The 133,605-nt window shown below is 46.4% G+C and overlaps 6 protein-coding genes across 13 annotated transcripts; 3 read left to right on the top strand and 3 right to left on the bottom strand.

The window, feature by feature from the left end:
- Positions 1-15,069: 15,069 nt before the first annotated feature.
- Positions 15,070-28,696, bottom strand: LOC114700218 (dual specificity protein phosphatase 13). 7 transcript variants are annotated; one of them, XM_037208611.1, is made up of 6 exons: positions 28,623-28,696; positions 25,117-25,320; positions 23,813-23,907; positions 20,392-20,565; positions 16,348-16,568; positions 15,070-15,527 (listed from the first exon to the last, which is right to left on the bottom strand). In XM_037208611.1, exons 2-6 carry the CDS (start codon positions 25,258-25,260, stop codon positions 15,325-15,327), a joined length of 837 nt encoding a protein of 278 aa, XP_037064506.1. In that variant the 5' UTR covers positions 25,261-25,320; positions 28,623-28,696; the 3' UTR covers positions 15,070-15,324. The 7 variants fall into 7 exon arrangements, with proteins under 7 accessions (XP_037064506.1, XP_028735615.2, XP_037064510.1 ...); XM_028879782.2 differs by lacking the exon at positions 28,623-28,696 and adding an exon at positions 26,527-26,702; XM_037208615.1 differs by lacking the exons at positions 23,813-23,907; positions 28,623-28,696 and having other exon boundaries at positions 25,117-25,172.
- On the bottom strand, positions 28,267-30,080 carry LOC114700219 (dual specificity protein phosphatase 13). The gene is made up of 2 exons (XM_028879783.2): positions 29,637-30,080; positions 28,267-28,840 (listed from the first exon to the last, which is right to left on the bottom strand). Exons 1-2 carry the CDS (start codon positions 29,783-29,785, stop codon positions 28,432-28,434), a joined length of 558 nt encoding a protein of 185 aa, XP_028735616.2. The 5' UTR covers positions 29,786-30,080; the 3' UTR covers positions 28,267-28,431.
- Positions 30,081-31,805: 1,725 nt separating this feature from the next.
- Samd8 (sterile alpha motif domain containing 8) lies at positions 31,806-80,624 on the top strand. 2 transcript variants are annotated; one of them, XM_028879780.2, is made up of 6 exons: positions 31,806-32,035; positions 63,005-63,597; positions 67,923-68,018; positions 70,861-70,978; positions 79,070-79,220; positions 79,551-80,624. In XM_028879780.2, exons 1-6 carry the CDS (start codon positions 31,862-31,864, stop codon positions 79,853-79,855), a joined length of 1,437 nt encoding a protein of 478 aa, XP_028735613.1. In that variant the 5' UTR covers positions 31,806-31,861; the 3' UTR covers positions 79,856-80,624. The 2 variants fall into 2 exon arrangements, with proteins under 2 accessions (XP_028735613.1, XP_028735614.1); XM_028879781.2 differs by having other exon boundaries at positions 31,833-32,091.
- A 26,635-nt stretch (positions 80,625-107,259) lies between these two features.
- Positions 107,260-108,110, top strand: LOC119088539 (programmed cell death protein 7-like). The gene is made up of 2 exons (XM_037208609.1): positions 107,260-107,885; positions 108,023-108,110. Exons 1-2 carry the CDS (start codon positions 107,501-107,503, stop codon positions 108,070-108,072), a joined length of 435 nt encoding a protein of 144 aa, XP_037064504.1. The 5' UTR covers positions 107,260-107,500; the 3' UTR covers positions 108,073-108,110.
- On the top strand, positions 107,962-121,633 carry Vdac2 (voltage dependent anion channel 2). Its single transcript, XM_028879784.2, has 10 exons — positions 107,962-108,110; positions 108,296-108,354; positions 109,345-109,413; positions 110,148-110,197; positions 114,489-114,641; positions 114,742-114,794; positions 115,135-115,362; positions 116,906-117,056; positions 119,693-119,750; positions 120,927-121,633. The coding sequence occupies exons 2-10, from the start codon at positions 108,321-108,323 to the stop codon at positions 121,016-121,018; spliced, it is 888 nt and encodes a 295-aa protein (XP_028735617.1). The 5' UTR covers positions 107,962-108,110; positions 108,296-108,320; the 3' UTR covers positions 121,019-121,633.
- A 1,799-nt stretch (positions 121,634-123,432) lies between these two features.
- Comtd1 (catechol-O-methyltransferase domain containing 1) lies at positions 123,433-125,193 on the bottom strand. Its single transcript, XM_028879786.2, has 7 exons — positions 125,100-125,193; positions 124,875-125,002; positions 124,541-124,646; positions 124,332-124,450; positions 124,202-124,256; positions 123,933-124,066; positions 123,433-123,786 (listed from the first exon to the last, which is right to left on the bottom strand). Exons 1-7 carry the CDS (start codon positions 125,191-125,193, stop codon positions 123,634-123,636), a joined length of 789 nt encoding a protein of 262 aa, XP_028735619.1. The 3' UTR covers positions 123,433-123,633.
- Between the last annotated feature and the right edge of the window lie 8,412 nt (positions 125,194-133,605).

The raw sequence follows: 133,605 nt of genomic DNA, 5'->3' as shown, positions 1-133,605 counted from the left end.
CCCAACTGTTCTGGAACTCTCTCTGCAGACCAGACCAGCCTCAAACTCACAGAGATCCACCTGACTCTGCTTCTCAAGTGCTGGGATTAAAGGCATGTGCCACCATGCCCTGTTAAATCATTTAATTTTTATGGCAATATTTTATGCATTAACATTTTCAAAAAACATGAGTTAAGATTTCAGGTTTGCTGGGCGGTGGTGGTGCACGCCTTTAATCCCAGCACTCAGGAGGCAGAGGCAGGCGGATCTCTGTGATTTCGAAGCCAGCCTGGTCTACAAAGTGAGTTCCAGGAGAGGCGCAAAACTACACAGAGAAACCCTGTCTTGAAAAAAAAAAAAAAAAAAAAAAAAAAAAAGATTTTTCAGGTTCACTTAAGTCATTTTGGTCAACTTTATCCAATGGTTATTTCATTTTGTTCATGGAAACCATTTTAGAAGAGTAAGTTCTCTTGAGGATCAGTGAGAGGTCCTCCCCAAGTGCTAGCCTGGCGACCTGTGTTTGATCTCTGGGACCCACATAAAGGTGGATTACACGAAGTTGTCCTGACTTCCTCATGTACATCTGGCATTCGTGCCCCCATACACGTATCATGCACACACACAATACTAATGTACGTGTAAGATTTGCAAAAGAACCCTTTTGAAGATACATAGAGAGCCAGGTGTGCTGGCACACACCTCTAATTCCCAGCACTCAGGAGGCAGAGTCGTGCAGATCTCTGAGTTCGAGCCTAGCTTCATCTACAGAGCAAGTTCCAGAACAGGGCTATACAAAGAAACCCTGTCTCAAAAAGAAAGAAAGAAAGAAAGAAAGAAAGAAAGAAAGAAAGAAAGAAAGAAAGAAAGAAAGAAAGAAAGAAAGAAAGAAAGAAAGAAAGAAGAAAAAGAGGAAATACACAGTGAAATAATCTTCCCTCTTTATTGTTTTTACTCATTTGTATTTTGATATAGATGTGTCTGCATGTTTTGCACTTGGAATATTCAGTAGATCATTTTACTTCAGATGCATTAGAGCAGCACTGTCCAAGAGAAACATAATTCAAGCCAAGTTTTCCATTTTTCAATTTTTAGGAGCCACATTAAAAAAAAGTAAAAAGAAACAGGTGAAATTAATTTGGATATTTTATTCTACAGAATAGATCCCAGATATTATCATTTCAACATGTAATCAGAATGAAAATTTACTGGAGCAATTATTTGGCACCACTGTTTTGGTTTTTTTTCCCCCTGTAGAAAGCCTTTGAAGTATATTTTAAACGTCTGAGTATTACAGCCCATCTCAATTTAGAACAGTTATGTTTTGAGAGCTCAGTGGCCCCACGGGGCTGGTCTAGATTCACGAGAATAGAACGCAACAGCGTGGTGACAGGAACCTAGGCTTGGGACTTCCGTTTGTCCCTCTGCCCAAGCCCAAGACAACTTCCCCTTTCATCTCCCTCCCCAAAAAGGACACTTTGCACATAATAACAGCCCTTCCCTTTCCCCCAAGCCCTGTTGTCCCCAGTTCCTCACTGTACGCATGCCTGGGAGTCAGCTGGTGGCTGGCCAGCCCTCATCTGCTGCAGAACTGTCACTCTTGACTTTGATGGGTGAGCTATGTGAGGACATGTGTTTGGAGAGAAGGCCTAAGCACCGGGGATGTTTCTCTGAAATCGATACCACTGTTTATCACCCTGGCTGTCAAAACACTGGGAATGCCTGCTGGGAGCTTTCTGTTGAGGGGCACTTGAGCCCTTGGGGTCCAGGTCCTGGGCTATACACGGGGCCTTTCTAAACTACCCCCATCTCCCAAAGGACCAATGCCTTTTGAGCCCCTCTCCAGCCTGTCAGTGATCTCAAGCAAATCGGTCAATTGTGTCTCCATTAGCACTTCCGTCTTCGTGCCAGGGCTTGTTTATTTTACGGCTAGCTGGCTGTTCCTCTTCACAGCCTGTTAGTGTACCACGGTGACATTGATGGGGCTTGACAAGGAGCTTGTGTGGCACAGACTGGAGAGCACAGAAATAGAGGGCACGTGCTCTCCAAACACACACACACAAAATGTGTTCTGCCGGGCGGTGGTGGCAGCGCACGCCTTTAATTCCAGCTGAGTTCGAGGCCAACCTGGTCTACAGAGTTGAGTTCCAGGAAAGGCGCAAAGCTACACAGAGAAACCTTGTCTTGAAAAGCACACACACACACACACACACACACACACACACACACACACACACACAATGTGTTCAATTCCTGCCTCTGCCACTTAGCTCTAAGCTGGTCCTGGTGTCCTGACTTCAAGCCATCCCTGAGTCTATAGGTTGGAAATAATAATGGGAGGCACTTGTTGTGGATTAAACAACATAATCCATTCAGAGCTCTTGGCTTGACGACATACTAACCACTGCTATTCTTTCTATCTGTGCTTAGATTCTAGTTAATTACCTTAGCTCATTGGAATCTCTATTGGAAATTAACAGTCCATTGGGTCTGGACTCAGCCTGGGGATGCAGCTGACATTCCCACACCTGAGGCCCCATGCAGTAAGACAGGATGTCGGGTTCTGTCTCAGGTGAATTCACTGTCCAGTGAAGAAATGGCTCCTCTGTGAGTGAGGGCTGCCCAGAACAGCCAGGAGACTCAAAGGAAAAGCTTTGGAAGAGACCCACTTTGACACCAAGGGAAGACTAAACGAAACTGTCATATAATATGCTGATTGCCCTTGAGCCCTGTAGGACAAAGCAAACACTTGTCACACAGACAGTGGTACTATTCCAAGCTGCCATGGATATTTTGGTTCTGGGATAAGAATTAGCCAACCCATAATAGCTGAGTTGTCCCCAGGACCTTGAATCAATCCCAGTCAAATCTCAGGGGCTTTGGCCTGGAAATGCAGCTCAGCAACCAAGCCCTTACCTGGCATGTCCTGAGGCCTGAGTTCTATCTACAACACCACATAGACACAAAACAAACAAACAAATATAATTACTTGCCTGGGAAGGGGGAAAATAACAGGATGGCCTAAGGCTACTTGTTAGGGAGGAATGGACATCCATATAGTAGGCAATGAATCTTGTTTTGGTCAGAGACCAACAAGAAGCAGAATTCATCATAGAAGGGTAAACTGAGTCAATGAGTGGAATACACAGGGAGAACAGTCTTACAAGGACATGCCTAGGAGACAGCAACTGTGGAAAGTCATGTCCCAGAAAATGAAGACAGCCTTCTCAGAGATGGCAGAGCAAAAAGGTGGAAGGAACCTGGGCCCCTGATGGAGCTCCTGGAGCCTTGTCTCCTCACCTATCTGGACTGCCCATCTACTTCTGTCCTATGACGTGAGAGAGAAATAGGCAGATGCCTAGATTGTGTTCTAGAGTTCCTATGGTAGCGGCCTCCCACACTGTAATGTGTTCACAGGCCAACTCAGCTGATGGGATGGAGCCGTCGATGGGCAAAGTGATAGCAGGTGAGGGCTGTAACCCATAGGGCTTTGTAGGCCATGGAAAAGAGTTGGGATTTTATTCTAGGGAGGATGGTTGCGTGACCCGAATTGCATTTTATGTTTGTTTGAAACAAGGTCTCACTGTGTATCCCTGGCTGGTCTGGAATTCACCATGTGGACCAGCCTGGCCTCTGAGACCCACCTGCCTTGCCTCAGGAGTGTGCCGCCACACCCAGCTGATTCGCATTCTTACAAAAACAGCTTTGTGGGTGGAGAGTGGACATAGCCAAATTAAAGCCAGGGCCTAGGAGACCAGTGAGGAGGATGTTGTAAATGTCTAGGTAAGAGGCGCTGATCACCTTCGTTAAGGGTGATGGCAGCAAGGGGCAGTTGGGAGAAATGGGTTAGATGCTAGACATGATTCTGATGGTAGTTTATAAAGGATTGTTTGGTTAATTTGACTCTGTAGGGTTCTTGAATAAGTGAAAAATACAAAATCCTTCCAGGCCCAAGGGTATCACTATTATGTACTAAAGGCTCCCTGATTCTGATGGTGTGTCTAATCTGCCATAAAATGCCGTCGAATTGGATTAAGGAAACAGCTCACTACTTTGGTGGCTTTTAACACGTTCTCAAACTGTCCCTGAGGCTAGTCTCAGGAGGGAGGGGTGTCAGCAAGCCTGGCGGAGGACCCGGAGAACCTCTCACAGCTGCCACCTGTGCTCTGCCTGTCCCTGCACGGCCAGTAATGGCTGAGTGCCTCCTACAAGTGACAAAATACCGTGGAATGGCGGGAGTATGACAGGAAGATACATTGTGTCGCTGTCCCCATGTTCTGCTGTTATCTGTACTGGGACACACAAAAGAGCTAGTCATCGATTTTTTATTTCTTAGCCTTTCTCAAAGGTCCTGCGTCACGCTGCTGGAATTAAGGATGCTTTAGTTACTAAATGGTAGCATGTCAGTCCCTTCTTGGTTAAAAGATCAGCCTCGCAGAATCTCCTGTTCTTGCGCAGGATAGATGTTGGTATTCCTCAGTGCTGATTGCACTTGGTCAGATGGGGAGGTGCCTCGATGCTGGGGGGCCTTGAGCCTGGGTGCTGCTCACCTGTGTCGGCTGCATAATCGCCTCCTCCAGAAACCTAAACAGGTACAGAACAAAGCTTCCCACCACCCTCCCCCCAGTCTACACCTGGGCACCCCCACCTCTGTCTGGAACTGTGTCTTGGAGAAGAGTGGGCGCTACCCATGAGCCTCTCTGCTAACTGCCCTCTCCCCTAGTCTTGCAGAGTATGGACTCACTTTGAGTCCAGTCTCACTATGTATTCCTTCTTCAACCACTGACTGTTAAAAGTTTAGAACTAAAATGTCTGCCAATGAGTCATGTGTTGGAATCTTGGTCTCCTGCCCGTGGTAGGGTTGGCAGGCACAGCCTGTGGTACTACTGTTGGCTGGTGTAGCCTGTGGTACTGTTGGTAGGCACAGCCTATGGTACTGTTGGTAGGCACAGCCTGGGGTACTGTTGGCTGGTATAGCCTGGGGTACTGTCGGCTGGTGTAGCCTGGGATACTGTTGGCTGGTGTAGCCTGGGGTACTGTTGGCTGGTGTAGCCTGTGGTACTGTTGGCAGGCAGTAGAAACTTTAAGAAAGGGGAAGAAGTTAGGTCATTGGGAGGCTTTCTTTGGAAACGGAAATGGCACCCTGGTCCCTTCCTCTCTCTCTCCCAGGCTGCTGTGAGGTGCTGCCAGCAGGATGTGCTACTGAGCGAGACCCAGGCTCCAAAGCAACATGCCAGCTGACGGTGGAAATGTCTGACTCTGTGAGCCACCACAAACCGTTGCTTTTTCCAAGTGGGCTGTCTCAGGCGTTGGTTCCGGTGGTGCGAAGCTGAGCAGCACATCCATTTCCGTCTCCTCTCTTGCCAATGCAGTCTCTCGATTGTCCTCTACTGAATTTCTCCCTTCTCTCTGGGACAATAATGACAAAACAACTTCCAGGTAGGAGTGACCACTTGATAAATACAGGGGTTCCTGTGGTTGGGGCAGATGGGTTGTGGGGAGAGTCTCATGTAGCTCAGGCTGGCCCAAAACTCATATAACTGAGGCTGGCCTTGAATTCCTAATATTCCTGGGTTGAGATTACAGGCATATGCCACAACACCTGGATGGGAAATACAGTTTTCACATAACTATGCTCCATGCAATATTTGGGGCAAATTTATGTTTTAAAATATTTGTTTCTGAAATTGAAATGTAACTTAATGTTTTATATGTTGTTTCCAGTAGTACCCTCAAGAAATGTGCTTGTAGCCGGGCAGTGGTGGTGCACGCCTTTAATCCCAGCACTCGGGAGACAGAGCCAGGCAGATCTCTGTGAGTTCGAGGCCAGCCTGGGCTACCAAGTGAGCTCCAGGAAAGGCGCAAAGCTACACAGAGAAACCCTGTCTCAAAAAAAAAAAAAAAAAGAAAAAAAAGAAATGTGCTTGTGGGGAAAGTGAATGAAAAAAAAAAGCACTTAATTTTTAAATACTGTGCTGAATACAGAGCCTCCCGGTTCTTGGCTGGAGAGACTTGGGCTTCAGAAGGCTTCCTACACTTGCTCTCTGGTGGGCACGGATCCCGGTCCTCAAGGAGCCCATTGTGTGTGAAGGGACAGGGTGACAGGGAAGGAGGAGGATGCAGAAGGAACTGACTGTCCTTCTGCCCTAATCTAATCACCCCAAGAGGGCTCTCCCAGAGCAATTGCTTACCCAGGGCTTTTATGGGGATTTTTTTTTGAGTTGTAATTGAAAAGGGGGTGTGTGGGGGAACCTCTTAGACATTCCAGGTTTTACTTATAAGTCTTCAGGAGAGTGTGTGTGTGTGTGTCTGTGTGTCTGTCTGTCTGTGTCTGTGTCTGTGTCTGTGTCTGTGTCTATGTCTGTGTCTGTGTCTGTGTCTGAATACTCCTAATACTGCCAGACCATACCAAAGTTAAGGAAAACATGGAGGTTTTTATAAAGGATATTAACTCTTCTCTAAGTTAAAGACCAGAATTGGGTTCAGCCAGGTCTGCAGCGACTATAAAACCCTTTCCACTAAATCAAATATTCTCTCGTCTTTGGAGGACTGGGGAGTTGCAGAGCAGGCCTGCATTTGACATTACAGGATGCTAATGTCAGTCTATAGCCCTATTTAAGAACACTCTAAGAGAGTACAGTCAGCTTTGTATATAAAACTTCTTGGCAACAGTTATAAATCATATAAAAATAATTAAAAGAATATGAAAATAAATCCATAGTGCTGGAGAGATGGCTCGGTGGTTAAGAGTACATACTGTGCTTCCAGAGGGCGGAAGTTCTGTCCCCAGCACCGTGGCTCGCAAATTCCAGCTCCAGGGCGTCGATGGCCACTTGACATCTCTTCGGGCACCATAAACATGTTCATAGACCCACAGACAGACACACAAATACACATAATTTAAAATAAAAATAATTAGGGCTGGAGGGCTAGCTCAGCAGTTGAGAACACTGGCTACTCTCCCAGAGAACGGGGATTCCATTCCCAGTATCCACATGATGGCTCACAACAGTTTGTAACTCCAGTCCCAAGAAGTCTGACTCAGTCTTCTGACCTCTGTCAGCACCAGGCATGCATGTGGTGTTCAGACAGACATGCAGGCAAAACGTCCATACACATAATTTTAAAATAATAATAAAATCTTTATTTTTTATTAAAAATTTTAAGTCCAGCATGGTAGCCCATGCCTTTAATCCCAGCACTTTGGTGGCAGATGCAGGCAGATCTCTGAATTCAAGGCCAGCCAGATCTACAGAGTGAGTTCCAGGACAGCCAGAGCCACACAGAGAAACTCTGTCTCGAAAAACAAAAACAAACAAACAAACAAAAAACCAATTTTTTGTTGTTGTTTTTAGAGACAGGGTTCCTCTGTGTAGCTTTGGAGCCTGTCCTGGAAGTCACTCTATAGCCCAGGCTGGCCTCGAACTCACAGAGATCTGCCTGGCTCTGCCTCCCGAGTGCTGGGATTAAAAGTGTGCGCTACCACTGCCCAGCAAAAAAACCAGTTTTTGTTTTTTTTTTTTTTTTTTAAAAATTTCTTAAGAAATCTAAGCAGTAGCTTTGCGGAAACAGGCTAACCCCGATCATCCTGTTGGGCCCCAGTGTTCTGAGAAGTGACAGGAAAGGCTAAGTTCTGTGTGGCCAGCCCTCCCATCCCTACTCAGGGCATATAGACATACAGATGTGCTGCAGATATCTTTCTGTATGCTGTGAATATGTGTTGCTCTGATTGGTTGATAAATAAAGCCATTTGGCCTATGGCAAGACAGCTTAGAGGCAAGCGGGAAATCCAAACAGATAACAGGAAGAGAAGGGAGAGGCAAGGAGATATTGCCAGCCCTGCCATGAGAAGCAAGATGTAAAAATGCCAGTAAGCCACAAGCCACGTGGCAAAGTATAGATTTATAGAAATGGGTTAATTTAAGATATAAGAGATAGCTTGCATGAAGCCTGCTATGGCCATAGTTTAAAAATAATATAAGCCTGGATGTGTTTATTTGGGACCAAGTGGCCACAGGACGAGGTGGGTAGAGATTCTGCAGGACCGGAGAAAACTTCTGGCTACACAGATGTTTCTTCCAAGCCCTGACTGTCTCAGAAAGAAGGGAAGAAACCCAAGCTTTTATTCAACACCTACTGTGTGTAAGTCTCTGGGCTACTTTTTTATTTGTTTGGTTTGGTTTTATTTGTTTGGTTTTTGTTTTTATGTTTTGTTTTGCTCTTTTGTTTTAAAGATTTATTTAATGTATACAGTGCTCTATCTACATGTATGCCTTTATGCCAGAGGAGGGCATCAGATCCCACTATAGATGGTTGTGAGCCACCCTGTGGTTGCTGGGAATTGAACTCAGAACTTCTGGAAGCAGCCAGTGCTCTTAACCTCTGAGCCATCTCTCCAGCCCCTTGTTCTGTGTCTTGAGACTGGATCTCACTATGTATTCCTGGCTGGCCTGGACCTCGCAGAGATCCACCTGCCTCAGACTCCTGAGTTCTGGGACTAAAGATGTATACAGCCACACCTGACCCTTGGACCTGCTTGTTTATTACCACACCCACTGTAGTCGACCTACAGTGCAGTTAATGCTATTCAAACCCTTGAGGAACTCAAGGTTCATAGGAGTTCCTATCTGCTGGTTTCTGCAGCACTCTGTCGGAGGTTGACGTTGGAATAGAAACCTCAGAGTTTGTGTGTTCAGGCTCCTGCAGCTCCATTTCAGCCTGTTGTGGTTTGAGTGAGAAACGTCTCCTCATATTAGTCACTCTTCCGTTACTGTGAGTAAACACTGTAAACAAGGCAACTTATAGAAAACAGAGTTTGTTTGGGCTTACGGTTCCAAATGGCTGAGAGTCCATCATGGCGGGGAAGCATGCCAGCAGGCCAACAGGAAGGCTGTTGATCACATCCTCAATTCAGAGTGGACTGGAAGTGGTGAAGGATTTTCACTTTCAAAGCCCTCTTCCTGCACCACCTAAGACTTCCCAAACAGCATCAACTAGAGACCAAGTACTCAAATTCCAGACCCTTTGGAGGACATTTCTTATGCAAATCTCTATACACCATAGGCTGATGTATTTGAACACTTGGCGGTACTGCCTGGGAAGGCTATGGAACCTTTGGAGACGGAGCCTTCTAGAGGAAGTACACCACTGGGGTTTGTAGGCCTGCCCCTACTCCCTGTTCTCCCTCTCTACTTCCTGTGTATGGATGAAAATGTTATCAGTCTGCCTCCTGACTCCCAGGCAGGCCTCACTGATCCTACGTCTAGACCTTCCCACTATGATGGGCTGTCTCCCCTCTGGCTCTGTAAGCCAAGACCCAGCCTTCTTTCCTTAATCTGCTTTGTCAGGGTATTTTATCACAGCAATGTAAACATGACTATTACATCCCCCCAGGCAGCAGCTTAGCTCAGGTGTAGAGATGGTGATCAGGTGGATGGGCAGGTGATCATGTCACATGGGTGATCACGTGGGTGGTCAGATGTTGTGTGGGTAGTCAGGTGGTCACATGGGTGGTCAGGCAGTCACCAGGGTAGTCAGGAATATAGTAAACATCTTTGTCCAGAAACATTGGTGCTTCTCTAAAGGAACAGAACTGGACCAAGAATAACACAGGGTTCAGGGGCACACCTGCAATTAAAGCACTTGGGAGGTGGAGGCAGGAGGATCAAGAGTTCAAGGTTAGCCAGGCAATGATGGCTCATGCCTTTAATCCCAGTTTGGGAGGTAGAGGCAGGCAGATCTCTGAGTTCCAGGCCAGCCTGGTCTACAGAGCAAGTTCCAGGACAGCCAGGGCTACACAGAGAAACCTTGTCTCGAAAAAACAAACAAAAACAACGAAAGAGTTCAAGGCTATCCTCAGCTACATAGCAAGTTCAAGGACAGCTTCGTCTCTTTGAGATGCTGCCTCAAAAGCCCAAATCCAGACCAGAGAGAGGGTTCAACAGGGGAAGATACTTCCACTAGGCCTCCTCAGTCTGAGTTCAGTCCCTGGGACTCCCATGATGGAAGGCACTCTCACAAGTTACCCTGTGACCTCCACACAGGCACTATGGCATGCACATGTACACAACATAAATAACAAAAGACAACTGAAGCAAGGCAAAACCAAAAACAAGGGAGGAGCTGGGTGTAGGCGTTCATGCCTGTAATTCTACCACTTGCAGCTGCTGAGTGAAGGTCTTGCGTTCAAGGGCAGCCTGGGCTACATCATAAGACCTCATCTCATAAAAGGGGGAAAGGAGGAAGGCTTGGCTCCAATTTGAATGTGCTGACCAGTCAGTCGTCTCTCCAGGGCACTCAGTCAGCCTTGTCAGACGCTGTCTGCGATCTGACTGAAGTCTGTAAACGGATGAGGTGTCTTCAGATGACCTTAGAGATGCATTTGGAGAACCTCTTTGGGAATTCCAATGTTACAGTTGAGGATGTGGCCCAGTTGATAGAGGTCTTGCCTGCCATTCCGCATGCCCTGGACATGATCTCCAGAATCCTGTCAGTCTGGCGTTATCTGTAATCCCAGCAGTTGGGAGGTAGAGGCAGGAAGATCAGAAGTTCAAGGTCATCCTGAACTGCATGAATGAGGTCAGAACCAGCCTGGGGTACGTGAGATCCTGTTTCAAAGTAAGCCACCACCAATAATCCAAAAAAGAAAGCCAAGATTATTGTGGGAGATGGGACTGTCTCCTGGGAAGCTTCCGTGACTTAAGTGACAACTCTGATGTCCTTGGGTGTAGACTGCAGCATTTTCCCGGGCTCTGGCTGAATGAGGACTTAACTCTTCTGTGCTTTGCCTCTGATGGTGGGTGCTCTGGTCCCCAGCGGTTTCTTCTCGCTTCTCCGTTCCTGACTCCTGTTGCCTCATGGCTCCTGATCCCCGTGTCTCTCCATGTACCCCTCTATGTCCGATGACCTTTGACTCTAGTTCATTCCCACCCCCACCCCCACCCAGAAAGTCTCCTCAGGCTGGCATTCCCCATTCAGCAAAGAGCCCCTACCGATGACATGTCTTATGTTAGAGTGCCTCAAAACTCTCTGGGCAACTTGTGGATCAGAACATACAGTAATTAAGACCAAAGATGATGAGAAGTAACAAAGACTTCAAAAATGGTGGTATCAACAAGAGAGGGAGTTTTGGGGATGAAGAGATAGCTCAGTGGTTAAGAGTGGTTGCTGGTCTTGCAGAGGACCCAAGGTTGGCTCCCAGCTACCATGTGACCTCTAACAAGTCTGTAGCTCCAGTTCCGGAGGATCCAAAGCCCCCTCCTGGCATCTGCAGGTACTGCACAAATGTGTTGGCCAGCCATACACACAGGCAAAACACACACTTCAAAAAAGATAGATGTAAGGGGAACAGAGGAGTGGGTCTGGGGGAGAGGGGAGATGGGGGGGGTACCGAGAGGAGTGGAGGGAGGGGGAACCAGTCGGGATATAGTGTATGAGAGAAGAATTTTTTTAAAAAAGGTACATATTTCTTTCTCTTTTCATGTAAAGGAAATGTGGAGGCAGAGACTGTCCAGGACCAAAACAGAGCTCCATAATCCCACTCACACTCCATATAGCACCAGGGCGGTGGGAACCAAACATTTTCGTGGGGTGTGTGTGTGTGTGTGTGTGTCTGTGTCTGTGTGTGTCTGTGTGTCAGCGCCTTTCTCCATTGCTCTCCCTCAAGTCTCTCACTGAACCTGGAGCTCACTGTTTTAGGTGGGCAGGGTGGCCAAAGAGTCCCCAGGACCTGCCTGCCTGTCTCTGACGCTCCTGTGCTGTGGTTACAGATGTGGCCCCCATCCCTGGCTTTTATGTGGGTGCTGGGGACATCAACTCTACTTCTCAGGCCTTCCCAACAAGTACTTTACCCACCGAGCCGTCTCCCCACCCCATACCATTCTTTTTTTTTTTTAAGATAGGATCTCACTATGTGTGCCTGGCTGGCCTGGAACTCACTCTGTAGACCAGGCTGGTCTTAAACTCACAGAGATCCGCCTGCCTCTGCCTCCCAAGTGCTGGGTTTAAAGGCGTGCACAGTCATGCCTGGCTAACACATCATTTCCTTTGAAAGAGACTTCTCTGGAGTTCTATGCAATACTTCCACTCTGTCTCATTGGCTGAGGTGTAGTCACATGGTTATATTCACCTGACAAACTTCAATCAGCTTCTTTTTCCTTCCCCAGGCCAGCCTGTTTCATTGGGGGACTGGGAAATGGTTGCCTTCTCCGCCACCTGGGTCCTTATGGCTTCCTTCCCTTTTCCCACTGCAGCCCCAGATTCTGAACTCTGTCTACAGAATCCCAAGAATGTGCCCTGCTGAAACCTGAGCTCCAGGCCAAAGAGAAGGTTCTGTCCCAGCCTCTAGACAACCCAGCCTAGGCAGCAGGGGCAGCCTGCCCACATGCACAGGCCAGGACGACTGGGACTGGCCTCTGGAGCCACTATTTTGGGTGTTGCTGACAGTGTATGAGCAAGAAATAGCAACAAGGGCTGAGTTGTCCATCGGGAGACGAACCTCTGGGCATTGAGGGTAAGTAGGTTGGGTTGCTGCCTAGGACTGGGTTTGATCTGGATAATTCCAGGCCCCACCAACTCTGGGTTGAACTGGAAACAGCCGTTTCTCCCCGGAGTTGGAGCATCCATGTATGGTCTGGTCTAGATTCTGGGATGAAGCGGGGCACAACAGCATGAGCTTTCTGCCATTTTCCAGCTAGGATATAAAGCCTCCTGTACACTCGAACTGGGACCTAGTGTCCCAGAGATGTGACAGAAGTCAGCTGGCAGCACTTGTCCTAAAGCCTGAACCCATGTCCCATTCTGATGTCTTCCTCAGAGCCTCAGTTTGCTCGTCTATAAAATGGGAGTGTGAATGCATACCTACCAAGCCAGAACACTTTTATGTAGGTTCTGAACCGCAAATGAAATCAAGGGAAGCTAAGGTCCAGTCCAGGTCAGCTTCATCCTGCCAGGTACCCTGACTTAGGACACTGTCCACTTAGGAGGAAGGGATACATTCTCTTTCATGCAGCTGATTGCTCAGGAGTGCTTCTGTCCATAAATGTGGTTCGCTTGGACAGGATACCTTTTCTTATTTGCACAGAGGAGAAGCACTCACCCTCCAGGAATAGAGAAGAGAAGGGAAATGTTCCTTAAGCCCCCCAGAAGAAGTCAGAGCTGGCTTTGCAGTCTTGTTGGGGACTCTGAAGAATTCAAGGGGCCTTATGAGTTATATATGTGGCGGGAGGGTGTCAGGTGAGCTGGATGGGAGACATTGCATGCCCGTGCAGCTGGGGCAGAGAGGCCATCCAGTCCCAAGACATGTCAGGATCCAGTCTCTTTCATGGCCCTTGTTACAGGCCAGGTAACGTGATATGAACCCACAGCTGATGCCCCATGGACCCACAGAGCCACACCTGAAGGATGACAGCTCTTATGGTTTGAGTCTGAAATATCCCATCCAGGCTCATCTGTTTGAATGTGTGGTCCCCAGCTGGTGGTCCTGTCTGGGGAGGTTTTTGAACCTTTGGGACATGGAGACAGGTTATGGGTGACAGGCATCTGCTCTACCTTCTTCTGATTCCAGCAAGAGATCTCTGCATCTAGCCTGATGATGTAGTCGCTGCTGTTGCTGTGAAAAGACACCATGACCAAGGCAGTTCTTATAAAAGAAAGCATTTAACTTGAGGCTTGCTTGCTTATGGTTTTAGAGGGTTTTTCCATGGTCATCAGGGCAGGAAGCAGACAGGCATGTGCTAGAACAGTAGCTGAGAGTTTTACAACCTGATCTTCAGGCAGGAGGCAGAGAGAAAGAGACTAAGCCTGGGCCTGATTTGGGCTTTTGAAAACCCATCCCCAGTGACACATGTCTTCCAACAAGGCCACACCTTCTAATCCTTCCCAAACAGTTCCACTAAATGGGGACCAAGCCTTCAAACATATGACCCTATGTGGGCCATTCTCCTTCAAACCACCACACTGAGTTCTCTGACTCCTTGTCATACAGTGTGAGCAGCCTCACACTACTGCTGCCCCAGACGGAGCTACCATGACTTCCCTCAGAAACCGTGCCCCATAATAATGATGTCTTCCTTTAAGTGACTTCTCTTGGGTATTTTGCACAGTGGTGAGAAAATTAATAAAACTGCCTGTCACGGGCATGGCAACAATGGTTGGGAAACTCTGCTAAAAATATAGGGAACCAGCAAGAAGAGAGGGTGGGGAGGCAGTACGGGATGATGGAGGAAAAGTTCCGCTGAATCTGAAGTTCAAGTATAATATACAAATGGAGGTGGCTAGTGGGATGCAAAGGCTGTGAGCACAGGAGGGAGAACTAGGCCATCTCTGTCTGGGTCTTTAGCCTGGAGACGTTCCCTGAGGCTGTGGGGGCTGAGGCTCACCCAGAAGAGTAGGAACATCAGGGAGGCAAGAGGACAGAACCTGGAGAAGCCTTCACATTCTAGGGTCAGTCAGAGGACAGAGGGTAAATGGGAGCATCCAGAGAGGAAGGGGAAAACCAATCAATTCACCCTCAAAACCAGGCCTGGGCTCTGCAGTTCACCAGGGAGGAACCCGAGGGGAACTTTCTGTCCTGTCTCCTCACTAGACCTTCATTTGCTTTATTTGAAAATAAACTTTATTTTATTTACTATTATTGTGTGTAGACATGATGTGTTAGGGTGTGCATATGTGCCAGAGCATGAATGTAGTCTAAGGTCTACATTCTTGCTCTCCACCCTTATAAGGTGGAATTGTGAACTCAGGTCGTTGGGGCTGGTGCCACGAAATCTTTTACTTGGTGAGCCATCTGGCTGGCCCCTAGAAGTGAATTTTGACTGTGGCCCGGAGAGGATGTGACACTTGGAACAACCTTAGCTTTGGGCAAGGGTATAAAAGGGACGGGACGAGGAAGAAGTTGTCGGTCCTCAGCGCTGCCCCAAACCTCCTCTTGAACCCAGAACGTTATCACCCACTGATCCCTACCTGCGCTCTCTCCTCTTTGGGCCTTGTCAGATCCTCAGGCTCCTTTCCCATCCCGGCTGCTGAGTCAGTGCCGGCAAGTCATCCCCAGGCTTGTGGCCGTCGTGACAATAAAACCATCGTCTCACAAGCATCTTCATTATGATGAACTTTTTATTATAGAGACAGACTGAATTTTCTTGTGCATAAAGAATTTTTATATTGGGTCAAGGGACTCCACTTGCTGAAGGATGACACCCAGCCTGCCCTGCCTCTGCCTCCGCGGAGCCCTGACTTGCTGGTGACATCTCAGGGTCTCTGGAAACGGCTGAGACTGCCATCCCCAAGGCCAGGCAGGTCAGGCGGGGCTACGCTGGATGGAGGGGTCAGGGCTTCGGGCGCTCCCTAAAGTCAGAGTTGCCCTGATTCCCGCCTCAGCCTGTTGTCCAGAACCTGGAGCTGCCGGAGAAAGCCTGAGTTGGGGCAGATATCTCTGTGGGTCTGCACCGTCTGGATAGCGTCTACCAGGGTCATGTTCTCGCAGATCATGAGGAAGGCCAGGACAACTGTGGCAGAACGGCTTACCCCCATGGCGCAGTGGACCAGCACGCGGCCTGTAGGAAGACCAAACCTAGCGTTGGCCGCCTGCGCCCACCTCACCTTCGGGAAGAAGGGACAGCCCCGGCCATCCCTTCTGTCCACCTGTCTCAACACCCTGGAAAACCGACACTGCCCTCATTGTCAGGTGGGGCCCCAGAGGCTCAAGGTCAGCAGCAATTTAGCGTAGGGGCTAAGATGGGCAGCTGGGCCCCTTCGGGTCCAGAGGGGCTTCCTCGGGTAGCCACTGCAGCTCTAGGAGAGGATCCCCACACTTCTGAAGTCCCTTGGATTTACACCACAGGGAATAAATACCCTCTTCTTCTCTCTCGACCCTGTTCTCTCTGCTGCTCATGGAGCCTTTCAGCTGCCTGTGATTCCTCTCTGAGTCTTTGCTCGGTCTTGTGGTTTCTGCCTAGTGGGCTGGCCTCTTTCTAAAGGGTATGGTTATACTAGTGACGATAATGGAGCGTGTGTGTGTGTGTGTGTGTGTGTGTGTGTATCTCCCTAACGCTGCCAATAGCAAGCACACATTACCATGCCTGCTTTTTCCATGTAGATTCCAGGGACCGAACACAGATCTTCATCTTGCACAGCAAACACTTTACCAACTGAACCATCTCTCCAGCCCCCACGCTGAATTTCAGTTACATCTGAAATCGTTGGTTTCTGCGATCTACTCATCAAATGATACTAGCCATCTGCTCCCTAGAGTGGGAGGGTCCCTGATGGGGTTGGTGCCGTGGACTCCCTACCCATCGTGGGCTACTGGAGAAATGCACAGCGCCTCATCCCACCCTGACCCCAGCCTGCCCGGTCCCTTCCCCAGCAGCTCACTTCGGGGAGTATTGAGGGCTTCTCTGATGTATCGAGCAACAGGCAAAAAGTAGACACTGAGGTCAAAGAAGGGATTGTCGTCGGCCTCAATGCCATAGTACTCCAGAGGTGTTCCACGGTAAAACTTGGCACCTGTGTCCACCTGAAACTTGCCTGCAGCGACATTCACAACATGAGTGATGCCCAGTTGGATCAGCCGGCTCTTGTCTCGGGCTGCGTATCTGAGGAAAACGCATGTGGGAAGTTAGGGCGTGGAGGTGGATCTCACAGGGTCAGAGCTTAACCGCCATCCCACTGCTCTCCTCCTAGGGTAGAGGCTGAGCAGTGAACTTCCCTGATGAGCAGTGGTTCCCTCTAGAACAGTGGTTCTCAACCTTCCTAACCCTGCGACCCTTTATACAGCTCATGTCCTTGCTGACCCCCAACCATAACATCATTCCATTGCTACTTTGGAACTGTGATTTTGCTACTGTTAGGAATCGTAATGTAAATATCTGATAATGCAGATTATTATCTTATATGCAACCCCTGTGACAGGGTCGTTCAACCCCTAAAGGGGTCGTGGCCCCACAGGTTGAGAACCATTGCTCTGGACCTTTTCATCCCAGGAAACTTCCTGGACGGACATTTAGTTGCATGTGTTGAAAGCTTTAGAGATGTGTGTATACTTTGTGCAAACACTTTATTCTAGGAACAGATCAAAAGGAAGAATTCAAAATGTGCCAACAGATATTATATAAGCTAAATTTAGTGATATTTAAAACTGAAGCATTAGGGAAGAGGACTTTTTCTTCTTCTTCTTCTTCTTCTTCTTCTTCTTCTTCTCCTCCTCCTCCTCCTCCTCCTCTTCCTCCTCCTTCTTCTTCTTTTTTTTGGTTTTTTGAGACAGGATTTCTGTTTGTAGCTCTGACTGGCCTGGAACTCTTTTTGTAGACCAGGCTGGCCTCGAACCAACAGAGATCCTCTTGCCTCTGCCTCCCTAGTACTGGGATTAAAGGTGTGCGCCACCACTGCCTGGCTGAGAACTTATTTGACTTAATAGGTTATGAAGTATGGTACAGTAATCCTCTTTATCTGTGGTTTTACTTTTCACAGTTTCATTTGCCCACAGTCAACTATGGCTTAAAACACTTTTAAAAATTCTATCAGTGAATAATTAACAGATGTTAAGTTTTGCACTGTCCTGCTTTGTTGTGCCCAAGGCTGTCACAGTTAGCAGTAGTTGTCAACTTTACAGATCTGTGTAAAGGAAACCTCATACAAATGAGGAACTGCCACCATGACTGGCCTGTGGACATGTCTCTGGGGCATTTTTAATTGCTAATTGATGTAGGAGGACGAAGCCCACTGTGGGCGGTGCCATCCCTAGCAGGTGGAACTGGGCTATATAAGAAAGGTAGTTAAGCAAGCCAGAGGAAGCAGGTCAGTAGGTAGTGTTCCTCCATGGTTTCTGCTTCCAGCTCCTGCCTTGTCGTCTACTGATGGTCAGCTGTAACTGTGATCCAAATAAGCTCTTTCCTCCCCAAGCTAGTTTTGGTCAATGTTTCATTATAATAACAGGAAGTAAGAAGCTAGAACAAGGACTAGCGTTACCCTTTGGGCCAGTGTATCCACACTGCATATGCTATTTTAACCATTAATTGTCTAGTAGCTGTCTCAGTTTGAGTCTCAGATTGAGTGTCATGGTATCACAGGCCTGTGTTTAATTATCCCTTACTTAATATAATAATTACTGTTTGTTATTATTAGTGTTACTTTCTTAATCTAATTTACAAATTAAACTTTACAAAGGTATGGATTAGTAGGAAAAAAGCCAGCATATATTATGAGCATTTGACACTGTCTTTAGTCTTAGATATCCACTGGGGGATGGGGAACACACCCCTCGGGTGAAGCAAATTCCTGTGTGTCTAAATTATGAAATACCATGAGTCACTACAATGTGGTAAATGCAGGTAAACAAGGGAAGATATTTATGTTTTTTCAAGAACCTGTGAAAATACAGGATATAAAACAGAATGTTATAGGAATTTTTAAATATGTAGTAGGATTCATTTAAAAAGCTTTCTATGTAAAGCCTATCTCAAAACGGTATTACAAAGTGATGGCATTTTTACCCAAAATAGAACTGTGAAAAAGCACATATGTGTTTTTAAAAGTCTGCAAGGATCTTTATCTCCGGGGAAAGAGGAATATTGTTAATTAAATATTAATCCATGCTTTAATTCTAAAGATTGATTTATGTATGTATATGAGTGTTTTGTCTGTATGTACGTCTGCACATCAGAAGAGGGTATCGGAGGCCGGGCGTGGTGGCGCACGCCTTTAATCCCAGCACTCGGGAGGCAGAGCCAGGCGGATCTCTGTGAGTTCGAGGCCAGCCTGGGCTACCAAGTGAGCTCCAGGAAAGGCGCAAAGCTACACAGAGAAACCCTGTCTCGAAAAACCAAAAAAAAAAAAAAAAAAAAAAAAAAAAGAAGAGGGTATCGGATCCCATGGGACAACAGTTGTGAGCCACCATGTGGGTGCTGGGAATTGAACCCAGGACCTCTGGAAGAACAGCCAGTGGTCTCAATTGTTGAGTCATCTCTCCAGCCCAATTAATTCTAAATACAAAGGGAAATTCTAAATTCTTTCTATATAAGTCTATATTTTCTAAAATTTAAGAAAACTCTTAGGGGAAAATAACAGTTTCTCTCTCACTCTCTCTTTTTCGCTCATAGAAACCTTGGAAAACTCATGTTTTTTCCAGGACACCTGTACTAAACGCTCCTAGGATCACTGCAGGAGTTAAAAGTGGATCAGAACAAATAAAGAATTTATGGCATAGTCACAGTGGAATATTATATAATAATAACTGCAGCTATACAGAATAACATTGTGTCACACAATTTTAACCAAATGATGCTGTCCATAAAATACACACAATATGGGCTGTTTGCCCTACAAGTGTGAGGACCTGAGTTCAAATCCCTAGTACCCACATAAAAGTCAGATGTAAGCCAAGTGTGGTGGCACACGCCTTGAATCCCAGCACTCGGGAGGCAGAGGCTGGCGGATCTCTGTGAGTTCCAGGCCAGCCTGGTCTACCTAGACAATTCCAGGTTAGCCAGGGCTGTAGTGAGATCCTGTCTCAAAAACAAAAATGGTGGGGGGAGCATAGGGAGGTGAGTAAGATCAAATACATGAGAACTTGAAAAATCTCTGCCAAACCCATCAGTATATCAATAAATATACATCAATTAAAAAATAATGACAGCCAGGCAGTGGTGACGCACACCTTGAATCCCAGCACTTGGGAGACAGAGGCAGGCAGATCTCTGTGATTTCGAGGCCAGCCTGGTCTATAGAGTAAGTTCCAGGACAGCCAGGACTGTTTCACAGAGAAACCCTGTCATGAAAAACCAAAACAAACAACAAACAAACTAATGAGACAGACCTGGTAGCATGTGCCTTAATCCCAGCACTCAAAAGGAAGAGGCAGGAGGATCTTTGTGAGTTCGAGGCCAGCCTAGTCTACCTAGTGAGTTCCAGAAGAGCCAGGGCTACACAGTGAGATTCCAGGTCAGTGATAATGATGATGATGACACTTATTTTAGGCAAGCTAGGCACATAGCTCAGTTTGTATGGTGGTTGCCTAGGGTTTGATCTCCAGCCTGAAGCAGGTGTAGTGATGTACACTTGTAATCCCAGTGCTTTAGAGATGGAGGCTGGAGGGTCAAAAACTCAAGGTATCCTCAGGTACATAGGAGTCCAAGCCAACCTGGGGTACTTGACACCTTGTGTTAAAAAAATAAAAATAAAAAATTGTCGCTTAAAGCGTGGTTATCCACCGAGAAGGGGAACTCGCAGAGGTAATTCTCTACTTCTGGACGATGAAACGGTTGGTGTGTGTTTTGTATCCTGTGTCCTGTTTCCATAATAAACATAAGAAGACAGGCAAGTACAGGCTATGGTGAGAGGCAGGGGGTGATAGCTGGAGGAAGCTGGTCCTGCCACTGACATCTTTGTGCCACCCCCAGCTCCTCCGTGGGTCTTACTTACGCATCTCCCAAGAAGAGGTTGGGCCAGACCTCATTGATGTGGGTCATTGTGGCGGTCCGGCGGACCCACAGCAATCGCTGCAGTGAGGCTAGCGTGGGTGGCTGGTAGGGGGGCACCTGGACCGCCCCGTGTATCTTTGGCCTCCGGAGGTCCTGCTTCTGCATTGAGTCCATCCTGGAACAGAGTGGATATGACAGCAGTTGGAGCAGGCTCCCCGAGGACGGGTCCAGTGGACAGGGAGGCCTGCGATGCAGTACCAGGAACCCCTGGGGTGCTGTGGGGCCAGCCTCAGCTATGCTGAATGAGGCTAGAACCTAGAACCTTTTCCCTGGGAACAAGGAGAACTAGAATCCCTTGTCAATGCCATGGCGCTAAGCAGACCTTTCCTGAGGCTGTGGATGTTAGAAGCTTTGGCCTTGGGGGCCTTGGGGATCTCTGGAGGACAAACCAGTACAGACCCTACCCCTTAAGTCACTGGAAACCCCAGTTGGCTGAAGCTTTCAAAAAGTACCCAGGATGTCCGTTCAAACCCGGGCAGCTCATCTCCAGCCCCCGCCCGCGTTGTTTCTAGGTCTGCTCCCTCAAACCCTCACTTTGAGGTGCTTGAGGTCAGAGCACTGTCCAGGGTCAGAGCCCAGCTACAAACTGTCACTGATCGGCCTTTTCACACCAGGTGAGCTGGGGCCTCTCATATACAGGATGTCTCCCCTTGTGGTATGTCCTTTGTTCTCCACGGAGGGACCCTGGAGCTTGGGGTGTCAATTCAGCGACATCTAAAGACAAATGCCTGGGGTAGATGTCTATTTCTGAGAGACTTCCATTCCTTCCCCACACCTTCCAGTTGCCAGGGGGTAGTCACCAGCCTGTCAGGGCTGAGCCACACATCTGCTTATAGGCCCCAGGCTTTTCCTCCTTACCCCCGTGACTGAGGCCAGTGCAGCTGTGCAGGCCTCACCCGGATGGGGTGGGCTGTGTCTGGAGTCAGCTGGCTCAGGCCATCCTCCGGGACCCTGCAGAGCTGGGGTGTCAGAGGCACCAGAACCCTGGCCTGGTGCCGTAGCGGGAAGGGGGACCTATCTTGGCCAACTGCCCCTGGTCCCTTCAAGGAGTAACTAGAGAAGGTACAGACTGGGTAGAGCATCTTTTCCCTCTGGCAGGCCGTACCAAGACTAGAAAAAGAAACAGGCACCCAGGAGGCCACTGGCTTGGCCAAGCTCACCCAGCGGGTGGATGGTGAGCCGGGAGGAACTGAGGACCGGGCTTTATCCTTCATCCCCCACTGCGACCTCTCAGGGCAGGCTGAGCGGCCTGCCACCTACCTAGGGCATGGTCTGGGGTCAGGAATGGGGGACTGGGTACAGGGGCAGGACTCTGCGTGTGAGTGGAACGGTGCTGAGGCAGATTCCGTCCAGAACACAAATGCTGTGAAGCGCCTAGAATTCCAGGTCCACGCATTTGAGCCAGTGGGGGTGGGGGTGGGGGTGAGAGCAGACCTAGGCTGCTTGGACTGAAGCAGCGCCCCCCGCCCCCCCCCCCAGTGCCTCTGGTATTGAACACACTTGTCCTTCTAACCCTCCTGAAGATGGGGGACCAGCTGAAGAGGTACCTAGACAACAGACTCCCCTTAAAACTTGGCCAGGGTACATTCTGTGGCCTAAGTGAGTTTTCATTCCTGTCTCCGACCTGAGTTCCTCATAGTAAAGATGGCTGGGTTGCCTGACTTCTGTAGCTTCTCTGCTATTCTGCGGGCTGCAAACGACAGGCGTGACTGCAGAAGTAACACCGGACCAAGGGACGTTGAGTTGGAGGGGACCCCTGAGTCCAGAGGAGTCCAACAGCCACTCTGGCCTGGAGCCTCCCGGCAGAATGCTCCAGCTCTGAGTGGAACCAGACAGGGGTTTGGGGAAACCCTAGGCCCCTCACAGGCCTGCTAAATTTGGTGTGGGGTAAGGCTGCCCTCTGGTGGCCAGTGGCTGCCAGGCCGCACAACTGTGCCCCAGAACTGTGTCAAGGATTTAGGGGCAGTTTTTAGCCTTCCAGGTCTCACCTAGATCTGTGGGAAAGGTTTTTTGTGGACTTAGGTCCTCCTGATCAAGTCCTACTTAGGGCCTTGCTTCTGGTGCTCAGGATATATGTAGCGCAGTTACCTGCTCAGGTCCACTGAGGGTTCCTGCCACCTATTGGTCAAAGCCAGGCCACTCACTCAGTCATCCATTCTATAAACCTTAGACACTGCCCCCTCCCCCGACCAAAGGCGGCCCAGGGACACAGTTCCTTTGATTCCTGCTGCCCCTTGGTCTATGGAGGGCCCTGCTTGACAATGACTTGGACTTTTCCTCAGCCATGTCAGAATGAGACATGGCTGAACGTCCTGTAGGAACAAGCCTGCTCCCTTCACACTCATGATACCCCTCAGGGTGCTCCCTGGGATACCTGGCCTCTTCTTCCCTGTGGTTTCAGACAAGCAGCTGCCTCTGTGGCAGCTGTTTACAGGGGTACACACTTGCTCTCTGTTGCCGGTCTCCCACATTCTCCCAGGAACCACAGCCTTCTAGAATACTACCCCACAGGCCAGCAGCCTCAGGCCTTGCTCAGGCCCCAGGGGGACAGGACAGCTGTTTACTGCCTACCTCTTTAACTGTGACCCCAGGACACATTCCTCCTGGTCTCCTGGCTGCCCCCTCATTGCCTCCCCTCTTCCCTAGGGAAGCATGGGCCAGGTAGGGGTGGAGTTCTCAGAGCAGAGCATCGAGGAGACTGGGAAAGGGACCTTGGGGACCATGGCAGGCAGGTGCCAAGGGTGAACCTGTGGTGGTCTCTGCCCGGCGTGCATCCTTGCACCCCTGGAGGGAGGTGAGCCTGAGTGAGAGTCTCTGAGCCTGGATCTTCACTAGGGGCTGCTGGGTGACTCCCATGACGTCATAAATGATAGATGCCTCCTAGAGTCCCTGCATCATGGCAGATGCCCCGTAAATGGGGCATCCCATTATTTATATCGCTGTAATCACTCTCATCCTTTCAGGATTCAGCAGTGCCCTGGAGAGGCTGGAGTTCCAGTCTGCGGAGGTTTCACCTGCATCTCTGTTTCTTGCTTATAGTCACAGTTCAAGGAAGCACATGACAGACCAGACAGAGCCCAGTACTCACCTCTTCCCACTGAGTCCACATAGTGCTCTCATGAGGCAGGCAGTATCAACATCCCCACTTTTCTGATGACAAAACTGAGGCCCGGAGTGATAAAGCAGGAGGCCCAGGGTCATATAGTGGTGAGAGGCAGAGTTCTGTGCCTCTCCCTCTGACCTGTTTGGACTCTCCCAACCCAATCCTCACGGTTGCCCAACACCCATAACATAGGCAGAGGTGCTCTGGACACCTCTACCCAGCGTTCCCAGGGGCCCCTGAATCAGGGCCACTCACCCACCTGTAGGGAGGTCCTGCCCAGGCCGTAGTCTTCTCCGACAGACAGTGTGTACTGCCGACTTCCAGCCGCCTGGCTCTGCACACTTGATGCTGTTTCTATTTTTTGATTTGAGTTTAATTATAAAGCATGCTGTCCTCTCCCTCGGGCTCCCCTTACCACTTGTCCATTGGTCCCAAGGCATGGCTAGCACCAGGCTCAGCCAGGGACTTTCTCTTAATGTTAGGCATACGGGAAGCTCACGGGAATTTGCCTGTGGTGTGTGGCGTGAGTGTATTTGGGTAGCTGGGCGGGGAGAAGGAAAAATCAAGCAAACCATCGTAAAAATTCCCTTTAGAGCCAGGCGGTGGTGGTGCACGCCTTTAATCCCAGCACTCAGGAGGCAGAGGCAGTGGCAGGCAGATCTCTGTGAGTTCAAGGCCAGCCTGGCCTACATAGTGAGTTCCAGGCCAGCCAGGACTACAGAGTGAGACCCTGTCTAAAACAAAACAAAACAAAGCAAAATGCACACAAAACAAAAAACAAAAACCTACCTCCCTTTGGGGCTGGGAGGTGTCGCTCAGTGGGAAAGTACTTGTCTAGTAGGCTTGAAGCCCTGAGTTCCATGCCAGCATTGTCCAAAACAGACAGACAGACAGACAACACCCCCAAACTCCCTTGGCTTTCAAAGGTTACTCAGAACAAGGGCAGAAGGTAAGAGCTGCAGGGATCTATGCTGGAGGACAGAGATGAGAGTGACCCGAGGCACATGCACACTGGTGGCATGCCACCCACCAGCACACAGGCCTAGGAGCCTCTATTTGGGGGTGACTAAGCTCAGGATTAAGATCTGGCAGATACATTCACTCGAGGTAGCACAGACAGACAAAAGTGTAAGAGGACTACAGAGCAAGTTTGTGCGGTCAGAGGCTTTAACTAGGATCAGCTCCCCCCTCCACTGCCTTCTCCCTCCCTCAGAGACAGGGATCCCCAGGGGTATGCCTAGTGAGAGCCCACTGGATCTGAGATGAAAAATCTCTCCTTTTAATCCAAATGCTCTAGCCATACACCCATACTGTAAGACCTACCAGATATTCTCTCTCTCTTTCTCCCTCCCTCCCTCCCTCCCTCCCTCCCTCCCTCCCTCCCTCCCTCAGCCTTACATCCACTGAACTCCCAGGAGCTAAGACTCAACCACTGCTGTGGTCCTTGAGACTCAAGGAGAGCTGGGGAGAACATTAAGGATCACCTTCCCTGGCCCCATCAGGGAACTGGGGGAACCCTGTCATGGAACCTCAGAGCCTGACTGACAAACAGCCCACTCGCACCTGTGGAGACTGGAGATGGCGGCGGTGGTGGCTGGGAGGGTGTGTGGAACGCTGGAGGGGGCTGATGAAGCAGTGAGTTCCTGAGTGAGCCCCACGCCGGGGCTTTTCCATCTTCTGGGTATCCACTTGGGCTAAGGTTGCCATCAGGGCCAGGGCCAGAGTAGCAAGCTGGAAGAGCCTGGTGGCCGAGAGTAAGGACTGGCTCTGGAGGAGAGAGAACCTTCACGTTACAGGTAAACAAAGGCCCAGGCTGGCTGGGACATGTCTTCACCCCTGAGTTCTGTGTGCAAGACCAGTTGGATGGTAGGTACCAGGAGAGAGGATGAGGGCAGGTTTGACACCCATGGCTAATGGAGAGAGATGGCCTCTCTGCACGGCCCTCTCCCCTCGGGACCTCAGCCCTGGGGTTGCTGGGTACCCTTGCACAGCCGGTGTACTGCAAATCTCTGGAGGCTCTCACGACACAGACACTTTTGTAGATGTCATGTCCACACATTGGGCAATGGTGCAGCCCTGCTCAGCCAACTTCCCCCAGACCAGCTGTCTGATGGGTAAGATGTTGAGGTCAGAGGCCAGGGTGTCTGAGACTCCAGGCTAAGGAAGTGAAGCAACTGGGCAAAATCTGCGGCTCTGCCATGTTTCTCCTTCCTGGCTAGAGGGGAAAGAGGCAGTGAACTTGCTGTCTACACAGGAAACACATGTCTTGGTTACTAACACCAGTGCATTTCAGAGGAAGTGTGTGATGGCCCAGGCTGGCTCTGCTGGGAATTTGCTAAGTCCTACAGGCTCTTAGGAGAGGCTGGGCAGCACCCAAAAGCAGGTAGGAAGGCCTTACCTACTGCACATAAGGCGTCTAAGCCTAGACTTTCCTTCTTCATCTTTCTTTTATTCTCTCTCTCTCTCTCTCCACTTCTTTTTGAATATTTGAATATCACAGTGTGTGTGGAAGTCAGAGGACACATTCATTCAATCATTGATTCCTTGCCAACTACCTTATTTGAAATAGGGTGTCTTGGGTTTTTTGTTTGGTTGTTTTTTTAATATGCCAGGTCCAGTAACTCCCAGGGATTCTTGTCTCTGTCTCCTATCTCACCACACACGACTAGGTTCAGCCTCAGGTAGGTTCTGGAGACTCCAACTCAAGTCCTCGCTCGCGCATGTGTGGCAAGTGCTTTTGCCCCCTGAGCCAGCCACCTTCCACCTTTCTCTGCTCTCTGGAGAGCTAAAGAATCCAGATGGGGCCCTGGATAGGCAAGGTGAGCCCAGCAGCTCGAGAAAGAGAGTGTGTGAGTCCTCACTGCCAGCCACAGGCAGCCCTGCCAACCAGCTTCTCCTCAGGCTCCCTCTCCAGGCTCTCAGGCGATTTCTCACTGCCAGCCGCACTCAGCCTTGCGCCCTGCCCTTCCTTACCTGGCTCCTTAGCTCTGGCCTGCCCCCCGCAGTTGCTGGTCCAGCTGGCAGAGCTGGCGGAGGAAGCCACGATTGGGGAAGATCCATCGGCGCTCCTTCACCACGAGGACCGCCTGCTTCAGGGACAGCTGCTGGTGCAGCATGAGGTAGGCCAGGACCAGTGTGGCAGAGCGGCTCACGCCTACCACGCAGTGCACTAGCACCTTAGCTGAAGAAGACGTGCAGGGGATGGACGCCTTCCCCACAGCCAGCCCACCCAAGGGGTAGGGCCCAAACCCAAATCCCATTCCCCAACCTGTGCTGGGTGTGTTATGGGACCCTGTGTAAGTCTTGATGGGCCTCGGTTTCCTGATCTTTCAAATGAGTACACTGACATCTGTCTAGAACTACAGTCCAAACCCTCAACATGACTTACAAAGCCTTTGAGGCCAGGTGGTGGTGGCACATGCCTTTAATCCCTGCATTTAGAAGGCAGAGGCAGGCCGATCTTTGAGTTAGAAGCCAGCCTGCTCTATAGAGCTAGTTCCAGGCCTGTCTCGGGAAAAGAAAACAAAACAAAACAAAAGCCCCTGAGAACCAGCCATCCTGACCATGCACCTCACCTCAATCAGAACCCATTTCAAAACTCAGCTCTACGAACACAGGCAGACTTTGAGTTCTGCTTGGAGCTGTCATGGCCTCTGACCTTTCCTCTGATCTTGGTCTGACTAGCCTTTACTCATCCATCAAATCACATCTCAGACGTGGCTTCCTCCATCAGCTTTCCTCACCACTCAAGGTATCCCTTGAATCACCAGGCACTTTGTCCTTTCTGCATGTGACTTCGAGAAACTGCCGTAGTCAGGAAATCTCCGACACCACAGTCCTCTGGATTGGATGTTTGTATCACTCTCTTATCAGCAACGCTCAGAGGACATCCCTGTTTGATTAGCAGGTTCTCCAATAGCAGGAGCCTTGGCTGACTTACGTCTGGCTTCCCAGAGTTTCGTTCTTTCCCTGACACAGGCTGAATAATGACTAGGTGGTGGTGGATGAGCAGATGAGGAAAAAAAGGTCGTCAAAGTGCTCTAGCTATTACAAAGCACCATGAACCTTACCAGATCCCTCATCACACACAAAAAATGAGGAAGTGGAAACCCAGAGCCTGGCTTGCCCGGGGTCACCGAGCAAAGGGGCATGGCTGTTTCCCAAGATGAACACATAGTAAGGGCTCCAGCCTCTCAAGGCCTGTTGTATCCTGGGTGTTTTGTTTTGTTCATCTGGGAGTACCTTGGGGCAGAATTCTGGGTACCATGTAGCACTCTCCCAGGGCTGCCTGTTGTGGAGTAAGAACTGTGGAGAAAGCGGCTGCCAGGAATGCAGCCGGTAGGTTGTCCCCAGCTGTGCCGGGCCACTTCATTTCTGGCTGCCACATCTGTCACCCTGACTGCTACAGTCCTTTGCTGTTCTCACGTGGCCTGCTTGTGTTTTGTGTGCAAACCCAAGAAAAGGGATGGTCCTGTGAGGGGGCTGTCAGACCCACATCTAGAGCCAGATCCATAAAAGGACATTCTTCCTTGATACAAAACAAAAAGTCTCCAGAACTCTGCTAAAACAAACAAACAGAAATGTGGCTGCTCCTAATTCATTACAGCCTTGCTATTTGGCCTCACTTTCTCCATCTGTGTTTGTTTATTTTTGTTTTTTCCAGACAGGGTTACTCTGTGTTGCCCTGGAACTCAATCTGTAGACCAGGCTGGCCTCGAACTCTCAGAGACCCACCTGCCTCCCAAGCACTGGGCTTAAAGGCGTGCACCACCACTGCCTGGCTAACTTTCTCCACCTGTGAAGCAATGCCATTAGATAAGATGCTAAAGCCTAGAGCAGAATATTGTTAAAACAACAACAAGGGGTTGGGGATTTAGCTCAGTGGTAGAGCGCTTGCCTAGCAAGTGCTAGGCCCTGGGTTCGGTCCTCAGCTCCGGGGGAGGGAGAGAGAAAGGGGGGGGGGACAAGACAAAAAACTAGGGATGGGAGGATGCTGAGAATTGAGGGGAAATTGGATCTCCGCCCCACAAGTGAGCAGAATGGAAAATGGACTGGGCCCCAAGTCCTACCCCCAGGTGTGTTGAGGGCACGGTGGATGAAGTCGGCTGCTGAGGAGAAGTAGGTGCTGATGTTGAAATCAGGGAGGTCGTGGGCTGGTACCCCCAGGTAGCTCACACCGCTGCCGTAGTAGTCAGGGCCTCCCTGACAGTAGAGTCCCCCGTGGGCGGCGTTCAGCACATGGGTAATTCCCAACTTCCACAGCTCAAAGCGGTTATTTGCCGTGGCCCTGGGAAGGGCAGAAAGGGGCCTGGATGCAGGCTGAGCCTCTGGGTCGGGAAGGAAGCTTTGTTTGATGCCTGATTTGGGGAGGGTAAAGCTATAAGGGTAGAAAGGGAGCTAGAACTCATCTATAGTGAGCTGGGTCTGCAGCTTTTTGTCTCAGCCCCAGAGCTTTCTCTTGGTAGAGTTGGCGGTGTGAGGGGGTATGTTTAAATCCCTTTTGCTGTCTCAGGCAGCCTGCCCCCACCACGGGCAGGAAGAGATTGCTTCAGCCCTGACGACTAGCTGCTCCTCCCTTATTGCCACCTGTCTTCTTACTCATTCATATTCATCATCTAGAGTCACTTGGTCACCACGTCATACCTGTAATCTACAAGTATTTAGAAGTGACACCTTTCTTGATTCATCCTAGGCCAGGCTTCTCCACCCACTCAGTGTCCACAGGAGGCAAGCTGGGCCCAGAGCCTATGCTCTGTGTCTACACCATTTCATGTTTCAAACATTATTGCTTCCCAGACTGGCCAGTTGTCTAAGATGTGCCTGAAGACCCCAGGGATCTTCCGGTCAGGAACTCCCTCAGACTTTCCCAAGAAACAAAACCAAAACGCTCAAGCTCCCCCTGCTGTTAGAATCTGGTCATCGAATCGCTCCTGGCGTTTAGGAGTCGGGAGAAAATTCCTGGCCTTGGGGCTGGCTAGCAGCAGCTAGTTCTCCTTGTTCCCTCTCTGCCACCTCCTCTGGGAAAGAGTTCAAGGATTGCTTCTCCTTGACTTACTCCTGGGACCCTGTCAGCAGCCACTCACGCATCTCCTATGAAAAGGTTGGGCCAGACTTCGTCTACGCGGCTACAAGAGGCTCTCCCGGCCCTCAGGAGCTCTTCCAGCTGCAGGACACCGGGGCAAGGGGTGGCTTCTGCTTCTTCCCCCAGTTTTGGGGTGGAGGCCTCAGCCATGGGCCAGCCTACCGACCCCTCTGCCTCTGCCGTCTTCAGCTCACTCTTCTCTGCCCTCCTGTGTTCCTCCTTCCCAAAGACTGGCAGCGACAGGTGGGGCGAAGTGATTCAGCAAGTCCCAGGGGCCTACAACGAGGGCAAGGCGTCCGATTTCTCTGGTGCCAGCTCCCATCCCTAAAGTCTCCGAGAACCCGGAATTAGACCCTGTAAGTCACTCTCTGCCTCCATCGGTGTCTTCTGTAAAGTTAAGGAGACACCTGCCCTGGAGAATTGTTTCAAGGGTTAAACAAAACAAAAGGTCCACCAACATACACTTGGGGCTTCGACATAGTTTAACCCCTCGGTTTAGAGCCCTTGCACAGACTGTTAGGTTCTGAAGACAGAGCTAAGTGCCGGGTGATGACTCTTAGTCTAAGTGGGCTACAAACTGCACGGCAGCCCGACGTGTGTTGATTGGAGCCCTTGGACTGTGTGGAACACTTGCGAAACTGTCTGAGTTGGGCGGTCAGAGGAACTTAGAGAGACGTGGAGGAAAGTGTCTGAAGTGTGCCCAGAAAGTTCATGGAGGATCTGAATGATGGATGGTGCTATAATGAAGATAGCTGATTTTGTTTGTTTGTTTTTGGTTTTTCGAGACAGGGTTTCTCTGTGTAGCTTTGCGCCTTTCCTGGAGCTCACTTGGTAGCCCAGGCTGGCCTCGAACTCACAGAGATCCGCCTGGCTCTCCTCCCGAGTGCTGGGATTAAAGGCGTGCGCCACCACCGCCCGGCTCTGTTTGTTTGTTTGTTTGAGACAGGCTTTCTCCGTGCAATAGCCCTGGCTGTCCTGGAACTTGTTCTGTAGATCAGGCTGGCCTCGAACTCACAGAGCTCCACCTGCCTCTGCCTCCCAAATACTGTACCATCACATCTGGCAAAAGATTATTTTTACAACTTAAAATATTTTATTGGTACTGGAGTTCAGTGCTTCCTGTGGCCAGAAGAGAATGTGGAGTCCCCTGGAATTAGAGTTCAATGTGGTTGTGAGGTATCATGTGGGTACAGGGGATTGAACCTGGGTCTCCTGCAAGAGCAGCAAGTGCTCTGATCACTGAACTACATCTCTACCCCCATCAGAAACATTTTGAGGATGGAAGAGTCCTTTGCCTACAAGGGCTGTGGGGAGATGAGATATCTTGCCCTGTCTCATGTGGCTTCATGGAGACCCTGAAGGGTATGAGGGCACTGAGCAGATTCCTGGCTACCCCTGCTATTAAGAGTCTAGCTTGGGGTTGGGGATTTAGCTCAGTGGTAGAGCGCTTGCCTAGCAATCGCAAGGCCCTGGGTTCGGTTCTCAGCTCTGGGCAAAACAAAACAAAACTGAAAAAAAAAAGTCTAGCTTGAAGGGAAAGGCCTCACCAAGACACCCATGTTTGCCCTTCTATCCACCTCCGAGCCTGTCCCTAACCCCTTCACAACCACCAAAACTGGTCCTGCATTGTTCAGGAAAGTAGAGTCAAAGAGGACCTAGAATTCAGGCTGCAGATGGCTTTGGTCATGGTTTCTGCCAGTCCTAGTCTTGGGTGAGAAGCGGGTGTTCTGTTAGGGCAGGGTATAGTCGTGGCAGCGAAGAACACAGGTTCTGATGACAGTCTGGTGGTGGAATACCAGCTTGGATACATATTCACTGTGCTATGTCAGGCTACATTGTTTCTTGGCCCTTCTGTGTGTGTGAGATCTACTTTTCAGAGTTGAAACAACGATTGGCATTATAGTCTCTAGCACAGACACAGTCAGAATAAAGTAGCAATAAATGGGGTTACTTGGGGATTGGCTGAAGAGGAGGTAGCCCCTCCAAAGGTCTCAGAATAGCCTCTTCCTAGACCCCTACCTCAATCGGCAAGCCCATAAGAACTCTTCCATCCTTGGCTGCCTACGCTTGGACCTGACGCATGCGCTCTCACTCCCTCCTGGTTTTTCCCCCCTCCGCTTCCTTCCGGTTTTGGCCCCGCCCCTTCTCCGATAGCGCCCCGCCCCCCGAAGCAGTTCCGGTTCGGCTGGCCGCGGCTGGCGGCGCGGCGCCGACGGGGCCGGAGCGATGCCCGCGCGTAGTCGAGCTGGCTCCCGCCTGCGCTCCGGCTCCCCTCCCCGGGCTCTGCGTCTGCCGCTCGAGGCGCTGCGCTCCGCCGACGCACCGAGGACCCCGGACTCCGACGGCGCCCCGGACCCCGGCTCCGAGCTGGGTCCGGGCAGCTCGGCTCCCACCGCGGAGGTGAGCGGGCTCCGAGGCTGAGGAGAGGGGAGATTGGGGGGCACCTGCAGCCAAGGGTGAGTGGAGAGCCGGGGGCTCTAAGGGCCGCGGGGAGACGGTTGGGGGAGCCGGGGGAGGCCGCTCTGGAATGGAATCCGGAGGAAATCGGGGTTGAGCTGACCTGCGGGCAACGAGGGGCGAGGCGCAGGGGCTGGGCCCTTGCCAGCCCAGCTGGTGAAGGAGGGACATGTGAGGGGGTCCCCGGAATCCGGACCCGGAGGAAGAGGTGCCCTGGGCTGTGGCCGTGGAGAGGAGAGATGGGAAGAGCTGGCCCCGGGCCGCCTGAAACCGGCGCGAGGGCAAGGCAGTCGGGTGGGGACTGACAGCCACCTGACCTGGTGGGAATGGTGGCTTTGAAGGGCCGGAGTTAAGGTTGACTGGAAAGAGGGAGGGGTCGGATGGAAAGTCTCTTGGCCTAAAGGTTAGAGAGAAAAAGTCCAGGAAGAAAAAGGAGCCCTTGGGGGATCTAATTTAGGGCCTTGGCTTTTTTACAGGTAAGTGCCTTTCAAAGCGTCAAAGATCTCTGGGTAGTGGATGTGGGCTATAGAGCTTTTTTGTTTGTGATCCTTTTAAGAATCTGGAGTGTGAGGAGCGGGGGATGCATCACTGGTTCGCATCCAGGGACTGGGGGAGGCGAATGGAGAGGAAGTGATGTTTGAAGAGGGTAGTGATTTCTGAAAATAAAGATGTCACTCAGATTTCTTCTGACGCGAGTGGTTTATTCTTTTTCTTTGTGCTTCGTTCTTGAGGTTTAGACGTCGGGCAAGTTTAAACCTTAAGAAAGGGTTTAATACGTTACCTTTCAGTTTTAAAAATTAAACCTGCAAGAGGTTTTTGGACGCTTGGATTTTACAGATAATTCAGTGAGAATTATTAACACCTGTGTACGGTCTGGGTTGATCTGCATATTGGCCACAGGATGGAAATATGGTCCGTGAAAATTCCTGGGTTAAGAGGGCATACACCAACAGTCCAGGAACCTACAAGATCTTCCCATTGGTAACTCCAGGATTGGGGTTCCCTTGTAAAAAAAAATTTTTTTTTTTTTTTTGGTTTTTCGAGACAGGGTTTCTCTGTAGCTTTGCGCCTTTTCCTGGAACTCACTTGGTAGCCCAGGCTGGCCTCGAACTCACAGAGATCCGCCTGGCTCTGCCTCCCAAGTGCTGGGATTAAAGGCGTGCGACACCACCGCCCGGCGTAAAAAAAAATTTTGAGAGGTAATTTTGACAGCTTTTTCAGGACCAGTATTCTACTGCTATTTTGCAGGGTGTTTTTTTTTTTTTGTTTTTTTTTTTGTTTTTTTTTTTTTTTTGCATGAATGGTATTTCTTCTATAGTGCTCTAGAAAAATAAGAGTAGTAAGGGAAGGTTATTTCTGGCAGCTGATGAAAGGGACAGTGAGCACACAGGTGCTTTTTCTAGAAGACATAGTACCAAAGCCATAATTCTGCCAGAGAAGTATTGATCCCAAAATTTGTGTTCACTTTAATAGAAATGGGAAACGGTAATGTGACTCCGTGGAACCTTTGACACTAACTGAGGCTTGTGTTTTACTTTCGTGGCTCATCAGATAGGTTGTTGGACATTTCCAAACCAGTATTTAGTTATTTTAGTTATTTTCCACTCCAAACAAGCATCTACTGCTGATTGCAGCAAGCTTCTAAATTGGTCTACATAAACGGACTGTATATCATACCATCGAAGGCTCAGTGGAATCATAATTTCCTCAAAGAATAGGTGAATTCTTAGTTTTGCTCTTTTGAGGCTGTCAGAAGGTAGACTTCTTTAGTCAAGACGATCTTTAGATGAAGGATTTTATGTAGCGTTACTGTTTTATGTTTCTGCTTTTCCTAACAGACAGGGAACTTTCATCATATTAGCTCTGGTCTTTTTTTGGAAGCATTCTTAGTGTGACACAGGCTAGCCTGTAACTCATGATTCTCCCGTGTCAGCCTCCTGAGCGTTTGGATTACAGACATGCACTACCTCACCCAGCCAAATTTAGCTGAGTAAAATTTTTGATGTATGAAAATTTGCTGAACTCAACTGAAATAAAAGAATTCTCTGCTAAGGTAACATCCTAACATTATTATGGCATGAAAGAGAGAAACTGTTAGATGGAATTACAAAATTAATAGGTTAGGATACCTAGTGATGACTGTGTTTTCATTTCCGTTTGTCAGTTCTCACAGTCACAGTAAAGAAAATCAGTTTGATGGTAAAGTAGCTACTCTAAGGCTGGAGGAGCCTTCACTACTGCGGGGCAGAGTTGGCAGGTGCAATCAGGACAATGATTTCAACAGCGTTCAGCGTTCTCATTCTGCCAAGTTACTGTTCATGCTACACAGTTGCCTGTAAATATGTTGATTTCGTTGTCAAGTCTTCAGTACTTTAAAACTTTGCTTTTTCTTAACAAGCACAGGATTAAGAAAAAATCATAGGAACCTGCAACGCAAAGCAGTTGCAGAGACGCAGAAGCAATTCCTGCTCTGCGAACTCCAGTCTCTTGGTAGTGGCCTTTCTAGGGTGCTGCACACCTCCTCTGATCAGCAGGACACGGGGAGGTGCATCTGGCCCCTGGTTTCATCAGCATCCTCTTGGCTGCATCCCAGTTCTGAGACATGTTTATATTTGCTGTCCTGAGCATGCACTTCTTACTCAGGAGTTCTCGTGTGTCAAAGGAACACAAATCTTGTCTGGCTTCATCATTTAAAAGACATTGTCATGACACTTCTCAGAGCTAGAATTGAACAGTTTTTGAGAAACTGTTAAGTCCAGTTGTTCTAATGAATGCTGTTATTATTTTGTCTTAGAAAAAGGCCACATTAAGCTGTAACTTAGTGGCAGAGCATTTGCCTAGCATTCCAGAGGCTCTGGGTTCAATCCCAAGCAGTTGGAGGAGGAAAGCACTCTTCACTAGCTTGTTAAAAATCTTTTAAGATTTTTGTTCCCAGCCTGATGTGATATGTGATATTTGTTAGTGGTTGTAACTAGCATAGCCATTAACTTAAAAGATGTCTTTTCTGGCCGGGTGGTGGTGGTGGTGGTGGTGGCGGCGGCGGCGGCGGCGGCGGCGGCGGCGGCACCACCACATGCCTTTAATCCCAGCACTCCGGGAGGCAGAGCCAGGCGGATCTCTGTGAGTTTGAGGCCAGCCTGGGCTACAGAGTGAGTTCCAGGACTGGCTCCAAAGCTACACAGAGAAACCCTGTCTCGAAAAACCAAAAAAAAAAGTATTTTCTGTCTTCTAATTCACCTTTTTAAGGTTAACTAGTACGTTTACAGTATATAATAGATTATGACGTCTTGATCCAGATTATTATTTTCTGTTATGTTGACTAGATTTGGGATAGAACATACAAAAATAAAGATTTTTAATCTGGGCGTGGTGGTTTATACTTGTAATCCCGGCACTCAGGACATACAAGAGGCTCAGGAGTCAAGGCCAACCTCATCCCTCTCTTAAAAGTGTGTGTGAGGCAAATTGTAGTTCAGTTGATAGAGTTTTTGCCTAGTGTGCTGGAAGCCTGAGTTCAGTTGCCAGTATAAAAAAATAAAAATAAAAGGCTTTACCTGTCAGTATGTCAAACTGCCAGCCTAGCTATACTTCTTAGACTAAGAATTAGGGTTCCACAGACTTTACTAGTGTGCTGTGGTGTAGTGCCAGGTCAGGAACCTTTCACTAAGTTTCCCACTAAACTTTGATGAATATGCAAACACTTTTGGTATAGCCAAGGCTATAAACTAGCCATTGTTGTCTGTTACATCTTTACTCATTAAGCTCAGTTCTGTATGTGGATAGAATTAGATGCAACTCAATTGTGGGAGCTTTGATTTAAAGTAATGAGGGGCTGGAGAAATGGCTTAGAGGTTAAGAGCACCGACTGCTCTTCCAGAGGTCCTGAGTTCAATTCCCAGCAACCACATGGTGGCTCACAACCATCTGTAATAAGGTCTGGTTCCCTCTTCTGGTCATACATGCTGTATACATAGTAAATAAATAAATCTTAAAAAAAAAAAAAAGAAATTAAAGTTATGAAGAACTCAGACAAGATTTGTGTTCCTTTGACACACGAGAACTCCTAAGTAAGAAGTGCATGCTCAGGACAGCAAATATAAACATGTCTCAGAACTGGGATGCAGCCAGAGGATGCTGATGAAACCAGGGGCCAGATGCACTTCCCCGTGTCCTGCTGGTCAGAGGAGGTGTGCAGCACCCTAGAAAGGCCACTACCAAGAGACTGGAGTTCGCAGAGCAGGAATTGCTTCTGCGTCTCTGCAACTGCTTTGCGTTGCAGGTTCCTATGATTTTTTCTTAATCCTGTGCTTGTTAAGAAAAAGCAAAATATCTTTGGATAAATTTAGAAAGAAAAGTTTTTATATGCTCACTGAAAGTGTTGCTAGAATAGGAAAAAAACTGGAAAGTCAAATTACTGTTACAGAGCTGTTAATCATGAAATTTAGATAGAAATGCCCAAAGTAAGGTATAGTTTATGCTTTTTTGCTTTTATAAGTTTGTGTTAGGCTTTTGTTTATGGATATGCAAATTGATATAATTTGTGTCTGTTGAGTGCATATTACATAGACTGTATTCGATTAAATTGGAGTTGGGCTTATTTTAGCCTGAGTGTAATTTTTTTTTTTTTTTTTTTTTTGGTTTTTTTCAAGACAGGGTTTCTCTGTGTAGCTTTGCGCCTTTCCTGGAACTCTCTTGGTAGCCCAGGCTGGCCTCGAACTCACAGAGATCCGCCTGGCTCTGCCTCCTGAGTGCTGGGATTAAAGGCATGCACCGCCACCGCCCGGCCCTGAGTGTAATTTTTAAGAAACATTATTGTTTATTTATGGGAGTGTCACCTAAGCCATGGCACATGTGTGGAGGTCAAGAGGTAACTTGAATGAGTCCATTCTCTTCTTCCACCATGTGGGTCCCAAGGGTCATCAGATCCGGCAGCTGGAACCTTTGCCCACAACCACCTCACCAGTCCACAGTGGTTTTGTTTGTGTGTTTTGGTTAATAAATACTATGAATTAATTTTTCCTGAATAATTTGCTGCGACAGCTGAACAGAAATAACATTTCTAACAAGCAGTTCCTGTGTCAGATTCAGCACTCAGATCTTATTTGTAATATTTGGAAAACTATCACCTTACAAATGACATCACTGTCCCTATAAGAATAACACAGCATTTGTAAGAGTACCCAAGCATATAAGAGAACAGTACTCTGACTTTGTTGTTCCAAACAAAGGAACCTCTAGCCTTCAGTCTTTTAGCACTAGCTCTACCATGTGTGTACACAGCCAAGAAAGACTTAAAAATAAGCCATGGGGTACCAGGAAAGTATACACTGTAAGAGGACAGCTAGAAGATGGTTAATTGTGAATACTTTCCCAAGGAATGTATGTAGAGCCAAACAGTAGCCTAGTAGCACTACAAGAATTGAAGAGCTATTGGCACTGGGCGAGGTGGTGCACACCTTTAATCCCAGCACCCGGGAGGCAGAGGCAGGTGAATCTCTGAGTTCAAGGCCAGCCTGGTCTACAGAGAGAGTTCCAGGACAGGCAAGGATACACAGAGAAACCCTGTCCCCAAAAAAAACCAAAAAGAAAAGAAAAGCTATATGGCTATTCTCTTTTTAAAATGTTTATTATTATTATTATTTTAAAGATATATTTATTTATTATGTATACAGTGTTCTGTCTGTAAGTATGCCTGCAGGCCAGAAGAGGGCACCAGATCTCATTATAGACGGTTGTGAGCCACCATGTGGTTGCTGGGAATTGAACTCAGGACCTCTGGAAGAGCAGTCAATGCTCTTAACCTCTGAGCCATCTCCAGCCCTATTATTATTATTATTATTATTATTATTATTAAAATTGTTTTTTGACAGTTTCACACATGAGTATAGCACAGTCTGTCAATTTACCATCACCCTGTCTTCCCTCGCTCACACTCCTGTTAATTCTCCTCCCAGGTTCCTCAAGTTGCAGTTGTAAAATGTAATTTCCCTAAGGAGCATTGTCTTAAATGCTAGGGATCCGGTTTGGTCCTTCTGCAAGCTAGGCAAACATCCTACCAGGAAAGTGGAATTTTTCCAGCCCTGGAAATGTATTAACCTTGTTTATAATTTATTTTCTCAATCTACCCCCCCCCCACACCCACCCACACCAACCCCCTTCCTCTCTCCCTTTTGAAACAAGGTCTCACTCTCAGGTACTGGGATTAAAGGAATGCTCTGCCACACATAGCCTAGTCTTGTTCATAATTTCTTTTTTATTCAAAACAAGGTTTCTCCTTGTAGCCCTCGCTGTCCTGGACCTCCCTCTGTAGACCAGGCTGGCCTTGAACTCTGGGATGAAAGGCGTGTGCCACCACCTCCCGGTCCATTCATATTTAAGACTCTTTACCCTTTATTGTTCTGCCTTGAGGTATGGATCTCTCTCTCTTTTTTTTAAAGTTTTTGCAACACAACTTAGAATCAAAAAAATTTAAAAATTTGTATTGATTATCAAATCAGTAATTTTCTAAAATTTCTTCAGTGGTTCTCAACCTTCCTAATACTGTGACCCTTTAATATAGTTCCTCATGTTGTGGTGACCCCCAACCATAAAATTATTTTTGTTGCTGCTACATAACTATAATATTGCTACTGTTATGAATCATATTTAAATATCTGTGTTTCTGATGGTCTTAGGTTGACTCCTGTGAAAGAGCCATCTGATAGCTCCCAAAGGGTTGAGAACACTGATTTAGGGGTGTTAGACTGTATGGTTGTCACTGAGTCTAGACAAATGCTTCATGCAGCCATAGTTCAGTATTGTGGTGTATTTTGTACACAAAAATAATGTGTGTACATTTACACAGACATACTTGAGAATACTACAAGAAAAAATCATCAGGGCTGGGATATACAGCAGAGGCAGAGCTCTTGCCTAGGGTGCTTGGAGCCCTGGGCTCAACCTTCAGTACTACAAAACAATAAAAGATCAAGCATATTTAGGTCACTGTAGTTACCATCTGAACATAGAAATTGATTTTGTAAAATTGAATAGATCAAGTTGATTTTGTTGATATGCCTTCTGTGTTCTAAAGCTTGTATAATGATAAATTAGAACCCAGTGTGGTCTTGTGTGTGGAGATAATTAAGTCCGGTAGAGTAGTTTGTATCCTTTTGGTTAGGGGTACCTGTCATTTTTCAGAAGTTTCTCAGTTGCTTCCCCAGCTGTACTTTTACATATCAACAATAATCAATTGTATAAATTTGTATTTTATTTTTCTTTTAAAAATACTTCAGTAGTGTTTGCTTGTGAGGTACAGAGCAGTAATTGGACATGGTTACAGTTTATAATACTCAGATCTGCAGGTTGGTTAGTACTTAGCACTTGTGTTGAGAGAGTGAGTGCATGTGTGTGGGGGCCAGAGGTTGTTTTCCTTAGTCGCTTCTTCAAGTTACATTTTGAGACTGGATAACTCACTGAACATGTAGGCAGGCTGGCCAGTGAGCCTAAAGAATTCCACTGTCTTTGCCTCCCAGCCCATGCTGGGATTCCAGGCAAACACTGCTGTGCCTGGATTTTTTATGTGGGTGATCCGAATCTGAACTTCCCTCATGCTCATGTGGTAGGCATTTTACCAACTGAATTATCTTACCAGTTCCTCATGTCCTTAAACATTAAAAATGTATCAAATTATATCAAAATTGTTCATGATTAGAAGATAGTGTGTTTTTTTCTTTATAATTTAACTTGATTTTACATATCAGCCACGGATTCCCTTGTTCTCCTGATACAGTGTATTTTTAAAAGAAAAATCTTTCTTTAAAAACTTTTTGTGGGGTGTGTGTGTGTACACGTGTACATGCACAATCATGAAGCCAGAGGATGAGTTTTGTGTCACTCTCTACAGTGCTGGGCATTTTATGTGAGTGTTGGAATTCAGGTCCTGATGCTTGCACAGCAAATACTTTTACCCACGGAGTCATTTCCCCAGCTCCCAGTGTGGTTTGTTTTAAAAATACCCTTATACATGGGGCTGGAGAGATGGCTCAGAGGTTAAGAGTACCAACTGCTCTTCCAGAGGTCCTGAGTTCAATTCCCAGCACCCACATGGTGACTCACAACCATCTGTAATGAGATCTGGTGCCCTCTTCTGTATACATAATAAATAAATCTTAAAAAAAAAATACCCTTATACAATGTGTCTTGATCAGATCAGGGTGATTAGGTATTTGGAAGCTTGGAATTCCTTTCTTCCAATTGTTAATGAAATATATCGTAGGTTATTATGCACTGTATAATCCCATTCTGCTACCAAATACTCCCTTCCTTATTCTTGTTACTTTTTATTTATTTATTTTAATGTATGTATATGAGTGCTCTGCTTGCATGTATGCCTGCATGACAGAAGAGGGCATCGGATCCCATTATAGAAGTTGTGAGCCACCACATGATCACTGGGAATTTAACGAAGGACCTCTGGAAGAGCAGTCAGTGCTTTTAACCTTAGAGCCATCTCTCTAGCCCCTTTTAGTTTTTATTTTTGAGATTATAATTACATTTCTCCCTTCCCTTTCCTCCCTCCAAACCTTCCCATAGATAACCTCCTTGCTCTCTGAAATTCATGGCATCATTTTTTCATTAATTGATATTGCACGCTCATGTGTGTGTGCATGTGTGTGTGCATTCGTGCGTGTGTGTACGTGTGTACATATTTCTAAATATAATCTCTGTCTGTATAATGTCATTTATGTCTGTCTTCCTCCCTTTTATTGCTGTGCTAGCTAGAGATTGAATTCAGGTTCTCAAACAAGCACTCTCCCTCTGAGCTACATTCCCAGCCCCCGGATTACTGCTTCTGTTATCTGTTTTGTTGAACATGTTAGCCAGCCTCCCTTTATCCTCCTCCCTCCTCTCTAGCATTCACTATGCTGGGTCAGTGTGGCTTCTTTTTGATTACGAGAGAGAGAGAGAGAGAGAGAGAGAGAGAGAGAGAGAGAGAGAGGGAGGGAGGGAGGGAGGGAGGGAGGGAGGGAGGGAGGGAGGGAGGGAGGGAGGGAGGGAGGGAGGAGGGAGGGGGGGAGGGAGGGAGGGAGGGAAGGAGGGAAGGAGGGAGGGAGGCAGGAGGGAGGAATGAATATTGCTCCACTCTTTCTAGTCAAAAGGTAAACAAGCTTTGCCATGTTATTGTCATGATAGGCTTCTTCTGTACACATTAAAAAGCAACAGGGTCCACTGTCCGTGGACCAGAACTTCTGAACTGCAAGGTCAAATAAACCATCTCTGTAGGTGCCAGAGGTCAGGAGGACCAGAGCAAAACTGCCTTCTGGGTATGACAGACCTGCTGTACTTAAGGACTCACAGAGCCTGGTCCCCTTCACTAACCTGCACAAGAGCAAGCCAGTCGGCATTCCAGCAGGAAGCGGGGAGGGGCTTGAGCCCCCATCCCTAACTGAGGGGTTTCTGACAGTTGCTTCTAGGGGAGGGGGAGATAGCTCTCTTTTAAGGGTGTGATGCCATAGGCCAAAGCTCTAGAGGACGGCCTCATGCCCAGGGGTACATGGGTAGTACAAACTGAGCTACTAGAGTGGTTAGTTCTAAAAAACAAAACAGCCGGGGGTGATGGAGATGCACACGCCTTTAATTCCAGCATTCGGGAGGCAGAGCAGGCGGAGCTCCGTGAGTGCGAGGACAGATCCAGTTCCAAGACAGCCAAGGCTGTTGCACAGAGAAACCCTGTGTGTGTGGGGGTGCGAGACCATGACGACATGACACCAAAAACTATTAATTGCTATCCTAGGATAGGTTCTTCACTCTAGATTTCCAAAGTTTGTTTTATACATTGAACATGTAAGAAAAAGAATTTTTAAAAAATTAAAATATTTTTTAGTGAAGTACAATACACTTAAATAGACATAAGCAAAAAACCAATTGAAGTAATAATTTGTGTATATTTACATACTAATAAGAGATAAGAAATACTGAGTTAACCAGCAAAACCACAATATCTAAAAACAAGACATGACTACAGATCCAACTTCATCCCTCACTAACTGTAACTGTAACTGTAAGAATGCTTTCACCTTTATACCAAGAGGAACTAAGAGATTTTTAAACAGTTAATTATCTGAGGCTTTGAGTACATCACTTTGTTAATCAGTAGGACAAAATCCTTACAGTGTTAATGCTGGCAGTGATCTGTATAATTGTCCAATTTACGCCTGAATAAACGAAGGGCGGGGAGTTAAATTTGAGAGAGTTTGTCACCAATAGAATCTGATATAAAACTCAGAAAGGATAATGGTTAAGAGTGCTGCCTCCCCCTTTGCCCTGGAAAGGCGCACAAGTCCTCCGAGAGACTTCGCCCCGGGTACCCGTGTATCTAATAAACCCTCTTGCTTTTGCATCTGAAAAAAAAAAAAAAAAAAAAAAAGAGTGCTGCCTCTGAGGGGGGTGGTGGCACAGGCCTTTAATCCCAGCAGAGGCAGGTGGATCTCTGTGAGTTCAAGCCTGGTCTACAGAGAGACTTCCAGGACAGTCAGGGCTACACAGAGAAATTCCGTCTTGAAAAACCAAAAAAGAAAAAACAACCCTACAAAACAAAAAGCAAGCAAACAAACAACAAAAAAAAAAAAAACAAAAAAAAAAAAAACACAGGCTGAGGAGATGGCTCAGCAGTTAGGAGCACTGACTGCCCTTCCAGAGGACCTGGGTTCAATTCCCAGTGCCCACGTGGCAGCTCACACCTGTCTGTAACTCCAAGATTTGATGCTCTCACACCCAGGCAGTGTATACAGATCAAAGGCGTGTGCCACTATGCCTGGCATTCCTCTTTCTTTTTTTTAAACTAAAAAGGCATGCCATTTTTGTTATTTAGGATAGTTTCCTTTTTAAAAAAGAACTTTTAAACTTTGTGTTTTGAAATGTAGATTTACAGGGAGTAGCACAGAAGGGCCAGAGAACCCGTGCACTTTGATCCACTTTCCTGCTGTAGTTAGATCTTACATAACTATAAGACAGTGTCAAAAACAGGGAACTGTCATGTCATCATAAATAGATTCTTGTAACTGTTGTTCCAATCCAAATAAAGAGCTGTTCCTTCATTACAAAGATCCTTCTCTGTGCTATTATCTCTAGCCCTTGGCAACCACTAATCGATTCCATTTATGTAATCTTGTCAGGTTGATACTGTTGCATGCGTAGAACCACGCTGTGTGACCTTTTGAGACTGGCTTTCCCCTCAAGTCTAATGTCCTTGAGACTCCTCCAAGGTATTGAATATACAATAATTTGTTATTTTTATTGCTGGGTTGTAGTTCATGGTATTAGGGTACCACAGTTTTAACCGTTGACATATTGTAGGGTCTTTTGGTTTCTTGGACATGTCAACTATTACAAATAGTACTGTTTGTAGGTGTTAGTGTAGCCCAAGTTTTCATTTCTTTGGAGGAGCTCTCAGGAGTCTCTTGCTGGGTTATATGGTAGGTATAGGTGTAGCTATCCTTTACTGTGGCTCACACTTTCTGATGTGTTCTACACTCTTCTAACAGTTATTTTCTTTTTAAGAAATACTGATTTTCATTTGAAGTGTACCACATGTGCAGTACCCAGAGAAGCCAGAAGAGGGGAGTTGAATCTCCTGGAACAAGTTACAGATGGTTTCTGAGGTGCCATCTAGATCTGGGAATTAAACCTAAGTTCTCTGGCTGGTGTTTTTTGTTTTTTCAAGACAGGGTTTCTCTGTGTTGCCCTGAATGTTCTGGAAATCGATCTGTAGACCAGGCTGGCATTGAATTCAGAGATCCTCAAGCCTCTGCTTTCTAAATTGTAGGATTAAAGGTGTGCACCACTATGCTTGGCAAAAATTATTGTTTCTAAAGCACACTTATTATGTCATCTTCTTACTCAAAATGTCCTGTAATTCTCATGGTTCTTAATTTGATAGCATTTTCTGTGATCAGTCCCAATTTTGTTGTTTATATGCCTAATGTTTTGAGACTCATTCTCACTATATGTAGCCTTGGTTAGCCTGGAGCTCACTGTGTAGACTTGGCTGACCTCAAATTCACAGAAATCCACCTGCCTCTGCTCCCTGAGTGTTGGGATTAAAGATGTGCACCACCACGCCTTGTGTGTGTCTTTGTTTAATCCCAGTACTCCTTCCTGCTTGTTGGTTGGCACTGGTTGGCACTGGTTCCTGCCTTCCTGTCTGTGCTCACCAAGTTTCCTCGGTGTTCTCTTACTGCTCCTTCTCCACAGGCTCTACTCAGATGACACTAGTGACCTCTTTTATCTCACCAGCTGGAAAGAACCTAGGTTTCCCCAATTCCCTAATGTTTCCAGTTTTTACCAAATTACCTAAGTCACCACTTTCTTGGTATTGCTTTGAAAATTGAGATAATTTTGTAAGAACTCCTTTCACATTTATTTATTTCTGAACTGTAAAATCGAGGGCAGGGTCATTTTGATTCATACGACTCACAAGTATAATACTTTGTACATACTGTATGCAGAATAATATTTTATAGATGAATACATTTGGCATGTGAGAGTATTTACATCTCTGGTTCCTTAGTTTCTAGCACGTTGTGAAGCAAGCCCTTGGTAAGTGCAGAATTGTACAAGCCCCGTGACTCTACAGTCTCTATCCTACTGATAACTAGAAACTGTTTGGAGCCGTCTTTTACAGTAGGGCTACAGCCCTCGGTTCACAAGGCTGAGCAGTGTGGTGGGTAAGAACATGCATTTTGAACTGATATTGTTGGGCCTGAAACCTTTGTTTGTATTGTTTACTGGTTTAAAATGGTCTTGGGTAAGGTGCTATCAGTTCTCTCATCTATAAAATGAGACATTAGTAACATCAGCTTTATATGACTGCTGTGAGGATTATCTGAACACGAGAGTAACGCACTTAGAACCATCTCTGACACAACAAGTGTCGTGCTCAGATGCTCTGTAATCCACGCTTGGTTCCCTGCCCTCTTCTAATGGCTTTGCTAAAAAGGGTCACAGTTCTCATCCTGTCATTGAGTTTTTAAAAGGTTGAATAAATAAGACTCTTGAAACTTTTCAACTCAGAAAGGGCTATGTGGTGGCACCAAGGCTCAATATGGACTTTTGTCACTTTTATCAACATGAAAAGGATGTCATTTCCTCTTCCTCCATTTGCTGTTGTGTTGACTCTTTGGCTGGATATAGGTATCAACTGTTATAAGTGTGATTAATAATAGTAAGTATGAGTTCTTGACAAAGAAGGGGAAGCCTGCAAACAGCATGTTATATACATTTTAGGCAAATAGTGATAGGAATGACAGGACAGTGGATACCTGTACTGGGTAGTAGTAATTTTGGTTTCACTAGAGATAGTGAGTGTGGTCTACAAGCCAGTGGGGGATAAGGATGACTTTGTATGTTTCAATTCTTTGCAGTCTTGACCATTTTTGGTCATCAAGGCTATCTTCCAGCTTTAGTACATGAAGGCTAGTCCTCTCACAAGACTCTTTGTGGCTGGTTGCATGTAGAAAAAGATAAGTGGGAAAGGAAAGTGAAAAGGTCAGGGCTGGTGAAATGGCCCTTCTGCTGTTGTAATTCAAGGGATTGCCACTGGAATAGTAACTAACATACCAATTGGGCGTGTTTTGGGACAGCACCTCCTGAACTCTTCAGTTCCATTCGTATAAAATGGGCAAGCTGAGCTGTATTGTTTATGGGCATGTATTTATGTGCTTGTAAAGCGGTAAAATTTCGAAAGGGTATGACAAAGGATGGGTTTGTGGTTACTCTAGGAGACATGGAGGAAAGTTTGGCTTCTGTATTATGAAAGTTTCAGCTTTCATTGTGACTTTTGCAAAAGTCTCCATCTCTCTCTGAAATCTTTGCTATTAGGCTTCCGAAGCCAGGTTATGCATGCATTGACAATGTCGTACAAACAGCGCTTGGGGCATGCAACTATTTCACTTCACTAACACTGTGTAATCCCCACCAGGTCAGTAGGCCAGGATCCCTGGGCACCACTCCTAATCAGCTTTGCTCTTCTTCCCGTTGCTGTTTTTCCCCTGTAACAACCACAGGCTCATCTTTGTAATGTTTTCTTTTCTTTGTCAATTTACTACCCAAGCACGTGTCCACATTTCCTTTCTGTATTACAAATTACCTAAAAATCTACCTGCATCTTATTTTGAGTACACTTCTCTTACTGTTCTAAAGATACTAATTTTACCTTTTGGGCTTCTTTAAAGTTAAAATGTTTGGTCTGATTTGAATCTTCTGGTTTGAATTTGTTATCCCTCTATGTAGAGAATGTCTTATGGTCTTACAGATAGTAGAAAATGGTTCATTTATACACCTGCTGTAAGTAAGTAAATGTTAATAGAGCCGTTAATGTCTGTAACCTTACCTCTCAGGAGATAGATGCAGGAGGATCAGGAGTTCAGTGTTATCCTGAGCTATGTGAGACCCTGCTGCTGTGGGATGGTGTGTATGTCAAATTTCTCTGATTGGTCAATAAATAAAACACTGATTGGCCAGTGGCCAGGCAGGAAGTAGGTGGGACAAGGAGGGAGAAGAATTCTGGGAAGCAGAAGGCTGAGTCAGAGAGACACTGCCAGCTGCCGCCATGACCAGCAGCATGTGAAGTCGCCAGTAAGCCACAGGCCATGTGGCAAGGTATAGATAGATTTATAGAAATGGATTAATTTAAGATATAAGAACAGTTAGCAAGAAGCCTGCCATGGCCATACAGTTTGTATGCAATATAAGTCTCTGTGTTTACTTGGTTGGGTCTGAGCGGCTGTGGGACTGGCAGGTGACAAAGATTTGTCTTGACTGTGGGCAAAGCAGGGAAACTCTAGCTACACCCTGCCTCAAAAAGAAAGAGGGAGGGCTGGAGAGATGGCTCAGAGGTTAAGAGCACTGGCTGTTCTTCCCCAGGTTCTGAGTTCAATTCCCAGCAACCACATGGTGGCTCACAACCATCTGTAATGAGATCTGGTGCCCTCTTCTGGCCATGCAGACACAGCACTGTATACATAGTAAATAAATAAATCTTTAAAAAAAAAAAGAAAGAAAAAGAAAAAAAACATGTTTTTAAAGAAGTATTTTGTTATTTTAATTGTATGTGTGCACATGCATGTTATTTTAATTGTATGTGTGCACATGCATGCATACACATGTGTGCAGTGACTCTGGAGCCAGAGGCCTTAGATCACCTGGAGCTGGAGTTACAGGTACTTGTGAGCTGCCCAGTATGGGTACTGGGAACTGACCTTGGGTCCTTTGGAAGAACAGCAAGTGCTTTTAACTACTGAGCTGTCTTTCCAATCCCAAAGCCAAATGTTATCAACACTCCATCTCAGTAGTTACATGAATCTTTACCTTATCGTCCAAGGTGTGTGTGTGTGTGTGTGTGTGTGTGTGTGTGTGTGTGTGTGTGTGTGTGTGTGTGTGAGACCTACCACTGACCACCACAGCACAGGTGACAACCAGGCAGATCCAGAAAGGAGGTCATTCTATAGAATTGTGCCAAACTGAATGCTGTCTGTCCCCTGCCCCTCCAAAAAAATAAGTGAGTTATTCTGTATTAAAGATAACATGATAACCCAGTGTAATTCATAGCTTTAACTTCTACCCTGAGAGGAGAATAGATAGGAAAGACAATTGGACATAAAATAGTTTTTTTAGGTGCAATAATGGATGTTATACAGCTATAAGAAGAGGTTGTCTTCTTTTAACCCCATTTGGAGTCTTGCTATGTAGTACAGGCTTTTCTCAAAGTCAGTCTCCGGCTTCTACCTCCCAAGTACTGGCTTACAGCCACATGCCAGCCACCATGCCCAGAGGAAGTTATCATTATTGTAATATGTATGCTGAAATATTTATATTTAATGTCATAATATCTTCATATTAAATGGTTTGCCCCATCCCACCTTACTCACTGCATAAAACTCATGTGGAAAAAATGTTTGATTCTTGAATTTGAATTCTTGCCCTGCCAATTTCAAGTAGGGACCTCAGTTACTTGAATTATACTTTTCTGATGTTGTTGCCTCATCTATAAATTGAAGTTAATCTGCCTCGTCGTAAAGCTGTTGAGTGTAATTAATAAATGTAGCTGCTTTTGCTATTATCACTATTTTCATATTATTTTGTAATCTGTTACTTGGGAGATGAAAGAGTACAGATTGTAAACAGAGGTGCCTGCAGAGCCCTCGGAGCAAGTAGGCCAAGATGAAGTGGGATCAGTGTTACCGTGAAATGAGGCCCTGGTGCACACTGCCGTTTGTGCGAGGTTACTCCTGTTCCTTCCCTTCCCTCCCCATTTAACACACGAGGGTGTTGAGGTCCCCAAAGAGATGGCTTGTCACTGGTGCACTGAAGTTAAACTCCTAAGAACCAATGCAATGAATCTGGTGCTCCTTGTCCTACACCAGGCTACTTCCCCTGGTGTAGAGGACAGACTGAAAAGAACGCTGCTAAATATTAGCAAGAATTTACAGAATTTTCAGAGAGCTATTATAGCAGTGGTTTTCAGCCTGTGGGTCATGACCCCATTGGGTTGCATATTTATATTACAATTCATAGCACTAGCAAAATTGCAGTTATGAAGTAGCAATGAGATAATTTTATGGTTGGGGTCAGCACAAAATGAACAGCTGTATTAGAGTTGCAGCATCAGGAAGTTGAGAGCCACTGCTTTACACTGATGCCTAAGTGCTGGGTTGGAAAAGTTGCTTAAGCAGGTTGTTGACACAAAACATGCCATGCATTCAAAGAATGCAGAAGTGCATACATTTGATGAGGGAAGCGGACATCCCTTAGTTTCTCCCAGGTACTGAAGGGAAACAACATAAACTTTGCTTTACTTAGTTTTAACCAGCATCATACATGGACCTGGTCTAAGAATTTAGAGGTCCAAAGGGCTTGTGTGGAATTGATGAGATGGCAAGTGTGGGTAAAGGTGCTTGCCTCTGAGCCTGATGATCTGCGTTCCACCCCCAGGCTTCTGCAGCTTGTCCTCTGGCCTCTACATGAATGCTGTGGCACTCACTCTCCTGCTTTCTCTCATATACATGAACACATGAATAAAAAGGCTGTTCATATTCAGTCACAGTACTGTTGCATGGGATGGAAATGACTTTAAATTTTGAGCTAGGCTGCTAGGAATGACCTAGAACGTGATTTGGGCTAGCCTGAAGAGGAGTGCTACCTTTGTCACAGAAAGTTGGTATTAGAACAGCATGGAATTGTTTTGTTTAAAAACAACAATACAAACAAACAAACACTATCCCAACAGTGGAAAAACCGTTCAATTAGAGAACAGGAAAAGGCTTAGTTACTTTTCTATTGCTGTGATAAGACCCATGACCAAGGCAACTTGTAGAAGAAAGAGTTTATTGGGGTTTACAGTTTAAAAGGGGGAGTCCATGATCATCATTGCTAGGAGCATGGCAGCAGGCGGGCAGACATGGTGCTGGGAGTTTACATCCTATCCCCAAGTAGGAAGGGAAGAGGGGGAGGGAGGGAGAGCTCGCCCCAGGTGACACTCCTCCTCCAACAAGGCTGCACCTAATCCTTCCCAACTGGGGAGCCAAGTATTTGAATATATGAGCCTCTGGGGGCCATTCTCATTCAATCAAAGGTGGTTTTGGGGGGTGGGAGTGTTTTTTATTTGTTTGTTTTTCTCTCTCTTTTTTCCAGATGGGGACCAGGCTGGCCTCAGACTCAGAGAGAGATCTGCCAGCCTCTCCCTACTGTGCTGGGATTAAAGTGTGAGCTACCACTTCCCGGCACACACCACACTCTTAAATTTCCTGGTTGATCAAAAGCAGGCTGATTGATTTCTATGAGTTTTTTTTTTTTTTTTTTTTTTTTTTTTTTTTTGGTTTTTCGAGACAGGGTTTCTCTGTGTAGCTTTGCGCCTTTCCTGGAACTCACTTGGTAGCCCAGGCTGGCCTTGAACTCACAAAGATCCGCCTGCCTCTGCCTCCCGAGTGCTGGGATTAAAGGCGTGCGCCACCACCGCCCGGCCCTGATTTCTATGAGTTTGAGGCCAGCCTGGTCTACAGAGTAAGTTCCAAGACAACCACGGTTGTTATACAGAGAAACCTTGTCTCTAAACAAACAAACAAAAACCAAAAAACAACAAAAAAAGTGTATCTGTTTAGTTGTATAAAATAGTGAATACCTATGATTCTAGCATTTGGGTGGCAGGAAGATCAGGTATTCAAGGCCACCCTTGGCTACATATTAGGTTAAAAGAGATCCTATCTCAAAAACAGATTATATTTTGAGTTCTATGGATAATTTAGATAACAGTGATGTTTACAGATGTTCATAAAATCCTACCCTCAGTTTAGAATTAAATGAAATTACCTTAAAAAAAAATAAACAGACTTCAAGTTAGGTTTATTCTACCCCCCCCCTTTTTCCCTTCATTTCACAAATAAAGATGTCATCCTAGAGGGTGGGGAAATGGCTCTGCAGGTAAGGGTGCTCACTGCACAAGTGTGGAGGACCTGAGTTCAGATCCTCATCACCCGTGTAAAAAGCCCACATGGCAGAGGGCACCTGTAACCCCGGCGGCGTCACACTGTTGGCAGTGGAGATGGGATGGCTTCCTGGAGCTTGCTGGCCACCAGCTTAGCAGCAGGGTCAGTGAGAAACCCTGTCTCCAGAGTAAGATGGGAAATGATAGAGCAGGACACCCAGTGCCATTTCTGGCCTCTGTACCCACAGGCACGCGCGCACAGACACACACACACACACACACACACACACACACACACACACACACCGCCAATAATAAATATATTGAGCTCAGCTGAAGTTCATGGTGGTATTCACTCGTGGTCCTCGAGTTAGAGATCATCCTGGGCTACCTAGGGAGGCTTTGTCTAACAACTCGGGGTGGTAGGGATTGAACTCCTGTTGTTAGACCACTGAAGTCTCTATTAGCAGGAACTAAACTAATCCGGTCAAAAAATAAATAAATAAACAAACTTAAAAGAGCTGCTGTGCTCAGAATGTTCTCAATTGCATAAGCCTGTCCATAGGAAAGATAAAGTTGTTTGTTTCGTGCTATGCAGAAGAGTCAGCTGCTTTCATTTGTCTGTTATCTATAACTGGGAATGAAGTTGGACTCAGACCCACTGATAGTCAAAGCCGAGTGCAGAAGTGGACTGCATGTGTCTTGATAAGACAGTGTTAACCTTTGATGTTCCAGGGCTTGCTTAATTGCTTGTGACTTCAGCATGTACTTCGGTTTTCATCTCAAAATGAGGTGCTTCATGTACATGGACCAATTAACATTCCAGAGCTGGGGACCGATCTTGAGGATAGTCCTTAGCTAACACACACTTTTGGAAAAGGAACAAGCACTAAGCTTTATGTGCAATGCTTTTAAGTGTGCATCAAGGTGGGCATGGTGGTTTTGCCTGTGTCCCAGCACTGTGGGATCACAGTGAGTTTGCCTAGCAAAAGCCAGGCCAGCCAGGGTCACAGAGTTGATTTAGCCAGCCCTCTAGTTGATTGTGTATGTTGTACTTACATGTAACAGTCTTGCTAACCTGACATTAATACTAGAAACTGGGGGGGGGGGCGGGGGGGCATTTGTTTTGGGTTTTTTGTTTTGTTTTGTTTGTTGAGACAAGGTCTCACTGTGTAGTCTTGGCTAGCTCAGAATTTGCTATGTAGGTCAGGCTAGCCTGGAACTCAGTCCAGGTGCTGGGATTACAAGGCATACACCACCATGCCTAACCAATTCTAGAAACTCTGATTGATGGTTTATTAATTTTTTATATGTATGTATGTATGTACGTACGTACGTACGTACGTACATGTGTATGTGCTGGGGGTGAGTTTTCATGGCTTCCTCTATACTTAGCATGCACAATTAGAGGAAGGCTTTACTCATAGAATCAGATACTAGTAGGTTTTTCAAAGATGCCTTTTATCAAGTTGTGAGGTTTCTTTCTATTTTAGTTTGGTGAGTTTGGTGATGAATGAATGATGAGGGGTTTTTGTTTGTTTTGCTTTGTTTGCTTTTGGTTTTTGGTTTTTAAGACAGGGTTTCTCTACGTAACAGTCCTGGCTGTCCTGGAACTCACTTTGTAGATCAAGTTGGCCTTGAATTCACAGAGATCCACCTGCCTCTGCCTCCTGAGTGCTGGGACTGAAGGCATGTGCCACCAGGCCTGGCTCCTCTTGGTTATTTTATGTCTTTAAATTTGTTTGGAATCTTTGTATCTTTGCACATCACATATATTCGTGGTTTTCTTTTCTTGTTATCTCCTCGATTTTGTTGTCAGGAATGAATTCAGAAATATCCTTTCCTTGAAGAGTGTGGAGAGAATTGGTATTTGTTTTTTGTTTTTGTTGTTGTTTTTAAAGCAGGGTTTATCTGTATAGCCCTGGCCATCCTGGAGCTTGCTCTGTAAATCAAGGCCAGCATTGATTTGCCTGCCTCTGCGCTGGTACTATTTCTTAATGCTACAATTGACCAGTGACCTGAAGTCTCCGTAAGAATGTATTACATACTCAATTTCTTTAAAGGTTTTGGTTTGTTTTTGGCATTTACTTATGGCAGGGAGTAGGGATCGTCATGACACTCGGATGGATGGAGGTCAGCAGACAGCAGTCTGTTCTCATTCCACATGTGTGTTCCAGGCATCAAACTCAGGACACTCTGGCTTGGCAGCAGGTGTCCCCCCAGAGCCATCTTGCTGCATTTTGGTTAAAGATGACTGTTCCTCATCTCTATTATTTCCTTTTACTTTGGGCTTTCTAGTTCTTCCCTCCCTCTTGTTCCCCTCCTCCCTCCTTAAAGGAGAGGTTTTTTTGTTGTTGTTTGTTTTGTTTTTGAGCTGAGGATCGAACCCAGGGCCTCATGCTTGCCAGGCAAATGCTCTACCACTGAGCTAATCCCCAACCTGGGGTTTTTGTTAGACATTTGAATGAGGTTTCTAATGTTAATTAAGCGGGAGGGCTGGGAGGAGGAGGTGCTCAGGAAGAAAGAAGGATGTAGGCGTAGTTCTGAGAGCCACTGCATGGTCCTTACAACACTCATGGACAGGATTTTAGTGAATGTGAAGCAGTTAGCGAAGAGGGTTGCAGAAAACTAAAGGAGATCACAGGATGGTTCCTGAAGGACAGCAGACAGGATGCTGATTGATGAGGGAAAAGTCTAGATCATAGGACGGATGCCTTTACTGTAAACAGTTAACAGTCTTGTTTGAGATTCTCACAGATGTCTAGGGAAAGGAATGAGGCTCTCCCAGGGGTCAGGCACATTCAGGTTTTATACCTGGTCATTTGTGACTTTAAGATGAACTATCTGTATGGGAAAGGAATATTATCTCTGTGTTGGTAGTTTTACAGCCAATGGTAATTGTACTAGATTCTTGCTTCTCAGTGAGCAGGAGGCTTCAGTCAGACTTCAAACTGAGGGACTTTTTTCTTCCCCGTATAATTTTCCCTGTCTTTCTAGTCTGCCTCGTCTTCCCCCTCCCTGCTTTTCAGACAGGCTCTCACTGTGTAGCTATGGCTGGCTTGGAACTCACTATGTCTGGCTGGCCAATGTCACAGAGACCCACCTGCACCTGTCTCCTGAGCATTGGGATTAAAGCCATGCCCTGCTGATCCTTTTGATGTTTTGTTTTCAGTAATTTCCTCCGTGCTTATAGATTGAAAGCAGTTGTCATTTGAAGGGAATCTCAGTGCTTCAGGGAAATTATGGATGAGAAAGTAATGTCAAGAGGGGCAGAAAAGACCCAGCGGTGGTGGCACACACCTTCATCCTCTCTGTGAGTTCGAGGCCAGTCTGGTCTGCAGATTGAGTTCCAGGACAGCCAAGACTATTAACACAGAGAGAGCCTGTCTTGAAACACCCCCAATTCAAAAAAAAAAAAAAGTCAGAGAAAAAGGAGGCCCAGTTTCAGTCTGTCACTTACAGTAGGCCAAGGAGTTCCCCAAATCTTTGAGGGCCTTCAGCTCAGGCCAAACTGGGATTAGTGGTGTCTGTGCAGAAAAGGACCTCAGGGCGAGCCCCTTCAAAGCAGAGCTGGGACTTTTAAGGTTTGTTTTCACATATGCATCTGTCTGGGGTGTGTACACATGAGTTCAGGTGCTGGTGAAGAGCATCAGATCCCCTGGAGCTGGAGCTACAGGCAGTTGTGAGCCACCTGGCATGGAATCTCAGGTCCTTTATAAGAGCATTATGTACCCTTAGCCTCTGAGCCCTCTCTCTGGCCTCCACATTTGGGAATTAAATTTTTGAAACTTGTATTTTATGTGTATGGGTGTTGTAACTGCAAGCATGTGTACCATGTGTGTGCCTGGTGCCCTTGGAAGCCAGAAAAGGATGTCAGAGTCTCCTGGGACTGAATTTACAGATGCTCATGAGCTGCTCTCAGAGTGCTGAGACTCGCCTTGAGTCCTCTGGACGAGGTGCAAGTGTTCTTAACTGTGTGGCTGTCTCTCCAGTCTCAGAGCTGGGGGTTTATTAAAAGATTTTCCACAGAGATTTTAAACAAGGTGGGTAAGAGAAAGGGGGAGGATGGGCTTGGGAAGAAAGTAGGGCACACCTGAGACCTGGGTTCCAGCTTCCCTCAGGGAGTTGCCTAATTTTCTCTTCATCTAGTTCCTGAGACACAGCCTCACGATACAGGGGGGTTCTCCGTGAACTCACCATAAATCCCGGACTGGCTCCAAATTCTAAATACTCCTGACTCGTCCTCCTCAGTGCCGAGTGATAGGCATGTTCCAGCACGCCCGTTTCTGTTTAACATGTTGAGATGTATACAGCTGTCATAATTATGTAAATTTCCTTCTTACCTTCTAATTCTGTTATCTCTGTCAGTGCTGGTCAATTTCTATTGATTTTTTTCCCCCCGTGGATTATAATGTCTTGCTTTTGGATTCTAGATACCTTTTTTTTTTTGAGCAGATTCTTTTTTTTTTATGTTAAGTAACTTTTTTTTGTTTTTGTTTTGTTTTGTTTTTTATTTTACAATACCATTCAGTTCTACATATCAGCCACGGGTTCCCCTATTCTCCCCCCTCCCACCCCCTCCCTTTACCCCCAGCTTACCCCCCATTCCCACCTCCTCCAGGGCAAATCGTCCCCCGAGGACTGCAATCAACCTGGTAGACTCAGTCCAGGCAGGTCCAGTCCCTTCCTCCCAGACTGAGCCAAGTGTCCCTGCATAAGCTCCAGGTTTCAAACAGCCAACTCATGCAATGAGCACAGGACTTGGTCCCACTGCCTAGTTGCCTCCCAAATTAACTGTCTCACCTATTCAGAGGGCCTGATCCAGCTGGGGGCCCCTCAGCCTTTGGTTCATAGTTCATGTGTTTCCATTCATTTGGCTACTTTTTTCAATAATTGAGTAAAACCAAAATTTATTATAAGCCACAGTCGTCCTAGGGACCTCCATACTATATGTATAGCCTCTAGGGTTCTATGGGCTGTGGTCTGATTGTTCTTTATTTTATATCTAGAATCCACTTATGAGTAAGTACATACATACCATGACTGTCCTTCTGGGTTTGGGTTACCTCACTCAGGATGATTTTTTCTAGTTCCATCCATTTGCCTGCAAATTTCATGCTTTCATTGTTTTTCTCTGCTGAGTAGTACTCCATTGTGTATATGTACCACATTTTTTCCATCCATTCTTCCGTTGATGGGCATCTAGCTTGTTTCCAGGTTCTGGCTATTACAAATAGTGCTGCTATGAACATAGCTGAGCATGTATCTTTATGGTATGAATCAGCATTCCTTGGGTTATGCCCAAGAGTGGGATGGCTGGGTCTTGAGGTAGTTCGATTCCTAATTTTCTGAGAAACCGCCATACTGATTTCCACAGTGGTTGTACAAGTTTACATTCCCACCAACAGTGGAGGAGTGTTCCCTTTGCTCCACATCCTCTCCAACATTGGCTGTCATTGGTGTTTTTGATCGTAGCCATTCTAACAGGTGTAAGGTGGTATTTCAGAGTCGTTTTGATTTGCATTTCTCTGATGATTAAGGATGTTGAGCATTTCTTTAAATGTCTTTCAGCCATTTGTAGTTCTTGTTTTGTGAATTCTCTATTTAGCTCTTTAGCCCATTTTTTAATTGGACTGTTCAGTATTTTGATGTCTAGGTTCTTGAGTTCTTTATATACTGTGGAGATCAATCCTCTGTCAGATGTGGGGTTGGTGAAGATCTTTTCCCATTCTGTTGGCTGTCTTTTTTGTCTTATTGACTGTGTCTTTTGCCCTGCAAAAGCTTCTCAGTTTCAAGAGGTCCCGTTTATTAATTGTTGTGCTCAGGGTCTGTGCTGTTGGTGTTTTATTTAGGAAATGGTCTCCGGTGCCAATGCGTTCAAGAGTGCTTCCTATTTTCTTTTCTATTAAGTTTAGTGTAACTGGATTTATGTTTAGGTCTTTGATCCACTTGGACTTGAGTTTTGTGCATGGTGACAGATATGGATCTATTTGTAATCTTTTACATATTGACATCCAGTTATGCCAGCACCATTTGTTGAAGATACTTTCTTTTTTCCATTGTATAGTTTTGGCTCCTTTGTCAAAAACCAGGTGTTCATATGTGCATGGATTAATGTCAGGGTCTTCAATTCGATTCCATTGGTCCGTATGTCAGTTTTTATACCAGTACCAAGCTGTTTTTATTACTATAACTCTATAGTAGAGTTTGAGGTCAGGGATGGTGATGCCTCCAAGGGTTGCTTTATCGTATAGGATTCTTTTAGCTATCCTGGGTCTTTTGTTTTTTCATATAAAGTTGAGTATTTTTCTTTCCAAATCTGTGAAGAATTGTGTTGGGATTTTGATGGGGATTGCATTGAATCTGTAGATTACTTTTGGTAAGATTGCCATTTTTACTATGTTAATCCTACCTATCCATGAGCATGGGAGATCCTTCCATTTTCTGATATCTTCTTCAATTTCTTTCTTTAGAGATTTAAAGTTCTTATCAAAAAGGTCCTTCACTTGTTTAGTTAGTGTTATCCCAAGGTATTTTATATTATTTGTGGCTATTGTAAAGGGTGATGTTTCTCTGACTTCTTTCTCAGCCCTTTTATCATTTGTGTATAGGAGGGCTACTGATTTTTTTGAGTTGATCTTGTATCCTGCCACTTTACTGAAGGAGTTTATCAGCTGTAGGAGTTCCGTGGTAGAGTTTTTGGGGTCACTTATGTATACTATCATATCATCTGCAAATAGTGAAAGTTTGACTTCTTCCTTGCCAATTTGTATCCCTTTGATCTCCTTTTGTTGTCTTATTGTTCTAGCTAGAACTTCTAGTACTATATTGAATAAATATGGGGAAAGTGGACAGCCTTGTCTTGTTCCTGAATTTAGTGGTATTGCTTTGAGTTTCTCTCCATTTAATTTGATGTTTGCTGTTGGCTTGCTATAAATTGCTTTTATTATGTTTAGAAATGTTCCTTGTATTCCTGATCTTTCTAAGACCTTTATCATGAAGGGGTGTTGGATTTTGTCAAAGGCTTTTTCAGCATCTAAGGAGATGATCATGTGGTTTTTTTCTTTCAGTTTGTTTATATGGTGTATTACATTGACTGATTTTCGTATGTTGAACCATCCTTGCATCCTTGGGATGAATCCTACTTGGTCGTGATGGATGATTGTTTTGATGTATTCTTGGATTTGCTTTGCCAATATTTTGTTGAGTATTTTTGCATCAATGTTCATGAGGGAGATTGGTCTGTCGTTCTCTTTCTTTGTTGCATCTTTGTGTGGTTTGGATATCAGGGTAATTGTAGCCTCATAAAAAGAGTTTGGTAGTGCTCCTTCTGTTTCTATTGTGTGGAACACTTTGAAGAGGATTGGTATTAGTTCTTCTTTGAAAGTCTGGTAGAATTCTGTACTGAAACCATCTGGTCCTGGGCTTTTTTTGGTTGGGAGACTTTTGATGACTGTTTCTATTTCTTTAGGTTATTGGTCTATTTAAATGGTTTATCTGGTCTTGATTTAATTTTGGTATGTGGTATTTATCCAGAAAATTGTCCATTTCTTCCTGGTTTTCCATTTTTGTGGAGTACCGGTTTTTGAAGTATGATCTGATGATTCTCTGGATTTCCTCGTTGTCTGTTGTTATGTCTCCCTTTTCATTTCTGATTTTGTGAATTTGGGTGTTCTCTCTTTGCCTTTTGGTTAATTTGGCTAGGGGTTTGTCTATCTTGATATTTTTCAAAGAACCAACTCTTTGTTTCATTGATTTTTTTTTTTTTTTTTTTATTGTTCTCTTGTTTTCTATTTCGTTGATTTCAGCCCTCAATTTGATTATTTCCTGGCGTCTATTTCTCCTGGGTGAGTTTGTTTCTTTTTGTTCTAGAGCTTTCAGTTGTGCTGTTAATTCATTGGTATGGGATTGCTCCATCTTCTTTATGTGTGCATTTAGAGCTATGAATTTTCCTCTTAGCACTGCTTTCATAGTGTCCCATAAGTTTGTCTCTAGATACCTTTATATTCTTACATATCCTATAAAGATCCCTAAACTTGCAAGGTGCATTTAAGATTTGTGAGGCTAGACCAGAGAAAGGTGTATGTAGCCTAGGGTAATGTTTCTCAAAACAGTTCTTTTGTTTGTAGAGATAGGATTCCAGTACACCATAGTTTTCTGCTGATTTTTGTTTTGAGACAAGATCTCTCCGTGTAACTTTGACTGGTCTGGAATTTGTTGGGATATTCTCTGTTGCGTGGTTCAGTTGTAGAAAGAAGTCACTCCAACATGAAATTTTAAAGTCTGTGTGGCAGCAGGAAGGTCCAGCCTCTGATGAACTATACACCGAACAGCCATACAAAGGCCTATTTATTGATTGTTACACAAAGTTGTTTTTTGGGTAAAGTACTTCCTCATACCAAGGTGCTATCTAATCTATATGTCTCTCTAAAGGAAAGTATCACATGCCCTCATGACTTTAGTCTTTACTGTGTGTCATTTGCAATACATAATGGTGTGCCAGAGACGTCTTGTGACCAAAATCATTCAAAGACTGCAACGCCCCTTCAGAAAAACAATTCTACAAATCATGGAAATCAATCACTGTTTTCCACAAAGATTCTTCAAGATCAGAGTCCTTCTAGAAAACAACTATTTACTCTAATGTTTACCCTGGATACAGTGAGAACTGTTCATTCTAATATCTACCCCAGATACAGGACTGCTAAATTCCTGCAACAGGAACTTGCTATACTAGACCAAGTTGGCCTTGAACTCACAGAGATCTACTTGCCTTTATCTTCTGAGTGCTAGGATTAAAGCATCTGCCACCACCATTCCTGGCAGATTTTTTTTTTTTTTTTGAGGGAGGATGTCTTACAGTTATCACTGATATGATGAAACATCACAACCAAAGCAACTTGGTGGTGGTGGGTGGGAGGGGGGCACTGGCTTACATTTCCACATCACTGTTCATCACTGAAGTAAGTCAGGACAGGACTCAAACAGGGCAGGAACCTGGAGGCAGGAGCTGATGCAGAGGCCATAGAGGGGTGCTCCTTTCTGGCTTGCTCCTCATGTCTAGATCAGCCTGCTTTTTTAGAGGGCTGGAGAGATGGCTCAGAGGTTAAGAGCACTGACTGCTCTCCCAGAGGTCCTGAGTTCAATTCCCGGCAACCAGATGGTGGTTCACAACCATCTGTAATGAGATCTGGTGCCCTCTTCTGGCCTGCAGTCATACATGCTGTATACGTAATAAATAAATAAATCTTTAAAAAAAAACAACCCAGGACCATCAGCCCAGGGATGACCCCACCCACAATGGGCTGGGCCCTCCCTTATTAATCACTAATTAAGAAAATGCTGTACAATCTTGCCTACTACAGCTCAGTCTTGTAGAGGATTTTCTCAGTAGGATTCTCTCCTCTCAGATGACTCTAGCCTGTGTCAAGTTAGATAAAAATAGACAGCACAGAGGGTCTCACTATATAGTCTCTGATAAATTCTCTCTGTATAGTCCACTCTGGCCTTGAACTCACCATCACCTTGGCTTGGCCTCCAATGCTGGCAGCATTCTAGGATTTTTACCAGCACCCTGGTGTCTACTTCCTACATGCTGGTAACCCCTCACCAAGTGGAGGCAATGAAGAATATATTCACATACTGCTGACTGTCCTGGAAAGTGGGGGAATTAGGCTTGGCTGAGAACTGTGGGTTTAGATTTGATTTTGTCCCATTGCTATTGTGTGTTCTAAAGTCCCGGGAATTGTGAACTGTTGGTCAGTCTGATTGGGATTGGCTTTTTGTCCATGTGTGAGGTTGGGGATCCTGAATGGTCTCTTCTCCATCTTGACACATGCATGTTCTGGTAAGTATTCAAGGGAGAACCCCTGTGGATCTCTCAGTTCTCCATCGGAGTACCCTACAAATACAGCCACCTTGGTGAGCTCAGCTCACCCGGATTTCTTGTCTTTGGCCTCTCCTGAATACTGTGAGCCCACCTCATTTGTTTACTCTCTCTCGGGGATTTGGCTGAGAGGTCCATCATTTTGAATCTTTTTCATGTATTTTATTCATCATTTGATTACTTCAAATCAGAGAGTAAAATTTGTTCTGTTTTTATATCTTGGCCAGAAGCAGCAGTCCTACAGATAATTGATGTGAATCAATTATTAGTTAAAATGGAAAGCATCCTTGAACATTTACTGACCAAAATTCATTTTATTGATTTGTATAAAACCAGTGTCTGTCATATTCTTTGTTCAAAGTTTTCTGTTCCCTGGAATTCCTGTGGTACAACAGACTATTAAATGGACCCTGGAGCTTACTGGCATTCTTAATATTCTCTTTAGTACAAGTTCTCACAGTTGGAGTAAGTACTGGTTACTGTGGCCCTGTAACTATTATGTAGTAGCACACAATTAAAGGACATGCACTAACCTGATGAGGCGGAGCGGTGAAATGTGTCATGCTTTTAAGGCATTCCCATAGCAAGCTCAAAGGCTTCTAGGAGGCTTCTATGTTGGTACTCATATTATCTAGTGGTTAAAGCATGGGCATCAAAGCTTGATTGAAGTTGAAAGAAGTGGTGAGTTAATATGGGGAGAAATGTGGAAGAAGAGAAGGATCATTTTGCTCAGAGTGTGAGATGAAACTGTACTAAAGAATAGTGCTCCGAGGATGGGAGTGACTTGGAACCCGCTGGTGGTAAGCCGCTGGAGAAGGGAAAGTAGACGAGTGGAAATAAAGGAGAACTTTACTTGGTGTAGATGAGGTTTGCTACTTGGTCACTGCTGCTGCGTTTAAGTGAGCTTATTAGTTCATGTATCTGCTTTTGTTCAGTGATAGTAAGTCTTTGTGACAAGTGTTTTGTGTGGAAAGGGGAGACTGTAACATCACCTGCCTTTTCCTTTCCTCAGCCTAAAGAAGCTGAGGTGTTTTTCCTGACTCCAGAATGTGTGCTCTAAAGCCATGAGAAATGCTTAGGAGATCAGAGCATCATGGGGTGGGAGGAGAGAGAAGATGCTGTCTCAGACATTGTGGAGAACCTTTGTCCCGGAGGGTATTCAGTTATATTAGCTTTTCTTTTTTTTTTCTTTCTTTCTTTTTTTTTTTTTTTTTTTTTTTTTTTTTTTTTTGGTGGGGGGTTTAAAGACAGGGTTTCTCTGTGTAACAGCCCTGGCTGTCTTTAAACTCACTCTATAGACCAGGCTGGCCTTAAACTCACAGATATCTACCTGGCTCTGCCTCCAGATTAAAGGTGTGCTGGGATTAAAGGTGTGGGCCACCACTGCCGGCTTTTGTTTTACTTTTAAAAGCAAGTTCTTTTTCAAACTGTATAGTATAGCTTAGAACTTTCACAAAAGAAACATATAACTCTATCTACCCAGAACATTTTACTGCAGCTGTTTTTTCTTTAAAAATTGGGTATTTGTTGTATCATTGTGGATTAAAAAAAATACCTGTCCAGTTTTTAAACATTATTCAGAAGGAAATATAGTGAATTATTAGAAATCCAGAAAACCCTCAGGCTTTAAAAGTCCAAGAAGTAGACACATGAGAAGTAGTTTTTGTTATCCCTTTTTTTCTTTATAAGCCTTTGTTTTCTATGTATCTGATACACTTTAAAAACTTGAAATAGTCCCAGGTTTTACAAGAGAAAAAAACATATAGCTAAGTAGGATCAAAGTAGCAAAAATTATCAATATTTTAAAAATATTGCCTTAAATAGCCTTTTATAACTATACTCTGAATTTTGCTTCATATTTATGAGTATATTGAAATGGTGGTTTTCTTTTAAAACTTTGACCACTAACTCCCAGAAGTGCCTTTCCACTTCTGCAGTGGGACTTTCAAAGGCTATTCGCAACTTAGCTGAAGTTCATAGCTATTTTAAAATCTTTTTATCTGTTGGCTAAATCATTTCATACATAATAGATAGAGATGTACAAATCTAAAGTTTCCTGGAATTTTACTGTCTGTAATTTTGTTCTTTTCTACCTCAAGTGGGGAAATTTTTTTCCCCATGAATGTGACAATTTCAGAAATTTAGCTTTTCCCATATGTCTTTTATAGATTTCATTTTATAAAAAGCATTAAAATGGATTTTCCCCCTCCAGTGTTCTCAATAGTAATCTTTTGAAGTAATCGTTGTTGACATGCCGTGGAAACACCATTTGTAAAACACCTTTTTCTAAAGTGTTAAAGCTGGAGTATAGCTCAAGGTAGATCACTTATCCTGTGTGAGTCCTGGGTTCAACCACTGTCCTCCATAAAACTGAGACACTTGCTATCAGCCTCTTAAAATTATTAGAATGTTAATCTATTGGAAATCCTCATTCCTGAATAACTGTTGTTTCTTTGACTATGGAAGCCAGTGGGGGTACTTATTGTTTCTGGTATGCGTGTTTGCATTTGGTCTTTAATGAAGATGTTGGACTACATTCTCGTTTTGTTTTGTTTTCCTTTGACAGTCAGTGGAGGAAGAGATGGCAGGCCCTAGTCAACTCTGCATTCGCCGCTGGACTACTAAGCATGTAGCAGTGTGGCTGAAGGATGAAGGTTTCTTGGAATATGTGGACATTTTATGCAACAAGCACCGACTGGATGGAATCACATTACTCACACTGACTGAATATGATCTTCGGTCTCCTCCTCTGGAAATCAAAGTCCTAGGAGACATTAAAAGGTTAATGCTCTCGGTCAGGAAATTGCAGAAAATCCATATTGATGTTTTGGAGGAGATGGGCTACAACAGTGACAGCCCCATGAGTCCCATGACTCCATTCATCAGTGCTCTTCAGAGTGCAGACTGGCTCTGTAATGGAGAGCCCACACACAGCTGCGATGGACCCATCACTGACTTGAGTTCTGAGCAGTACCAGTACATGAATGGCAAGAGCAAACATTCTGTTCGAAGATTGGACCCAGAGTACTGGAAGACCATACTGAGTTGTGTATATGTTTTTATAGTATTCGGGTTTACATCTTTCATTATGGTTATTGTTCACGAGCGAGTACCTGACATGCAGACCTACCCACCACTCCCGGATATATTCTTAGACAGGTAGGTTTTGTTTCTAGATGCCAAGTTTGTAGAAGGTTTCTAGAGTCGCAGCAGTGGTAACATGGATAATAACGTTGTGGTTATAGCTGACGTGTATGTATACTCCATTTGCCTTGTCTGGTGCCATCAGATGACGGGCTTTGCCGAGCTTGGTGGCACATACCTTACTCTGGAAACTGAGGTGGGGGACCACAGGTCAGACTCTGCGACATTTCTAAGTGTTAGGAGAATGTTTGTAGCAGACTTAGCTGCCTTTCTTTTTAAGAAAATTTTACTTAAAATGATGAAAAGGGTTCTGCTTTCCTAAAAATACCACCAGATGAATCAAATTTATTTCCAGTAGTACAAATTCATTCAGGGGTTGATTTTGTTTTTATTATGTACTGAATAAAACTATTATATATTAAATAAAAAAGAAATGGTTGGGGGCTGGAGAGATAGCTCAGCAGTTAAGAGTACTGGCTGTTCTTTCAGAGACCTGGGTTTGATTCCCAGCACCCACATGGCATCTCATAGCTGTCTATAAGCCCAGTTCTAGCGGACCCAACACCTTCACACAGACATACATGCAGGTAAAACATCAATTTAAATTTTTTTAAAAATTTGAAAAATAAACATTAAAAAAAAAAAAAAAAAAAAAAAAGAGCCAGGTAGTGTTGTATGTTTAATCCCAGCATTCGGGAGCCAGAGGCAGGCGGATCTCTGTGAGTTTAGGACAGCCTGGTCTACCAAGCAAGTTCCAGGACAGCCAGGGCTACAAAGAGAAGCCCTATCTTGAAAAACTAAAAATAAATAAATAGCCTGTGGTTATGAAAAACAAAAAAAGAACAGTAAGTAACAACTTTTTACTTAAGTGGTTTTTAAAAATGATCAATGCAACCTTGTTTTCCATTGCTGGTGATTGAGCCCAGGGCCGAGTGCATGTAGGGTGAGTGCTCTGCCACCAAGCTCTATCTGTAAGCTATCTTGTGGGGACACCAGCTGTTAGAGGTAATAGTATTCTGGTTACTACTCAGCCTGCTCCCCTCCTACAGTATACTCAATAAACTGTTCTTCCTGATTTTAAAAAGGAATGATAGTCATGAATTTAAAGCATTGAGGACAATGCTTATCTGTGACTAGTAAACAGACCAATAGTGGATGCAACGTGAAGCTGCCCATATCCTTCAATGTACAATTGATTCAGGCAAGTTATCAGTGGATGCTGAAATCCATCTGATGGAAAGCCGCTGAGCAACAGCATTTTTGCATGATTGAAGTTTCATCTTTCTCATTACTTAATTGCAGAGGAAACAGGTACTTTTACAGTGCTGGGACCTGACAAAGATCGTCCTAACCACATGGTCAGATCCGCCATCACAGTGAAATAAGCTGACAGCATGCACTGGATGTAATGTTCAAAGCATCACCTTGAGAATAATCTGATAATCTTGCCCCTCAGAAAAGTTTAACCTAAATCTGATGATGAGGAAATAGACACAAAAAGAAGCATTCTACGTGATAGCTCATCTAGAGTCTCCAGAGATGTCAGTGTCCGAGTAAAACCCGGGCATTGTGAGGGAATGGAAGGGACACACCAAGCTCAGGACCTGGTCATTGGATCCTAATCAAGCAAATTCAGTTGCAAAGGACGTGTTGAGGATAATTAAAGTGTGAATGTGGGGTGCATATTAAACATGATGCCAAGAACCAGTGCTGCAGTTGTCAGGGCACAGCAGTCTGAGGTCTGTCCTTAGTCTCCGAGATACATGGAGTAATTTTGGAGGACTCTAAAATGTGTGAAATGAAGCAAAGATGGCAAAACATTAAATATAAATAATTGAACAATTTAAGTGAAGAGTAGTAAGTACTTGTGTACTTGTACTTTTTTCAGAAGGATCAGGGTTTTTCAAAGAAATTGGTGGTGGTGGGAGGAAATGGGAATGGGAGACGGTTGGATCTGTAAGGTCAGTTAAGGATTACAAAGAAGTGGACATAACACTTGATCACAGGGCTTGGCTTTGTTTGGATGAGGCTGTACTGTAGGATGTCGTTCTGATTGGAGGGTGGCCTGGGGTTTGGTTTGGTTTGGGGTTTTATATGTATATTTTATATATTATGCCTAAAGCATAGGATTCTTGAAATTGAAGGTATGAGGAGAAATATTAATAATGACAAGGTTCAGGTTATAACACAGAGTGTTGGTTGCTGTGGTAGGGCAAAGGGCAAGATCACAGGAAGAGAAATAAAAATAAAGGGAGCAGGAATGCCATTATATACATTAACAAGGAGTAATGGGGAGAGGGGGGGTAGGGGAGACCATCAGTAAGTGCCTGGAAAACTTTAAATAAGAAGTTTTTATTAGATCTAGAAATTATAAGAAGTTTTACAGAAAGGAGTTTCATCATAATTTTTGTATGAATATAAGCTTATATTGGGTAAAAGCTAAAACAGCTGTTCTTAAGCAAAATTATTAAATAGTGAGCGAGAGACTCATACAGAGGTAGAAAGGCTTGTGTGTGTGTGTTACTAAATGATTTAATGTGGGATAAAATAGAGTAAAACTGGGGAGCAATAATTAGGTTTAGTTTGGGGAAGAAGTAGAAGATTCACTTTTATCCTAAGTGTGTAAAATTATTTAAACTTTTCTCTGTACGTATGTATTTCTTATTGGGGGTAGGGTCTTACTATATATCCCTGGTTGTCCTTGAACTACACGTAAGCCAGGCATGGTAGCAAACACCTTTGTTCCCAGTACTCAGGAGGCAAAGGCAGGTGGCTCTCCCGGCTTTTATGTATATTATTTTTAAAGGTTTCTGTCGTGGCACATGCCTTTGGTCCTAGCAAATCATACATTTGCTGATAATATATCATAAATTTATTTTTAGATAATTCTTTTGACATGCATATAATTTTACTATTACTAAAGTTGAGAAGGCAAATGTACATAATAATAAAATGTCCTTGTTTATTTTTACATAAAAAAATAAATCTTGCCAAAATATTTGATACTTGAGAATACAGCATCTTCTGTATTTTTCAGAGTTAATCAATATTTTCGATTTTTTTTTATAATCCTCAATTCTGAAAATACCACTTCACATAAATTCATAATACGAAATGGCAGCTGTTCAGGGCCATTTAGAAATTATTGGAAATGTTATTCTAATTCTGAGCCAAAATTCATGTAACAATTTTTGTTTGTTTCTTTTGAGACAGGACTTCTCTGTGTAACTCTAGCTGTCCTGGAACTCACTCTGTAGACCAGGCTGGCCTTGAATTCAGAGATCTGTCTGCCTCTGCTTCCTGAGTGCTGTCATTAAAGGCGTGTGCAGCCTCCCAACCACAGCAATTTTTTAAGTCAGCCATCATCACAGAAGACAACTCAAGGACATGATAACTTGTTGTTTACATGCTGTGGAGAGTAGCAAATAGGAAAATTGGTGATTACATCTGTTTTTATAAGTAAAGCATTTTTTTTCCCTCAGAGCAGACTTTGTATAGTAAAGACCCTGCGCTTCCTAACATAGAGTTAATCTTTGAATCTGAGCTGAGGTGTTACAGGCAGCATTCACTGGCGTTGTAAGGAGTGATGGCATGCGGTGTGAAGTGTGTGTTGTGTGTGAACCAAGAGAACCGAGACTGCATTAAAGCTGTGCAGAGCAGTGTGGGCGAGGTGGGACTGCAGAAAAACCTCGGACGCATTCTGTGTTGGATGATGAATTGGGTTTGGTTTCTTCCAAGTTCACAAACTTTTTACTACTGTAGTCATTTTCTTTTCTCAGTTATTTACTCAATTTTGTGCAGACTCCCTTCCTTCTTTATTCAAGTCCTATAACTCACAGTTTAAGAGATTGGATGCTGGGCTGGAGAGGTGGCTCAGAGGCTTCGGAGTGTGTACTGCTCTTGCAGAAGACCTATGCCCATGCCGGGCACCGCACGGTTGCTGTAAACTCCAAGGGCACACACACAACAAAATCTAATCCAAGAAAAAGACATTGAGAGCTGGGCGGTGGTGGCGCACACTTTTAATCCCAGCACTGGGGAGGCTACGGCAGGAGGATCTCTGTGAGTTCGAGGCCAGCCTGGTCTACAGACCAAGATCCAGGATAGGCACCAGGTTGTTATTTCTTTACAGAGAATCATTCCTGGAATTTAGGACAGCTAGTAGATTCTGATGAGAGGGATAGTTTATGAAGCTGATTTTTAACCCCCCAGGCTTTCCAGATATCATCTCCTGAGGGAGATAGAGTTCTACAGAGCAGTTCTGAGCCAAGCATTGTATTGAAAAGGGATGTTGTATCTGCTCATCTCCAGTTACAAAAAGAACTGTTTTTCTGTTGCAGTGTTCCCAGGATCCCGTGGGCCTTCTCCATGACTGAAGTGTGTGGCATGATCCTGTGCTACATTTGGATCCTCGTTCTTCTTCTTCACAAGCACAGGTAGTCCCGATTCCTAAATACTGAAAGTATCTGACTCTCATGTCGGGTTGTCAAACCTGGTCCTGCCTCTGTGTTGCCCTGGAAGATTTCCTCTGCTCAGTGTGACATAGCTTTCCACAAAGGAAAATTGAGGCCTTAGTTAAGGAAGGTCGTAAGACCAATAAACTTAGTAGTATTGTGAATGTATTTTATAGGGAAAAGTAGTCAGCCTGGGGCCAATCCTTGCTAGTTTAGCCCCCTTATCCTCCCTCCTCTTTCCCCTCCTCCCTCTCCCTCTTTTTACTGCCTCTTCCTTCTCTTTCTTTTCTTCCTCTCCCTCTATTTCTCCTTTCTTCTTCTGCAGAAACAAACTAGAAATACCATTTCTATAGAAACCTAGAAATGCTTCCAAAGCTAGTGTTGGTTAAGTGTTTGATTGGAGGAAAAAAAGCCCATTAAACAAGGTTGTCCTGCATGCTCTGCACATCTGAGAAAGTGAAGCTGCTAAATGGGAGCGAGCTTCTTGACCCTTGCACTGAGAAATACCCAGGGAAAACTTTTTAAAAATGATAAATGAAAACAGCAGCTCGGTGGTGTGGCACACACCTTTAGTCCTAGCACTTGGGAGGTAGAGGAGGTGGATCTCTGTGAGGCCAGCCTGGTCTATAGAGCGGGTTCCAGGACAGCCAGGGCTGTTACACAGGAAACCCTGTCTTGAAAAACCAAAATAGATAAATAAATAGAATAAATAAATACAGCAAGAAAGGCATAAGTATGGGAAGACCCCTTTTCTACATTAGTGAGTCTTGCTAGATGTCAAAAAAAGGGGGTGGGGTGGGAATAAGGCTTAGTGATGAAGAGAACATTAAAGACTGTCTGTGGTTAGCTGCTGCCCATTGTTTTTAGAACCCTGAAGAGGAATGACTGGGTGTCTTGCAATTGGGGACCTCTTTCCTCACAAGGAAGTCTGTGGTCGCCACATGCATCCTGAGCTGTGGTTATTTTGGTCCTTTGAAGGTGAAAAGAAAGGTTGATGACGGCTATCTTTGCCACATTTCTCACTGTGTCCTGTGTGTACTCCTATTGTAAGAGGAAATGCTTTAAAAGTGTGTGGATCACTGCTCTCTGGTTAACTTTGGCTCACAAGACCCTGTGGACTTGAGTCTATCCACTCTTGAAAATAAGAACAAATTTAATCTTAGAGGAAACCTTGGTAGACTCCGTGAAGTGTAGTAGTGACCAGGTAAATCCAAGTAGTAGGGTTTCCTTAAAGTAGATAAATCCAGGAGGCGATGTTTACTTAGTCCAAGAAGCTATTTCTCAAATGTTGTCATCTTTGTATCCCTGATTGCAGTCCTCTGAAAGGTTGTTGAAATGCAGGTTCCTAAGCTCCATCCAGATGTGCACACTAAAGATTAAAACAAACCTTGCCTCATGTTCGGTACTACTCTTGAGAGAAAGTCTCCAAACTCTTAGTCTGTTTAGATTTAGGGCATTTAAAGAAATAAAGGAACAAATGATAGCACAGTTTATAATTACTCAAGTTATGCTTATTCAGAGTTTCTGTTTTAGATATACTTGAATATAAAACTTCGTGTTATTTTCACAGCTTAAATTTAAGTTAGGGACAACTTAGAGTAACTTCAGATAGTAATTTCTTGTGAGCTGTTGTTGTGCTGTTAATGAGCAACAGTAGAATCTCAAGTGACCGAGTAACTCCTATAAACAACTTCAGGGCTGGCAAGGTGACTTGTGACAGAAGCACTTGCTGCTCTCTCTCCATGGCTCTGGAGTTCAGTTCTCTCTGCCCATGCTGAACGGCGGGCGTGCTCTCCACTGCCTGTAACTCCAGTCCAGGCAGTCCACACCTCGGCCTCCAAAGATGCCTGCACTTCAGTGCACACACCCACAGGCAAACACGCATACCTACACGTAATTGAAAACAATCAAAAGTAAACCTTAAAGGTTTTGAATAAATTGTAAGTAATAGTACTAATATTAAGCTTCCCAGTATTGCTTCTATCTTGAAAACTTCACTTTTAGATGGGTGGTGGTAGCACATGCCTTTAATCCCAGCACTTAGGAGGCAGAGGCAGGCGGATCTCAGGCCAGCCTAGTCTACAGAGCGAGTTCCAGGACAGCAAAGGCTACACAGAGAAACCCTGGCTTGAAAAACAAACAGAAAGAAACTCCTCCACTTTTGTAGGGTCATATTTTACCACCAAAAGAATGCTCTTTCAGATCCACACTAGTTGCATGCAGCTATTGTAATTTCGATTAATTAATATTAGATTCAGATCTTACTTACATGAGCCTCATTTTAGGTGCTCAAGAGCCAATTGTATTTAGCTGGCTACATGGCATATAGAACATCCCCATCACTGCAGAACTCTAGTGGGTTATGTTAGTCATGTTAGATGGTCTTCTAAAATTCCTCTCCTCCAAATTAAAATGTAATGACACATCCATAATGAAACCCATTGTTTTGTATGCAGGTATAATAAAACCACATATACATATACACATCCCAAGTGCTTTATAGAAGTGCAATTTAAATATAATAAGTTTTTCTACCTTTAAGTTTACAGGTCTGCATTTAGTAAACAACCCATGAGCAAACACTGCCGCAGTCTGTGTTTAGAACACCATCTGAACGTTCCCTCTTGTCTTTTCCTTATTAATTCCAGTCCCCGCCCCGGCCCCAGGGAAACACTGACCCATTTGTCTCTATGGTTTCCTTTCAATACAGAGCTTCTAAGTGGGAGGAAGGTTTCTGTCCTCCGTAAAGACGAGTGGTTTCCCCCTGCTTTCTCTCCAGGAGAGTTTGGGCAGTCTCTGATTTCTGCTTGATCACTGTTCACAGGTCGATCCTCCTGCGCAGGCTCTGTAGTCTGATGGGCACCGTCTTCCTGCTCCGCTGCTTCACCATGTTTGTGACCTCCCTCTCGGTGCCGGGACAGCACCTGCAGTGTACTGGAAAGGTAGCCGCCACCGTCGAGTCTTCTTGATTGTTCTTCTGCATTAATACACAGTGTGGGCAGGAAGGCAGAGACTGGGCTTCCGGATTAAAATGTGCTTTTTCGTAGTTGCAGGATCAGCAGTCAACTTAACAGAAATAACTGGGTTAAGGAACCTTAAGCTAGATTTATCTCCCTGTGAGTCCATCATGGATATTAGTTCCGTGTTATGAGACTATGGAAAAAAATTATTCTGACTGTCTTTTTCTGCTACGTTTCCCTTTCTCACTACACTCAGCATCTGTTTTATAGTGTTTTTATTAGTGTATATTAATTATGTGCCCTAAAGGGTTTCATTATCACACCCTCATACATGTTCAAAATGCATTTGGATCACATCACCCTTGATACACTTAGGTCTTCATATGGTGTGCTCTGGTCCCTTATTGCTTTCATCAGCCCTTTTCTTTAAACAGTTTAAGCATTTTCCAATTAAAACTAACCCAGTACTCTGTAAACTTTCTAGGATATATGAAATATTGATGGGTTTTTTTTCTCTCGGTTTTGGTGTGTACTTTATAACTTCCTGTTTTGCTGTATTGTTGATATATCCTTTTCTGGTTAAATAGAGAAGACAAATTATGCTGATAAGGAACAAAAAAATAGGTTATAAACTGTCATTTTTATTCTAAGATCTAGGGTAAGATCTCTCTCTCTTTTTTTTTTTTTGTTTTTGTTTTTGTTTGTGTTTTTCGAGACAAGGTTTCTCTGTGTAGCTTTGCGCCTTTTCCTGGAACTCACTTGGTAGCCCATAAGATCTCTTTTTTAAATATAAGCTCAGTGATAGAGTAACTACCTAGTGTATACAGGGTCCTGGGGTTCAGTCCCTAGTACTCACCTTCCCACACACACACTAATTAATTTTAAAAAAAATCAATAAAATAAATTTTAAAAGTTGAGGATCTCAACTGGGTATAGTTACACATGCCTTTAATCCCAGCACTTGGGAGGCAGAGGCAGGTGAATCTCTGTGAGTTTGAAGCCAGCCTGATCTACAAACTGAGTTCCAGGACAGCCAAAGCTATGGAGGAAGATCTCATCTAAAAGAAACAAAAACAAAAGTTGAAGGTATCACATGTCCTTGATACACAAAATTGTGAATGGTTAAATTTGGGCAAAAAAATTATTAACCTACTTTTCAGACAGGAGACTTGGTGGCTACATTAACACTTTTTTTTTTTTTATTGTTTGTTTGTTTGATTGATTGATTTTTGGTTTTCTGAGACAGGGTTTCTCTGTGTAGTTTTGGTGCCTGTCCCGGAACTTGCTCTGTAGACCAGGCTGACCTCGAACTCACAGAGATCCGCCTGCCTCTGCCTCCCGAGTGCTGGGATTAAAGGTGTGTGCCACCACTGCCGCCTGGGCCCTTGTTGATATTTTAATGTTGTTTGTAAAACAAAATTCGGTGCCATTACTTCTCCAGCAGTGGTGGAAACAGCTGACACGTCAGTTGGGGAAGGAAGATTAAGCAGATGAAGAGCTAAAACTGCTGCCCTTGAGGTGAAGGGCAGCAAAGTTCTCCAGGTATTAGGCATGTGAGACTGAGCACTGAGAAAGGCCCAGTGCAATTTCAGACTTCTCAAAAGCAAACATTTTTTAAGGTTAAAAACTGTTGGGGAGTTTTGTGTTTTTTAATATAGAAAAAACATTTCTTTTTCTTTTTCCTTTTTTTGAGGCAGGGTTTCTCTGTGTAGCCCTGGCTGTCCTGGAACTCACCAGGCTGGCCTCAAACTCAGAGAGATCTGTCTGCCTCTACCTCCCAAGTGCTGTGCCACCATCACCTGGCAGAAAAACATCTTTTTATTACAAAATTGTACGTGTTTCTTGTAAGAACTGAAATTATATATAAATGTATGTAAAAGCAGAAGCTCACATAGAACCCTTTATCCCAACCTGGAAGTATAACTGTTAACAGTTGTGTCTACTTGAACAGACCTGGTTTGGAGTTTCTTCTTTCTCTCCTTCCCTTGGAGGCAGAGTCTCACGATGCAGCTCTGGATGGCCAAGAACTCATTCTGTAAATCAGACTGGCCTGGAACTCACAGACATCCTCCTGCCTCTGCCTCACAGCTGCTAGGATTAAAGTTGTTAGGTACCTCCAGCAGCAGAAATCATTTTAAGTAGAGTTTTGATTTACTCTGATAAGACATTGGTGAACGTCCTTCAGCTGAAGGACGTATTGCGGAGGCGGGTCTGTAACTAGGTTTAAGGTACTGGTACATCATTTACTTCTTTCTCGTGTGTATCTTTGAGGCCGAGATGGGTGTCAGATTCTCTTCTTGATCAGTCTCCACCTTATTTATTGAGGTAGGGTCTCGGATGAACCTGGACCCACCAGTTCAGCTAGCATGCCAGCTCCTGGGGATTTCCTCTCTCCAGCTTTCATGCTGTATTACAAGTGGGCTGTTATATCCAACTAGCCTTTGGCATTTTTTCTTGGCATGGGTTTTAGGGATCTGAACTCAAGGCACATTTGCATAGAAGCACTTTACCCATCTCCCCAGTCTCGTTAATTAATTTTTTTGTAAAGAGTACGTAGCCAGGTGGTGGTGGCTCACACCTTTAATCCCAGCACTTGGGAGGCAGAGGCAGGTGGATCTCTGAGTTGGGGGCCAGCCTGGTCTACAGAGTGAGTTCCAGGACAGCCAGAGCTGATACACAGAGAAACCCTGTCTCAGAAAACAAAAAACTAAAACCAAAACAAACAAACAAACAAAATCATAGTTATAGTCACCCGTTTAAAAAGTTCATCCTTTTGCCGGGCGGTGGTGGCGCACGCCTTTGATCCCAGCACTCGGGAGGCAGAGCCAGGTGGATCTCTGTGAGTTCGAGGCCAGCCTGGGCTACCAAGTGAGTCCCAGGAAAGGCGCAAAGCTACACAGAGAAACCCTGTCTCGAAAACCAAAAGAAAAAAAAATAAAAAGTTCATCCTTTTAATTGCTGTGTGGTATTCCATTGTAAGATTCCCCATCCCCCAGATTATAAATGATGTAAATTTTACTTGTTTCCAAGATATTTTAAACAGTAAGTATTTTTTTTTATTTATTTATTTTGGTTTTTTGAGACGGTATCTCTGTGTGGCACTGGCCATTCTGGAGCTCGATCTGTAGACCAGGCTAGCCTTGAACTCAGAACTCAGAGATTGACCTGCCTTTGCCTCCTGAGTGCAATGATTAAAGGTATGTGCCACCACCACCCGGCTCATAGTAAATGTTCCTAAACATTAGAGCTTTTCTTTTTGTCTTGTGAAGGAACCTTGAACCCAAGGCCTTGCACATGCTAGGCAAGCACTGTTTACCTCTGAGCTGTGTCCTCAGTTGTACTTACCTCTGAATTTTTGGAAATAGAATTATATTATTAAGGACAGGTACATTAAATTGTGATACATATCCCTAAAATGCTGGCTTAAAAAAATCCAGGATGGTATTTTAGATAGAGGTACACTTTGTAACTTTGTTCTTTTTAAGTAATCTTTCTTTCTGAAGAGTGGCAATGAACATTATCCACGTGTGCTTTTGGTCTCCAGACATCACTCAAAAATATCTATCAAAGACATTGTAAATTTAGGGTGTGTGTGTGTGTGTGTGTGTGTGTGTGTGTGTGTGTGTGTGTGTGTGCTTATGCACATGCAAGTGCAGGCATACATATACCACAGCATGAATGTGTGGTTCAGAGGACAGAGAACCAATTCTCTCTTGCCACTTTGTGAGACCTAGTAATTGAACTTCAGTTATTGGGCCTGCACAGGAGTGCCTCTACCCACTGAACCATCTTGCCAGACTCACTCAGGCCTTTAGTTAATAAAGAAAAAAAAAACAATGAAAAAAATCATCAGGAGTCAGGCATGGCAATTCATGCCTATAATCCCAGCACTCAGGAGGCTTTGGCAACAGATTGGCAAATTTGAGGACAGCTGGACCACATTGTGCAGCAGCAGTTTTCAACCTATAGGTCATGACCCCTTTGGGGTCATATATCAGATATCCTGCATATCAGTTGTTTATATTACAATTCGTAACAGTGGCAAAACTACAGTTATGAAGTAGCAATGAAAATAACTTTATGGGGGCTGGAGAGATGGCTCAGCAGCTAAGAGCACTGGCTGTTCTTCCAGAGGTCCAGAGTTCAATTCCCAGCAACCACATGGTGGCTCACAACCATCTGTAATGAGATCTGGTGCCCTTTTCTGACATGCAGGCGTACATGCAGGCAGAACACTGTATACATAATAAATAAATCAATCTTAAAAAAAAAAGAAAAGAAAAATGTCAGATCTCTTAAAAAAAAAAAAAAGAAAGAAAATATCTTTATGGTTGGGGGTCACCACAACATGAGGAACTGTATTAAAGGATGGCAGCATTAGGAGGGTTGAGAACCACTACCATAGTGAGTCCTAAGCCAGCCTGAGATACAAGACCCTGTCTGAAAAAAAGGTGGCCAGAGTGGTGTTTCACGAGCCACAGATCTATAAGCTTCTCTAAAATGTTCCTGGTTACTGCTCTCTGTAATTTCCTTTTAAGCAATTGGTAAAATTGACTTTGCTTTAGAAATTAGATTAGAAAAAAATGACTAGAATCTAATTTAGTTGGCTTAATAACTTGTATAAAACAAGTATACATTTCCTTAGACTGTAGGGTACCACCATGAAGTCAGTGTCGCCATAATATTGACCCCATTCTTTGGCTGTGTGCACAGCTATGTCTTTGTCTTCAAACACTTAATTATTTCATTGATTTATAGCTTAAATTGTTACGAGAGGTTGGTTGATTTGTCTTTTGGTTTTTTTCAAGACGAGGTTTCTCTGTGTATGCCTGGATGTTCTGAAACTTGCTTTGTAGACCAGACTAGCCTTGACAAAGCTGCCTGCCTCAACCTCCTGAGTGCTGGCATTAGAGGTGTGCACTTGCACTACTATGCCTGCTTGAAGGTAATCTTTAAGATTTTTTTTTTTTTTTTTTTTTTTTTTTTTTTTTTTTTTTTTGAGCAGAGGATCAAACCCAAGGCCTTGTGCTTACTAGGCAAGTGCTCTACCACTGAACTAAATCCCCAGCCCCCAAGATTTATTTTTGTAATTATGTGTATGTGTCTGGATACATACACATGTGTGGGTGCCCGCAAAGACCAGAAGGTGTTGGATTTCTTGGAGCTGTTGTTGGGAGCCTTCCTTTATGGGTGCTGGGAACTGATTAGGGTCCTTTGAAAGAACAATACATATTCTTTTGTTTTGTTTGGTTTTTTTGGTTTTTCGAGACAGGGTTTCTCTTTGTGGTTTTGGTGCCTATCCTGGGTCTCATTTTGTAGACCAAGCTGGCCTTGAGATCCACCTGCCTCTGCCTCCCAAGTGCTGCGATTAAATGCTGCAATTAAAGGCGTGTGCTGCCTCCACCCGGCAAAAGAACAGTACATATTCTTAACTGCTGAGCCCACTCCCTAAGATTAGTCAGTGTACCAGTTAAAGAGATTAGTAGTGGTGGAAGACAGAGATTCAGTCATTGTGGCCACTTTGGGAAGAGGATCAGATAGAGGAGTCCAGTGACCCCCTAAATCAGTCTTAGGGTTCTGATAGGAACTTTAGTTTAAATAAGGGGAAAACTGGGGTGAGAGTAAGAAGTACACATAATCAGACCTCGTTGGTCTAAGTGTGGTCTGGTTGGTCTCAGTTCTTGTTATTGCTTGAGGAAATAAGCCAGCTCCATGAGGCGACTGCTCTTGCTTGAGGGTGCTCTCATGATGGGGTGACCTGTCAGTGAGGCTCCAGTGTGACCGCAGATTTAGGACAGGAGGTCTGGAAGGGACACTGGGACAGCTGACAACAAGCATCTCAGTTTCCATCCTTACCTTTCTTTGTACTTGCATTTTAGCCTTGAGGGGAGGTGAAGTAAGTTGAGTAGAAGCCCTGTTAACATGTCTGTGAGCAGAGTTCAGCGTGCGATTCATCCACAGGACGTGAGATGGATGCTCAGTGACGACAGAGGTGCCAGCTTTACCCTGCTCTAGGCCAGAGTTGTGTGATGTAACTGTCACAGCGGTTGTGAGCGTTCCTTGGCAGTAATGACAGGACTGCATTTGACTGAAGGTTGAAATGACTATGAAGATGAAGGGCTGGGCCTTCATCCCTGCCAACAATGCCACTTCATCACCTCGCCCACACTGCTTATTATCAATCATGAGTTGTTGCCATCTCGTTCATGAGAGACAATAACTAATGTTTATGGTCTTCTTTGTATATGAATCTAATCTCCTGAAATTATTTCCATACATGGTTTGACGCAAGGGCAAAAACATTTTCCTCAAAAAGTATGCTAATTGACTAGGAACAAACTGTCATGAAGTTGGGTGTTTCCCCTCTGAAAGTTTGACAAGTTTAGTCTCAATAGATTAACAGAAGAAAAGGTATACAAATTCAGTAATGCCACCAGAGCCGTGTACAAAATAGGAGACTCTGCCACAGTGTTGACATTTATGTCGTGTACAAAGGAATAAGGACATGGGGCTTCCGGAGGCATGGGGGTGGTGATCCAAACCATGGCAAGTTCAGGAGAGGAGGAGCTATTGGTCATGGGGCAGTCGTCATTTTATCCAGACGAGGTTCCCCGGTGGCAGGCAGCATGTGGATACATACCTGTGTCATCTCTGTCTGGGCTGGAGGTGTCAGACCCCTACTCTCTGCTTCCTGCCAAAGGTCTTTCCTATAGAGATCTGGAGATCTCAAAGAACACTTTTGCATTTGTATCTTTTGCTTAATTGACTAATGTAGATAGGTACTTCTTTTATACAAGGAAAGGTTTTTTTTAAAGCTACTACTGAGTGCAGTTCCAGATCCAAAGATATCAAAGGAATGTATTGGACATAGAACAGTTTGCTTTCCTGTGAAGTTTGTTATGTAGATAAGAGAATGTCCTGCCCTTGAAGGGGTTTATCAGGGGACGGCCACTGAAGAGAAGGCTGCATCTTGCACTATAAGAACAAATTAGATATCACACTCCGGTGTGGACAGACCTCTTTATGTCTCAGATGACTTTTCTTTATTAATTAGTTATGTATGGATATTTCCATCCAAATCTGCCCTAAATGCTGCTAATTGCTTTGAAGTATAATGTAGCCTGCCTATTGACCTACATTATTTATAGCAATCTTAAAAGTAGAGCGTCGTGGGCATAACAACCAGCAGCAAAATCCCTTACAGTGAGATCCATAGGCATTTCATTGTGGTAAATTAATGGCTTAAAATCATGGAACCAAGACAGAACTGAGAACATGCCTACTTTTGAAATTTAGCAACACAAAGCTAATTTGCATGTCTTGTCTAGACAGCTTCCTGTTCCTTCTTACCTGTTTTAGTTTGTTTCTTGAAGAATGTATGAGAGATGTAGAATGGGAAAAGATGAAAAGACTGTAGTTACTTGATAATTATTTGAGACTAGCATTACTTGTTCCCTGCCCCTAATTAAGAAAATACCCAGCTGGGCAATGGTAACATACACCTTTGATCCCAGCACTCAGGAGGATCTCTGAGTTCCAGAAATTTGACTTAGAGACCATCCCACAGCAGACTAACCTCAAGCTCACAGAGCCTCTGCCTCTTCAGCATATGTTACATGCCCAGCTTGATAATTTTTCTTTGTTTTTGTTTTTTATTTTAATTTTGGAGACATGGTTTCTCTGTGTGTCTTTGGAGCCTGGCCTGGAACTCGATCTGTAGACCAGGCTGTCCTGAACTCACAGCGATCCACCTGTCTCTGCCTCCCGAGTGCTGGGATTAAAGTTGTGGGCCACCACTGCCCGGCCCAGCTTGATGTTTTCACTTAAAGTAACTCTACTATAAAGGAGTTTGAATTACTGTGATTTCATCTAATTAGTAGCATTTTCTGAGTACAGTCAAGCTTTGGTCACTCTCTGGGCCCACTTGGAATTAATTGGGTTAGACTTTGTTTACCTTTGCCTGGATGCTCTTATTTCTGAATCATTATTCCTCATGAGTTCCCCAAAATGGATTTGGGGAAGCTCTCCACCTCTCTAAGCATTTGAAGAACTAATTCACAGCTTTCTTTATAGATATATGGAAGTGTGTGGGAGAAACTACGCCGGGCGTTTGCCATTTGGAGCGGCTTTGGTATGACCCTGACTGGCGTCCACACTTGTGGAGATTACATGTTCAGTGGCCACACAGTTGTTCTAACCATGCTGAATTTCTTTGTCACAGAGTGTAAGTATGTCTTTAATGCTTCTGTGCATAGCAGACAGCAGGTTGCAGAGGAGGAAGTGGGGAGGGAGGGTGTAAAGTCCTGGGAAGAGCAGGCAACTGGGCTGGGGTTGTAACTCACTTGGAGTGCTTGCCTGCCTGCCATGCATGCAGCCCCAGGTTCATCCTCAGCTACATGTCCAGTTCAAGGCAGCCTGACTACACGAGATAGAGTTGCACAAAAAGGTGGGAGGTAGGTTGGGGAGCAATAGCTTACAGCCTGCCCTGAAAAGCACGTGACTAAGAAGCATCGGAAGAAATGTGTTTTAAATGCCTCTTCTGTCCTTTTCCTAGATACGCCAAGAAGCTGGAATTTCTTGCATACTCTATCCTGGGTTCTCAACCTCTTTGGAATCTTCTTCATCTTGGCGGCCCATGAACATTATTCCATTGATGTGTTTATTGCCTTTTATATCACAACAAGACTCTTTTTGTACTACCATACTCTAGCCAATACCAGAGCCTATCATCAGAGTAGGAGAGCGAGAATTTGGTTTCCTATGTTTTCTTTCTTTGAATGCAATGTTAATGGCACAGTACCTAATGAATATTGTTGGCCATTTTCTAAACCAGCAATAATGAAAAGACTAATTGGATGAAGACTGTATCTCTGTAATGAGTTTGTTGTTAAATATACAGTAGTTACGGAATGAAAACGAATAACTTCGCTTTGTCCCCAGGTTGTCCCTAGATGTGTTGCATTTTGGCTTATATGTTGACAGGTTTCCTGTTCTGAGCAAGACTGTGACTATAAAACTCGAGAAAGAGCAACCAAGACTCCTTAGCTAGCTGTTTGAACGGAGAGTTCAAGGACAGATTTGCTGCCCCTCCTTCACTGTAGGAAGACCCAGTCTGTGGGTGATATCAGGCCCTAACCTGTGCATGTTGAGTGTTTAGCGGCCTCCCGAACTCAAGCACATCAGCTTGGACTGGTTGGTGGATTTGTACTGATTTCCAGCAAGACTCCAGTCAAGAAAGGTTTCTGAAGCTGTTTTCCCTACCAAGTGAGCCTTCTCACTTGTTCACTGAACTAATCTGTGTCTGTCTGGAAAGTGATTGTCTTACTAGTAAGTGTGTTTTACCCTTTGAACCATTGTTAAGAAAAGCGTATTGAACACAGCAGCTTGCATGGAACAAGAAGAGAATGGAAGGGCCATTTGTCAGGTGTCACTGGCCTTCCCACAATGCAAATACGGGGTCGCATTTTCGCCACAGGTGCACTTCCTGTTTTGTTGGAAGCATCGGTGTGAACAAGAGTAAGGATTCGTGGGGGACAGCTGTGTGGGTTCAGACTAGTCAAGTGGTGTCGCTTTAGTGCCGGGAGCATCCGGAGGACGTTTGTGTTGTAACCGTTAGTTAGGCAGGTGGCAGCCCAGCCGAATGCTTTTTAATGATGGGATTTAGTGAGACAAGTAAGAGTGTTTTACCAGACGTTAACGTTCTTATGTCAGTAAATAAGTAAATGTGCATGCAAAGAATTCTTTCCTTGTGGAAAAAAAAATCTACAGGTTGTAGGCATAGTGTTAACTCTTTGGGGTTTCTTGTTTTGTTTTCCTGAAATTTCTCATTCTTGACCGTTGAAAGTAAATAGTCTGAGGCATACTTGGACACAAAAAGCTTGTTGCTTTTTATTTTAAAAAATAATTGTGTACATACATTCTTTCTATAGGCCTAATTTGCAGTCAAGAACTAAAATAAATGAGCTGCTGTTTACATTAGAAAATTACCTTCAGTAATTAATTTCCCTCTCTACCATTTGTCACTTTATTTTTGACTTTAGCCTGCTTGTAGAGTTGGAAATTGACCTTGAGTTTAAACAAGTGGAATACTAGTGTAGTGTAATTGTGTAGTTTCTACATTCCATGTTAATACAAGGACTTTGAGGAGAATGCTGTAGGCATCCTGAGGTCACAGTCAGACCCCAGCAGATGCTCATGTTCCTTCTCTGTTTGAGTGAAATCTCCATTATTGCAGTTGGAGTCATAGTCCCACCCTCCCCGAAGCTACCTGGGTGAATTAGGAGAGAGGGGATGATGTTAGGCAAGCGGGTTTCAGCCTGCTAGAAACATCACTCATATATCACTTGAGAAATGATGTGAAGCAACTCAAGTTTGATTATGTTTTTAAATCTTATACTTCAGATTCTTACAGTATTTTAAATTGTTGATTCTGTTACAAGCCAGGATCAAAACCACCAATATCTCTTGTAAAGAAATTCCATAATCATGGAGTGAAGGTTTTCCATGCTTGTTTGAGTGGTTTGATTTGAGGTCAAAGGCTACTCCTGCCACCCCCTTTCACATCCCCACCCCTATGTAGCAGGACCCAACTTAGCTAGGAGGAAGCTAGTGTCGGCTTTTGGGAGACTGTTCCCAAACCATCTGTGTCCACAGTCATTTAAGACGTTCACTGCATTAACGGTGACTGTTTTACAGCAGGCTTCTCTCCTCCATATGGATTCTACTGTAGAACAAAATAGGAAAGTGAATGCAGCTAGCTCTGCAGCGCGCGCCGTTGGTGGGGAAGGTGCCTGGCAGCAGCCTGCAGTGCAGATTGTGTGTGAGTGGTCTTACAGTTACTCCCATTGGTTTTGAGGAAGAGGTAAGCTAGACTATAACCTATTAGCTATTCTAAGACAGTGTTTACATGAGTTAACCACCTTCAAGTCTCACAACTGAGACAAAATTGTTTTTCAGTTTTTGTCTTCATACCTGTTCTCTTGCTGAAATCTTAACTGTAGTGAAGATAGAATTCCTGTTTACATTTTGGGCATGGTGTGACTGAGGGGAGAAGCTCCATGCTTTGGGATCTTGTATTTGATTCTGCAGTTGTAGAAGGCTTTCATCCTTGACAGCTTTGTACAGAAGGAAGGAAAGGCTTTGAGTTTGGGGACGCAAAGGAGAGGTTCCGTGGGAAGTCCTTGATGGATTGCCTCTGGTCTAGACACAGCATTGTTGCCCTCCCTGTGGTGCTAAACCTATGGCTGTGTGTGCTCCGGGCACGTTCTCTACTATTGAACTGCATCCTTAGCTCTGTCTTTTAGGGGGCAAGGCAGATATCTTGAAAGGTGGTTGAAGCCAGAGGAAAAGATGGAGGTTTTAAGGAAGATAAGCTTGCTTTCATCTCCACATACTTTGGCAGAAACCTTTTTTGTCTGTGTTGCAATTCCCAATGAGGCTGTCCTCCAGTTCTCTCTGACCAGAATTGCTGTAGCAAAAGTACTTACTACTTTACATGCTGCTTCTACATGTTGATAGTCTTAGACTCAGTCAATTTAATAAAGGTGGGCTGTGACCAAGAAAACGCACTGCCAGGAGCATAATATTGACACTGCGGGCGGGTAGTGGTAGCCCTGCTCGGCCTGCCTGTGTTATGACTGGGAATTCACACAAATCTGTCATTTATAAGCAGAGAACAGAGGAGCGGAATCCTTTGATAGCAGATAAGAAGCAGTCTGTTTTAGGAACATTTGTGCAAAAACTTTTCCTTCCTTTTTTGTTCTCTTCTCTTCTTTTCTTTTTTCTTTTTTTTTTTTTTAAAGGCAGGGTTTCTCTGTGTAGCCTGGGCTGTCCTGGAATTCAGTCTGTAGATCAGGGTAGCCTCAAACTCAGGGATCCACCTGTCTTTGCCTCCCATGCTGGGATTAAATTCAAATTCATGACAAAAACCTGTTTTGATTATATTTAGCAAAAAGCAATTTTATTACTTAAAGATTCTAGATCCAAAATGCTTAAGAATGTTTACAGTATTCTTGACTTGAACTCCCTGACTTAAGACACTCAATTATCTGAAAGTCCTTTGTAGACAGAGATCCCATAGTGAAAGCAGTGACAGACTCACCTGTCTGTCAGCCCTCGGCTTCTCAGACCCTGGAGACAAGAACGTTCCCCGGAGTGGTTTACTTGCTTTCCTTCACAGTGGGAAAGCCACCAGAGCACTTGAGCTTTAACAACAACCCGGCATGACGGTTTAGACAGCCGCCCCGCTGTCTATTTGGGAGTGAGCTTGGCCTCGGTCGCCGCTGTACCTCTGCAGCTGGGGACTGCTAGATCCCAGTAAAGCTCAGAGAGCTTCAGCTGCCCCACTGGTGGGAAGAGAAAGGGGGTTGTTGGTTCCTTCTCTCTGTGAATTCCTTCCAGTGACTAAAATCACTGTAGAAGGAGCTGTGGGCTTGCCTGCCAATTCAGTGGCACTAATTCCACAGAACAAATGTGATAAATTATTGTATCGAGTTCAGTACAAATGTTAGGAACTAAGCTATTTCTCCAGCTACACTAAGTTGTTTTTGAGGATACATTCTACTGTATGTTAAACAAGGACTCTTCATTCTGTGTATTTCCTGTCTTGGCATAAGGAAGCGTTGTGCTTTGATGAGAGAAGGAATGTTATGAAGTTGTTTTTGTTTTTCGTTGTTATTTCACATCTCTTTTAATCTGAGCTACTGGATTTTCTGAAGAACTAAATAGCCTGTTGTTATTAACATGTTTCAAATGTTTAATGATTTTTCATTTGAAGGATTCAGGATTGTTAGGATAATGAACTGTTTCTGCTGTGGAACAAAGGAGGCGAAACTGTCCTCAGTGGAGAGCAGTTTGTGTGGACTAAGGCAGGCGGGCTTAGTTCAGGGAATTCTCCCTGCAGGTCTCCTGTCCACAGAGAAGCTAGTGGTACTTGAAGATATGAAAGTTCCTGTGGTAGCCATACCTTGAAGCACAGTATTGTATATAAGTAAATACCTGATTCTAAATTAAATCCAGATTTAACTAATATATATTATTTTATATCTTTGTTGTATTAAAATGTTTTAAAACACTAAAAATAAAACATTTGAAAGTTGACTCGTGGCCTCTTATTTAAATACCCTTGCACTGTTAATCTAATGTGTCTCTACTGTTTCGACAGAATCTTGCTATGTAGTGTGGTCAGGTCTCCACTTCTATGTACTCCTGCCTTTGACATGCTGTCCTCCTGCATCAGCCTCCTAAGGGCTGGCTAGCGCTGGTGGGTTCAGTGGAATTTTAGTCGTCATCCTCTCCCACCCCCATTTTTAAGCACTGCAGCTTACAAAGAAGAGAATTTAGATTACATTTCACAGAACACGTGGAGGTCAGAAGACAACTCGGAGGAGCTGGTCACCGTTGTGTCTCAGGGATTGAACTCACTGAACTCGGGCTGTCGGGTTTGGTGGCCTGTGCATTTACCTGCTGAGCCTTCTCACCGGCCACATAGCAACTTCGAAGCTGTAGGGTGTCGTGTGTAGCATTTACTAACTCTCAGGGAACAACTTGCCTGTTACAAGATAGGGAGCTGAGGGTCGGAGATGTAGCCCACTGGCAGAACCTAGGTGGGCAGAATAGGCCTGTGTTCCAGATGATTAATAATCCAGCTGAAAGATGACAGAAAAGCAGCAACTGTCTTCTGTTTTTAGTAGACAGGGAAAGCGAGAAGGAACTCTCCAGAGAAGAAAGGGCTCTCTGGGAAAAACAGCTATTTTGTATTATTAGTGTGAAAGCGTTCATTCCCCATTGCCATATAATGTGTGGAGGCTGGAGGATGACTTGTGGAGTCAGTTCTCTCCTACTTTTACATGGGTTCAGGGATGAAATTCAGGTCCTCGGGCTTTGTGACTGGTGCTTTTACCCACTGGGCCATTGTGTAGGTTCCTGGATAACATTCTTCAGAGGAATACATCAGGAGTTTTAATCCTGCCTTAGATATCCTGGGGCTGTCTTTCCTGACAAGACTTCTCATTGAAAAAGCCTGATAGAGGGGAATCTCTAAGGCGACAGACGAAAACTGCCCCTGTCTATTGGTAGTTTGGGCGAGTGTGCACTCACTGAAGGAGGGTCAGGAGAAGCTCAGTAAGTACGCAGAACTTGAAAGACAAGTCAAAGACTTCAAAGATTTAGAACAAGGGCTCTAAACCTGTGGGTTGAGACCCCTTTGGGGGTCGAAGGACCCTTTCACAGGGTCACCTGCCAGATATCCTGCATATTAGGCATTTGTATTATGATTCATAACAGTAGCAAAATTACAGTTAAGTAGCAATGAAAATCATTTTACGGTTGGGGGGATCCACCACAACACGAGGAACTGTAGTAAAGGGCCGCAGCATTAGGAGGGTTGAGAATGCTGTTACAGAGGGTGGGAAGAAGAAAGAATGAAGGCTAACGAGGTGGCTGGAAGGGTAAAGGCGCTTGCCGCAAAGCCTGATGACCTGAGTTCTACCCAGAGGGTCCACAAGGTGAAAGGAGAGAACCAAGACTGCAAGTTGTCCTCTGCCCTCCACAAGTGCACCTTGGTGTGTGTGCTCCTCCCCTGACACAAATGTCATCTTTAAAAAGATTTACTTGTATAGAGCAGGGAACTGTTAGCAGAGTTTGTTTTTGATTGCCAATGGAAGCACCGGGAGGACCCACTGCTAATTCAAAACTGGAGGTCCAGCTCTAAGTAGTTCCGTAAACAGCCTTAGGTAAGGCCGGGCATGGACCTCAGTGTTAAGAGTGCTTGCCTGGTGTCTGCAAGGCACCACCAAAAGAGGAATAAGATGATCAAAATATACAGATCACATGAGAGGAGAGGAAGGCTCGAGAAGGCCTACTATTTGGTAGTTCAAGGAACTGGGACTGTGCACAGCTCATAGGAAGCCTTTGGCCCAGTAAGGAGGAGCAAGGTACCAGAAATTAGCTGCCAGCTGCTACTGGCTCATGTAACATGAATCTAGGATATCCTGGATCCCAGTCACTCCCAGGAGTGCTAGGCTCCCAAGCATGAAGTAGCTGGCCCTCAAAGAGAGACAAGAAAGTGACTTGGAGGACAGCCAGTTGGGTCCTTCAGCTGTAACTTTAGACAGGACCAAATGCAGCTTTAAGACCCCTTGTACAATAGCATGATAGTTAAATGCCATGTTTCCAGCTCAGGGCTCCCTATGTGAACCAGAATAAGGAACTACTTTGTTCATATTCTACCCTTAGGAGTCCTGGATCACACTTTGCAAACAATATCTAAACTTAATGGTCATGAGATGCAGACTGAGCAGGTTTCGTTAAGGAGAGGTCAAAGTGCATGAACTTTGAACCTGTTCTTCATGGAGCTTGACTGGCAGGGACCCAGCTAGAGAGTATTTTGGTAGCAGTAATGCAGTTTGGAGCATTTCAGCACAGATGTCTGGTGTAGAAATCTGGTGAGCACAGCTGTCTAGGCAAGAGTATTTACTGTTGATTCCACAGTGGTACCGGTGATTCTTACTATCGTTTTTTGGAAGTTGTTCATTTGAAATAGATAAATCATGATTGTGAACGCCAGCTGAGCCCAGTGCTTATTGCTGCTACTTAACTGGGCACAGTATGGCCCACAGCCTTAAACTACTGCCTGGCCATCCCTGTCATGATGGCCAGTATCCTCGAGGACTGAAACCATAAATAAGCCCTCCCTGCAGGGTGAGCAGCTTGTAGCAACAAGACCAGCAATTAATACAGATGCTTTTAGGAAGAGTTTTAAGGCTACATGGATTTAGATGCCTTTGGGATATGCAGGCTTTTCTGAGTATCTTTATAATTCTTTGTTTTGGTTTTTCGAGACAAGGTTTCTCTGTGTTGCCCTGGCTGTCCTAGAACTTGTTCTGTAGACCAGGCTGGCCTTGAACTAGGAGATCCTCCTGCTTCTGCCTCCTGAGTGGCCTGGTTCTATCTTTATAATTCTTAGAAGTTGAAAACTTCTTAGAGTTGAAAACAAAGCTGTAATTAATATTCAGTTAGTGTTAGTATTAAAAACAAATTTAAAAACGACCAGGAACTCAGCTAGTATAGTGTGTTCCTCTGCATATGTAAGATGTATGTATGTATGTATGTATGTATTTGGTTTTTCAAGACAGGGTTTCTCTGTGTAGCTTAACGCCTTTCCTAGAACTCGCTTTGAAGACCAGGCTGGCCTCGAACTCACAGAGATCCGCCTGGCTCTGCCTCCCGAGTGCTTGGATTAAAGGCGTGCGCCACCACCTCCCAGCTGTAAGCTTTATTTATAGCCTAAGCTGCTAAAAGGGAAGTTGTTGGGCTTTCTGTGTTTTGTTTTGTTTTTGAGACAGGGTCTCACTGTGTAATGTTGGCTGTCCTGGAACTATGTAGACTGGCCTTGGACTCAGAGATTTGCTTGTTTCTATCTACTAAGAGCTGGGATTAAGAGGTGTGGCTGGCATACCCTGTTGTTGGTTGTTTTTGCTCTTTTGGGGGCCCATCACCGAGCTCCAAAATAAGTCACACCTGGAGGCATATTCTTTTTTTTATAAATGCCTGGCCTTAGCTTGCCTTGTTGCTAGCCAGCTTTCCTTAATTTCAGATTATCCCGTGTACCTTTTGCCTCTGAGCTTTTACCTTTCTCTTACTTCTGAATATCTTATTTTCACTTTACTCTGTGGCTGGCCCCTGGCATCCTCCTCTCCTTGTTCTCTTGCTCCTTCTCCCAGATTTCTCCTTCTATTTATTCTTTCTACCTGCCAGCCCTGCCTATCCTTTCTCCTGCTTCAATATTGGCCGTTCAGCACTTTATTAGACCATCAGGTGTTTTAGACAGGCACAGTAACAGCTTCACAGAATTAAACGAATGCAACATTAAAAAAAAAAAAAAAAAGCAACACATCTTTGCATCCTTAAGGAAATGTTCCACAGCATAAACATGTAACACATCTTAAAATAATATTCTACAACAATGCCCAGCTTGGCTTTGTGAATTTTAAATTTCAAGCCATCTTTAAAAGTGGTTGTACTATCTAGCATGCTGGCTCAAACCTATAATCCCAGTATTTGGAAGGTGGAGGCAAGATCAGTATCCTGTGCAGGGTTATCCTTGGCTATATAAGGAGTTCCATGACAGCCTGGATTACATGAAATCCTGTCTCAAAATATATATATATAACTTAGAATTAAATAAAGCAGGTTATAACAATCTGTTCTTTTGATGGGCAGTGGTGGTGATGCCTTTAATCCCAGCACTCAGGATGCAGAGGCAGATGGGTCTCTGAGTTCCAGGACAGCCAGAGCTGTTACACAGAGAAACCCTGTCTCTAGAAAACAAACAAACAAAAAAAACCAAAACAAACAAACAAACAAACAAAAACAACCCACAACCTGTTCATTCACTAACAATTCATAAGCTTGCCTATTAATCCACACTATTACCAAAGTAATGTTAGCAAACTTTCTCAGTTTTGCCCATCTGATGGGCCACAGGATGTTTGTTTAATTTGAAGTTTGTTTTTCTTTGCTTTGAAGTCCCTGGGATAGATACGTCATGTGTTCTGAGATGTACTTAACCAATAAATCATACTCCCAGCCCAGGAATAACTGACTTCGATTCCCAGCACCCACATGGCAGTTCACAACTGTCTATCTGTAACTCCAGTTTTAGGGGATCAATGTGATGCCCTCTTCTGGTTCCCATGGGCACCAGCATGTACATGATGCACAGATATGCATGTAGAGAAAACGCCCATAAACAATAGAAGAAGAGAAAAGAAAAGCCTCTTCTTGCATTGGCTGGCTCTCTCTACTTTATGACAACCCAGAGCTAGTCCTCTTTTTGGAAAGGCCTATAATTTCTCTGGAGGACCACCACAGATTTCACCCTGGGTAGAATAGCATTATGATAGTGTGTGTGTGTCTGTGTGTGTGTCTGTGTGTCTGTGTATAAACAAATATATATATATACATGTTTTTTCCCCTGAGACAGGATTTCTCTGTGTAAGGCTATCCAGGAACTTACTTTGTAGACGAGGTTGGCCTCAACTCTCAGATCAACCTGCTTTTGCCTCTCAAGTGCTGAGATTAAAGGCGTACGCTACCATTGACTAGCAATTTATAGTATAATCTTTAACGTAGCCATCCATTGCCTTTGAAAATACTTTTTCCATTTGTTTTTCCTGACCACCTGGGAAAGGATAAGCCTTATCTAGGGAGAATTGAAAAGATACACTTGCTTGGTCTGTTTTCAAGTTCTGTGAGGATAATGTTGGTACCTATCTACGTGGCAGCATTGTTTACTGGCCTTACCATATTCTGTTAGATATTCCAAGGACTCAAGTTTATCTGTCCTGGATGGAGGACTGACTCCATTGTAGCTGTGTAGGATCAGAGATGGAAGACATTTCAATGTCAGGTCCCTTGAAGCTAGTGCATCAGTCAGAAAAACTACATCCTGATCCTCAGGAATCTTCCTTCTAGAGATAACTGTGGGAAAGACAAAAGCGTCACTGAAGGTGCCAACCAGCAACTGCCCTGGGTCCCGAGGGTCTGTCCTAGACAAGCGAGTTAATAGAATAGCAGCACCGGCCAAGGACTGGGTGTGCTGCTGCCTCAGATCTTCACTTGCCAGCCTGTCTCAGAGCCAGGAAAGGCATTAAGTAACGGCACCCATGGCCATACATCCCTCACTCTGCATTACATAAAATCAGTCACCTTTCTGGAAGTGTCCAGTCTAGAATAGTATACTGCATCCTTGCTTTCCAGAATTCTCCTGATGATCACATCGCACACACCTAAATCCTGTCCAATGGGCCCTCTCTGTTTTTAGCCTCTGCTCCTCAGTATTTAGTCTCTCACTGCAGGAAGTTTATAAAAACCTAACCTGTTTGGCCAGGGTGTGCCCTGGTGATCTTGGCTTAGCAAGTATTGACATTTTAGGTTGTCAGAGTGCTAGAATCTAAAAACAAATAAGTGGAAGCCAGGCGTGGTGGTACACACCTGTCATCCCAATACCTGGGAGGCAGAGGCAGAGAGGTCACAAGTTTGAGGTCAGCCTGGGCTACATAATAAGCCCTGTTTCAAAAATTCAGGAAAGCAGCGTCCAATAGAGACTGCAGAGTTGACTACACAGCAGCACTTCTGGGTTCCCAGCCCTGGGGAGACAGAGACAGGCAGACCCCTGCAGCTTACTGACCTGCCCGCCTAGTTGATTCAGTGATTTCCACATTCAGGGAGAGACCCCATCTTAAAAAAGGCACAGCCCAGTGTGGTGGCGCAGGCCTGTAGACGGGAATTTCTCCAGTCCCGCCTTCTCCAGCAGTCCGGAGGAATCTCTCCCACCCATGGCCCCACAGCCACTTAGAAAATAATCACTCAGAGGCTTAATATTAATTACAAACTATGGCCTATGGCTCAAGCTTCTTGCTAGCTAGCTCTTTCATCTTAAATTAACTCAGTTCTATAAATCTGTATGTTGCCACATGGCCGTGGAGTTACCAGGCTGCTGATATCTTGTTGCTCCTTCAGCGGTGGGCTCTCATCTCCCCTGACTCCACCCTTCTTCATCTCCTCTTCAGTTTGAAGGTACCGCCTAACCTTATCCTTCCCTGCCTACGCCAATGCAGCTTTATTTATTATCCAATGGGAGCCCCACACACGTATTCACAGCATACAGAAAGACATCCCACAGCACAGGCCTTTAATCCCAGAACTTGGAAGACAGAGTCAGGCAGATCTCTGAGTTTGAGGTCAGCCTGGTCTACAGAGTGAGTTCCAGAACAGCTAAGACTGTTAAAGAAATCCCGTCCTGAAAAAAACAAAAAACAAACAAACAAACAAAAAAAAGCAAAGAACAGTTGAAGACACCCAGTGGCCTCTGGCTTACACACACTTGTACCAGCATGGATACAAGCTCATCCACATGAATATGTTCACATCACACATAATTTTAAATAGAAAACTGGCAAAAACGGGTAGAAAGTTGGAAGAAGCTCCTGTTACTTGATGTAGCAGAAAAGGAAGTAACATTTAAACAGGCTTGAAATGGCAGCAGGTGCCCAGCTCTCCGCTGTAGCTAGAACCAGCTATGCTGGATGGCTTCCTGTCAATGTGACCCAAACTAAAGTAATTTGAAAGAAGGGAATCTCAACTGAGAAAATGCCTCCATAAGATCAGGCTGTAGGCAAGCCTGTAGGGCATTTTCTTAATTGGTGATTGATGGGGGAGGGCCCAGCCCACTGTGGGTGGTGCCATCCCTGGGCTGGTGGTCCTGGGTTCTCTAAGAAAGCAGGCTGAGCAAGCCATGTAGAGCAAGCCGGTACGCAGCACGCAGCACTCCTCCATGGCCTCAGCATCATGTCGTGGCTCCTGGTTCCTGCCCTGCTTGACTTCCTATCCTGACTTCCTTTGACGATGAACTGTGACCGACTTGGAAGCATAAGCTGAATAAACCCTTTCCTCCCCAATTTGCTTTTATGGTCATGGTGTTTCATCACAGCATTGGTAACCCTGACTAAGACAAGTTAGTACCAGTGTAGTGGGATATTGCTGTGCCAGACCTGACCATGTTTTTAGGAGGATTGTGGAAGGACTTTGGACCGTTAGGCTAGAAAAGCCATTGAGTGTTGAGAGCTCAGTGGGATATTCTGTGGACGCTTGGAAGATAATGTTGAGAGCTAAATGCAGAAGATGGAGACCTGGCTTGTAAAGCTTCAAAGGGAAGTAAAAACTCGACTGGGATTTTTCTGTGAAGATTCTGTGGTTCTGGTCAGCTGGTGGTAAAGAGTCAGACGTAATTAACAACAGACCAGCACCACTGAAGTGAAACCTTGTGTTACTGCCACAATTGATGCTGATGGGTAGGAGCTAAGAAAGCAGTGGGGCTGGAGAGATGGCTCAGAGGTTAAGAGCACTGACTGCTCTTCCAGAGGTCCTGAGTTCAATTCCCAGCAACCACATGGTGGCTCACAACCATTTGTAATGAGATCTGGCGCCCTCTTCTGTATACATAATAAATAAATAAATCTTTAGAAAAAAAAAAAAAAGAAATCAGCTGTTCTTTAGAAGAGACGGCATCACTGAGGTAAAATCTTCTGGGAAATGTTTCCTGAGAGTCAGCATACAGAAGCTATGTTCCAGGGGTAGCCAAGGTTGTACCTCATTCTGGCAGCTGAACTTGGTAGTGTAAGAGTCACCCAGGTAGTACTGGTTTTGAAGGTAGAAGGAGTCATGGAGAGCAGCTGAGGCTTGGCACTGGGAGAGGCCAGGAGAGACCATTGGTGAAGGCCCAGGACTGCAGGGGTCAGGCAGAGAAGTTGAGGCCTGGCACCATGAAGAGAGCCTAGGAGAGGCTGTTGGTGAAAGTGCAGCCCAGCTGTAGCAGCAGACCCGGCATTTTAGAGATGCTGTTACCATGGGAAGACCACCAAAAACAGCTGCAGTGGAGGGAAACTGGCCTGAGCTTAGAAGACAAGCTGTGTGTGCTGCAGAGGGCAGAGATGGAGAAGTTACCCGAGCCCCTTGGAGGAGCCCAGAAGATCGTGAGTGAGTCCCAGATACTGGACATTGAATTATTTACATTATTGAAGTGTGGTTTTGCTTCGTTTAGATTGTGAGTGTGCTCTAGTTTTTCCCTCTTGAAGTAAGGAAGTATTTAATTTCCATTTTTTTATCTTATAAGATCCCACAGTCGAGAGACTGAATTCTTCTTAAAGAGATTTTAGGTTTTTTTTTTTTTTTTTTTTTTTTTTTGGTTTTTTGAGACAGGGTTTCTCTGTGTAGCTTTGCGCCTTTCCTGGAACTCACTTGGTAGCCCAGGCTGGCCTGGAACTCACAGAGATCCACCTGGCTCTGCTTCCAGAGTGCTGGGATTAAAGGCGTGCACCATCACCGCCCGGCTGAGATTTTAGGTTTTAAAAGAGACTGAATTTAAAAAAGACTGAATTTTAAAGTGTTTTGAGTTTGCAAAGACTGGAACTACCCCCCCACCACCACCACCAGTTGAGGCCGGAACCCAGGGCCTGCTAGGCAAGCGCTCTACCACTGAGCTAAATCCCCAACCCCCCCCCCCTTTTTTTTAAAAATAATTTATTTAACTTTATTTTATGTGCATTGATATGAAGGTATCAGATCACCTGGAACTGGAGTTGGAGACAGCTGTGAGCTGCCATGTGAGTTCTGGGATTTGAACTTGGGACCTCTGGAAGAACAGCTACTGCTCTTAACTGCTGAGCCATCTCTCCAGCCAAGGCTGGAACTTTCTAAGTTTGTAAAATGTTTTATATTGACAGGAACGCACGCCTTTAATCCCAGCGCTTGGGAGGCAGAGGCAAGGCAGATCTCTTGTGAGCTTGAGGTCAGCCTGGTCTGCAAAGCAAGTTCCAGGACAACCAGAGCTGTTACACAGAGAAACCCTGTCTTGAAAAACAAAAAAACAAAAAAACAAAAAACTGATTCTGATACTGACATTATTGCGTCATCGTGAGGAAGGAAAGTGGTGGCTCAACAGTGCTCGTGTGCCAGGGTGACAGGGGCCAGTTAGGACAGTTTTCTGTCAACTTGACAGACTAAGCTTTTGCAGATGACAGCCAGCAGAGGGTGCCCCAGACTCCGGCCATTGTGTGTCACTCAGCCGAGGCCGCCTTCGCAGCGGTGTGGTTTGCACACCAGTGTCACCCAGCCCTTGACTCAGCAGGTGGGAGGAGTTTCCATTTCTACCAGGTTCCTGGGTGATGCGGAGCCTCCAGGAAGTCGTCTCTCCGTTGGGAGGCAGTAGTCAGTAGACGCACACTCCAGCACAGTCAAAGCTTTAAAAAAAAAATTATTTCGTTTTATTTTGTGTGTGTGCCATGGTGTCCGCGTGGAGGTCAGAGGACAACTTGTGGGAGTGGGTTCTCTCCACCACAAGTGTCCTGGAGATTGAACTAATGTCAGCAGCCTTGATGTCTCGCGTTTATCAGCTGAGCATCTCACTGGCCTCTCTGCATACTCCTATCTTGAGGCACCTAAGGGCGTTTCAGCAAGGCTTGGGTGTTGCCAAGGCCTCTCATTTCCTGCTTCCTGGTACCTGATGGTGAAGACACTTGGTAAATTGCAAAGCTCCGCACAGACAATTGCTGCAGGCTTCTCACCTCCAAGTTCCAGTCCCGTAGTTAGGTTTTACCTGTATGTTCTTAGTATATAAATTCATTTCATTTGGGGATGCTGGTGAGTTTTTTGGTTGTTTGGTTGTTTGGTTGGTTGGGTTTTTTTTTTTTTTTCTTCGAGACAGGGTTTCTCTGTGTATCCCTGGCTGTCCTGGAATTTGCTCTATAGTCCAGGCTTGCCTCGAACTCAACTCACAGAGATCCACCTGCCTCTGTGTGCACCACCATCACCTGGCTTACCTTCCTTTTTAAAAACAAAAACATAGCCAAGTTTTTAAAAGGATGGACTTACTATTTTAAATTGTATAGTGTGTATATATGCATGTATGTGGGTTTGTGCATAGTCTTGCTAAGACCAGAGATTTTCGTTCTCCTTGGACCTGATGTGACTGGCAGTTATGAGTGTCAGGTCCAAAGGAAATTCCAACTCCCCAAACCCCAAAAGACAGTCCATATATCCAGAAATGGGCTCAGAGGATTTCTGGTGATTAGATAACAACCAGCATTCTTCAGGAACTTGTGAAACCGGTTCCCATCTGCTAAAGGTATTTCCTGTACCTCTGGCAGACAGGGTATATGGCTACCTGTGGCACCTATCAGCATATCAAAGTGCTTGCTGGCCTCCAGGCTCCCTCAGTACCACAGGTGCTGTTGTTTATCTCAAAGCCCCCACCCTAGCATGCTGGCTTCCCCCCAGGCCTCTCTTCTCCAGATCCCCATTTGTTCTCTTTATAATGCAAGGTGTGTCTGCCCCCCCATTCCCCCCCCCCCTGCTAGTCTCGGGATGCTCTCCCTGTTTTTGTTTTTGTTTTCAGAGCTGAGGAGAGGAGAAGAGAGGAGAACTTAAGGCCTTGTACTACTGAGCTAAATCCCCAACCCTCTCTGTTTTCTCTCTAGTTATCTCCCTTCTCTCACGATAGCCCTGGCCATGTCCAGTCTGCTGGCCATGTTCAGTTTACTTTTTCTCTCTCTGCTCTGGAATCTTCGAGATGCCTCTGGCTCTTTTCTCTCTCATGTCTACAAATAAGAACTTGCCCTTCACCATACCACGGAGCAGTCGGGTCCACAGGTTCTTGACCACACACACACACACACACCCTTGTGTACATCTGACATGCTGGGACTTGAACTCAGGTCCTCTGCAAGAGCAGTATGTGCTCTTAACTGCTGAGCCATCTCTCATAATTAGCCTAGGATGGCTATTGTGAATACTAATGAGCTAATATATATTAATATAAAATCCATTAATAGCAATTCTTTTCTAAAGTATTTGGGGCCAGGAAGAGAGGTTTCAGATTTCAGAGATTTTCATATTTTGGAGTATTTGCTTAGACTTTGCCAGCAAAGTCCTACATCTCAGATACTCCAAAATCCCAAGCTCTCAGTCAAGAACTGAAGTGTTCATTCTAGGGATGTTAAAACTGAACATGGTGCAAGGTGGTGGTGGCGCACGCCTTTAATCCCAGCACTTGGAAGGCAGAGCCAGGCAGATATCTGTGAGCTGGAGGCCAGCGAGATCCAGGCACCAAAACAACAACACAGAGAAACCCTGTCTCGAGGAAAAAAAGAAAAAGAAAAAGAAAGAAAGAAAAAGAATAAGGAACTGGAGCTGGGTGGTGGCGGAGGTGGCACACACCTTTAATCCCAGCAGAGGCAGGCTGATCTCTGTGAGTTGTCTGCAGACTCTCTGAGTGATTGGGGGTTGGAGAGAGAGACAGCAGGTTCAGTTTCAACTGAACATCTGGCTCCTCGCTCCCCAGGGTGTTTAAAAATGTAGCTTGTTACTCTTCGCCACAGCTTAGGGTGCATTTCTGTTGTTATTTGACGTCACTTTCCCAAATCCTTGCCTGGCCAGGACTTTGTCTCCAAAGTGCTCCCGCATGTTTACCCAGAGCTGGCCAGGCTGCTGACTAAAGACTTGCAGACACCACCTTGTCAGGAAGTGGTGTGGCCGCCCACCTCTCTGCCGAAAGGAACTGAGAAGAAAGTCTCACTAGGCAGAACTGGGACAGTTCCTGGCCTGGGACAGAGACCTGGGAGGGTGTTTTGAAAAGCCCGGCTCTTGCGTCAGACTTCCAAGCAAATGGGAAAAGGTTCTGCAGGCTCCTGTTTCCTTATCTCTAAAGAAAGAGCAACAGTCCTTGTTCTGTTCAGAGCCCAGATAGCAGAAGGTGTCATTGGGGTGTGGACCTTTGCCAGCACTTTGTGCGTTACTGTGTGTGAATTCCTCATAGTGGCTTCTAGGGAGAATTCCTTCCTCTTCTGATGTGAGGCTCTCTCACTGGCCCTTCTCTTTGCCTAGCTAGCTTTCTCTAGTAGATTACCTTAAAAAAAAATCTTTTTAAAAGCTGGGCGGTGGTGGTGTGCGTAGCACTCGGGAGGCAGAGGCATGTAGATCTCTGAGTTCAAGGCCAGCCTGGTCTAGAGTTCCAGGGCAGCCAGGGCTACACAGAGAAACCTTGTCTTGAAAAACCAAAGAAACAAGTAAAATTTCTTAAAACAGGGTTTCTAGCCTAGGCTGGCCTCAAACTCATTACATAGTTGAGGATGACCTTGATTTTGTTTGTTTGTTTGTTTTCTGAAATAGAACTCACAGAGATCTGCCTGCCTTCTGCCTCCCAAGTGCTGGGATTAAAGGTGTGAGCCACCATGCCCAGCCAACCTTGAATTTCTATCCTTCTGCCTCCACCTCCTGACTGCTGGAATTCCAGGCTTGTGCTACCACACCCCGTGTGCATTGCTGAGCATTGAAGCCGGGGCTCACAAATTTTTGACAAGCACTCTACCAACCCAGCCACATCCCCAGCCTCAGCAGATTGCCTCCTGAGAAGGACTTAGGTTGGGCCCACAGGCGTGTCCATGGTTACCCGCCCTTCACTCAGCCCAGTATTCTGTGCTGAGCATGGTCAGGAGCCTGGGAAAGACATTTTTCTGTTCAGGCTTCTGTGTGCACCCCACATCACACATCACACAGGCATTTTTTGCAGAGGGCACCACGTTGTATGTGGTAGGTCTCATGGTCTCCAATGTGACTTTGAGCCGATAAAGACCATCTCTACTACCCATGAGGGTCCTGTCTTCAAGGTTTGCTCTGGAGACATTTGTTTAAAATGAACCCACATAGCTTCAAGAGGCCCTGCAGGCTTTCACTTTCGGGGAGCCCAGATGAACCGACTGATCAGGAGAGAAGGGGCCTAGGGGAACCTGGGCCTTAGAGCACAGAATGAACGCAGTGGGGCCCAGCAGCCATCCCATCCATGTTGAGCATCACAGGCAGCCAGTTCAGTGTTGTTTACAGCTCTCTGTTTGGAGTGGTCGATTAGTGGCAATGGGTCTACCTTTTCACTCTTGGCTTCTTGCACCTTCAAGTGCCAGCCTCAGCTCCATTAAAAGGTCAGCAGGCACCAGGTGGTGGTGGCCCAGCCTTTAATCTCAGCACTGGGCCCTGGGGAGGCAGAGGCAGGCGGATTTCTGTGAGTTCGAGGACAGCCTGGTCTACAAAGTGAGATCCAGGGCAGCCAGGGCTACATAGAGAAATAGAGAAACCCTGTCTGGACATACACAGAGAAACCCTGTCTGGAAACACACACACACACACACACACACACACACACACACACACACACACACACTGCCTCTAGAGATGGTTCACTAAGTAGAGGTTCTTGCTCTACAGGTATGAAGATCTGAGTCTGGCTCCCCAAAGCCCATAGCAAAGCCAGGCTCAGTGGTATGCTTTTGTACTCGTTCAGTGCTAAGAGGGGGAGACAAGATCCCAGGGACTTGCTGGCCCCCAGCCTAGCTGAAACAGTGAACTGGAGGTTCAGTGAGAGATTCAGTAAGGGTCAATGACATCGCTCAGTAAGTACTTGCTGCCAACCCGACAACCTGAGTTCAATCCCCTGGACTGATTCTCAATCTCACACCCTCAAATAAATAAATGTAATTTTAAAAGTGGTGGAGAGTGATAGAGGAAGCCCAAAACTTCAACTTCTGGCCTCCATATGCACAGACACTCATGAAAACACACACACACACACACATACACACACACACACACACACACACACACATACACACATATACACACACACACACATACACACACACACATATACACACACACACACACATACACACATACACACACACACACACACACACACACACACACCACACAAAGGTTGGGGGGCTAGCCTGGTTTGTGAGGTCATATGCCTTTAACTTCACTACCTCAGAGGCAGAGGCAGATGGATCTCTGAGTTTAAGGCCAGCCTGGTCTACATAGCAAGCCCCAGGCCAGCCAGGGCTACACAGTGAGACCCTTTCTCAACAAAAAGGCAAGGGGAGTCTTTGGATTGGCTTATTACATCATAGTGGCTGTGTAGTCCAGCAACAGCAGTATCCATGCTGGAGAGGCTGAGGACGTGGAAGCTGCATGTCTCAGCAGTCCTGACCTGCTTCCGGAAGATTCCTGGAGAGCTGCTGGTCTTCAGTCCCTGCTGGGACCCAAAGAAGCTGGAGTTTGGTGTCGGCAAGGGCTAGCAGCAGCAGAAGCATGGGATAGATGTGTTCACCAGCACAGAGCAGAGGGAGGGGCCCAGCACCACTTCCCTGCATGGCTCCCCTCCTCCTGCCCCCTCTGCCGGACAAATAAAGCCTCCATATGTAAAAGTCCATTTAACCCTGAGGCTTCCATCATGTTCCCAGGATGAGCTGACTCCCTTGTGGTCCCATTCCCTTGTTAAATAATTCTTCCTCCTCCCCCTTCTTCTAAGAAAAGGTTTCTCTGTGTAGCCCTAGCTGTCCTGGGACTAACTCCATAGACCAGGCTGGCCTTGAACTCACAGAGATCCACCTGCCTCTGCCTTCGAGTGCTGGGATTAAAGGTGTACGTCACCACTGCCCCACTCTTCTTTCTTAAGGGTTTTGACAATACTTATTCCCATTTCTGTCCCTTTCAAAGTCGTTAACAATTGGTCCTGGTTTGGACTGGTTACTTGACAAGTGCTGGGGGAGAGAACATGTACCACAGAATCTGAGACTAGTGATCTCTGGAACCCACATGAAGGGAGAGAACAGACTCCACAGAGTGGTCGACCCTCTGACCTCCACACATGCTCCACAGCACATGCCTCCACCAGGTTATAATAAGGTAAAATTAAAAGAGATCTGTTGAAGAAATGTGCTTGAGGACCAAGGAGAAAGGGGAGGGACTTCCGATTGTGGTCCAGGAGGACACAATCCTAACAGGAGCCGGCTCAGAGAAAGCATCTTCAAGCCAAGGTGCTTTGTTTGACCACTCTTGTGCCTTGCCAGGATGGACCATTATAAGAGCCCGTCCTCAGCTCGGAGCAGTGGTGTGACTTTCATGGGTCCTGATGGGCAGTAGCTAGAGCTCTGGTCCTGCACCTCACCATAGTAGATCTAAGCAGCGTATCTTCATGGTTATCGCGATAGACCCAGAGCTGGTTCAGTTTTAGCGTAGCTATGTTTGGGGTGCTCCTTCAGATTGGCATACTTTCTGAGGCATTCTGGCTCTCCAGCTCCTTCTCGAGAAATCAGGCGTTGTGTTGCATTCTCTTTGACTTATACAGAGAGAGTAGCAGGGCTCTGAGAAGTTGTACTTAAAGAAGTGGATTAATGTTGGTTTAGCGCATCGATTTCCAAATCCGTCCAATCTCGGTCCTTTTCTGTGTGTAAATTCTATTAAGTCCTCGTGGGATTAGCATTCAACAAGGCTCTGCTGGTGTAGGATGTCATGTGCGGGCCATGTCGTGGAGGTCCAGAGCCTGTATGTACTCAGCTGGTGTGTGGATTGCTTCCTGGTGGAGTTCTGAGGCAGTGTCCTGTGCCCAGAGAGTGTGTGTGTCCGACAGCAGTGTGTCTTGCAGACCGGAGAGGAGGGAGGGAGGTCCTCTGAGTTGCTCTCCTGTGCATCCTTCCAGCCCTCCACCCTCTGCTCCAGACACAGCGGGTGAATCACTGGAAATCTAGTTGCTCTCAAGCAAAGCTCAGTGCAGGCTAGTGGGAGGGATGGCAGGTCACCCTGTACCAAATGGACCAGCCGCCCACAGCTAGGAATAATGGCCCATTGTCCCCCGGCCTTCCTCCTCTGTTCTACTCTGTATGGAGTGTCCAGGCAGCCTGCCAAACTGCCCTTGTGACTTCCCGGGGCCCAGAATTCTCCCTCATCTTCCTTCCACTGCCTCCCACACGAACTCCAGAGACACAGGGCAGCCACACAGTAGACAGAGAAAGGCGTGGGGTGCAAGTCATAAGACAGCCTCAGTTCCGCTGCTCCCCTGTTCAGTGTCTGTGGAGACTCAAAACTTCTAAGTTGGGACTGCAGCTATCACTGGACAGAAGCCAGGCAGGCCTAAAGCAGTTGACATCACCTTTGTTTTGTATCAGTCTCCCTCAGTGGGGAAGGCTTGGAGGGCATACCAGTGTGCCCGTGGTTAAGAGCATCTGCCTCCCACTGTAACAGAGCTGGGCTCAAACTCTGCCCCACCCCCTCTTAAAGAACCAGCTGTGTGCACTCAGCCAGGGAGTTCCTTCTGTTCTCTTAGGGTTGCTTAAGAATTAAAGGAAGCGCTGGGTGGTGGTGGCTCACGCCTTTAATCCCAGCACTGGGAGGCAGAGCCAGGCGGATCTCTGTGAGTTCGAGGCCAGCCTGGGCTACCAAGTGAGTTCCAGGAAAAGCACAAAGCTACACAGAGAAACCCTGTCTTGAAAATGGAAAAAAAAAAAAAAAAAAGAATTAAAGGAATCATATGAAGCTTCCAGAGCACAGGAGGTGCCTGGTATGTGTTATCATGATTATTTTGATTATGTTCATGACCACATCTATGTCAGCACAGTTACATACATGGGTGGGTGGGTGGGTATGTGTGAGTGAGGAACAGTTCTCACAGTTTAAAGAGCAGAATCTTTTAAAAGTGAGAAAGGTAGCCAGGCGATGGTTGCCCACACCTTTAATCCTAGGCCTGGGGATGCAGAGGCAGGAGGATCTCTGTGAGTTCAAGGCCAGCCTGTTCTACAGAGTTGAGCTTCAGGACAGCCAGGGCTACACAGAGAAACCCTGTCTCAAAAAAAAAAAAAAAAAAAAGAAAGAAAGAAAAGAAAAGAGAGAGAGAGAGAAAGTGATATAAAGATTTTAAAGTGTTAACATGTACACTGGGGGTGTAATGCACTAAAGGTTGAGTAGCTTGGGGTGCCAGAGAGATTCCTCAGTGGTTTCTTTTTGTTTCAGAGACAGGGTCCCACTATGAACCTGTCCTGGAACTCACTCTGTAGCCCAGGCTGGCCTCTAATTCACAGAGATCCAGCTGCTTCTGCCTCCTGTGTCCTGGGGTTAAAGGTGTGTGCCACCAGTACCCGGCTGAGCTTGCTTGGTGAGAAGAACACTTGTTGTTTTTGAAGAAGTCTGAGGTTCAGTTCCCAGCACCACATGGTGACTCAGATGTGTAGCTCCAGTTCCAGGGCACCTGATGACCCCTTCTGGCCTCTGTAGGCATCAGACAGTCACATGGTACACATTCCGGCAAAACACTCATACATATCCAAAATACAAAATAAAATTGGTTAAAAATAGCAAATTAAGCTGGGCGATTGTGGCACACCCCTTTAATCTCAGCACTCTGCAGAGGCAGGAGGATCTCGGAGTTCCAGGCCAGTCTGGTCTACAGAGTGAGTTCCAGGATAGTCAGGGCTACACAGAAACAAACAAACAAACAAAAAATATCAAATTAAAACAATAATAATGTCTTGCCAGGGTTCCAGGTTGCCGCCTAGATGTGAATAACAAAGTCTTTTCACATCAGTCTCCATACCAACCCTGGGTATGGGCTGGGAGCGGCTGTGTGAAGCTCACACTGTGTGCCCTGTTAATCTGTAAGTCCACTGTCTGCCCTAATTATCACAAAGTAGATTAGGCCAGAGAGGGCTCGACTCTGCTGTGATCTGGAGAGCTGAAGAACGCTTGTCTTTCCCTAATTTGCTTCTGGGACACAACTGTCTAGATCAGTGTTTTTCATGCTATCGTGTGCCTAAAAATGACACCCCAAGGTTGTGGACCCCAAGCCCATACATGCTGTTCTTCATGCACAGTAGGAGAGGGTAAGCCATGGACTGGCTTAACTTTGGAGACAGTTAATGCCAGGATATCCTTCACAGCTGGCTGTGGGCGCTAACCTCCCCAAGTACACCCAAATACAAATCCCTGTGTGCATTTCGACCGTCCAGCTTCCCACCCTGGCTGTGCTCGCTCCTTCCTCGTTTGAACTATTTTGGCCTCCCTGCAACACCATCCCTCTACGCTCTGTCTCTAAAACCTCAGACTGGCTGTAAAGAAACCACCGAGTCTTCTGTGGCTCCACTGAATACTTTCCTCTCCCCTTTCCCGGAAAGGCTGCCCAGTCTCTCATCCTGCCCACACCCACACCGGGGCCCGGCCTGTGGATAGAGGGCTGTTACTTCCCTCACACACAGTTGTACAAGATTGTGGTTTATGCTATCGGCTAGACCGTCTTCAGCTAGTCAGGCCATTTTTGTTTTTGTCTGTGGTGCTGGGGGCTGAACCCCAGGTCTTGCACACACCGGGTAATACCTTTCCACTGTGCCATACCCCAAGTCCTGTTATCCTTTATGACTCACTTGCCGACCACTCCTTTTTAGTCACGGAGGACTTTGACACCTGACTCAGAGTTGCCCTCTCCATTATCTATCCTCTGACACCCAGAGGAGTCCAGCATCTGGGCCAACAACATGTGCCAGCCCCACTATCCTGTGGGATGTGCTAGTGCAGCCCACACCAATGTCCTAGCCTCACAGTGGACGTCATGGTGAACTCAGTGAACCTCATGGCCCTCTGCTTCTCCCTGTCCCTCTCCTTTCCCTTTATTCCTTCCTCTAAATCTTTAACTCCTATATTTTCCCCAGGCGTAAGCAAAAGGGGTTCCCATCCCACTTTTCTTTCTTTCTTTTTTTTTTTTTTTAAAGATTTTGTTTATTATGTATACAGTATTCTGTTTGCATGTATCCCTGAAGGCCAGAAGAGGGCACCAGATCTCATTACAGATGGTTGTGAGCTACCATATGGGTGCTGGGAATTGAACTCAGGACCTCTGGAAGAGCAGCCAGTGTTCTTAACCTCATAGATCGCATTCCAATCCCTATAAGATTGTGCCCATTCCTAGGAGAGGTGGCGTCTTCAGGCCAAGGGAACATGCCTGCACTCTCCATATGTAGGCCTAGTTCTACACAGAAGAGCTTTCAGTAATCCTGTCAAGCCTTCCTGAGCCTGATTCTAGAGCTGGTTTGTCCTAAGGATGGACTGATTTGCCAGTGGCATACATCTACGCCTCTGCCATGGTCAAGGAGTGTGTCAATGTAAGAGGGTGGAACTTGGCTGTGTGGACTAGGGTGGCTCTCTCCCAGTATGTGTCAGAGCCGGTGGCAGGAAAAGAAAGAATGTGTGTGGGGGACCGGTTCTTCTGACAGGACCTCTTTGAGCCCACGCGGGACTAAGACTGAGTTTGCCTGACTGGATTTCAGAATTTCAGAACTGCTGTGAGGCAATGACTCCCGTTTCCCACCTTTTTGAGCAAGAGGGTCTTCAAAGTAATGGCATGTTTATTTCATCATTCTGTGCCGAAGGGCAGGCAGCTAGTCTCTGATTCACAGGAACTGGAGTCGGGACTAACTCAGTCTGAGGAGCCCCATTCTGATATGGAGGTTGGAGGTGTTGGGGCAGGGAAGGAAGTAAATGGACTTGCATATAAGACTGGAAAATGACTATATGAGCAAAGCATGGTCTATGGAGTGTAAAATACGTCCACATATTCACTCACAACTTCTTTCAAAGGATGCAGCCTAGTCTCCCTCCCCTTCGTATAAATTGGTCTGAGTAACTAATTTGCCTTTTAAAGACAGTCTAAGTAACCGAGGTCATTCTAAACACTTTGGTCCTTCTACCTTGGCCTCCCAGATACTGGGGTTCTGGGTGTGTGCTGCCTTGTCCAGTTTAGCAAACAGTAAGGCAGAAACCGCAGCATCGTTTCTAAGATTGAATTTCTAAGACAATGCAGCTTCGGTCTGTCTTGCTGGATTTTTTTGTTTTGTTTTCATTTTCTTTTTTTTTTTTTTTTTTTTTGTTTTGTTTTTCGAGACAGGGTTTCTTTGCGTAGCTTTGCGCCTTTCCTGGAGCTCACTTGGTAGCCCAGGCTGGCCTCAAACTCACAGAGATCCGCCTGCCTCTGCCTCCCGAGTGCTGGGATTAAAGGCGTGCGCCACCGCCGCCCAGCTGTTTTCATTTTCAATATCATGGATTTTTTTGTTTTGCTTGTTGAAAAAAGTTTCAGCCGGGCGTTGGTAGCACACGCCTTTAATCTCAGCACTTGGGAGGCAGAGGCAGGCGGATCTCTGTGAGTTCGAGGCCAGCCTGGTCTACAAAGTGAGTTCCGGGAAAGGTACAAAGCTGCACAGAGAAACCCTGTCTTGAAAAACCATAAAAAAAAAAAAAAAAAAAGAAAAAAAGAAAGAAAAAGAAAAAGAAAAAAAAAAGAAAGGAAAAAGACAAGTTTCTTATGTAGCCCAAGCTGGCATCAAGCTAACTGTGTTAGTGGAGAGTGACCCCGAACTCCTGATCCTCCTGCCTCTGCCTCCCAGGGGCTGGGATTCCAGGCATGTGTGGCCACACCAGGCTTGGTCTTCTAAAGGAGTCTGGATGTGAATATTCCAATAATACAGAATTATTTACTGAGTCCTGCTCAAAATGAAGGCCTTGAAACAGTTTCTCTTTAAACTTATCCTGTCCTATCTCTGACCTCCACCTAAGACAAGCCAAGAAATTAGAATTTTTTATCTGGAGCAAGTCATAGAAATGTAGAATGCCCTCCTGCTGCCCCTGAAGCCTCAAAGCTTGAAAATACTCATCTTCCCCTGCCATAAAGACATTCTCTGACCTACCTTGACTAATAGATCTTCATAAGACCCCTGTTTTATTTATCCATTTACTTATTTTCTGAGTCTATGCATTTGTGGTATATGTAGGGAGCAGACAAAGCCCCGAGTGAATGTGTATTTCTGGGTATGGCCATGTCACGGAATCCTAAGGCCTCCAACCCATGGGGCAATTGGCAAAGCTGTTGCCCATGTGGATCCAGCTCAAGGGGAATGAACGGCAACGTTTCCCTGGGAGGTAGGAAGGTTTATGGAAGGTTGATCAGTGTAAACACTAGCAGCTGCACCTTCCTCCGCCCGGATGTCTATAGCCTGAGACCTCTGCCTACAGACACCTCCTACCAAGACTGGCTAGCCCCTGCCCCTACGCTGTGCCTAATGAACACTCTTGAGATACCACTGCTCGGCTATTTCTGTATGCCTGTCCACGCTTCATTCAACTAAGCATAAAAATAATTTTAAAAAAATCAATAATTCATCTTGGGTGTTTGGGCTCTTAAGTTTGGATTGTTTATCATGATCCAGTAAATGAGTTATATATTTCTCTTGCTAACCTGTCTTTTATATAGGAGTGTCAGCTCTGTTCTTTAATGTTGGGAAGGAATTACTATCGTTCCACCCTTGCAGTTTTTTGCTTAGGCATGTGTCTGTCTCCAGTGGCCATTAAGTACTGCCCACATACTTCACACGGTTTACAGAGTAAAGCCCCTGACTTGTGTCAGTAAAAATTACGTCTTTGGGGGGCTGAAGAGATGGCTCAGAGGTTAAGAGCACTGGCTGCTCTTCCTGAGGACCTAAGTTCAATTCCCAGCAACCACATGGCAGTTCACAACCATCTATAATGAGATCTCGTGCCCTCTTCTGGCGAGTGTATACATAATAAATAAATAAATAAATAAATAAATAAATAAATAAATAAATAAATAAATAAATAAAATATATTTAAAAAATTATGCCTTTGGAGATAAAAATGGCCACAGGTTGATTCATAATGTGAATAAGTCCTGCTTTAGGTAATTGAGGTAACTAATTTAGCAGACCGAGTTTTTTGGCAGGTGCCGTTGTGAGACCTTTGGGATGGAGAGGTCAAACTCTACCATGAGCCTTGCAAAGGTATCACAGCTAGGACAGATTATCTCCCATGGGCCAGGTCCATTGCAGACCAACCTGCCTAAGCTTGACCGAAGGAATGAACCAGGGGCTGGAGTCCTGATTACAACCCAGTCTCAGCCATGATCAGGCAAGATTGCTGGCGAGGCTTGCTCTCGGGAGAGAAACATAACCAGTGTGTAACTTTAAACTTGGTTTTAGGTTGGGGAATCCCATCTAGCCATCTTTTCCCAGTTTAGGAGGAGTGAAAATTTCACAATACTTGAGTAGAAAAAGAGTTCCGAGATAATCAGTTTGTGAACGTGTATGTGTTTGAAGTCCAACTGTATGGCAGATTACTAAACGTCACCTTAGAGATGAGGAAACCATAATTCACAGGCTGAATTACTTGAGTTTTATTGAGTTGAAGTAAACTGTCTCCATTTCTAATCTCCTGTATGGGTGGTGTGCATACGAGACCAGAGGACTTCGGGTAGTCTCTTGCCCTTCCCTGTACTCCCTGGAGCCAGAATCTGTTCCTGAACTTAAAAAGCATGCCGTTTGCTGGCCAGGTTGGCAGAGAGAGCCCCGGAGACCCTCCTGTTGCTGCTTCTGGGGCTACTACTGGCTTTGAATGTGGAGGCTGGGGATCCGAGGGCAGGGCCTCTTGCTTGCACAGCGCGAGTTCTTACCCACTGAGCCCGCTCCCAAGGCCGTTTCTATCTTTCTTAGCTTGTACATTTCCTTTTTTCCCTATTTGCCTCACACTGTAGCTTAGCCTCAAAGTGGCGGCAATCTCCCTGCTTCTGCTTCCCAAGAACCAGGACGGGCTGCTGCTCACTTACACTTCTTTTTTTTTTTTTTTTTTTTTTTTTGGTTTTTTTCGAGACAGGGTTTCTCTGTGTAGCTTTGCGCCTTTCCTGGGACTCACTTGGTAGCCCAGGCTGGCCTCGAACTCACAGAGATCCGCCTGGCTCTGCCTCCCGAGGGCTGGGATTAAAGGCGTGCGCCACCACCGCCCGGCTTCACTTACACTTCTTGCAGCATTCTAATGACTGGTCAGCACGGACCCTACAGTTCCTCCCCTATCCTCTCTGCAGGCCTCGCGACCAGGGGAAGCTTATCTCCCTGCTAAGAGCATGGCTTCCCCGCACGTGCTTCGTGAAGCCCTCCGGTGCACGAGTGGGAAGGAGGCCGCAGGAGCGCAGCCCCGAGGCTCTTCAGTTGCAGAGCCCACTGAGCCCGGCTCCAGTTCGTCCCTCTGGAGCGCAGCCTCCCCAGAGGATGACACACTGCCGCGGGCGCTGAACCGATGGAAAGAAGGGCGCGCAGGCTGCGGCGGGCGCAGCGCGCCCCGCTTCCTCCTCCCGGGGCCTCGAGTCCCTGCAAAGGGCAGCGACGGCCAGGCACTCTTCCCGGCTGGGACGCCCGGCCCGGAGGCGGAGGGGGTGCACGTGACCCCGCGGGCGGCGTCGCCCCGCCCCGCCGTGACGCGCGAGGCCTCTCCCACCCTGACCGCGAGGGTGCCGTTGCGCCGCCTCCGCCGTTCCCCGGCCCTCGCCTCTCGGGCTGCCCCGTCCATTGCCTGACCCGTGGCCCGCCGGCTCTTCCGCGCCCCTTGCCCGTCGGACGGTCCGAGACAGCTCAGCCCGGGGGAATCACCGTGCCCTCGGACCCGCGTGGCCACTCCGGAGCAGGTGGGCGTGGGCGGGGGGGCGGCGCGGCAAAGGACAGGCGCAGCCGGACAGCCCGGGCGGCCAGCGGCGGGGTCCTGGCTGGGGGAGGCCAGGCTTGCGGCGGGGCGCAACGGTGTCTCCTTCACTTCGCCCTCCAGCCGCGGTGGCTGCAGCGCAACCTCCAGATAGCGGAGCGGCCTCGGCGTAGCGGAGCGGCGGCGGCAACGCCCCTCGGGACACCCGCAGGTACCACGATGTCCGGCCTCCTGCTGAACCCGGGGTCTAGGCCGGGCCGGCAGCCCGAGCGGACTCGGGGCAGCCCTGCTCCCCTAAGATGGCCGCACGGGCCCCCGGCTCTCTGCTCTTCTGTCCGAGATCCCCTGTGGGCCCTTTGACCGTCCCCCTGACCGCACTTCTTGTCCCTCCTACAGATCACCTTTTCCCCGCGGCTTCGCTATGGCGGACTGTTGTGTACCGACATGCCCAAGGCGTAAGTAGACCCATAGACGTGTCTGCGGTGGGGCTGCTGGGTCCCTCTTTGGAAAACCATAGCTCGTCCCGTCGCGATCTACATGCCTGCAAGGACTTGGAAAGTCTGGCCCCTTGGCGTGGCCACTCAAGCTTACTGCCCACTCTGCCGACCAACGCGGTGCTGGGCTGTTGGGTTGCAGATGGGGGGCTCGCGCCCGGGGCGTTGGTCCTTGGCCGGACCCACCCTCTGCTTTTGAATGTGTCATTTACACACCCGGAAGCAAAACAAAAACTACTAGTTGTTGAATTCCGCCCTGGAGAATTCGACCCGTCGCCTTGCAAAGAGGAAGTAGTAGGTCTGCCTCAGTCTGCAGAGATGGAGTGCACTACAAGGTCATGACACGTGTTCCTAAGGGTGTGGATGTGCTCTTTAGAATGAATGAGCTGTAGCAGGAGCTCAGATTCCTTGCCCTTACGCCTCGGCGGAGCACTTGGGAGCCCTATTAATGTGTTTAAAGTGCCATTTGATATTTAGTTGCTGTAGACACTTGACTGAAACGTAGATGGTTGTATTTTACCTCCCTGTCTCAAGATGTCAGTTCCCAGAGTTAAGTTTCTGTCTCCCTGCCCGTGTGTTGATTTTGTTCTTGGAAGACATACCAAAGGATTTGCTAGGGGAAAATGCCTAAACTTAAATTTTGGTTTTTAATCCCAGTTAAATCCGTCAATTCCCATGAATTCTGGCTAGCGTGTGTACACTTGTAGTGTGTTGTGAGGCTGTAGATATTAAGTTTAGGAAAGACAGGCTTCCCCACTACTCTATAAAAACAAACTGGTGGAACCGTCCCAAATTTATATCACCACATAGCCACTTAGAAGTAAACTGTTACCGATGGCTATTTAGAGTAGTTGCAGTGCCATCAAAAGCATTCCCATTGGTCTTGAATGTAAATATTGGTAGTAGGTCAGAGTCCAGTCACACTAACTGTAGAATGTTTCTTTTTACTAGCAATGTGTATCCCTCCATGCTATGCTGACCTTGGCAAAGCTGCCAGAGATATTTTCAACAAAGGATTTGGTAAGGACTTTTCATTTTAGCTTAAAAGAGAAAAATGTGTGCTTGGATCCTTTCAGGAAATTGACTTGCTTTTCCAGGCTGAATATCCTGCTGGATTAATTCTTCTGCCAGATGCATTTTATGTTAGACTGCTATACTGCACCCCAGTTTCTTAGCTTTTCTTCAGTTCGCAATTTATGAATTCTAACATTTAAGGGAAAAGCTTGTACTTTTTTGTTTGTTTGTTTTGTTTTTTGAGACAGTTTCTCTGTGTAGCCCTGGCTGTCCTGGAACTCACTCTGTAGACCAGGTTGGCCTTGAACTCACAGAGATCTCCTGACTGCCTCCTGAGTGCCGGGACTAAAGGCTTGCCCCCCCCCCCCACTGGGCTGGGAGTGATTTTCTAATCTAACATTTAAAAATGGCTTGAAAAGGGTGTGTCACAAGGTGGAGCAGTTCCCGCCAGCACTCTGGGCATCTGCAGTCAGTAGCCTCAGTAGAACTGACTGCTTTGGAAGTGTCCTTCAGGGACTGTAGGACAGCACTTTCTTGTTCCCCCGCACAAACATGTCAAACCCAGCAGGCTGAAAATAAAGATTAGTAGTAGGGATGCAAGGCCCCGAGTTCAAATGAGAACACATATAAGACCTCATAAGTGCAGCAGGATAAATTTTGGAGATGGAATTATTTTAAATGTAATGAGAATAATGGGTATACATGGCAGAACACTCATGTTTACTCTCTATTTTTTGAAGGCTTTGGGTTGGTAAAGCTGGATGTGAAAACGAAGTCATGCAGTGGCGTGGTAAGTGACTAATACATTCTCATCAATCTTTTCATTTCTTACCCTGTAAATGTCTACAGCTGTTGCCTTAAAAAGGCAGAGATTAATTTGTTTTGAGTGATTTATGTGTAATCTGATTTATTGGCTTTGGGTATGATTTCTGATTTTCACGTAGTTTTATTATTTTCCTGTGTATATATGTGTTACTATGATTGCACAAAGAAGTTGGGAAAAACTTTGGTTATTTGGGACTATTCGGGTAGATTACAAGCTTGAAGGCTAGAGGCTTGTAACCCAGACTCTTTGGTGTTTTTCAAGACAGGGTCTTTCTGTAGCTTTGGAGCCTGTCCTGGAACTTGATCTGTAGACCAGGCTGGCCTTGAACTCACGAATCTTAATACCTGTCAGAGTTCTGGCCTTAATAGTAACTTGTTTGGTTGACCACACTGATCATTTAATATAATGGCTGTATTCTAACAGTCATCCATGGAGATGTCTGCATATGTCTATCCTGTCTTGAGTATCACTTATGTGTTGATCAAGTCCCAACTGTTAAAAAAGGGATAAAGTAAAATATTGTATGCTTTTTTTCTTTCACTAAAAGTTTTTTTTGAGATTTGGAGGTGGGTGTATTGTGTACATTCTAAACTATCATTATAGGGCACTGTGATAAATGCATGCTGTTCTGCATATAACTGTAATTTATTAAAGTTGTTCCTGGTGGGATTTCTTAATGCTCAGACCTGTTGCACTTAGGAGGTCTTATTTGTCCTGTCCTGTGGAGGTCTTATTTGTCCTGTCCTGTGGTTTCCTTGGTTTACAGAGAGGTCTTAACTATTTGGTAATGGTTGAGTGACTGACTTGGCTGGGTTGAGAGGTTATAGTTAGTTAGCTGATTGTTATTATTTCCCACTGCTGCTGGATATTGAACTCGGGGCCTTGCATCTCTACTACTCATCTGTATTTTCAGCCTGCCGGGTTTACGTATGTTTGTGCGTGTATGTTACCCTAAAATAAACACACTATCCTTGTCCTTAGAAAGCTTACGTTCAAAACGGGGGTGGTGTGTGTGTGTGTGTGTGTGTGTGTGTGTGTGTGTGTGTGTGTAACTTAGCGGTGGGGGATTACTAGCTGTGTATGAGGGCCAGTGCCTCAAAACAAAACTCCTTTCTAGTTGGAAAGACAAGCTGAGAATAATTGGAGAATTGTATCAAGCACTAAATTTATAAGCCAAAATTCTTGTTGGAAAGGAAAGGTTTATTGTAACAGGGTTAGGGAAAGTTACGTGGAAGTAAGTTTAAGATTTTGAAGAATCTATACGCATTGGATCAAAGAGGGTATGTTTTGTTTATACCTCCTGAGTAAAACTGAATAGTATTGGTGCTGTAGTATACACACCTACTCACAATTAAATTCTACTAAGGCTCCTTTCTTTTTTGAACTGCAGAGATGCTCAGGCTACCCAAAATGTGGAAGATAAGTTCATGGTGGGGGGATGAATTGCTTTAGTGTTGGTTTAATATGCCCGATTCGGCCCACAGGCTGATGTTGACCTTGTTTCCTGAGCATTGGTTGGCATTCATTAGGCTGGCTCTTGATCTCAGGGACTGATGCTTGGTGGTGGAGCTTAGGTCATTAATCATTGTCTTGCAGGATTAAAAACTGCTGCCCATATACGTTTTCCCATTTAAACTATTTATTGGAAGAAAATGCTTCCTGTGTATTTATTGTCATCCTATTATTTGTGCATGCAAAGCTACAGAGCTTTCTCTGGCAGCTCTGAATTACCCCACAGGAAGCTGTGCTGTTACAGTTGAGAATATAGGTCTCCGCAAGTTAACTGTGTTCCTCAGGATTACTCATTGAGCAAATGACACCTCAACCCAGATAACTAGGACTTATAACTAACTTCATATCAAATGTTATTTCTTTTTTTGTTTGTTTCTTTGTTTTTGTTTTTGTTTTGTTTTTCCTTTTATTTTATTTTACAATACCATTCAGTTCTACATATCAGCCACGGGTTCCCCTGTTCTCCCCCTCCCACTCCCTTCCCTTACCCCCAATCCACCCCCCATTCCCACCTCCTCCAGGGCAAAGCCTCCCCCGAGGACTGCGATCAACCTGTTATTTCTTAATATAACCTAACCTAGTGCATTTTAGAAGGAGACTGAATGTTAAACATTGAGATAATTTCTGTTAATGAAAGTGTCTAGTTTTAGGAAGATATACATAGAGACCTAAGGATTTTGATCTTTTTTGTTGTTGTTTTGTTTTTTGAGACAGGGTTTCTCTGTGTAGCTTTGTTCCTTTCCTGGAACTTGCTTTGTAGACCAAGCTGACCTTGAACTCAGAGATCCGCCTGCCTCTGCTTCCCAAGCGCTGGGATTAAAGGTGTGCACCACCACCACCTGGCAGATTTTGATCTTAACTTTAGAGTTAAAAATATTTCTATTCTAAAAGAAGGATAGTTCTCCTTTGACAACAGTTTTTTTCCTTTTCTTTTCTTTTCGTTTTTTGACAGGGTTTCTCTGTGTAGCCTTGGCTGTCCTGGAACTCACTCTGTAGACCAGGCTGTCCTTGAAGTCACAGAGATCGCCTGCCTCTTGCCTCACAAGTGCTGGGGCTAAAGGCATGCACCACCACCGCCTGGCGACAACAGTTTTTGATATTTCTTTTTATTTTATTATTGTTTGTCTGTTTTTTGAGTTTGTTTGTGTGCGCGCACACGCGCAGCCCAGGCTGGCCTGGAGCTCAGAGATCTGCCTGCCTCTACCTCCTGAGTACTGGAATTAAAGACATGCACCACCACCTCCTGGCAGGGTCTGTTTCTTAACTTCACAGGTGTCACAATTTCTGATCAACTTTAGTTATTCAATTTTAGGCATAGCTTTCCAGAGACTGTAGTGTAGAGACACTGATACAGAAACCGAAAGTCAGAACTCTGACAGGCTGCTTAAAGCTTACATTTATCTTGGTATATTTCACATGCCATCCTTGGTAAAAACCAGACACTTGGGTCATCTAGAAAATTCTGAGATCCAGCTTCCTTCCTCAGGGTTTCCCTTGCACATGGTGTGCCTCAGGGACTGTGTTCTATACACACCCACGATTAAAACTTTTTAAAATACTTATTTTCAATTAAAAGTGTTTTTATTTTACATGTATGTGAGTTTGCCTGTATGTCTTTGTGTCTTGGTGCCTGGTTGTGAGTTGCCGTGTGGATGCTAGGAACCGAATTTGGGTTCTCTTGCAGAGTGTATTTACTCACTGGCTATTTTTCTAGTTCCAAGGCCAAGCTTTTTATAGTACTTCAAATTAATAATCCCTGTATTTTTTGCTGCCAACACACACAGTTTATGTGATGTATGATGAAAATCAAGAAGCTCCCCCAATCCACTTTTAAAAGGCTTATTTTTATTTTGTGTGTATTTTTTTTTTTTTTTTTTTTTTTTTGCCTGCATGTGTATCTGCACCATGTGTGTGCAGTACCCACAGAGGCCAGAAGAGGGTGGTGGATATGCTGGTCTGGAGTTTACAGACTGTTAGCTGCCTTGGGTGCTAGGAAGCAGACCTGAGTCCTCTGCAAGAGCAACAGGTGCTCTTTACTACTTAGCCATCTTCCCAGCCCCATGAACATAGGGTGAGTTGGGTGTAGTGGTGTACACCTTTAATCCCAGCACTAGGGAGGCAGAGGCTGGCAGATTAGGATAGCCTGGTCTACAAAGCCAGTTCCAGGACAGCCAGATCAACAACAACAAGAAACAGCAAAAAGAAGATATGTAAGTTGTTTGGAATGGCCTGAAATCTAGCGAAGACTCATTCCAGAAAACAAGGACTGGAGAGATGGCTCAGCATTTAAGAGTGGGTGCTGCTCTTTTTTTTTTTTTTAATTTTATTTTTTTGGAGACAGGGTTTCTCTGTGTAGCTTTGCGCCTTTCCTGGGACTCACTTGGTAGTCCAGGCTGGCCTCGAACTCACAGAGATCCGCCTGGCTCTGCCTCCCGAGTGCTGGGATTAAAGGCGTGCGCCACCAACACCCGGCTGGGTGCTGCTCTTGAAGAGGGCCCTAGTTCATTTCCAAGCACCCATGTGATGGCTCCCAACCACCTGTAACTTCAGCTTCAGGGAAATCAGACTCCTGGCCTTCATGGCATCTGCACTTAGTGTTCACATACACATGCAAATTAAAAACAATTCTTTAAACATTTGTCACTGTTGTGTTTGCTTAGGAAGTTAAGTGTGTTGAGTAAGTTAGGCAGTGCATTCTTCCAGGCTTAGGAGAAGGCTCATGAGTTGTTTGTTGTCTTGTTAGGAATTTTCAACATCTGGTTCATCTAATACGGACACTGGTAAAGTCAGTGGGACCTTGGAGACCAAATACAAGTGGTGTGAGTATGGTCTGACTTTCACAGAGAAATGGAACACCGATAACACTCTGGGGACAGAGATTGCAATTGAAGACCAGGTAGTGTTTCACAAACTTGATTTCTGTCCTTTTTTGAATTTCAAAAAGGAAAGAAAGCTGAACATAAATTCTCATAAATTCTTTTTCTCCTGAAATACAGATCTGTCAAGGTTTGAAGCTGACATTTGATACCACCTTTTCACCGAACACAGGGTAAGTGCTGATGTTTCCGTATCACTGAACTCGAAGCATTCTTGGCTGCTCACTGCAGCGGTGATGGCCTGCTGTTGACCACTGCTTGCCGCTGTTGGCTTGCATCAGAAACTGGCCGCCTCTTCACTGTGGTGGTGCTACTCGTTTCTTAGCTTTGTGACTGTCAGTTTGACAAAGCACTTCTCTATTGGGGCAGTCCGTCACCCCATGTGGCTTTGTTTATTTGGGTGTTTTTAGCCTTAAAATTGTCATACTGCAGTTTGGTTAAATCTTTGATGTCCACCAAGTATAAATCTTTGTCACTGGCTTTAGTTTCAAATCAGTCTTTCCTTCCTTTCAGAAAGAAAAGTGGTAAAATCAAGTCTGCTTACAAGAGGGAGTGTATAAACCTTGGCTGTGATGTTGACTTTGATTTTGCTGGACCTGCCATTCATGGCTCAGCTGTCTTTGGTTACGAGGGCTGGCTTGCTGGGTACCAGATGACCTTTGACAGTGCCAAGTCAAAGCTGACAAGGAGTAACTTTGCAGTAGGCTACAGGACTGGGGACTTCCAGCTACATACTAATGTGTAAGTATTTCTTTAGAGGCTCTCAGGGTGCTGTGTAAGGTCGATTCTTTTGATCTGTTTTTAATGTAAAGGATATCTGACGTGAGTTAGTTCTAGATACTGCTCAGAAGCATATAGCATAGACACTGAGAGTGCGTGCTCATCATCTTCGAGACTTGACATGCCGCTCTGTGTCTTTTGGGGGTGGGGGAGTTAGGCTTTGTCAGACTGCTGCCAGTGCTTTCTCTGACCTAGTGGGTGTGGGGTCCTGGTTTGATAGGATTATCTTAGCATGTTAGATCACGGTACTTGGCAGGTTGTGTGGTGCCTCACCTTTAATCCTAGCATTGGGAGGCAGAGGCAGCTGTATCTTTTTGAGATTGGGGCCATGGTGAGTTCTAGGCTGGCCAGAACTACATAGTGAGCTCCTTTCTCAAAAATTTAAAAAAAAATGGGCGGTGGTGGCGCATGCCTTTCATCTCAGCATTCAGGAGGCAGAGCCAGGTGGATCTCTTGAGTTCAAGGCCAACTCTTGTCTCGGGGAAAAACAAAACAACAACAACAACAACAAAAAGGTGTTTCATATCCAGCTCAAGTTAGATTACATAGAAAAGGACTTTAACTTTTTCCATGACAAGTCAGTATATTGGTAAATAACAGTACAAAAGAAAAACATTTCCCAAAATGCTACCCACTAGACACATAATCTTAGAGTTTTTTAAAATTTATTTGTTTGTTATGTTATGGCACATGTGAATGTTAACTATGTCTCCTGCCTAGCTGTCCAGCTTTTTATTAAACCAATCACAGTGACATACCTTGCAACAGCCTGCCTGGCCTGAAACTCACTACCTAAAATCTTTATTTATGTTTTGGTGTACTCTTGTATGTGTGTGCATGTGTTTGTATGTGGTGCTGCTGGAAGTAGAATCCAGGGATTCGTCCAGGATAGGCAGCATTTGATCATTGATCCTAACCCCTCTGCTCATTGTGTGTGTGAGTGTGTGTTTTACACACCCTAATCCCAGTACTGAGGAGACAGAGGCAGAAGGATCTCTTGAGTTTGCAGCCAGCCTGGTCTACATTGTAAGTCTCAGGACAGCTAGGAATACATAGAGAGACTCTGTCCTGCAGAGATGACTCAGCAGTTAAGAGCACTGGCTGCTCTTCCAGAGGACCCAGGTTCGATTCTCAGAACCCACATGGCAGCTCATAACTGCTTGTAACTCCAGTTCCAGGGGATCTGACACCCTTACACAGACATATGTAGGCAGAACATCAATGTGTATAAAACAGAAATAAATCATTAAAAACACGAGGCTGAGGCAGAAGATTGCCATGAATTTGCGTGTAGCCTGGGTTACAGAGTAGACTCACACTGTCTCAAGCACACCAGAAAGGAGTTTGAAGTTTTCGTTAGAACTGTCAGGACCAGCTCCTGTACACCCTGCTGCCTGCTCAGTGCTAGTAGTGGTTTACACTAACAGTGATGCTCCAGTACTACCCTGTGCCTCAGAAGTGGTTACATTGTCTATTCTAGATTCTAATTCAAAATATCTTATAGCAATAATGGGACAGAATTTGGAGGATCAATTTATCAGAAAGTATGTGAAGATTTTGACACTTCAGTAAACCTTGCTTGGACATCAGGCACCAACTGCACTCGATTTGGGATTGCAGCTAAATACCAGTTGGACCCCACTGCTTCCATTTCTGTGAGTACTTGTGCAGCCTAGAGTGGGGTCTTTGGTGGTGGGAGTGACTCGGGGGTACTGAGACTCACAGTCCATGTTCACACGTGGACTGGCATTAGAATGAATGCTGCTTACCCTGTGGAAGTTGTGCTGCTAGAGGGTTGCCATTCAAGCTAGGTCACAGGTGACTGGATGAGAATGGCCCCCATGTGCTGATCTGTTTGAGTGCTTGGTCCCCAGTTGGTGGGACAGATGAGGAGGTGTGGCCTTGTTGGAGGAGGTGTGTTACTTGGGGCAGGTTTTGAGGTTTCAGAGCCCAGTCATTCCCAGGGAGCTCTTTGCCTCGTGCTTGTGGGTCAGGTGTGAGCTCACATCATGCCTACCTGCCTGCTGCCATGCTTCCCATGGTGACGGCATGGACTCGCCCTCTGAAACCAGGAGTCCTGAATTAAAGGCTCTCCTTAGAAGTCACCTTGGTTGTGGTGTCTCATCACATCAGTAGGAAAGTAACTAAGACAATCACAGAGGTTCTCTTCACTTTGAGAGCTGCTGAATTAGTATTACTAATACCCCGAGCCCCCAAGCCTACCAAAGCTCCAGTGACCCGTGTCTGGAGTCCTTGGTGGTTTGTACTTGTGTTGGGGAATAATAGTACTTTCTTTGATTTCATCTTTTTATGGTTTATCAAGTATCTTCAGATTTGGTCTGGGAGGTCACTGGTCTAAGCATTTTTACAGGGGAAGAGACGGGGTTGGCAAGAGAATTATTTAATATTACTGTTGGGGGAGTGGAGCCAGGACTGGACCCACTGTCTTGATTGGAACCCTGTCTAAGTGAGCAGAACATCTTACTGGGACTGTTGCCTGAAAGCCTGCGCCTCAAGGACATGCTCACCCCTCTTAAGGGCAGAGCGAGATGGTTGGACACTCTTGTCTGATTTTCGGCTCTTTCTCCTGTGTATGTCTTTAGTCTTTGAGTTTGTGTCTTTAGAGGTAGAAGAATGTGTGCTGTGAGGGCCGGGGATTGGCTTCCATTCCTGGCAGATGAGCAGCTGTTACTGTGTGTCAAGGACTGTCTGTACTGTATGTACTGGGATGACAGGAAGTTAAAAACAGTCCAGGAGAGTTATTCTTGTTACATAAAGTACCCTTGACTCTCAAGGACTGTTTCCATACCATAAGCGGGTATGTTCAGCCCCATCTCTGCTTTATGATAACACATAGTCAGAAATAGTGTAAAGTGAAGAGAAATACCCAGAACGCTTCTCCCTTTTCGAAGTCAGTGATGCATTTATGATTCGACACTTCTCTGACTGTGCTAGTGAAGCACTCAGTTGAGCACACGGTTGTTCTCTTGAGATAGGCTTGTGGCACTCGAACAGATTGTATGCCAGTGGTAGACACACCTTTCTGCTACTAGTCTCCGTGGGAAAAGGTGGCCTGGGACCTAGGTGTCATTGAGGAAACAGACAGCAGTTCCCATCCAAGTAGAGCCGCCCCGTGGAGCAGCTCCCAGAAGCATAGTCAAGATAGATTGTGTATTGATGTCTGTGTATTGTAAGAATAGAGTCACTGAATCATCACAAATCGGTGTGCTCACAGCAAGATGTTAGCTTTATGCTGTAGCCCCCAGGACACTGAAGAGCCCAGTTGCCGGTCTAGGCTCTGGAGTAGAGAGTAAATCGCAGGCATATCTGTCCTGTGGCCTGCAGGCTGCGTGCGTGTGTCCTGTATTGCTATAAATGTGGCCCAAACATTTGTGGGTAACAACGTTAGGATGCACTGTAAGAAGTTTGGACAGCTGCCAGCATCCAGGTGGCTTAGTGAGGATGTTAGCTGGGGTAGTGGAGACAGGTGCTAGAAGGAACTGCTGCCTTCCAGTGCTCCTGTCAGCCCTTGGAGGGCTGTGACCTAAATCCCAGATTGTCAGGGCCTATGAGGAATTGGTAAGCCATGCCCCATTGGAGCCTCGTTAGGCCCCGACTAGTTACAGCCCAAATCTAGCAGCTTAGAGGTAAGTAAGAGTGTGAGGAAGGAGTGAAGCTGTGGAGATTTGAGGAAGAACCCTGGAGGTAGTGATGTGTGGTCTAAGCCTTGAGTTCATAAATCCCTCCTCACTTACATCGCAAAGATGGCATCGTCAGCCACATATTAATTAGCTTTTGGGCTTAGCTTAGACTCAACAAAAGTAACTTTTGAGTGGTTTTTTATGCTGTGTGGATAATTAGGGAGGGGGTCTTTGTACATGTCCAAAGGGGTGTAAGAGAGTGTTATTGGGCCATATGACAATTTGATTTTGAGCTAATGTCTGATTTTTTTAAGTGGCACTGGTGCTTGCTTAATACATATATTTTTTTAAAGATTTATTTATTTATTATGCATACAATGTTCTGTCTGCATGTATGTCTGCAGGCCAGAAGAGGGCACCAGATCTCATTACAGATGGTTGTGAGCCACCATGTGGTTGCTGGGAATTGAACTCAGGACCTCTGGAAGAGCAGTCAGTGCTCTTAACCTCTGAGCCATCTCTCCAGCCCACTTAATACATATTTATTAACTTTTAGTATCCCATTGAGTTAAATTCCTGGGCTCTATAGTTCCATGATGGGGAATACCCAAAAGCTTTATCTCCCTTCAGAAATGTTTCTCTCTTTCTAGGCAAAGGTCAACAACTCTAGTTTAATTGGAGTGGGCTATACTCAGACTCTGAGGCCTGGTAAGTATTGTTGATAAAGTAGGGTTGTTTTTACAGCCCTCTTCCCCTTTTAAAAAATAGTCATTGAAGTGTGCGGGTGTTCTGTCTGCTTCTGTGTCTGCACACTAGAGAGGGAGGGCGGGCAGTGGATCCCATGGGACTCTAGCTACACACGGCTTTGGAGCCACCACGGGGCTGCTGGGAATTGAACCCAGGACCTCTAGAAGAGCACTCGGTGTTCTTGACTGCAGTCGTCTTTCCAGCCCCATTTTTACAGTATTTAAAAAACTTTTTGTTTTTTCGAGACAGGGTTTCTCTGTGTAGTTTTGCGCCTTTCCTAGAACTCACTTGGTAGTCCAGGCTGGCCTCGAACTCACAGAGATCCGCCTGGCTCTGCCTCCCGAGTGCTGGGATCAAAGGTGTGCGCCACCACCGCCCTGCTTAAAATTTTTTTTTAGTGTATTATTTTGTGACCCTTGCAAGCCTGTCGTGGGGTTGACAGTCCTTACTGGGAAGTTGCAGCTCATGGCCCTCCCCCTTGCTCCTGAACAAGCACAGCGCCCTCACTCCCCACTGCTGTCTAAATGCTGTCTTGGACCAGAGTTCCCCTGGGGCGTTGGCTGGTCTGTCTCTGCGGTCCCCTTCAGGTCGGGGATTCCAGAGCAGCTCTGAGTCATATGCACACTGTCAGTAGATCTGAGGTGGAAAGCTCTGTATTTCTAACGAGCTCTGGAGGGCTTAGAGCAGTTGGCCAACAAGGTCCTGAAGTACTGGCAGCCCAACTTTCCTAGCGGGAACCCCACTTCCCACACCTAAAACTTAAAGAAAAGTGAAAGTGAACACGAAAGGGCCAGTTACTGCTCACATACTCAGCACCCTCTTAGGTTAGCATCATTTACCTACCTGATATGTGTGCTTCTTACTTGTCCTCAGAGGCCTCTTTTTAGGGTTCACTTACAATCTGGTATTTCCAGGGATGTCTAGTCTGGGTAGTATAGTGACTGATTATGGCTTCGAACGCTTTGAACTTATTACTAACCTTTTTCTGTCTAAGATGTACATTTCCCACAGTTCCTAATGTCACGGTTCATCCAGTGCCCTCTGCTGGCCGGGATTAGTATGGTCGTTGCAGACTGAGGAAGTATGGGTGGGCCCATCATGGCTGTCAGGCCCTCATGGGGTTTGCTTTGTTCACAGGTGTGAAGCTTACTCTGTCTGCTCTGGTAGACGGGAAGAGCTTTAATGCTGGAGGCCACAAACTCGGGCTTGCCTTGGAACTGGAGGCTTAATCCAGTTGAAAGAAACCTCTGGGAACGGATTATCAGAAGATTTGGCCTTAATATATTTCCATGTGACCAGCAGGCTCCCCCTTCCCCCCAGAAGGTGATGAAATCAAAGGCTGATTAAACAAGAGCTGTATTTTGAATATTAGACAGTTTCCTGTTGGCTGGTTTCTAGTTGTCAGGGCTGCCGTTGTGCGGCGCCTCCACATTATTTAAATGTATTTAATGTTAATGTGCTGCCCACCAATGATGAAATAGACGTTTATGAAAACCGGGCTATGGTCTGCATGTTTGTTTTCTGTTCCTTTAACATTGACCATTGTACTGAATGGATCAGTGGATGCTTTAAGATGAGGGAAGAGATTGTTTTGTGTTATAGTCAACCATCATTAGAATTACTTTGGTAATCCCAAACATGACAAATTATGAATAAAACGAGTGTACATAACTAATGACTCCACGTATGTGCAGTTACAGATTGGCCAGCCAGGGGCTAAACCCTGGTTAATACTTTCTGGTGAGCAGTTTGCTCTTTACCTTAATCTGTGCAGCTAAATTCCTGTGTCCTTAGCAGGATTCCACGAGACCTTTGAGACTACAATAAAATCAGAGGATACATACTTTAATACTCTTCATTTTCTAAGTTTGTGCAAATTTACAGTGAGTCACTGTTAACCCCACGGGTGATGCTGAATGGTTAAACACACAGAAAGTGGAGGAGGTCCTAGATAGGTATGGCGGGCAAAGCAGAGGCGATGCAGTGATGGGGTGCAGAGAGGAGTGAGTGGGCACCCCTTAGCCAGCACCCGGGGATCTGTATACCCGGTGATTCCGGTGGGAAGAGTAGGACAGCACTAGCTTCCCCGGGGAGGGTATCAAAGGTGGGAGGGGAAACCATGGATGAGAGAAGGGAGACAAGGGGCACACTTCTGGATGTAGAGACCCACGTTGAGTCGGAAGCTTTGGAGGAGAGCTAAGAATGGAGCGTGTGGGACTTCCCCGTACACAGAAATGCGGCACATGAAGAAGAAAGAACCTCTAGGTTAAGAGTTAGATGATAGGACTTCACCTTGACGTGTGGAGCTGAGGGACACAAAGGTGTCTTCTGGCCTCACTGTTTGCCCTGAGGGATTGGCAAGGGGGCCACCATATGAATGAGAAGACCAATTCCCTGAAAGGTTCTGTCTCTAGGCACCCATCACTGTGGAAGGTAACAGGTTGAAATTTGAGTCTGGATCCGTTGTTTGGTGAGAAGGAACTATGAAAGGTATCCAGACTGATGGGAAAGTAATGCTTGCCAACCTAAGCTGTCCTCAGCCCCCTCGTGGCCGATGCCCCTCAGCCAATGGGTACATTCCATGCTGCACTTTGGAGTTCACCTGTGGGCGAGCGTGTGTACACATGTGGGTTACCAGTACATAAGAGGCACTTCTTAGAGTGGACTGGACCAGGTCTCCCGTGTGCACTGGAGTGTGCACTTGTGATTTAGGGAGAAAGGGCTGGGGTGCAGCTAGTTCTTGAGGGCTGTGGAGAACACGAGGTGCAGGGGCTGTGGGGCTTGGGCAGATTCAGCTCATGAAGCTGCACTTGGAGCAGTCTCTAGGTGTGTGCCCCCCGGGGGCCTTAACCCACAGGTGGCAAACCTGTGCTGTCCCAGAAAGTGCCCTCATTCTAGAGCAGCTGGAGAACTGTGAGGCGCAGAGCCCCAGTCAGAGGCTGGCTTCTTTCACTGCCCCCCAAAGGACAATGCTAGAAAAGACTCAAGATCTTGAGGTGCCTTGAATGCTGCCTACTATCAAGTCTGTTTTACACCTTGGACATCAGTTCCCTCCCACGGGAGGGGGCAGCAGACAGAAATTTGATCCAACCTTAAGGTCTTCAGGTCTAGGTCAAGATGGTTGGTTCTCAGTTGATGGCCACTGGTTGGTGCTAATGGAGTTATTAAGGCAATTCCACATAGTGAAAAGGGAGGTTTATTTTGGGGTAACTTACAAGTAAAGGGATAGGTTACAGGATGCGGGAGAGGTGAAGTGCAGTCCGGCGGTGATCTCTGGAGAACTCGGCTTGGTCTACCATCCAGCATCCAGGATCACCAGGAACCAAGAGAGCCCTCCGGGTCTTAAGGGCTCTAGTCTTGGCCCCACCCCAGGGGCAAGTCATAGGTAGGCGTGACAGTTCCCGGAAGCCTCAGTAGGGGTAGTACTTCCAGGTCAAAGCTGGACCAGCTACCCACTACAGAGGGCTTCCATTGCCCAGGTGAGGGTGGGGAGGCAACAGCCCTGTGAAAATGTGGGTAGACCGCCAGCAGCCCATGCCTAGGTTGCTCTCTTGCAGGACCCTTATCTTGTCAGACCCAGGAGACAGATAAGGCCCTCCCTTCCATCTAGCCCCCATAGCCCATTGGGAGTCTACTCAATGCATACAGCCGCAACAGTTTATTAAAACTACCCTGTCAGATAGGGCCACAAGCCTTGGAGCCAGGGAGAGGCTTTACCGGAAAAGCTGTCTGTGTTCCTGTAGGGAACACCACCTAATGAACCAAATATGGATGCTCAGAAGGTCGTGTGTCCCAGTCCTTTTATTGTCAGGTTTAAAACAAGGGTCACTGGCTGGAGTTCTCCTTAGATCTTGAAGGCCAAGGAGAGCCCGTCCCCCAGGGGCAGGAGGCTGATGTAGACCCTGGCGTCCCGTAGGATGCGTTCATTCAGGTTCCTAACGCACTCCACAGCCTTGTCCCTGGGCTTGGGCTGCAGCACCTCTCCGCGCCACAGGACCTGTGGAGGGAGGGGCGGGCCATCGGGAGGGGGGGCAGGAGGGGCGGGCCTACGATGCTCTGGGCGGGGCTTGGGGGTGGGAGGAGCCGAGACGTCCGGGGGACAGTACCCGGTGAGGGAGCAGTCTAGCCTTCGCTAGTCCTTACCCTGAGCACGGCGAGCACGCCTCCGGGGCGAAGCAGCTGTAGACAGCGCTCGTAGTAGGCGGCACAGTTCTCCTTGTCAGCGTCCACCACCGCTACGTCGAAGGTTCCGGCCTCGCCCGCCGCTAGGAGCTCATCTTGCGGGGACAGAGGGCAGGTGCCGCTGAGCTGCGGTCCCGGTGGCAGGAAGCCCCTGCCCAAGGTTCAGGGTCGCCAGCTTGGTCCCCCAGGTTGGACAGTGCAGGAAGGGCCCCTCCCGCGCCGGTGCTCACCCAAAGTCTGCAGGGCCGGCTGCAGCCGAAGGTCGATCTTCTGCTCCACTTCGGCCTGCGGAAGGAGGCCGGGTCAGACCGGCACGCCCCCGAGGCCGAGCACGCGCAGCCGCAGGCGCGGGACTCTCACCTGCTTCCAGAGGGGCCGCCCCAGCTCCGGGGGTTCCGTGTCCACCTCGCAGGTCACCACGCGGCCAGCCTCGGGAAGCGCCAGGGCTAGCGCCAGGGCGGAGTAGCCAGTGAAAGTACCTGTGGAACGGGACACCCACTGGCTCAGTCCAGGGTGCGGGGTGGCCCCGTGACTCGGGGTCCCCAGCACCCCTGGCTGTGCGCCCCTACCCAGGTCCAGCGCTTTCTTGGCCTTGATGAGCCGGGCCAGGTTGGCCAGAAGCTGGGCCTGCTCACATGTCATCATGGAATCCCCCTGCGGCTGCTCCAGGGTCAGCTGTGTATGGGGAGAGGGTGGTACGGTTCCTGCCAATCATCGCCCCCCCTCCCCGCACAGGTTTTGAATCCTGCAGGGGCGCGGTGGCAGGTGTGGCCTAGAGGGGGACAGGTCGCAGGGAACCCGGAAGCCCAGAGAGGGCCTCTGCCCAGCCCAAGGTCGCAGAGCCATGTGAGATCCAGCACGCTGGGGAGTGAGGAACCTGTTCTCGTCCCCAGTCCTACTGACCAGTCGCAGGCTTCGCAGCGCCGGGTGCTCCCGCATGGAGCGGCTCAGCAGATACTGCCACAGGGGACTGTCCTCAGGGGGCAGCAGGCTCTGTTGTCGCCTGGATCCCCACGGAGGCCACCGTCTCCCTGCCGGGGAGAGGGTGCCGGATCAGGGCCTGGGGTTCTAACAGGGTTCTCGGGCTCTGCGCCGCGCCCTCCCTTTCCCGGGGCCGCCGCAGCTCACCCAGCAAGAGACCAGTGGCGAAGGCGGCGCCCAGCGCGGCCGAGCCCAGGGCCAGCGCGGCGGGGACAGACAGCCGAGGCAGTGGCTGAGCCATGGTGCTGGTGGTAGCAGGCGGTGGCGATGGTCACGTGTGCTGGAGTAGAGGGGATGGGACTGGGACTAGCGACTGGGCTCCACCTTGTCCAGGCCCTGGCCGGCGTAGCCGTGGCCTCGGGCACCATCTGGTGACACATCGCCGTATTGCAAAGGTCAGGCTGAGAGAACCGCGCGCCACCCGGTGGCCGCATGTGGAACTGCTTCGGGCCGGGGAGCAAGCCCTTGTCACTGGGGCTCTTGCTGTGTCTGCAGTGTGACCGCCCTCCTGACTGCTATTGTTGAGGCCCCCAAGGCATATGTGAGCATGGGGAGCGGGTCGGGGGTGGGGGGAAGGTAAAATGAGTGTGTGGCCAATGGCAGTGTTCAGAGAGACTTAAGGGACGCTTCCTGGAGAGGTGCCCAAGCGGAAGGAGACGAAGACAGGAGCCCTGGGGCACCTAGTTAGTGGGTTCCGAGACAGTATCCTTAGCAGCTGGCATGCTGGGTGTAGCATTTTCTGCCTGTCCATCTTTCCGAGTTTCCTTTTCGTGAAGAAGGGTTGCAGTCTTACCACGAAAGGCACCAGATTCCTCGCACACAGTAGGTGTTCAATAGTGGTAGCTGCTGTTATGGTCCTTGGCTAGAGAGGGCATCTTAGCAGGCCGCAGCTGAGTTCCCCTTGCAGGGCTATTCTACCGGGCGGGTATTCCCTAGGCGGTTATTGAATACCTACTGTATGCTGAACTCTGGTGGAAGGGGAAGGCGGCGATGGTTTGTGGCTTGGAGACAACCGGCCAGGCACAACTGGTAGGCAGCCCCCCCCCCCATCTTCCTATCCCCTCTTCTATAGGGCGAAGTCATTACTCGTCCTCACTGCGCACAGCACCTGACAGAGTTCCCAGCGAAAACACAGGCACAGGCCTTACATACTGGCTATCTGAGCTAATTTTTGTTTTTTCCTGAGACAGGGTTTCTCTGCGTAGTTTTGGTGCCTGTCCTGGAGCTCGCTCTGTAGCCCAGGCTGGCCTCGAACTCAGAGATGCGCCTGGCTCTGCCTCCAGAGTGCATGAGTCTCCAGGCAGGACTAGAGCTGAGTGAGAGGCCGGAGTACTGGGCCGCAGGAGGTAAGGGCAGGGCTCCGGGCCTGGAGAGCAGCGCCTCGGTTCACAACCAGGGTAGATTGGCTTCTTGACCTATGGGCGTCTGCCCCGGGCGGGCGGGCGGGCGGGCGCAGCTGGACAGAAGAGAAACCTGCTTTCTCCAGGTGTGTGGTGAGCTCCCCCAGCTGCTCCTGGAGCCCGCCTCGAGGACCAGCTCTTTGTCCCCACTGATCTCGACATCCGGTTTGGTCCTGGAACATGTTTCTAAGTTTGAGCCATGTTCTCCAGGTGAGGATCGAGAAGAGGCCGTGCCTTAGGGCTGAGCATCCCACGGGCACTAAGAGCGAGCCTTCTGAGTGATGTCCTGGTGGTCCCACTCCGCGGCCGGCGGTGAAAACAGGGGCAGGGGAAGCCTTTACCGAGCACACCCAGCGACCCTGGCGGCAGGGTATTGTTTCCCATTTTCCGGAGAAGGAAAGGGAAGCCCTGAACGGGTCACCTCTCCAAGCCCACGGTCCAGCGCCCTTCTCTCCTAAATTCTGCCGACTTGATCAGTACTTCTCCGGGACGCACACAGTGGGAACGGGTGGGCCGGTCCCCGCAGGACCTCAGCCGGCGGCATGCGGCACGAGGCGCCCGGCCTTGGCTGGAGCCCTCTCTCCCATACCTGGGGATCCGGGTGCCTCTCGGGTCCCCAGTTCACACCACGGCCTTCCTCCCCCAACCTGGCTTCAGGCAGGAGCGGTTGGAGGTGGGGGTGGCGGGGAGGGAGCCATGTCACCATATATCGCCGTCAGATTAAAAAACTAATTTGAAAAGATTAATGCCTTCCATTCCTGTTACGTTGGCTCTGCTACCTCTGGGCCTGCGGCCGCTCTGCCTCCTGATTATTGAATTTTTATGGCCTGGTAATTAATTGCAGATTCCCTGTTTTGTTCTATTTCTTTTTCCCTGACATTTTAATTTCAACAGAAAGCACCGGTCTCTATGCAGATTCTCTCTGGAGACCCTAATGGTCTATAAAACAGGATGACTTAGACACGTGGCCCCCACTTCAGTTGGCGGCCGATTGTTTGAGACCTTGCTGACCACGCAAAATTTAATTTTTCCGCCCCCCTCCCCTTTCTGCTCCTGTCTCTTGTCCCTTCCACCGCAGCTCCAGCCTCCACTCACCACGGAGGGGGCAGAGTCGCGATCTGGTGCAGGGCCTTGTCTTTAGGAGGTCGGGGCTGAAGTCAAGACAAGTGAACTTGGCACGGGGCATGGAGCTGGGTGCATGTGGATAAAGGGACATTCTTGGCCAAACTGGGTCACGGCTGTTCGCAGACACAGGGATGGGACAGACCCTGAGTTTCTGCCTGATGCCAGACTTCTCGTTCTTCCGGCCCTGCTAAGGTCACGTTGCCTTGTCCTCTCTTCAGAGCCCCACCCCCACCCCTGGGTCTAGGCGGATCAGAGCACAGCACAGGTGAAGACAAGATTAAATTGAGTCGAAGGGCGGGGCAGCGGTGGCGCAGCCTTTAATCCCAGCTCTCCGAAGGCAGAGCCAGGCGGATCTCTGTGAGTTCGAGGCCAGCCTGGTTTACAGAGAGAGTTCCAGGAAAGACAGGGCTAGAGAGCCAGGCGGATCTTTGTGAGTTCGAGGCCAGCCTGGTTTACAGAGAGAGTTCCAGGAAAGACAACTAAAACCGAAACAAACAAAAAACCAAAACCAAAAACCAAACACCCCTCCTCCAAAAAAAAAAAAAAAAAAAAAAAAACAAAAAAAGAGTCTAAGGACTGGGAAGTTGGGTGTCTCCAGGAGCCAGGTGAGGTAAATCAAGGGAGGTGATAGAGTCCCAGGGGGACTGTCACTCCAGTGCTCAAGTGCCATCAGAGGACACTGTAGCCACTCAGCATTTACTGTAAGATGGAAAGATGGCCCAGTGTGGCTAGTTTACAAACCTGGGTTTGGTGTTGTAAACAGTCATCCGGGCGGTGGGTGCCACACACCTTTAGTCCCAGCACTCGGGAGGCAGAGGCAGGCAGATCTTTGTGAGTTCGAGGCCAGCCTGGTCTACAGAGAGAGTTCCAAGACCGCCAGGGCTACACAGAGAAACTGTCTCAAAAAAACTAAAACAAAAACAAAGAAACAAAAAACAGTCAACACATGCTGGCACAGCTTTGAACTGTGTCTGACCGGGCTCACAGGGCTTCACAGAGAAGTCAGGACATGAAGTAGGGCCCCAGGAACTCTCTTCTTCTCTTTGGACTCTGCGGGGCCCTTTCCATATTGGTCAGCTTCTCCTGGGCTGTAGAGACATCTTTGGATGGAGTGCCAGGGTTTTCCTGTCCCGGTCTCTCACAGAGAGAAACTTGCAGCCCCTCTTAAGTAGAGATTTTGGGAGGGCTAGACTGAGACTCTGAGGACCCTAAGGACAATTCAAGGGAGGCAACAGACCACAAAGCAGGGGGTTCTGGGCCCCCCAAACTGGCTGGGGCAGAACCCACAGACTGGATAGCTTCTGTGCTTGGATGCTGGGCAGCTGGCACTGGCACCAGCCAAAATGCCTCAGTTCCCTCATTTGAGAGGCCAAATAAGGAAGCAACAACATGGGCTCTTGGGTTAGGCAGACTGGGATTCAGACATGGGACCCATCACTGCCCTCACCCTGGGTGAGCTCAGGACCTCTCAGTTGGATGAAATGGGATCGTTATGTTTTTGGACCTTAGAGGTTTGGGGACCAGTGTGTGGGGACATTGGGAGTGGAGCAGCCTACTTAGAGGAAGCAGGGCCATTGTGTGTGTGTGTGTGTGTGTGTGTGTGTGTGTGACTGTGTGACTGTGAAGGGAATATTGGGACCCTGCCCTTTCCTCTGTAACTGCTTCCCATTCTTCATGAAATAAAGAGACTTATGGCAACCCTCTCTGCCAGTGTGAGGTACGGGCACCACACACACAGCAACTAGCTGGATGACTAGGAACCAAAAACTGAAATTGTGAGCCAAATAATCCCTTTCTAACCCCCTTTCAAGATGGCCTCTCCCTATATAGTCCAGGATAGCCTTGATCTTCTGTTCTTCCCACCTTAGCCTCCCAAGTGCCAGAATTACAGGGGCCAACACCATGCTGGTTTCTCTCTCTCTTTTTTGGTTTTCCAAGACAGGATTTCTCTATGTAGCAGCCCTGGCTGTCCTGGGACTCACTCTGTAGACCAGGCTGGCCTCGAACTCACAGAGATCCACCTGCTTCTGCCTCCCAAGCACTGGGATTAAAGGCGTGCGCCACCACCGCCCCGTCTGGCTTTTGTTTTTAAGTTGATTTTTTTTCACGGCCTGTCACTGACTGCCATGGGGTGATGCTTCTGTCTTAGTTTTCCATTGCCGTATCTTGAATGTACACAGACCTATCAGCTTAAAAATCCCAGCGCTCCGTCCTGCATCTGCGAAGGAAGGAGAAAGAAGCCCTGCGAGGTCAGGACTGGATGCTTGCCCTCTCCCGAGGCTGGCAGTTGTCAGGGTGAGGAGCCCTCTTCCGAGTTCAGGAGCTGTGGACACAGCGCGCTTCCTTCTTTAGAGTCCTGCATCTCAAAGGCCAGTCATGGTGCCTGGAATCTCCTGGTGCTTTTGACCTGCCTTTCATCTTGGCTTCCAGGGGCTCCTGTGGAGACTTCGTGACCTCCCTGTTTTCAGGTGAGCTGGCTACGAGATGAGCTTCATCTGCAAAGCCTTCTTTGCCAAGTAAGAGGCAAGGTCGTTACCAAAAGATTAACATTGATGGTAGAAGCCTTGGGGCCCAAACTCTGCCTGCCACCATCTCCAGACTTCCCGGAGTGGTTATAAGGAGGCAGACCCTGCCCTCCTCCACCCTCGAATAAGCAGATTCAGCCAGACCAGTGTGCCCGGCAGGGTCTCTTGATGACAAGCCACAGCGCCACCTTGTGGCTACCAGCAGGTTCGACTTGACAACACACAATTCTCTCCAAACAGCGCCTGGAGAGGCCCAGAGACTCAGCTGGGACATCACCTGTCATCTTAAGTCTGTTCTAATGAAAACCCAGCGTCTACCACAGCCCTCATGTCTTGGTGAGACTCCACCACAAGCACCACCAAGGTAGATGGCCTTTCTCCTGGATCTGCACCTGGCTGGGCTGCCCACATTTGCTGGTACAGTGCTTCTGATTGGCTGAAGCATGCTGCCGAGCTTGCTAGCGTCGTGGCCACGCCCGGCTAGACTCTCTTATTTTTCCTTTTCCCTTGCAGAGAAAGTGGCTTCTGCCCTAGCTGGAGCTTGCGACATCCCTGGCTTTGCTGCTGAGAGCAGTCACCTGGAGTGGAATTCCGGAGCGGTACAGGGAATCCTGCCAGGTGTGTGTACACAGGATAAAAGCGGTTAATACTTCGATCAGTCTTGCTGTGTCCCAGCCACACCTTAGGATTTCCTGTGGCCCTTTTCATCCTCACACCCATAGAGTGCCGGGGGCCATTGTACCCCCATCTCGGCGATGTGAAAGCTGAAGTATGGGGGGAGGGGAAAGCAGCTTACCCCACATTGCACAGCTTATAAGTGGTAAGTTCGAGGCCAGCCTGGTCTACAAAGCGAGATCCAGGAAAGGCGCAAAGCTACACAGAGAAACCCTGTCTCAAACAACAACAACAACAACAAAGTGGTAAAGATTTGAACCCGTGTTTCAGAACCACACCATCCTGCAGGAAATACCTTCCTCATTGTGGACTCAGACAATCGGGAGAGAGGAAGGGATGGAACGACTCACTTCCCTTTTTTTTTTTTTTTTTTTTTTTTTGGTTTTTCGAGACAGGGTTTCTCTGTGTAGCTTTGCGCCTTTCCTGGAACTCACTTGGTAGCCCAGGCTGGCCTCGAACTCACAGAGATCCGCCTGCCTCTGCCTCCCGAGTACCGGGATTAAAGGCGTGCGCCACCACCGCCCGGCCACTTCCCTGTTTTCAAGAAACGAACAGTGTCCTGAGGGGTCCCACAGACTTCGACTTTTATTCTTTGGACAACAGCCACATGGTCACACTTGCGCCAGACAGACAGCTTTTGTTTTGGCAATTATGAAAAAGCAGCTGTAACTTTAGAGCTGGAAGAAAGGATGGCGGTGACTGGGAACATTTAGCATGTCGCCACACTTTTTATATAAGAAAAACTGAGGCTCCTGAGAGGTCAACAATCGTCTGGAGGTCAGTCACACAGCTCGGGAAGGGTGGAACAGGTAGGGCCCCAGAGACACGCCCAGCGGAGTCCTCAGAGGGGAGGCCCTCTCTGTAGACTCCCCAGCCTCTAGGAGCACCCAGGGCCATGGCTCAGATCTCCAGTGCCCGGCCATCCTAGCCACCTCTCTGGCCCAGGCCCATCCTGGCGGCACCAGCCATGCCCAGCACTGACTCCATCCATCCCACTAATGCCCACCTCAGCTGTGCTCACAGCATTCCTGAGGCGGCCTCCTGAGCACTGAATAATTCAGGCCTATGTAATGGGATAATGAATTTACTGACAAGCCAGTGTGGTCGCGGTACTTACAGTCTAGAAATACTGACTCCCCAGGCCCACTAGGCAGGCAGGCAGGCAGGCAGCCTCGTCCTAACATCAAGAAGCTGGTGCCCCGGCCTTTCCTGGGGAACTCAGCCTGATGGAGTAGGAAGCCAGCTTGGGTCTCAATGGTTCTCCTACTTCTGGGGGAAGTGGATGGGGCCAGGGGAGGCTTGTTGAGACCTTTACCAGGGGAGTAGAACCAGATAAAACAGCAGAGATGGGTGGGAACATGCAAACCCCTCCTATGAGCCCTGGTTCTTTATGAGGCAACCAAGGTTGAGGCTTTGTAGCCGTCACTGTTTGTGCTGGGAATTTCGGGGTGACTCCGAACCCTCGGGGAGGAGAGAGACCTGCTTCCTTTCCTGCTAACTTGTTGCTCACCTGCCCCAGCCGTGGAAGGCTGCTGCCATGGTTTGCACGTGTCCCTCTCTGGAGACGATCGCTTCCACCTGGCAGGCAGGAAGGCGGGCGCCTCTCCTCTCAGTCTGGGTCGGGGGTGACTGAGGACCGGTTGGAATGGCTGGCTGGAAGGCTCCCCAGCTTGGAGGAGGGATGAGTACTGTGAGGCTCTGCCGCTGCGAGCCCTTCCTCTGGCCCACCCTCCCCTCAGCTTCCACTCCCTTCCTTTCCTCTCTGCCTCCTGCCTGGGGTGCTGTCTATGGGAACGGATAGACACTCTTCCTGGCCTGAGCCCTGCCAGCCGAGGACTCCATCAGACTACGATCCTCAGCCCTGGCTCTGCTATGTGTCAGGACGTCCTGTCGGTATGGGCCTCAGTTTCCCATCTGTGTGGTGGTGGTGGGAGGAGGTTCTCAGGGTCGTTTTGGGGCTCCAAAGCCCTGGGATGTGTCCTGAAGAGCAGGAGGCTCTCTCTGATCCTGGCCAGCCCTGCCCCACATGCTCACAGGACTCTTCCTAGGTAAGTGTTTCCCTGGTCATCTGGGAACCCCAGAGAGGGGTTTCCCCGATCCCTCCTTGTCAGCTGAGTGGTAGACCAGGGAGGGAGATGATTCCATAAGGCAGGGAAGTCTGGAGCCACGGCTGGAGCCACAGCTGGAGTTTGGAGGAGACGTTAGCTGTGTGACATGTGAGCCTGAGCTCGCAGCCACCTGGAGGATATTGCTGCACTTGTGTGGGGACTCTTCTCCGAAAGACTGGGGCTCCAGGTAAGGCAAGGGCATGAGAGCCTTTGACTGAGGATGAAAGGATGGCTTTGTCCAGTCCAGGACCCTGGCGTTGACCCATCACCACCTTCGGGCAGAGGCAAAGGTAGGCCGGGGCTCACTTCAGCTTGGGAGTTTTCTGTGCCCAGGTCCAGGGTGGTGTCAATGCCTTCAGCTTCCGCTTGGAGCTGGAACTCGTCAGGACCTCAGCTGGTGGCTGAAGGACAGAGTGGGTGGTTTCCCTGTAGTAGCCAGGAGGCTCAGGCTGGGCGAGGGGAGCCATGTTACTTCCCGGAGCCTGCTCGTCCTGCTCAGTTGGTTCCCACCCTTGTGTCCCAGGTTCCAGGCAGGTCGGCTTTGCTGTCTTAGATCTTCTGGTTCCCAAGCCAGAGGTCCCAGTTCAGCTATTGTAATGGTCTTAAAACGTGGAACATTCTGTGTCCCCAGCCTGGTCTGTTGTCAACTATCTAGGACAGCCATTGTGACTAGAACACAGGGCAGTGATGCTGTGAGGCTCTAGGCTGGGCTAGAAAAGGTCAGACCTTCTCTCGGATTCTTCCAGAAACTTGCTTTCTAAGAGGTCCATCTTTCCCAGAGCCCCTGTGGGCACAGACACACGGACTAAGAGATGCTCAG

The sequence above is a fragment of the Peromyscus leucopus genome, chromosome 9 (assembly GCF_004664715.2).
Source record: "Peromyscus leucopus breed LL Stock chromosome 9, UCI_PerLeu_2.1, whole genome shotgun sequence".
Classification (NCBI taxonomy): domain Eukaryota; kingdom Metazoa; phylum Chordata; class Mammalia; order Rodentia; family Cricetidae; genus Peromyscus; species Peromyscus leucopus.
The sequence above is the reverse complement of the archived record's forward strand: the minus strand, read 5'-3'. Positions and strand labels throughout refer to the sequence as shown.

Excerpts from the sequence above, each read along its gene's own strand:
- LOC114700218 (XM_028879782.2), bottom strand. The coding sequence starts at position 26,613 with ATGGATCTTCCCCAATCGTGGCTTCCTCCGCCAGCTCTGCCAGCTGGA. Across the intron at positions 20,566-23,812 it reads TGGGCAGGACCTCCCTACAG|GATGGACTCAATGCAGAAGC; the intron begins GTGGGTGAGTGG and ends ACTCTGTTCCAG. Across the intron at positions 15,528-16,347 it reads AGCCCTCAATACTCCCCGAA|GCCGCGTGCTGGTCCACTGC; the intron begins GTGAGCTGCTGG and ends GTCTTCCTACAG.
- LOC114700219 (XM_028879783.2), bottom strand. The coding sequence starts at position 29,785 with ATGGCTGAGGCCTCCACCCCAAAACTGGGGGAAGAAGCAGAAGCCACC. Across the intron at positions 28,841-29,636 it reads AACCTTTTCATAGGAGATGC|GGCCACGGCAAATAACCGCT; the intron begins GTGAGTGGCTGC and ends TGCCCTTCCCAG.
- Samd8 (XM_028879780.2), top strand. The coding sequence starts at position 31,862 with ATGCCCGCGCGTAGTCGAGCTGGCTCCCGCCTGCGCTCCGGCTCCCCT. Across the intron at positions 70,979-79,069 it reads ACCTGCAGTGTACTGGAAAG|ATATATGGAAGTGTGTGGGA; the intron begins GTAGCCGCCACC and ends CTTTCTTTATAG. Across the intron at positions 79,221-79,550 it reads GAATTTCTTTGTCACAGAGT|ATACGCCAAGAAGCTGGAAT; the intron begins GTAAGTATGTCT and ends TCCTTTTCCTAG.
- LOC119088539 (XM_037208609.1), top strand. The coding sequence starts at position 107,501 with ATGGAAAGAAGGGCGCGCAGGCTGCGGCGGGCGCAGCGCGCCCCGCTT. Across the intron at positions 107,886-108,022 it reads GCGTGGCCACTCCGGAGCAG|CCGCGGTGGCTGCAGCGCAA; the intron begins GTGGGCGTGGGC and ends TTCGCCCTCCAG.
- Vdac2 (XM_028879784.2), top strand. The coding sequence starts at position 108,321 with ATGGCGGACTGTTGTGTACCGACATGCCCAAGGC. Across the intron at positions 114,642-114,741 it reads AGATTGCAATTGAAGACCAG|ATCTGTCAAGGTTTGAAGCT; the intron begins GTAGTGTTTCAC and ends CCTGAAATACAG. Across the intron at positions 115,363-116,905 it reads TTCCAGCTACATACTAATGT|CAATAATGGGACAGAATTTG; the intron begins GTAAGTATTTCT and ends AATATCTTATAG.
- Comtd1 (XM_028879786.2), bottom strand. The coding sequence starts at position 125,193 with ATGGCTCAGCCACTGCCTCGGCTGTCTGTCCCCGCCGCGCTGGCCCTG. Across the intron at positions 124,257-124,331 it reads GGCGGCCCCTCTGGAAGCAG|GCCGAAGTGGAGCAGAAGAT; the intron begins GTGAGAGTCCCG and ends CTCCTTCCGCAG. Across the intron at positions 123,787-123,932 it reads GCGTGCTCGCCGTGCTCAGG|GTCCTGTGGCGCGGAGAGGT; the intron begins GTAAGGACTAGC and ends CTCCCTCCACAG.